The sequence below is a fragment of the Oncorhynchus mykiss genome, chromosome 16 (assembly GCF_057628025.1).
Source record: "Oncorhynchus mykiss isolate SJ-2025 chromosome 16, ASM5762802v1, whole genome shotgun sequence".
NCBI lineage: Eukaryota > Metazoa > Chordata > Actinopteri > Salmoniformes > Salmonidae > Oncorhynchus > Oncorhynchus mykiss.
In genome coordinates this window covers 27560660-27673213 of record NC_143037.1, presented here as the reverse complement: position 1 = coordinate 27673213, position 112554 = coordinate 27560660, and the positions used below count along the sequence as shown (strand labels likewise).

The 112554-nt window shown below is 42.8% G+C and overlaps 2 protein-coding genes across 5 annotated transcripts; one reads left to right on the top strand and one right to left on the bottom strand.

Annotated features, from left to right (window-relative positions):
- The first annotated feature begins 12768 nt into the window (after window positions 1–12768).
- Window positions 12769–45590, top strand: LOC110492864 (ADP-ribosylhydrolase ARH1). Its single transcript, XM_090201589.1, is given in 17 exon segments — window positions 12769–12905; window positions 14524–14746; window positions 19208–19449; window positions 37432–37455; window positions 37457–37538; window positions 37935–38043; window positions 38157–38255; window positions 41414–41457; window positions 41459–41517; window positions 41823–41825; window positions 41987–42176; window positions 42178–42215; window positions 42217–42252; window positions 42760–42781; window positions 42783–42929; window positions 42931–42992; window positions 45446–45590. Coding segments are annotated over 17 exon segments (1662 nt in total).
- Window positions 45591–47641: 2051 nt separating this feature from the next.
- Window positions 47642–100793, bottom strand: LOC110491775 (ataxin-2-like protein). Of its 4 annotated transcripts, none has more exons than XM_090202486.1 (24): window positions 100414–100793; window positions 99893–100019; window positions 83239–83278; window positions 82848–82904; window positions 82537–82608; window positions 73711–73864; window positions 72043–72164; window positions 67880–67971; window positions 65654–65887; window positions 64743–65170; window positions 63738–63824; window positions 61979–62092; window positions 61535–61612; window positions 61058–61119; window positions 59117–59421; window positions 58310–58379; window positions 55581–55718; window positions 54903–54966; window positions 52491–52666; window positions 51995–52133; window positions 51687–51796; window positions 51143–51316; window positions 50376–50550; window positions 47642–48347 (listed from the first exon to the last, which is right to left on the bottom strand). In XM_090202486.1, the coding sequence occupies exons 2-24, from the start codon at window positions 100003–100005 to the stop codon at window positions 48298–48300; spliced, it is 3054 nt and encodes a 1017-aa protein (XP_090058612.1). In that variant the 5' UTR covers window positions 100006–100019; window positions 100414–100793; the 3' UTR covers window positions 47642–48297. The 4 variants fall into 4 exon arrangements, with proteins under 4 accessions (XP_090058612.1, XP_090058614.1, XP_090058613.1 ...); XM_090202488.1 differs by having other exon boundaries at window positions 100230–100790; XM_090202487.1 differs by having other exon boundaries at window positions 100498–100780.
- Window positions 100794–112554: the final 11761 nt, after the last annotated feature.

Sequence of the window (112554 nt, the reverse complement as noted above, 5' to 3'; positions counted from 1 at the left end):
GCAGACTGGAAAATGTTCTGGGCAGCCTCAGAGACTAACATCAATTTATATGCTGATTCGGTGAGTAAGTTGCAGGTGATGTTGTATCCACTGTAACTATTAAAACTTTCCCTAACCAGAAAACATGGATATGAAAACTGAACGTGCAAACCATCGCATTTAACTATGGAAAGATGACTGGGAACATGGCAGAATATAAACAGTGTAGTTATTCCCTCCGCAAGGCAATCAAACAAGCAAAATGTCGGTGTAGGGACAAAGCGGAGTCGCAATTCAATGGCTCAGACATGAGATGTATGTGGCAATGTCTACAGGCAATCACAGACTACAAAAAGAAAACCAGTCACGTCACGGACACTGATGTCTTGCTTCCAGACAAACGAAACACCTCTTTGCCCAGCTTTGAGGATAATACAGTGCCACCAATGTGGCACACTACCAAGGGACTGCGGGCCCCCCACCTCCTTCTCCGTGGCCAACGTGAGTAAGACATTTAAACGTGTCAACCCACGCAAGGCTGTCGGCCCATACGGTATCCCTAGCAGCGTCCTCAGAGCATGTGCAGACCAGCTGGCTGGTGTGTTTACGGACATATTCAATCTCTCCCTACCCTAGTCTGTTGTCCCCGCTTCAAGATGGCCACCATTGTCCCTGTACCCAAGAAGGCAAAGATAACGGAAATAGTCATGGATCATATTACCTCCACCTTACCTGCCACCCTAGACCGACTTCAATTTGCATACCGCCCCAAAAGGTCCACAGACGATGCAATTGCCATCACTCTGCACCACTGCCCTATCCCATCTGGACAAGAGAAATACCTATGTAAGGAATACCTATGACTACAGCTCAGCATTCAACACCATAGTACCCACCAAGCTCATCATTAAGCTTGAGGCCCTGGGTCTCAACCACGCCCTGTGCAATTGGGTCCTGGACTTCCTGACGGGCCACCCCCAGGTGTTGAAGGTAGGAAACAACATCTCCACTTCGCTGATCCTCAACACTGGGGCCCCACAAGGGTGCGTGCTCAGCCCCATCCTGTACTCTCTGTTCACCCATGACTGCGTGGCCATGCACGCCTCCAACTCAAATCATTAAGTTTGCAGATGACACAACAATAGTGGGCTTGATTACCAACAATGATGAAACAGCCTACAGGGAGGAGGTGAGGGCACTCGGATTGTGATGTCAGGAAAACAACCTCTCACTCAATGTCAACAAAACAAAGAAGATGATCATGGACTTCAGGAAACAGCACATCGACGGGACAGCAGTGGAGAAGATGGAAAGTTTTAAGTTCCTTGGCGTACACATCACGGACAACCTGAAATGGTCCACCCACAAAGACAGTGTGGTGAAGAAGGCGCAACATCGTGTCGGGCTGCATCACCGCCTGGTACAGCAACTGCACCACCCACAATCGCAAGGCTCTCCAAAGGGTGGTGAAGTCTGCACGTATCACCGGGGGCAAACTATCTGCCCTCCAGGACACCTACACCAGCCAATGTCACAGAAAGGCCAAACAGATTGTCAAGGACAACCACCACCCGAGCCACTGCCTGTTCACCCCACTACCATCCAGAAGGCGAGGTCAGTACAGGTGCATCAAAGCTGGGACCAAGAGACTGAAAAACAGCTTCTATCTCAAGGCCATCAGACTGTTAATCAGCCATTACTAACACAGAGAGGCTGCTGCCTACATACAGTCTCGAAATCATTGGCCACTTTGGCCACACACATTGGCCACTAATAAATGGATCGCTAGTCACTTTAATAATGTTTACATACAGTATCTTACATACTCATCTCATATGTACAGTTGAAGTCGGAGGTTTACATATACCTTAGCCAAATACATTTAATCTCAGTTTCACAATTCTTGACATTTAATCCTAGTAAAAATTCCCTGACTTAGGTCAGTTAGGATCACCACTTTATTTTAAGAATGTGAAATGTCAGAATAATAATAGAGAGAATGATTTATTTCAGCTTTTATTTCTTTCATCAAATTCCCAGTGGGTCAGAAGTTTACATACACTCAATTAGTATTTGGTAGCATTGCCTTTGAATTCTTTAACTTGGGTCAAATGTTTCGGGTAGCCTTCCACAAGCTTCCCACAATAAGTTGAGAGAATTTTGGCCCATTCCTCCTGACAGAGCTGGTGTAACTAAGTCAGGTTTGCAGGCCTCCTTGCTCGCACACACTTTTTCAGTTCTGCCCACAGATTTTCTATAGGATTGAGGTCAGGGCTTTGTGATGGCCACTCCAATACCTTGACTTTGTTGTCCTTAAGCCATTTTGCCACAACTTCGAAAGTATGCTTGGGTCATTGTCCATTTGGAAGACCAATTTGCGACCAAGCTTTAACTTCCTGAGTTAACATCTTGAGATGTTGGTCCAATATATCCACATCATTTTCCTCCCTCATAATGTCATCTATTTTGTGGAGTGTACCAGTCCCTCCTGCAGCAAAGCACCACCACAACATGATGCTGCCACCGGTTTGGATGGTTTTCTTCGGCTTGCAAGACTCCCCCTTTTTCCTCCAAACATAACTATGGTCATTATTGCCAAACAGTTCTATTTTTGTTTCATCAGACCAGAGGACATTTCTCCAAAAAGTACAATCTTCGTCCCCATGTGCAGTTACAAACCGTAGTCTGGCTTTTTTTATGGCGGTTTTGGAGCAGTGGCTTCTTCCTTGCTGAGCGGCCTTTCAGGTTATGTCGATATAGGACTCGTTTTACTGTGGATATAGATACTTTCGTACCTGTTTCCTCCAGCATCTCCACAAGGTCCTTTGCTGTTGTTCTGGGATTGATTTGCACTTTATTCAACACAGCTCACAAATGAAAATACAATTTGAACAAATGTAGAATGATTTGTGAGCAAATGGTCTGAAATACCTAACGGTGGAAATGTGAATTTGCGCATTCAAAAAGTGTTTGTGGATCTGCATTCTGTGCTAACATAATTTATATATTTTTTTGCCTGTCGATGTATTGTAATGCACAAATGTGGCTTCAGATGAGAGTCGGGGATCTCCATTCATTGGTATAATTTTTGTGCCAGTTCTAATTATATATATTTTTTATTTAACCTTTAACTAGAAACGTCAGTTAAGGACAAATTCTTGACGCGAAGCAGTGTTTCATTCAGCCATTTCTTGGGAGAACGTTTTTTAGCTAACTATACAAATAAAGAACAACTTCATGAAATGTGAGTATAATGTTTATTTATTCAAAAAATGTTAAAATATTCAACTAATGACTTTGATATGAACGTTCAATTTGACAATTGGGGCATGCAATGCAGAGTGTGTGCTTTCGAGATCAGCCCACTAACCAACCTAGCTAACTATATTAGGCAAATCTCATCAGCTATTTAGATGAACAAGCAAAGTTAAATTAACTAGTTAATTCAGGAATGTGTAAATTATGAAGGACCACTCAGTTTTTAAATCCTGAATTGATGATCTGGCTAGCTAGTTAATGAGAAATGTTGGAAATATGTTTTTTTATCTGTTTTCTTTCAGGGACTAGGGCAATTGATGCTTGACGGCAGGATAAAGCACTCTTTTCCGACGTGTGTAGAGTTAAGAAATTGTAATATTATCGGATTAAAAACTGAAATTCTCAGTGGTGTTTATGACACTTGAGTACTTTTTCCACCACTGGAAATTCAGCTAACAGTTTTCTGCTCCATGTAGGCTTGCTTGCTAACTAGCCAAGTCATGTGTTGTGCATCCTTAGCTACATTTATTAATATGTTGTTTCCTAATCAATATATGCATTCTTTGGTTGATCACAGTCAATTCCCTCCCTCACTCTATTGTTGCACAATTGGGTTGAGGGACTGGGCAATGTTACCAGTTAAATAAAAGGCAAAGTTATTGTTATTAGTTTGTTATTGGTTCAAGATAATCTGATAGTTGTTTTGAAGTATGAAATTACAAATTAAAAGTAAACCTATGACAACTTGATAAAAATTGCATAATGATGACACATTGAAGTGAATAAACAATACATGCACCGATTCACACACATTGACACACCCCGTCATCCATTCACACATGGAAGGAGTTAACAAGTCATCAGGAACAGCAACCGTGTGTTATTGGCTTGGGTTCCAGCATTTGGTCTTCTTGCCTCTTTTTATTTACTTTTATAGAGTGACTCAATAAAACGACTCAAATGTCTTGTTCTGTTTAACAAGTCATCCTTGCTACCCAGTTGACATCTAACTCAATATTGTTATTCTAATGCTACTGTTCCCAAAGAGCTGTCCATTCTGAGTCAACCTAGAACCATGACCCAGCTTAACCGGTTCTACCACTGACCAGCTGCTTTTGGACCCTACTAAAACTCCCCACTAATCAAACGGTCAGAAACAGACTCCATGAGGGTGGTACGAGGGCCCGACGTCCACAGGTGGGGGTTGTGCTTACCCAACACCGTGCAGAACGTTTGGCATTTTCCAGAGAACACCAAGATTGGCAAATTCGCCACTGGCGCCCTGTGCTCTTCACAGAAGAAAGCAGGTTCACACTGAGCACGTGACAGACGTGACAGAGTCTGGAGACGCCGTGAAGAACGTTCTGCTGCCTGCAACATCCTCCAGCATGACCGGTTTGGTGGTGGGTCAGTCATGGTGTGGAGTGGCATTTCTTGGGGGGGCCGCACAGCCATGTGCTCGCCAGAGGTAGCCTGACTGCCATTAGGTACCGAGATGAGATCCTCAGACCCCTTGTGCTGGTGCGGTTGGCCCTGGGTTCCTCCTAATGCAAGACAATGCTAGACCTCATGTGGCTGGAGTGTGTCAGCAGTTCCTGCAAGAGGAAGGCATTGATGCTATGGACTGGCCCGCCCGTTCCCCAGACCTGAATCCAATTGAGCACATCTGGGACATCATGTCTCGCTCCATCCACCAACGCCACTACAGACTGTCCAGGAGTTGGCGGATGCTTTAGTCCAGGTCTGGGAGGACATCCCTCAGGAGACCATCCGCCACCTCATCAGGAGCATGCCCAGGCATTGTAGGGAGGTCATACAGGCACATGGAGGCCACACACACTACTGAGCCTCATTTTGACTTGTTTTAAGGACATTACATCAAAGTTGGATCAGCCTGTAGTGTGGTTTTCCACTTTAATTTTGAGTGTGACTCCAAATCCAGACCTCCATGGGTTGATAAATTTGATTTCCATTGATCATTTGTGTGTGATTTTGTTGTCAGCACATTCAACTATGAAAAGAAAAAAGTATTTAATAAGAATATTTCATTCATTCAGATCTAGGATGTGTTATTTTAGTGTTCCCTTTATTTTTTTGAGCAGTGTATGTTTTTCTGCAACTACAGGGGGATCATCCTCTCTAACCCCCGCCAGATCTCTTCAACTGGTCTCTTCAATATGAGTACAGCATGAGGTACTTTATATCCTGCTATTTAATACAATCAACAATGTTTTAATTAGAGTAAGAATGGTTCAAATAATATTTATGTAAAAATGAATATTTTAACTAAAAACAACTATTTAAGAATTTATACAATTAAATGGGAGAAACATCCCGCATCCTCACATAAAACATACAGCAGTGGTTTATTGTGTTTCTCTCTATATAGGTGTCCTGTGTCCTGTGTGAATTTAAGTATGCTCTCTCTAATTCTCTCTTATTTCTCTCAGAGGACCTGAGCCCTAGGACCATGCCTCAGGACTACCTGGCATGATGACTCCTTGCTGTCCCCAGTCCACCTGGCCGTGCTGCTGCTCCAGTTTCAACTGTTCTGCCTGCGGCTATGGAATCCTGACCTGTTCACCGGACGTGCTACCTGTCCCAGACATGCTGTTTTCAACTCTCTAGAGACAGCAGGAGTGGTAGAGATACTCTTAATGATCGGCTATGAAAAGCCAACTGACATTTACTCCTGAGTTGCTGACTTGCTGCACCCTCAACAACTACTGTGATTATTATTATTTGACCATGCTGGTCATTTATGAACATTTGAACATCTTAGCCATGTTCTGTTATAATCTCCACACAGCACAGCCAGAAGAGGACTGGCCACCCCTCATAGCCTGGTTCCTCTTTAGGTTTCTTCCTAGGTTTTGGCCTTTCTAGGGAGTTTTTCCTAGCCTCAGTGCTTCTACACCTGCATTGCTTGCTGTTTGGGGTTTTAGGCTGGGTTTCTGTACAGCACTTTGAGATATCATGTGATGTATGAAGGGCTATATAAATAAATCAGATTTTGGCGCATGTGACAAATAAAATGTCATTTGATTTTGATTTGCTCCTACTTATATATTTTATTTATGTAAATAATTCACAAAAGTTCTGCTTGTACTGGCCGCCTACTTCTTTGTTGTTCTACACAAATACCATCAACACCTCCAGTGATGTCAGGTTACATACTGACGGCTGCTGGTCCACTGTCCATCAGTTCGCCTTGGCATATAAGATAATGGAGTTTGACGTTTAACAATGTTGCCCTGATGGACACGATTACAGATTTTGCTGAGAGTTACAAAGCAATAATATCATAACAACCTGCAAGGTTGTATGAAATACACACACAATGTTAAAATACTAAAGGATTTATGCATTAAAATGTTAGTCTGTTTGGCTGGGTGGCACATGGGCCGAACCAAGCTGAGATTGAGCTATTTTTGTTGTTCCCTCCAGAGATTGGACAGTTTGATGATCTGAGTTGGCGATCCCTCTTCTCTGTGCCTGGGGGCATAGTGTCCATCAAGAGGGCACAGATATCATCAGCCAGAGGGATGAGGATATGGTCAGAGGGAGAGTTACTGGGCGATAAGGGGTTTCCCTAGCCATGTGTGTCAAAATATATTTGATGGGAATTATTGTGACCAGACTACGTCATTGTAAGCCAAACACTTGTGCAACTAGAGATACATGACCAAAAGTATATGGACACCTCATCGAACATCTCATTCCAAAATCATGGGCATTAATATGGAGTTGGTCCCCCTTTGCTGCTATAACAGCCTCCACTCTTCTGGGAAGGCTTTCCACTAGATGCTGAAACATTGCTGCAGGAAATTGCTTCCATTAAGCCACAGGAGCATTAGTGAGGTTGAGCACTGATGTTGGGCGATTAGGCCTGGCTCGCAGTCGGCGTTCCAATTCATACCAAAGGCGTTCACTGGGGTTGAGGTCAGGGCTCTGTGCAGGCCAGTCAAGTTCTTCCACACCGATCTTGACAAACCATTTCTGTATGGACCTTTGGGCACGCAGGGGCATTGTCATACTGAAACAGGAAAGGGCCTTCCCCAAACTGTTGCCACAAAGTTGGAAGCACAGAATCGTCTAGGATTGTCATTATATGGTGTAGCGTTAAGATTGCCCTTCTCTGGAACTATTGGGCCTAGCCCGAAACATGAAAAACAGCCCCCGACCATTATTATTCATCCACCAAACTTTACAGTTGGCACTAAGCATTGCATCAGGTAGCGTTCTCCTGGCATCCGCCAAACCCAGATTAGTCCGTCGGACTGCCAGATGGTGAAGCGTGAATCATCACTCCAGAGAACGCGTTTCCACTGCTAAGAGTCCAATGGTGGCGAGCTTTACACTACTCCAGCCGACGCTTGGCATTGCGCATGGTGATCTTAGGCTTGTGTGCGGCTGCTCAGCCATGGAAAACCATTTCATGAACCTCCCAAAGAACAGTTCTTGTGCCGACGTTGCCTCCAGAGGCAGTTTGGAACTTGGTAGTGAGTGTTGCAACTGAGGAAAGACGATTGCTACGTGCTTCAGCACTCGTGGTCCCGTTCTGTGAGCTTGTGTGACCTACCACTTAGCGGCTGAACAGTTGTTGCTCCTAGACGTTTCCACTTGACAATAACAGCACTTACAGTTGACCGTGGCAGCTCTAGCAGGGTAAACATTTGACAAACTGACTTGTTGGAAAGGTAGGTTGGGCGTTACCCTGGGGGTCGGGTATGGGGCTACACCAATGCCATGATTATTGTATATATGTGATAACCTTTGTATGCTCGCAATGCGCAATGATGGAAAAGTACTGGGTAAATGTTGATGTACTGCTTTAGTTCTCAGGCTGAGAATTGTCTGCACCTGCTGAGTCACGCCGGCTCAAGGCCGAGATAGTAGAGTGAGAAACCACCATCAAGACATGTTTTTCTCATCTTAGATACTTTGTATCTAATCCAATATAACCATGTTAAGATATGATTGACGGTAGGTTGTATAAAGAGTGTGGTCTACTGTTTCGTCACACAGATCTTAACTATAGACTACTAAGGTACTCTGTATGTGAATCTCTGTCTGCAATAGCATTTTATTACTAAAGAGTTTTATACCAAGGTTTCTGTGTCATCTATCTGGAAGACTGATTGTTAAAGGAAATGTACATCACTCCATGCAAAGGACCAGCCAACATTTGGCGAGCTTGCCAGGAGTGAGTGACGACTGCGTCTGGATGATCTTCGTCCCACTGTGCAGTGCATCAAATTATAAGGTAAACAGATGCCTGTTAAACCAAAAGTCTGAAATTAGAAAAAGCACTGTGTGGTTGATGACTCATTCCAGTATGTAAGTGGCACCTCACTCATAGGGTTGATAATTACAAGAACAGTCGATACCTACATTTCTGTATAAGCCCGTAATAGGATGTATATGGGATAAATGACACAGAACCCCACGTGTAATAGTTAGAAATTACTGAGGGTCTAATTGAACCTTGTGTGAGGAACTTGGTTATAGATTAGGATGAACCAAGTCAGTACTGAGGTACTGGGTGACAAGTGATTGAAAGTGTTAAATGAGCATGGTGTTCTTACCTGAGGGAAGACACTGGATTTATGTGTGGTGTTCTTACCTGAGGGAAGACACTGGTTTTGTGTATGGTGTTCTTACCTGAGAGAAGACACTGGTTTTGTTTTGATATATGTATAATTGATGGGATTATAGATTTGGTGTGGGACAATTGTTGTATGAGTTGAGTGTATTTGATAACAGCGAATGGATATATGCTAGTCAATATCAAGAATTTCTATAGTTTTGTCAAGTTGGTTAGGACATCTACTTTGTGCATGACACAAGTAATTTTTCCAACAATTGTTTATAGACAGATTACTTCACTTATAATTCACTGTATCACAATTACAGTGGGTCGGAAGTTCACATACACTAACTTGCCTGTGCCTTTAAACAGCTTGGAAAATTCCAGAAAATTATGTCATGGCTTTAGAAGCTTCTGATAGGCTAATTGACATCATTCGAGTAAATTGGAGGTGTACCTGTGGATGCGTTTCAAGGCCTACCTTCAAACTCAGTGCCTCTTTGCTCGACATCATGGGAAAAATCGAAATAAATCAGCCAAGACCTCAGACAAAACATTGTAGACCTCCACAAATGTGGTTCATCCTTGGGAGCAATTTCCAAACGCCTGAAGGTACCACGTTCATCTGTACAAACAATAGTACACAAGTATAAACACCATGGGACCACTCAGCCGTCATACCACTCAGGAAGGAGACGCGTTCTGTCTCCTAGAGATGATGTGCGAAAAGTGCAAATCAATCCCAAAACAACAGCAAAGGACCTTGTGAAGATGCTGGAGGAAACAGGTACAAAAGTATCTATATACACAGTAAAATTATGTGAAAGGCCGCTCACAAGGAATAAGCCACTGCTCCAAAACTGCCATAAAAAAGCCAGACTACGGTTTGCAACTGCACATGGGGACAAAGATCGTACTTTTTGGAGAAATGTCCTCTGGTCTGATGAAACAAAAATAGAACTGTTTGGCCATTATGACCACCGTTATGTTTGGAGGAAAAAGGGGGAGGCTTGCAAGCCGAAGAACACCATCCCAACCGTGAAGCACAGGGGTGGCAGCATCATGTTGTGTGGGTGCTTTGCTGCAGGAGGGGCTGGTGCACTTCACAAAATAGATGGCATCATGAGGCAGGAAAATTCTGTGGATATATTGAAGCAATATCTCAAGTCATCAGTCAGAAAGTTAAAGCTTGCTCGCAAATGGGTCTTCCAAATGGACAATGACCCCAAGCATACTTCCAAAGTTGTGGCAAAATGGCTTAAGGACAACAAAGTCAAGGTATTGGAGTGACCATCACAAAGCCCTGACCTCAATCCTATAGAAAATCAGTGGGCAGAACTGAAAAAGCGTGTGCGAGCAAGAAGGCCTGCAAACCTGACTCAGTTACACCAGCTATGTCAGGAGGAATGGGCCAAATTTCAGACAATTTATTGTGTGAAGCTTATGGAAGGCTACCGGAAAATTTTGACCCAAGTTCAACAATTTAAAGATAATGCTACCAAATACTAATTGAGTGTATGTAAACTTCTGACCCACTGGGAATGTGATGAAAGAAATGAAAGCTGAAATAAATCACTCTCTCTACTATTATTCTGACATTTCACATTCTTAAAATAAAGTGACCTAAAACAGGGAATTTTTTTACTAGGATTAAATGTCAGGAATTGTGAAAAACTGAGTTTAAATGTGTTTGGCTAAGGTGTATGTAAACTACCGACTTCAACTGTATATCCTCCTATGTTAGGTTCTACTAGCGGGCAAATAGACCAGTGGTTAGAGTGTTGGACTAGTAACCGAAAGGTTGTTCTGCACCTGAACAAGGGGCTGTCCCTAGGCAGTTATTGAAAATAAGAATTTGTTCTTAACGGACTTGCCTAGTTAAATATAAGGTAAAGAAAATAACAATCTGGGGATAGAACTGGGTTTTTCTACAGTACCATACAGTTTTTCTACAGTACCATTAAAACAAAATCACGGGGCACTATGACAGATTCAACCAGAGACAGTGGGTCCCACACCAATGTAACATATTAGTCCTAATCAATATTTACAGGACAAATATCCCTACTTGAAAACCGACCTGACTGTTTTGTAAAATGTAATAAATGGACCAACAGAGAACAAAAGTACAGATAGCCGGTCACAGGAACATTTGATAAGACTACGTGTGATGTGATAAGTGACAGTCAAGGGAAGGCAAGGCAGTAAGAAGAAGAGTAATAAGAAGGTTACCATACTGTCAGCCACTATATTTGGACTAATTCGGACTGAAGGACAGACATTTTATGCTCAAAGTCAGTTGAAACAGTTGAAGAGTCAAAGTGTGGCGGAACAGGGGAAAAAGAGAGACCCGGGATGTGGACCCCTTCACCCTACAGCTCCCCCACCTTATGAAGATAAAGAAGGAGGTGTGGAAGTGAGAGAAGGTTTATACCCTTTAACAGCAACTGGTACAAAGGTAAATATTAAAGGAGAACTAATGAAAGAAGATGAAGAAGGAGAAGAGGGTGAGAGTCTACAAAAAAAAAGAAGAGTAGAACGAGACGGAGAAAAAAGTTTCAGCAATTGGCGAATTTCGGAATTCGGGTCCTCGTCAACCCCTCTAGGAAACCCAGGCAAAGACAAAGGCAGGAATATTCCGCATATGGCCAGCAGTTCATATAAGGGCAGTAGTGGACCCTGGGATCCGGAGAAGGACTGGGAAACAGGCAGTAAGAAAAGGATCTCATACAAACCAGTGAGAATTGCCATATGATGTGAGAATTGCCATATGATGGAAGAACAAAGTTTGAAACGAGTAAAAGAATACTGTGTTTTCGAAGAACAATGGAAAAACTTAAGGCGTAAAGTCCGCAAACACCGCAAACACCTGAGGGACCTACAGGATGACGATTCTGAGAAAAACAGGAGACAATTTGACAAACTAAGAGAACAACTCATGGAAGAGGAAAGAATGGGAGGTGATATAGAAGAGAAAATGGAAAGAATTAAACTGGAAGAGGAAAAATGTAGAGGATATAGCGCAAGAAGTTCAGACGATGACCCAAAGAGCGTGTTCCCTCTAATGTACAAACAAGGCCCTGGGGGTGCAAATTTATGCTGAATACAAGCCCTGGAGTTTTGGAGACATTGCAATTGCTGCTAAATTCCTACCAAGAATGTCGAAAGGAGCCGAAGTCTGGATAAGAGAATTTGGAACAAGGCACGGCCACCAGAACCTATGCCTTGGAGATATGAAGGCAATTTTATCCTGGGCACTCACCCATGGACAGTTCAATGATGTAATGATCCGTTGTGGGTTATTGGCTCAACCCGCTGAGCTGGAGTTAAGCCAGTGCAGACAACACCTATGTGACTGCTTGAGAGATATGTCCCCTACCATGTGAGACATGAGTAGACTGACTATACATTTGGACCTGACTCAGATTTCTGAGATTGGATAGATAACCTGAAACAGAAATGGCTTGAGGAATTGGGAGAGCACCATGACCATTCTGAAGCCCCCGAGAACATGTTTTACGACAGAGCCTGCCTCAACCTCCCAGAAAAAGTACAGATGCAACTGAGGGAGGTTGTGGGCTGGGATAGAAAGGCGGGTGAGTAATGCGAGGATTATATGAGACACCACTGCCAAAACTGGCTTTGTGATAAACAAGCAGAGAAATCAAGAAAACAGGGGCATGATGGTGCAGTAAAAAAGGCCCAATTGGAGGAGAGTAATAAAGGAGGTGAGCCTGTCATGTTGATGATGAACACTCCTGCTCCTACAGCGCCCCCAAGTGGACCTGCACCAGAACCACAGCCCATAGTGCCTTGTGTACAATTTCCCAGATTTCCCATCACCCAGAATGCCACCTATGCAATGCTGGGGGTGTGGACAATTTGGACAGATGAGGAACCAACATGAGGAACCAATGTCCACAAAATCTTCAATATCAAGGATGGGCTACAACACCTGGAGTGAACCGAAGAGGGAGAGGACATTTCAGGAGGAAACGGAGGAGGATACCAACAATAAGGTGGACATCAGCAGCAACCCCAAACCTATAGAGGACCCCCCCCCAGCAGGCACAAGGAGGTTACCAGCCTGACCCTGGCCACCTAGGAGGACGCGGAGGAAATCAACCACAGAGGGGGAAGAGGAGGTGTCTGGCCACAAGGAAATCAGAACACCACCAGTTCCAATTTTCCTGACGTTCAGCAATGAAGAGGCCCAGACCCTTTCCTCCAGTGTCCCCAGTACATATTCGAAGATGGGAAAAAGGACCTGACCTCTCTGACACTGCCCTGACTGATGCTGACTTGGAGCTTTTCGTTGACGGTTCTGCATATATAGATCAAACTACAGGGAAGAAACATGCAGGGTTTGGTATTGTGACAATTGATAGAACCAGGGTCATCAGAAAGTATCTGGTAATGGTTGTATGTGAGATACAACCATTACCAGATACTTTCTCAGCTCAACAGGCTGAACTTTTTGCACTAACCACTGACTGTAAAATGGGATAAGGGAAAATGGTTACAATTTTCTGTGATTCTGCTTATGCAATATGGGTCCTGGTGTGGTGTCTGGAGGAGTAGGGTTTTTTACAATGCTTGTGGAAGTCCTATTCGTAAAATAACTATGGTTTTCGATCTCTTGGAGGCTATGATGTTGCCCTTGTGAAGGTTGCTTCTCACACTGGGGGGAAAGATTTTGTGAATATGGGTAATGCCTTGGCAGCTGAGGCTGATAAATTGGCTGCCTCAAAGTGTCATAGCCACTCCATGTTCTTCTCTGCTACTGTTGGGAAAGGCGCTGATGATTTGGCGTCTAAACAGGCTTTGGATGTTGGTTCTCATTTGGTATGGCAACTGCGGGGTTGTAAAATTGACCACGTTTCTAAAATTTGGAGACAGACTGTCTGGCAGACTGTGTCTGCCAGCTTGTCTTATCACCTCTGTTTGCCATGTGGCCCATTTGTCAAGGGGGGATATGATAGAGGCAATTTCTTTGGATTGGTTTTGTCCAAATTTGACTCAGCATGTGAATCTGTTTCTATTTCGATGTGCTACGTGCATGCAATTTAACATTACCAAAGGAACACCTCTGAAACCAGGTCATTTCCCTACGCCAAGAGGACCATTTGTCCATCTTGCCGTGGATTTTATGGATCTTTCAGAAAGAAAAGGAACTGTTTAGTTCTTATTGACAGGTTCACCAGGTGGGTGGAGGCATTTCCCACCACACACTGTGATGCTAAGACAGTAGCAAAGCTACTAGTGAGGGAGATAAAACCTCAGGAACACCAAATCTAGGTATTATCTGCAGACAATGGTACCCACTTCACTGGTGATGTAGTGAAGCAGGTAGCCATAATTATGGGAGTGGACCAAAAGTTTGTGTCTATCTACCACCCCCAGAGTAATGGGGTTACCGAGAGAGCTAACCAATCAATTAAAGGGTTAGCTAAGGCATGCCACTCCAAGAAATCTTGGGTGGATTGTTTACCACTGGTGTTAATGAAAATGTGCAGTAGTGTTAATAAAGGCCTGGGGTGTACACCACATGAAATATTGACAGGAAGACCCATGAATGTTCCCGCACACAGACCCATGACTGACAGAAAAATAGACCTCACTCTAACTGAAGTAGAACACTTGGAGTGCATGAAAGAGCTAACTAATATTGTCAGATCTCTCCACTCTCACACTAGGAAAGCTCAGGAGATGGTACCAGGTGAGGACCCCGACTACTTGCCTGTGGAGGTTGGAGACTGGATCAAAATCCGGGTCCACAAGAGAAATTGGAACCAGCCAAGATGGATGGGGCCATTCAAGGTAACCATGGCAACACCAAAGGCGGTCAGAGTTCAGGAAAGGTCTGGCTGGCACCACCTGTCCCACTGCCAGAAGTTGTTCAGCCCACAGGAGATTATGGTACCAGACACAGCCTGAAACAAGAGGCAGAAGCAGATGTGAGTCGAGACCAAAGACTTGAAATAGATGAAGGGCAAGACCAAAGCCCTGAAGAACCAACTGTTTTACATGATCAGCAAGGTTATGTTGTAAATAAACAAACCCTTAGGGGGTATAAGAGAGGGAAGACGACCGCATGTGGTTGTTGGTGGTTGACTGTGTTGGGTCTATCCACACTACTTGTTTATGTGGGTGAAGCTGGCCCTGTCAACACGTGGGTAAAGTTTGTTCGAGACTTAGGTAGAAAAGTGTCCCCAAACGGAACTGCGGTGTTAATTTTGTCTAAACCCAAATCCATGAGAGAGTTGTTTAGTTCAATGAGTAGATCAATGGCAGAGACAGATCAGGCCTGTGGAATGTTGTATTTTATGTGGAGGGCATAAGACAAGCAGAGCCCGTGTAATTGTACCCAAAGACTCTTTTATGGACATAAGCAAATTGATCAGGGTAATAAGAACATATCAAAAGGGACTGGGATCTGGGGAGGGTGTCTAACAAATGGGAATCCAGAAGCTGTGGATAAAATAGGGACTGTAACTCGTGGATTTTGGCCACGGCATAATCCCCGGGATGATGATAATTAGAAGGTAGTTAGGAAAAGGCTTATGTGTACTCACCCAACGATGTATGGTTGGAGTGAAAACCTGGGGACCACTGTGGCTGAACCAATTTTAGAGAATCTGAAGCAAGAACGCGTTCCACCATTATGTATCTGTAACAATGGCTCTTTGGCTGTAACAGTGCATTGTAGATCTTATGCAGGCTAACTCCCTGAAGAAGAGCGCTAGAGTGACCTATCTTGCTCTAAACGATGGTATGGGATCACCCTGGGGGTTTATGTGGATTTGCGGCGGTAGAGGTTATCTGGTCATTAAGGCAGTTACGGCTAGGCACAGTTTGGCTTACCTGCTGTCAGCACAGGAAGGCAAGTGTATGGCCCTGGGACTGGATCTCGATGACAAATGTGTAATGTTACTTCCTGACTCCTCCAATAACATGACCAAAATTCTTCTTGATATGTCTAAGCTCTCTAATGCTCTCAGCCCTAGTGATGATGATGTTCTGACCAGGATGGGTAAATGGTTCACTGGAAAATTTGGAAATGTTATGGGCCAGATTTTAATGGGTATCTTATAATTCCTGTGTTGATAGGCTTTTGCTGTTTTTTGTTGTCTTAGTAAATGGGCAGAGAAGAAGACCATGCCTGGTTTAATGGTATTGGCTTTACCTGCCTCCTACGATGACCTGGTGTTGACCCCAACTATGACCCTCCTGCTTTCCCAACTGACCCAGAGGATGATTACCATACTACCTACAGTTGAAGTCGGAGGTTTACATACACTTAGGTTGGATTTTTTTTATTTCTATAAAAAAATGTGTGGGCAGAACTAAAACAAGTGTGTGCGAGCAAGGAGGCCTGCAAACCTGACTTAGTTACATCAGCTCTGTCAGGAGGAAAGGGCCAAAATTCACCCAACTTATTCTGTGAAGCTTGTGGAAGGCTACCCGAAACGTTTGACCCAAGTTCAACAATTTAAAGGCAATGCTACCAAAGACTAATTGAGGGTATGTAAACTTCTGACCCACTGGGAATGTGATGAAAGAAATAAAAGCTGAAATAAATCATTCTCTCCACTATTATTCTGACCAAATAGAGTGGTGATCCTAACTGACCTAAGACGGGGCATTTTTACTAGGATTAAATGGCAGGAATTGAGTGAAAAACTGAGTTTAAATGTATTTGGCCAAGGTGTATGTAAACTTCCGACTTCAACTGTAAATAGGAATGCAAGAACACAAAATAGCAGGATGTGTAAACATATGCTCTGATAAAAGCATATCAACAAATGCAATAATAATACAGGGTAACAAGGATATTCACACATCAGCAATGTAAACATCCTGAAGGCCAATCAGATTGAGAGGGCCGGCCTTTTTTACTGACTGTTGATGATGAGCATATTCAGTTCATATCCATTTGTGAACCATTTCAGGAAACTAGGCGTACAATGCAAGTCACGACTTCACAGGAGAGCCGTTTGAATGTAAAAAAAATAAAAATAATGTTTTATCAAAATGCGTTTTTTGGCAGAAATGCCTTCTCGAACATGTGAACTTTCATGCCATCTGTAAATACGAATGAAGTTGTTAAATTACGAGTTTAGTTGGTTTAGCCAAAGAAAAATTAAGGAACCTTCCTGCTAGCCATGATTGGCTGAGATAATGAGTGGGCTGGACATGAGTTTCAGATTTGTCTACGGTGTAGCATCTTGTGTCTATAAAATTAGCTGCTCGTTATGCGTACATAATCCTTTCTACTGCATTTGCTTTTCAAAAGATATAACGTTAGCCATGGAGAACTGCAAATATGTTGCTACTGCTCTCAATAACATTGCTGCCCTGAATTTCTCAGGCGCTATCGACAACGGTCAGTGAAAAAAACTTTAGCTAGTGTTAGAATTGCGTAAATTCGAATCTGGTATCAGGATAAAAATAGCAATGAGTCACCGTTTGTATACTATGTATTTTTTATTTGCTAAGTAATAAATGGCAAATGCAACTTTCGTATATACGGGCTCACTGTAATACCACGCAGAGCAAAACAGAGAACTGACAAGATGTATGTAAACAGTGTTCTTATACTGTGATAGACATTGTCCCAACCCGTCTGTTGGCCTATCACAGTAGAGGCTGGGCGTGGTTTAAACTTGCCCAGCCTATCGCAGGTGCTCAGGCGGGTCCCTGCTTCTTGGCGCTTCTTGGAGTCCTCCCTCCTTCGATGTATAGATTCCTACTGTTCTGGTATCACCCCCTAGTTATAACAGTTGCTCAGTTCCTGCTATTGTGTTGTTCAGTATTTTTCCATCTCAGTGAAACCTGGTGATGACCACCCCTCCCTATCACAACTTTGTAAGATACAGCAAGTCACACCATGTGCTCAATATTGTTACATACAAACACAAGGACAAAGCATCTGCTGGGCTGTTATCTACAGTTTTGCAACATGCAGGTCACACCATGTTACTCAGTTCTTGTCACGCACAAACAGGCAAGTAGCAAGCAGTTGTTTAATCTCATAATGATGCTCCAGTGCACAAATGCAGATACCTCACACAACCAACATCAGATAATATTTAATCATATATATGCTAATGGCTATAATGTAAAATACAGGATCCCACACTAGCCATGCCAATCGGTTTGTATTGCTAGTACTCTATTGCTTGGGATTATAGTTCATTGTTTATCTACCTAGCTAACATTAACGTCACATGTCTAAACGAAAGACCCCAAATTAAAGATTGCTGTTAGCTAGCTAACGTTAGCTGAGGTTAGACGGCTGGCTTGCTAGCTAACATTAATTTACGTGTATGAACTATGCAACGTTAGTGATGTTTTCTCAAATGCCATTTCACATTGCTAGTTATATTATAGCCTAACGTTAGCTAACATTGAACTTATTTGTTTAACTTTTTTATTTGACTTATTTTTATTGACCCTTTATTTAACTAGGGCAGTCAGTTAAGAACAAATGATTGTTTACAATGACGGCCTACCCCGGCCAAACCCAGACAACGCTGGGCCAATTGTGCACCTCCCATTCACAGCCGAATGTGATACAGCCTGGATACAACTTTAGCTAGAAATGACAATCGGTTTGTCTTTATGGATTGGGCTTATGGTTCATTATTTAGATAAACAAAAGACCAAGTTAAAGCCTGCTGTTAGCTAGGTAACGTTAGCTGACGTTAGATGGCTGGCTAGCTAACATTACATGTATGAACTGTGTGTAGTGATATCTCAATGCCATTTCATATCTATTGTATAATGATAAAATATTTGTATCTGGAATTTGTCTTTCAGCATCAGTAGAACATGCCTGACTGTCAAGAGAATTATGTTCTCAATGTTCATAAACCAATTCAATTAAACTACTCAGTCTGCTAAATCAGGATTTGTAAGATACTGATTGAAATTAAACAGACAGAGGTCCAGCTAAAATAGTCAATAAGGTTTATTCACGGGAACGTTCTAAAGTCAAGAATACAAAGACATCCATTTTATAGCTGCGTACATACTTCCACACGAACAGTAGATATCCTACGCACATACATACACACAACAGTAGGTATCCTACGCACATACTGTCCCACTAACCAGCTGACAAAGATTAGGGAGACCTTGGGACGTACTCCCTGTCCTTTCCCAAATCTCTAGTCAGGTCAGCACCAAATGTTGTTTTTAAGACACTATAAACATTAGCTATATTGTTTTACCCTAATTCTGACTAGAACTACACATTTATTTATTATAATTTTATACATTCTAATCAATTCCATACAATTATATGGTTTCAGGGTGGAATATTCTAATCATTCAATTAACAGATAAATCCCATTAACACGGACTCTCCCCCACCAGTCATACAAGGAGAATGTTCTAATGCTTCCCATCAAAAAGAGAGCTGGCCCCAGCAAGCACAGATTACATCTGAAGCATGAGGACTTGCAGCAAGGGGTGAACTTCAACAACTACGCAGAGGATAATGCAATAGTATTACCAGGACTCCACCCAGGACACAAACTCTTTGGTGGAAAGCTGCTGCCATCCCATGTGACAAAAGCAGCAGTGTGGCCTCTCTACAAGGAATCAACACTTTGCATGTAAAGCATAAACACATTTTGATTAATTGACTACCAATAAAAGTAGTACCAATCATATTGATCTCACATTATTTATGTCTCAGGGGACCCCTATTGAACCAGCAAACAGTCTGGAACTTCACTTCCTAGATCAAAGGCCACACCAAGTTTGCCCCCGACTGGTGTTTCGGCCTCATCAAGTAGCGCTTCAGAAAGACCAGAGTGAACACTGTCTGAGATTGCTGGTGTTGTGAAGGACAGCACTGTGACAGGGGTCAACATCCCACAGCTGGTTGGACTGGAGGATGATACGGTGCTGGTGGAAAGCTATGGCCGGCAATAACACTTGACTTTGTACTTCAGGCCGCGGCCACAGATCAAGCAGTACCAGCACTTCAGGTGAAAATCATTTCCATTGCATTGTATGAGGTTATTCTTCTTATCTTGTGAGGCGAATTGATGTTGTGCAACACTGACATCCTTCCTCCCATAGATGGTCTGCCTGTACAAGCACCACCTGGACTGGACATCACATGCCCTGCACCAAAGTCAAGGGCAGGACAGAAACATGCACGGTTCGGACGGACCAGTCATCAGCACTATCTACAGTGCCTCTATTCAAATGACTCCCTCCTAACATACGTTGCTGCTACAATTTTTTTATATCCTGCTGCTCAGCCTCTTTACCCCTGATTGTATGCATGTAACTACCTCGTCTATCACTGATATCTATTGATATTGTTCTAGTACATGCTGTATATTAATTGTATTTATATTGACACTATTTCTGATATTGCTACAATGCAACTAACCATTTGGCTGTACTGTTTACACCTTCTGTAGAGACCCATCCACTTAGCAAAATATTGATATATAAAATGAATTGATATGTGTGGTCGTAACATGATTTTGTGACATACCACAAAAATATCATGTAACCGTATCAAGTGTCCACCACATATATGGTGCATGCATCTGTTTATGTACTGTACATGTGCACCTCACTCAGGTTTCATGGCCTTACCTTGTATGGGATACTATGTGATAAGTGCGTGTGTAACAGTATATAAAGTACGCTAATTTACTGCCGTGAAGGCATTTGGGCAATGGTGTAAAGTACTTCAATGTATTTGGGGGGGTTATCTGTACATTACTTTACTATTTATATTTTTGCCAACTTTTACATCATTAGATTCTGAAATAAAATAATGTACATTGACAGAAATTGTCCAATTTACACACTTATCTAGAGAACATCCCTGGTCATCCATACTGCATCTGATCTGGCAGACTCAAATGCTTTGTTTGTAAATTATGGCTATCCATCAATAAAAAATGGTGCCGTCTGGTTTAATGTAAGAAATTTGAAATGATTTATACTTTTACTAAAGTATGACAATTTAGTAGTTTTTCCACCACTGGATGTGGCTGGGGGTTTATAGCATTTATTTCACATGGCCCATTAATTTAGACAAGTGTGTCTTGGTAAGCGTCATCTAATATTTATAAAATATTTTTATCTGGACACTTTGTTTACCTGAAATTTTTCCTTATTGTATGCTACTACCACTTTTAATTTTTACTACACTGCTCACTGTTTAGCACATGACCTCACATGTGAATCCTTAAAGAGATGGGTGGAGCTAGCTTAAGAGGGTGTGAACAATGCTGAATGGGTGTAGACAAAGGAGAGCTCTCCAGTAGATACTAAAACGTTCAAGGCCCTTTTCTCAAAAGTGAATTTACAAGTTCAACTTTCAAAGCAGAATTACTGTCCAATTTTTCCTAAAACATGCAGTGTATGATATACCATTTTGTAGCTCGGAGTATCTACTCATTTCAAATTTTGCTACATAAGACCGATTTTAGCCGGTCAGTGACATATTATTTGGTTCAGTGATTGAAATTAAGACCCCCATCCCATATTTAAAAAATAATAATAATAATTTTAGATTTAAGCTGTAACGTGGAAAAAGTCAAGAATCTGAATACTTTCCGAATGCACTGTTCCTCGAAATTGTCTCGCTATTCATGTTGGATAAATTAGTCTCTCAATTTGAACTAAGCAAACTGCTAAATCATTCAGTGTACTTCTTGCCTAGGCTACCTGAAATTAGATGTAGGCCTATCAGGGACTTTAGTCTACCTGCATCTAGCTAAGCAAAGCGCGGCAAAGTTGAAGTCAGTTGTGGTCCATGCATCATCCGTTCATTGGTAATTCCATTCAAACCAGGAAGTAGAAAAACTGGAAATAGTTCATGTGTTTGGTTTCAGAATTTTATTAATGAAAATTGGATTTCAACTAGTTTTTCGTTTATGGTGTCCAAATGGGGCATCGATTAACAGAAAATAAATAACGACAAAATGTATCCTGTTTTTCGTTTGTAGTACACACACACTAATATAATATTTACTGTGGATAGTCGGTCCTTGTGTTATTCATTTATTGGTCTTTTGACCTATTTTATAGAATTTGTATTGGTATTATTATGAACATATCAAATACAAAAACATACAAACAAGAGTAAATAAACCTAACAGACAGGGGTACTACATATCGAGATACATATTCAATTTGTCAAAGTTTTATGGTGCATATTGCTTCATTGTTTTTACATTTCCTGATATAATTGAAATATTATTTAGAAATGATCTTAAATAATGTGAAGAGGGGTTTGTTCTCCGCCCACTTCTCAGAATGAATCTTCCATGAAAAACAAACACATTTACAATGAAAGTTAAATCATGGTCCATATCATTTGGATCAAAATAAAACAATATCAGTCTCTCAAATTAACATTAATAGCAGTTTCTTTCAAAATAAAATATTCTAACTCACTCCAAACTCTTGACATAAGAACAGTCCCAAAATAAAGTAGAGTTTCTGGGTCACAACCACAAAAAAGACATTTGTTATCAATAGCTATTTTGAATCTGTGTATAATAAAGGTCTTTACATGGTGGATTCTATGAATGAGTTTGTATGATACTTCTTTCACCTTATTAGATATACAATATTTGCCAGACAACAATTCCAGTTCACTTGTCCTTGGGTCGCATTCCAGTAAATGTTAGCAGAGGAAATGTTAACATCTTGACATAGTTTCCTTATATACACGTTATTACATTTATAGTTTAAAATGTAAATTCCTTCTAGCTGTATTGAGGCTACAAAATTGTCAACAGTTGCACTTGGAGTATTGTTATATTATCCTAAAAGAAGAATAACACCTTTAGGGACAGCCTTTTGTAACTAGGGGGCAGTATTTTCATTTTTGGATAAAAAATGTTCCCGTTTTAAAATGGGACATTTTGTCACGACAAGATGCTCGACTATGCATATAATTGACAGCTTTGGATAGAAAACACTCTGACGTTTCCAAAACTGCAAAGATATTGTCTGTGAGTGCAACAGAACTGATGTTACAGGCGAAACCCAGATAAAAATCCAATCAGGAAGTGCCACATTTTTTGAAACCGCTTCATGCCAATGACTCCTTATATTGCTGTGAATGGGCTACAAATGAGCTTACGTTTTCTATGTATTCCCCCAATACGTCTTTTTACGCATTTATGTTGAAGAATAGCTGTAAGGGACCACATTGAGCAAGCATGATGGCTCCCGCAGAAAATCTTACGTAAAGTACACAAGTAGCCATTTTTCCAATCACTTCTTATGAGAAACCAATTGTCCCGGTGCATATTTTATCGAATAGATATGTGAAAAGCACCTTGAGGATTGATTCTAAACAACGATTGCCATGTTTCTGTCAATATTATGGAGCTAATTTGGAAAAAAGATAGGCATTATTTCGCCTACAAAAATAATATTTTTGGAAAAAAGGAACATTTGCTATCTAACTGTGAGTCTCCTGAGTGAAAACATCCGAAGTTCTTCAAAGGTAAATTATTTAATTTGATTGCTTTTCTTATTTTCGTGAAAATGTTGCCTGCTGGTAGCAGAGCCTAGCATAGCATTATGCCATGATAAACTTACACAAATGCTTGTCTAGCGTTGGATGTAAAGCATATTTTGAAAATCTGAGATGTGTGATTAACAAAAGGCTAATATATTTCTCAATATATTTAATTTGTGATTTTCATGAATAGGAAAATTTTCTGGGGGTATTTATGTCCGCTGCGTTATGCTAATTAGTTTGAGGCTATGATTACGCATGCGGGATGGGTAGTATCAAGAAGTTAACAACTATTTTAAACTTCTCAGTAGTGGATGTAACATTGTGTGTTCTCATGAATTCTGGATAATCATATAGTTGTCCATCATTATTCAATAATTGTTTAACCCAGATAATGCTGTTGTCAAACCAGTTGTGGAAAAACAAAGACTTGTTTTTGTATTTTATGTCTTTATTATTCCAGATTGTATACCTATGTGGTGAAAAAATGTTTGTACATGATTTTACCCACATCAAAGTTGCATTTGAGTAAGAATTATTGACCACCAATCTGTTGGAATATTAAATTAGGAATTATATTCCTAATGCAATCCTTACTTCTTAACTTGTGTGACCAATAAAAGAAAAAAGAGAAATTGGGCATCCTTGTTTAATTCCACATCTAATGTCGAATCTCTGTGAAGTTCCATGGGATAATGTAACAGAGCTGTTACTATTATTGTTAAGTGTCTTAATTACACTTTGAAAATATTGACCAAAACCAAAAAATCAAAGAGTCAAAAAGTAAATAATGTTCAACTGTATCAAAAGCCTTAAAATAAAGCCATAAAGCCATCTTCCATAATGTGCTCATTGTAGTCTATCAAGTTCAATACTAGTCAAATATTATTACATACATTGGGAAGAACAAGTATTTGATACACTGCCGATTTTGTATGTTTTCCTACTTACAAAGCATGTAGAGGTCTGTAATTTGTATCATAGGTACACTTCAACTGTGAGAGATGGAATCTAAAACAAAAATCCAGAAAATCACATTGTATGATTTTTAAGTAATTAATTAGCATTTTATTGCATTACATAAGTATTTGATCACCTACCAACCAGTAAGAATTACAGCTCTCACAGACCTGTTAGATTTCTTTAAGAAGCCCCCCTGTTCTCCACTCATTACCTGTATTAACTGCACCTGTTTGAACTCGTTACCTGTATAAAAGACACCTGTCCACACACTCAATCAAACAGACTCCAACCTCTCCACAATGGCCAAGACCAGAGAGCTGTGTAAGGACATAGGGGATAAGATTGTAGACCTGCACAAGGCTGGGATGGGCTACAGGACAATAGGCAAGCAGCTTGGTGAGAAGGCAACAACTGTTGGCGCAATTATTAGAAAATGCAAGAAGTTCAAGATGACGGTCAATCACCCTTGGTCTGGGGCTCCATGCAAGATCTCATCTCGTGAGGCATCAATGATCATGAGGAAGGTGAGGGATCAGCCCAGAACTACACGGCAGGACCTGGTCAATGATCTGAAGAGAGCTGGGACCACAGTCCCAAAGAAAACCATTAGTAACACACTACGCCATCATGGATTAAAATCCTGCAGCGCACGCAAGGTCCCCCTGCTCAAGCCAGCGCATGTCCAGGCCCGTCTGAAGTTTGCCAATGACCAGCTGGATGATCCAGAGGAGGAATGGGAGAAGGTCATGTGGTCTGATGAGACAAAAATAGTTTTTTGGTCTAAACTCCACTCGCCATGTTTGGAGGAAGAAGAAGGATGAGTACAACCCCAAGAACACCATCCCAACTGTGAAGCATGGAGGTAGAAACATCATTCTTTGGGGATGCTTTTCTGCAAAGGGGACAGGACGACAGCACCGTATTGAGGGGAGGATGGATGGGGCCATGTATTGCAACCTCCTTCCCTCAGTAAGAGCATTGAAGATGGGTCGTGGCTGGGTCTTTCAGCATAACAACGACCCGAAACACACAGCCAGGGCATGTAAGGAGTAAGAAGCATCTCAAGGTCCTGGAGTGGCCTAGCCAGTCTCCAGACCTGAACCCAATAGAACATTTTTGGAGGGAGCTGAAATTCTGTATTGCCCAGCGACAGCCCCGAAACCTGAAGGATCTGGAGAAGGTCTGTATGGAGGAGTGGGCCAAAATCCCTGCTGCGGTGTGTGCAAACCTGGTCAAGAACTACAGGAAACGTATGATCTCTGTAATTGCAAACAAAGGTTTCTGTACCAAATATTAAGTTCTGCTTTTCTGATGTATCAAATACTTATGTCATGCAATAAATGACTTAAAAATCATACAATGTGATTTTCTGAATTTTTGTTTTAGATTCCGTCTCTCACAGTTGAAGTGTACCTATGATTAAAAAAAATACAGACCTCTACATGCTTTGTATGTAGGAAAACCTGCAAAATCGGCAGTGTATCAAATACTTGTTCTCCCCACTGTACATGTCTGCCTTTCATAAAACCAGACTGGGTATCATCAATGATTTGGTCAAGACCTTTAGGTCTTTCTGCAAAGATGGATGCAAGTATCTTTCCATCATTGTTCATTAATGTGATTGGTCTACAACTTTGTTTGGTTTGGGGATTACAGAAATGAGGCCTGTCATAGAAACAGGCAGGTCCCCTAAATCAATTGCCTCGCTAAAAATATTAAATATAAATTCAACAATATCCTCCTGAAAATATGTATAGAATCCACTAATAAGGCCAGCATTCCCTGTAGATGTATCTTTTAACTTGCTGATTAATTAATTTATATTAATGAAATAAAAAAAATGTATCACAAGACTTTTTAATGTCTTCATCTATGAATTTTGCGTAATATTTGACAGAGTCTAGAAAGGCAGATATGCCTGTCCTACTAGTGACATTACTGGTGTAAAGATTACCATAGAATTCTGAAAAATATCTTTGGGGTTTTTATTTTCTTTGCCATCTATATTAAGCTTATGAAGAGGTAAATTCTGATTTTTTTTTCTCACCTTCAACCATCTCCTTCTTGATCTTACAAATGCCCATTTTGCTCTCTCTTCAAACAGTCGGTCCATTTCTAGTTGTAAAGAAAATATCTGACCCTTTCCTTCTTCATTAAGGGCCTCCATAGAGATTAGAGAAAGGATTTCCCAAGTTGATCTTCCCTCAATCTTTTAAGTTCAGCAATTACTTTACCTCTTCATGACTGTTTGTCTTATTTCATACTTCATTAATTCCCAATATTGCCAATAAGACTTAAATAGTTGGGCTTTCCTCCAATTTTCTTGTATAATATCTTTGGCATCCATCTTGAAATTATCCTCTTCCAACAGTCTACTATTGAGTTTACAATAACTGCGATTTGTTTTATTAACTTCAGATCCATTCATATTTAAAGATAAAAATATCCCTTTATGATCAGTAAGAATTAATGGTTCAAAGAATACCTTGAGTACAGTGTTATCTAATGAATTAGAAATCACCCATAAGTCAATTCTTGACTGTCTGGACATGTCCTGGTTTCTCCAAGTGAAGTCCTTTTTAATTTTGATATCCTGAAATACACACACAACTCCATGAATCTCTTCTTCAAATTCTTGAAATAATATCCTGTTGTTTTGTTTGTTGTTGGATGCATAAATATTCCCTAATAAAAACATTTCACTGTTGAAATTCACTTTTAAAATTAACCAACATCCAGAGTGGTGAGTCTTACTACTGATGACCTTCCCTTTAAATGCACCTCTTACAACTGCAACACCTGCAGAGTGGTTGTTACCCCATTGATTTTTCCCAAAAAATCGATCGGAAGAACAAGCATGAGTCTCTTGTAGAAAGTAAAAGTCTGCATTAAACCGTTTGCAATACAGGAAAATGGCCTTACGTTTGAGTAAATTACAAATACCCCTGATATTAATTGAACAAACAGATAGACAACCTTCAAACAACCACCTTGTTATGCTAATATAAGCTTTTCCTAAGGATATGCATCTCAAAAGGTTTCCATACCATTATTAACCCCTCCAACAAAAAACTATGAAATACTGGTCAAAAAGTTTCCAAATTGTTCTTACTCACACAAGGGGGAGACGTTGTGTAGACCTTACAATAAGCAGCTATTCACCCATAGTTAGTGTTTAGTTTAAAAATTTTCAGTTCATCCTTTTCTCATTCAAGTGTTTGTGTAAATTATTTACAATAAAAGGCCTACCAGTTCTGTCCAAATTAGAGGTCAGATCCCCCGTGAACCTCAATTTATGCTTTATGAGGAACTCACAATCCAGGGAAGAATTGTGAGTTACGCATCAAGCAAAAAAAATGAGGTTCACGGAGGATCTGGGTGCTTGTCTACAGTTTGGGCTGAGAAAGGGACAGGGTCAGACATTTCTGTGACAGGAATATAAAAATTGTAAAATTAGCTAAAATGCTTAATTTACCATGAAGTTAGCATGCCAATAGAACATACTCAACATCTGAGCAAAGTTGGCTAGCTAGCATTAGCCGGCTAACATAACTGCTGACTAGCTGGCTGACTGAATAGCTAGCAGACTGGATAGCCAGCCCTACATGGCTACTGGCTATAGTCATGCTAGCTAGTAGTAACTAGCTAGTGGAAGTAAGTTATTCCCTCAACCTGATACAAGATGAAGCTGCCCAGCCAGAGGTACCTGCTACAGCAAGGTGATATTTCTAAATTACTTTCTGTAGCTAACTTAGCTAGATCTTCTGTCTGGCTGATGCTGGTGCTCATTGATGGAGTAGGCTAATAATTTACTGTAGTTACTGTAAATGGCTACCTATCTGGGCCTTTATAGAGCTATTTCTTACACATTCATTAAAACAATATCCAGATAAGCTATAGCCAATGCTGATATTGTGTGTGGGTTCGGGAATATGCCTGCAGGAGAAGGGCACCTGAGCAGATCATCATGAACTTCATCCAGTTAACGTTACATCAACAATGCAGTAAGTTAAAAATCAGCCTTTTTATTGGTGTGGGTATATTTCACAAACCTTTCCTGTTTACTAAAAGGCAAATGTAGAAAAGGCATGTGTGTGAGGATACTACATGAATTGCTAGGACAATTGGCCTACTTTTCTGAATGTATACCTACCAACTTTCAGGGGGGCTGATAATCAATGATACGGATCCAGTCTGATATTACTTGATTATTGATTCCCGTCACACCCTCTCATTCACACAGTCCAGTCACTCAGCCGATCCAAAAACGTTTACACTACTTCTTCCTACAACACCCTGACGAGAAGCAAAAGGCCTGGCACCATGACTAAGTTTGCATATCTCTAACCCTGCTGTACCCTACCGTGCTGAGACAATCTGACTCTAGAACAGTACTACTCTATTTTTAAATGAAATGCTCAACAGTGATTATTGATTCTCTCTCTGCCATCCTCACAGTTCACTCACTCAGATGGTGTATAGGCTAGTTGATGGCACCTACATGCCTGTTTGAAGGGACAACTGGACAGAACATATCAGAATGCTTGGACCTCAGCTGAGCGCCTTCTCCTTCCCAGTCTTTCAAGAAAAGCACTTTCTTTATACTTTCTGTTTGGCATGATGCTCTCAAGGTATTACATATAGATTACTCGTAGACACTTACACATAGTTTGCCTCTGAATTGGTGTCTACTTCACGCCATGTACTTGTTACCTTTACATAATTGAATGATCCCTCCACTGCCACATGCTCTTTCTCTCCAGGATACATTAGGGGAAGCTGCTTTGGTGTTGTCACCAATCTCCAGTGGTGTAAACTACTTAAGTAGTTTTTGGGGTATCTTTACTATTTACTACTTTACTATTTATATTTTTGACAACTTTTACTCCACTACATTCCTAAAGAAAATAATGTACTTTTTACTCCTTACATTTTGGATGATTAGCAGGACAGGAAAATTGTCTAATTCAAGCACTAATCAAGAGAACTTCCCTGGTCATCCCTACTGCCTCTGATCTGGCAGACTCACTAAACACAAATGCTTTGTTTGTGAATTTAGTCAGTGTTGAACTGTGCCCCTGGCTATCCGTAATTTAAAAAACAATAAGAAAATTGTGTCTGGTTTGCTTAATATAAGACATTTGAAATGATTTAGACTTTTACTTTTGATACTTAAGTATATTTAAAACCAAATACTTTTACTCAATTAGTATTTTACTGGGTGATTTTTTTTTTTTTAAGGTATTTTTTACTTTTACTCAAGTATAAAAATTGGACACTTTTCCCACCACTGCCAATCTCGTGCTGCCAGACAACATCAACCACTTTATCCCCCTGATCCTAAACTTTGCTAACTCTTGTTCAACTGCTCTTTGATTACATTGGTTTAATGAAATATTTACATTAGCTTGAAGTGTGTTTTTTTTTTTAATCCAAAAGTTGACAGATGACACTGAGTTAGAAGTTTCAAAGGGTAACTTAAAGCATAAAGCCACATTTTCCAGTAGTTTTTGTTTTTGGCTTCAAGTAAAATACAATTACACACACCAATCCCTGTCCTAATTTCAGCAATGTGCACTGATGTGGTATATCTGGAATTTTATTTGTAGTAAATCTCGCTCGTGTGCCCCTGGTCTGGAAATTCTGTCATATTAAAAAATATATATATATATATATATATATATATATATATATATATGCGCCTCTGAACCTGCAGGTAGATACAGAAGAAAATATTGGCTCAACACTCACCAGCCAATCGGTGTTGGCAACTCGGTAGCATTGGAAATGACACCCTTCAAGTACTGAGCAAGTCCAAATTAATTAAATTCCCTTGTGAATGTTGCTTCGATGGATACTAAATATGACTGGTTGTGATCAACAGCACGAATGTAGTAGTGGAAATGTAATGACTTACAGCAGCAGTATGTTTTATGATCCAGCAGATGGCAGTAATCCACCTTCAATAACTGAGTAGCCCAAAGGAGAAGGGGCAGAGAGCAGAGTGCACAAGGTTTAGGCTTGAGATCCAACGTCGATAAATTCACACAAATGTGCCTATAATCCTAATCAAGCAGCTTGAGTGCCATTACTTGGGGTTGAAGTCATTAAACCCACACCCACATTTCAGAAACGTTTTACCTGCTGTGCTCACTATACTCTCAACCTAAAGTGCAACACATCCTCCTGTTTCGTAAAAATAAATATGAACACAGAGCAGTTTACAAGGTACATGTAAAATATAACACCAGCAATTGGATGACCTTCCCTTAAATATAAATCAACACCCAAAAAACAAACACTAATGATCTGGAGAAAAAGTGACTGCCAAATAGGAGAGAGATGTCCATTTTGAAACCTGCGTTGGAAACACTTATGAAATACACTGAGTGTACAAACCATTAAGAACACCTGCTCATTCCATGACAGACTGAGCAAGGGGAAACCTATAATCCCTTATTGATATCACTTGTTAAATCCACTTCAAATCAGTTTAGATGAAGAGACTGGTTAAAGGAGGATTTTTAAGCCATGAGACCATTGAGACATGTATTATGTATGGGTGCCATTCAGAGGGTGATTGGGCAAGACAAAATATGTAAGTACCTTTGAACGGGTTATGGTAGTAGGTGCCAGGCGCATCGGTTTGAATGTCAAGAACTGCAATGTTTTGTACACTCAGCGTATGTATTAGACATAACAGATAAGGGCAATGCACCATCCTACACATATCTACTATGAGTGATATCAATGTTGTGAGAATGCATCTTGATATGGCCTATAGTGGTGACACTGTACTATCCCAAAAAATATCAAATATACCACATTGGTACACATTATTGAAATTGGGACAGGAATTTGTGTTTTTACTTTGTTTAAAACTACTGTAAAATGGGCTTTATGCTTCAAGCTACCCTTTGAAACATCTATCGCCATTTCAGCTAAAAAAAACACAATCGAAGCAAATGTAAACATTTAATTATAGATTTAATCAAAAAGCAGTTGAACAAGAGTTAGCAAAGTTTAGATGGACAGGGAACATGTTGATGTTGTCTGGCAGTGTGGGAATAGCAAAGCAATTTCCCCTAATGTATCCTGGAGACAGAGAGAGCATGTGGCAGTGGAGGGATCCATCAAATTATGTGAAAGGGACACAGCATTCTAACACACAGGTAACAAGTAAACTGCCTGATATGTACACCAATTAAGAGACTATCTGAAAGTGTCTAGGAGTCATCCATATATAATACCACACAACATGAGAAAAAGAGACACCTTGAGAGCATCATGCCAAACAGGAAGTGTAAAGAAGGTGCTTTCCTTGAAAGATGGGTAAAGGAAGCATTCTGATATGTTCTGTCCAGTTGTCCCTCAAACAGGCCTGTAGGTGCGATCAACCAGCCTACATACCATCTGAGTGAGTGAACTGCGAGGGTGGCAAAGCGAGAGATCAATAATCACTGTTGAGCATTTAATTTAAAACTAGTGTAATACTGTTCTCGAGTCAGATTGTCTCAGCACGGTTAGAGAAATATGCAAACTTTGAGTTTCTGGATAGGGCTGAGTGACTGGACTGTGTGAATGGTCCTATGAATGAGCGAGAGGGAGAGTGTGGGGGAATCAGTAATCAAGTAATATCAGACTGAATCCATATCATTGATCATCAGTCCCCCTAAAAGGTGGTAGGTATATATTCAGAAAAGTAAGCCAATTGTTCTAGCAATTAATTTAGTACCCACACACACATCCCTTTTCTACATCTGCCTTTCAGTAAGCAGGAAATGATGTTTGTGAATTATACCCACACCAATAAAAAGGCGTATATTGTAGCAGGTTGAGGGACTAACTTCCACTAGTTACTTCTAGCTAGCATGACTATAGCCAGTAGCTAGGTAGGGCTGGCCAGCCAGCCTGCTAGTTAGTCAGTAGGTAGTGCAAGCCAACGTTTTTCAGCTGTTGTTGAGTTCATTCTATTGGGATGCTAACTACATTATCTTAACTAATATTACTATTTTTATCGTCCTGTCACACAAATGTCTAATCGCTTTGCTGAGCTGCCGACACTGCAGCTCAACCCAGACCGTAAACAAACACCTACCATGTCAGTAAATATTCTATTAGGGGGTGTGTACTTCCAGGTTTGAACAAAATGAAAAATGGGATACATTTGGAATGTATTTGTTTTCTGTTAATCGATGCCCCATTTGGACACCATAAATAAGAAAACGAGTTGATATCCGATTTTCATTCGTAAAATTCTGCAACCAAACAATACATGAGCAATATAAACTCTTAAGTAATCAATTGTTTAATAATTTGCACCTCTGTTGCTTTTACATGATTGATTATCCATTGTAAATGTTCAAGATGCCAACTGAACACTAATTTAAGTCTGCTAATTTAAGTCTGGGGGGATGCCTCACAAGTCCTCAATGTCAACAGTGAAGAGGCAACTCTGGGATGCTGGCCTTCTAGGCAGAGTTGCAAAGAAAAAGCCATATCTCAGACTGGCTAACAAAAATAAAAGATTAAGATGAGCAAAAGAACAGACACTGGAGAGAGGAATGGGCTAGCGGAGTCGACTTGTGAGGCGTCTGTTGTTCAATCTACACACTCTCTAATGTACTTGTCCTCTTGGTCAGTTGTGCACCGGGGCCTCCCACTCTTTCCATTCTGGTTAGAGCCAGTTTGCACTGTTCTGTGAAGGGAGTAGTACACAGCGTTGTACAAGATCTTCAGTTTCTTGCCAATTTCTCACATGGAATAGAGTTTCAGAAGAAAGAGATTTGTTTCTAGCCATTGAGCCTGTAATCGAACCCACAAATGCTGATGCTCCAGATACTTAACTAATCTAAAGGCCAGTTTTATTGCTTCTTTAATCAGGACAACTGTAACGGTTTTCTTGGTGAGAAGGAGAGTCGGACCAAAATGCAGCGTGTAGATTGCGATCCATGTTTTAATGAACAAACGTAAAACACGAATCAATGCAAACACTACAAAATAAAGAATGTGATGAACGTAACGAAAACCTAAAACAGCCTATCTGGTGAAAAAACACATAGACAGGAACAATCACCCACAAACACACAGTGAACCCCAGGCTACCTAAATATGGTTCCCAATCAGAGACAATGATGAACACCTGCCTCTGACTGAGAACCATATCAGGCTGAACATAGAAATAGACAAACAAGACATGAAACATAGAATGCCCACTCAGATCACACCCTGACCAATCAAAACATAGAAAATACAAAGTAAACTATGGTCAGGGCGTGACAGTACCCCCCCCCCAAGGTGCGGACTCCGGCCGCAAAACCTGAACCTATAGGGGAGGGTCTGGGTGGGCATCTGTCCGCGGTGGCGGCTCTGGCGCTGGACGTGGACCCCACTCCATGACAGTTTTAATCCCCCTCCTAAACGTCCCTAAATAGGTTACCCACCACAATGATAACATGGGACAGAGGGACAGCTCGGGACAGAGGTAACTCGGGACAGATGGGTAGCTCAGCCCTGAGAGGAAGCTCAGCACTGAGAAGAAGCTCAGCACTGAGAAGAAGCTCAGCACTGAGAAGAAGCTCAGCACTGAGAAGAAGCTCAGCACTGAGAAGAAGCTCAGGCAGGTGGTTAGATCCGGCAGATCCTGGCTGGCTGGCGGTTCTGGAAGATCCTGGCTGACTGGCGGATCCGGAAGATCCTGGCTGACTGGCGGATCTGGGAGAATCTGGACGACTGGCAGATCTGGAAGAGTCTGGACGACTGGCAGATCTGGAAGAGACTGGTCGACACAGACTGGCTGCTCTGGCTGCTCCATGCTGACTGACAGCTCTGGCTGCTCCATGCTGGCAGACTGCTCTGGCTGCTCCATGATGACTGGTAGCTCTGGCTGCTCCATGCTGACTGGCTGCTCCATGCTGACTGGCAGCTCTGGCTGCTCCATGCTGACTGGCTGCTCCATGCTGACTGGCAGCTCTGGCCGCTCCATGCTGACTGGCTGCTCTGGCTGCTCCATGCTGACTGGCTGCTCCATGCTGACTGGCTGCTCCATGCTGACTGGCGGCCCTGGCTGCTCCATGCTGACTGGCGGCCCTGGCTGCTCCATGCTGACTGGCGGCCCTGGCTGCTCCATGCTGACTGGCAGCTCTGGCGGCTCCATGCTGACTGGCAGCTCTGGCGGCTCCTTGCAGACTGGCAGCTCTGGCGGCTCCTTGCAGACTGGCAGCTTTGGCGGCATCCTGCAGACTGGCAGCTCTGGCGGCATCCTGCAGACTGGCAGCTCCATGCAGACTGGCAGCTCCTTGCAGACTGGCAGCTCCTTGCTAACTGGCAGCTCTATGCTAACTGGCAGCTCTATGCTAACTGGCAGCTCTATGCTAACTGGCAGCTCTATGCTAACTGGCAGTTCTGAACAGGCGGGAGACTCCGGCAGCGCTGTAGAGAAGGCAGGCTCTAACAGCGCTAAACAGGCGGGAGACTCCGACAGCGCTGAAGAGAAGGGAGGCTCCGACAGCGCTGGACAGGCGAGGCGCACTATAGGCCTGATGCGTGGTGCTGGCACTGGTGGTACTGGGCCGAGGACACGCACAGGAAGCCTAGTGCGGGGAGCTGCTACCGGAGGGCTGGGGTGTGGAGGTGGTACTGGAAAAACCGGACCGTGCAGGCGCACTGGAGCTCTTGAGCACCGAGCCAGCCCAACCTTACCTGGTTGAATGCTCACGGTCGCCCTGCCAGTGCGGCGAGGTGGAATAGCCCGCACTGGACTATGCAGGCGAACCGGAGACACCGAGCGCAAGGCTGGTGCCATGTAAACCGGCCCAAGGAGACGCACTGGGGACCAGCTGCGTAGAGCCGGCTTCATGGCATTAGGCTCGACGCTCAATCTAGCCCGGCAGACACGCGGAGCTGGAATATACCGCACCGGGCTATGCACCCGCACTGGAGACACCGTGCGCACCACTGCATAACACGGTGCCTGTCCGGTCTCTCTAGCCCCCCGGTAAGCACAGGGAGTCTGCCCAGGTCTCCTACCTGGCGTAGCCATACTCCCTGTTAGCCCCCCCCCAATAAATTTTTGGGGCTGCTTCTCAGGCTTCCATCCGCTACGTCGTGCTGCCTCCTCATATCTGCGCCTCTCCGCTTTCGCCGCCTCCAGTTCTTCTTTGGGGCGGCGATATTCTCCTGGCTGAGCCCAGGGTCCTCTTCCTTCTAATTCGTCCTCCCATGTCCATACCTCCTCTTTGGGCTGCTCCTTTGGGCGGCTACACTCCCCTGGTTTAGCCCAGGGTCCTCTCCCGTCGAGGATTTCCTCCCATGTCCAGAAATCCTTATTGCGCATCTCCTCGCGCTGCTCCTGCCTGTTGACACGCAGCTTGGTCCTTTTGTGGTGGGTGATTCTGTAACGGTTTTCTTGGTGAGAAGGAGAGTCGGACCAAAATGCAGCGTGTAGATTGCGATCCATGTTTTAATGAACAAACGTAAAACACGAATCAATGCAAACACTACAAAATAAAGAATGTGATGAACGTAACGAAAACCTAAAACAGCCTATCTGGTGAAAAAACACATAGACAGGAACAATCACCCACAAACACACAGTGAACCCCAGGCTACCTAAATATGGTTCCCAATCAGAGACAATGATGAACACCTGCCTCTGACTGAGAACCATATCAGGCTGAACATAGAAATAGACAAACAAGACATGAAACATAGAATGCCCACTCAGATCACACCCTGACCAATCAAAACATAGAAAATACAAAGTAAACTATGGTCAGGGCGTGACAACAACAGTTTTCAGCTGTGCTAACATTCGCAAAAGGGTTTTCTAATGATCAATTATCCTTTTAAAACGCTAAACTTGGATTAGCTAACACAACGTGCCATTGGAACACAGGAGTGATGGTTGCTGATAATTGGCCTTTGTACGCCTATGTAGAAATCCCATTAAAAATGTCCAACTAGTATAGTAATTTACAACATTAACAATGTCTACACTGTATTTCTGATCAATTTGATGTTATTTTAAAAGGACAAAAAATGTGTTTTTCTTTCAAAAACAAGGACATTTCTAAGTGACCCCCCCCCAATCTACCAATGGGTGACTTTCTTTGCGAGGTACTGGAAAATCTCCCTGGTCTTTGCGGTTGAATCTGTTTGAAATTCACTGCTCGACTGAGGGACCTTACAGATAATTGTATGTGTGGGGTACAGAGATGAGGTGAAAAATCATGTGATTCACCTGAGGAAGACATCAACTTGATGTTGAAACGTCCGTCAACTGTTCGCAACCTGTACAATGGATTAAAGTCAACAAAAATAAATCACTACCTTTTTTTTGTCAAGCGCTCCAACTCCTTTTTAACTTGAAGTTGTCCTTCTGGATGTTTTTCTTGGTAAGCCATTCTCATGTTACACACTATTATTGCACATAGAGTGAGTCCATGCAATTTATTATGCAACACATTTTTACTCCTTTTACTCCTCATAGTTATTGACTCAAGACATTTCAGTTTTTCATTTGTAATTCATTTGTAAAAATTTCTACAAACATAATTGCACTTTGACATTGTGGGGTAGTGTGTGTAGGCCAGTTACAGCCTTAATTTAAAATGGATTCAATTAAGGTTGTAACACAATGTGTGAATACTTTCTGAAGGCACTGAATCCTTTAAAAAAAATGTTGTACCTTTATTTAACTAGGCAAGTCAGTTAAGAACTAATTCTTATTCACAATGATGGCCTACCCCGGGGGAAAACCCGGATGATGCTGGGCCAATTGTGCTCCGCCTTTTGGGACTCCCAATCACAGCCAGATGTGATTCAGCCTGGATTTGAACCAGGGACTGTAGTGTCACCTCTTGCACAGAGATGCAGTGCCTTAGACCGCTACGCCGCTTGGTAGCCTCATCATTAAAGCCTTTTTTAATCCACATTTAACACTAAATAATAAGTGATATTTCAGGTGGACAGAAAAGGCATCGGACAGTAGAAATGACCCGTATAATACATTTACATAAAATGTTATACAATTTTACCCAGTCAACTAAACCTTCTCAGAGCCACAACCGATGGTATTAACTCATTCCCTCTTATACACCCATCCCCGCCTCCCCTCTGCCAGGCCTGCCACCCTCCAGGACTACAAGGCTGCTGAGTGGGGTTGGCGATGCCCTGGGCTACCGCAACCAGCTGTGGGAGTATAACGATTCAGAGCCAGCCATTCACCAGGTGGGCAATCTGGAAATGACCCAGGAGGATGGGAGCCTGGATCCCAACTGCATTGCACTATTTTACTTTATCGTGAAGTGAAACAGTATGGATTCAGGTTATATGTCTATGGCATTCAGTACTACTCCCATTCATATGACTGGTTCCAACTTGAACCTCAGGACCTATAGACACCAGGCACTAGTATACATCTGAAAGGATTGGATAATGTTTAAGTAGTAAGGGGTATAATGTGTAACCACCTAGCTAGCCTTTTAAAGAGAAAGGTTGAGCCATTATCATACCACTGCTAATATGCCTACCAATCCAATCTTTCAGTTCTACATGAAGTACCAAGGTGTTAGAGCAAAGGGTTGATTTTAGAATTGGGCAACACTCACATCTTTGTTTCCTCAGGAGTTGCAAGAGCTTGGTGGGCTGAAGAACATCACAGCACAGCTTCCTGATTGGCCGGTCAGTGATGACACAGTCTTGCACCTGGCCACTGCAGAAGCGCTCGCCACCGGTGAGGCCAAAATCAAAATGGTTTGCTCATTGTTTACAGATGTCTACTTACCTAAGGGTGTTGTGTTTCGATGGGTTGCCTCTGTGAATAGGTTTGGTTTGACTCACTCGCAGGAAAGGAAGGGGAGGAGCTTCTGCAGGATGTGGCTGCTCGTTATGTCGAGGGCATGAAAGACATGGAAGGAAGGAAACCAGGGCCATCAAGCATCTTAGGCAACACATAATATTTTGTCCAAACAACATTTAGATATATTTGTATTTTTTAAATCTAGTAAATCTCCTCTGATATGTGTACAGCGCATTCAGACCCCTTCCCTTTTTCCACATTTTGTTACATTCTATATTTTTTCTCTCATCAATCTACACACAATACCCCATAATAACAAAGTGAAAACAGGTTTTTAGAGACATTTTTGCAAATGTATTAAAAATAAAACACAGAAACACCTTATTTACATAACTATTCAGACCCTTTGCTATGAGACTCGAAATTGAGCTCAGGGAAGTACAGAGATCCTTGATGAAAACCTGCTACCGGAACGCAGAACCGGAAGGTTCACCTTCCAACAGAACAACAACCCTAAGCACACAGCCAATGCAGGAATGGCTTCGGGACAAGCCTCTGAATTTCCTTGAGTGGTCTAGCCATAGCCCAGACTTGAACCTGATCAAACATTTCTGGAGAGACCTGAAAATACAGTGCCTTGCGAAAGTATTCGGCCCCCTTGAACTTTGCGACCTTTTGCCACATTTCAGGCTTCAAACATAAAGATATAAAACTGTATTTTTTTGTGAAGAATCAACAACAAGTGGGACACAATCATGAAGTGGAACGACATTTATTGGATATTTCAAACTTTTTTAACAAATCAAAAACTGAAAAATTGGGCGTGCAAAATTATTCAGCCCCCTTAAGTTAATACTTTGTAGCGCCACCTTTTGCTGCGATTACAGCTGTAAGTCGCTTGGGGTATGTCTCTATCAGTTTTGCACATCGAGAGACTGACATTTTTTCCCATTCCTCCTTGCAAAACAGCTCGAGCTCAGTGAGGTTGGATGGAGAGCATTTGTGAACAGCAGTTTTCAGTTCTTTCCACAGATTCTCGATTGGATTCAGGTCTGGACTTTGACTTGGCCATTCTAACACCTGGATATGTTTATTTTTGAACCATTCCATTGTAGATTTTGCTTTATGTTTTGGATCATTGTCTTGTTGGAAGACAAATCTCCGTCCCAGTCTCAGGTCTTTTGCAGACTCCATCAGGTTTTCTTCCAGAATGGTCCTGTATTTGGCTCCATCCATCTTCCCATCAATTTTAACCATCTTCCCTGTCCCTGCTGAAGAAAAGCAGGCCCAAACCATGATGCTGCCACCACCATGTTTGACAGTGGGGATGGTGTGTTCAGCTGTGTTGCTTTTACGCCAAACATAAAGTTTTGCATTGTTGCCAAAAAGTTCAATTTTGGTTTCATCTGACCAGAGCACCTTCTTCCACATGTTTGGTGTGTCTCCCAGGTGGCTTGTGGCAAACTTTAAACTACACTTTTATGGATATCTTTAAGAAATGGCTTTCTTCTTGCCACTCTTCCATAAAGGCCAGATTTGTGCAATATACGACTGATTGTTGTCCTATGGACAGAGTCTCCCACCTCAGCTGTAGATCTCTGCAGTTCATCCAGAGTGATCATGGGCCTCTTGGCTGCATCTCTGATCAGTCTTCTCCTTGTATGAGCTGAAAGTTTAGAGGGACGGCCAGGTCTTGGTAGATTTGCAGTGGTCTGATACTCCTTCCATTTCAATATTATCGCTTGCACAGTGCTCCTTGGGATGTTTAAAGCTTGGGAAATCTTTTTGTATCCAAATCCGGCTTTAAACTTCTTCACAACAGTATCTCGGACCTGCCTGGTGAGTTCCTTGTTCTTCATGATGCTCTCTGCGCTTTTAACAGACCTCTGAGACTATCACAGTGCAGGTGCATTTATACGGAGACTTGATTACACACAGGTGGATTGTATTTATCATCATTAGTCATTTAGGTCAACATTGGATCATTCAGAGATCCTCACTGAACTTCTGGAGAGAGTTTTCTGCACTGAAAGTAAAGGGGCTGTAATTTTGCACGCCCAATTTTTCAGTTTTTGATTTGTTAAAAAAGTTTGAGATATCCAATAAATGTCGTTCCACTTCATGATTGTGTCCCACTTGTTGTTGATTCTTCACAAAAAAATACAGTTTTATATCTTTATGTTTGAAGCCTGAAATGTGGCAAAAGGTCGTAAAGTTCAAGGGGGCCGAATACTTTCGCAAGGCACTGTAGCTGTGCAGCGACGTTCCCCATCCAATCGGACAGAGCTTGAGGGGATCTGCAGAGAAGAATGGGCAAAACTCCCCAATTGCAGGTGTGCCAAGCTTGTAGTGTCATACCCAAGAAAGACGGCTATAATTGCTGCCAAAGGTGCTTCAACAAAGTACTGAGTAAAGGGTCTGAATACTTATGTAAATGTAATATTTCAGTTTTTAATTTTTTATCCATTTCTTTAAAAAAAACTTTGTTGCTTTGTCATTATTGTCACCATTGCATCTCCCACCTGTAGCACACGCTCCAGCAGGTATATCCCTCTAGTCACCCCCAAAACCAATTCTTTCTTTGGCCGCCTCTCCTTCCAGTTCTCTGCTGCCAATGACTGGAACGAACTACAAAAATCTCTGAAACTGGAAACACTTATCTCCCTCACTAGCTTTAAGCACCAACTGTCAGAGCAGCTCACAGATTACTGCACCTGTACATAGCCCATCTATAATTTAGCCCAAACAACTACCTCTTTCCCTACTGTATTTTATTTATTTATTTATTTTGCTCCTTTGCACCCCATTATTTTTATTTCTACTTTGCACATTCTCCCATTGCAAATCTACCATTCCAGTGTTTTACTTGCTATATTGTATTTACTTTGCCACCATGGCCTTTTTGCCTTTACCTCCCTTATCTCACCTCATTTGCTCACATCGTATATAGACTTGTCTATACTGTATTATTGACTGTGTTTGTTTTACTCCATGTGTAACTCTGTGTCGTTGTATGTGTCGAACTGCTTTGCTTTATCTTGGCCAGGTCGCAATTGTAAATGAGAACTTGTTCTCAACTTGCCTACCTGGTTAAATAAAGGTGAAATAAAAAAATTATGGGGTATTGTGTGTAGATTGAGGTGGGGAAAAACACTGATCCATTTTAGAATAAGGTGGAAAAAGTAGAGAGGACTGAATACTTTCCAAATGCACTGTATCAAAATGTTTTTCTTTTGTTCCTACATTTATTTTTTGTACTGTGACAAACACTCTAGACCTCATTTGCACTCTCTTGTACCCTTACGAGTGTCCCAGTTGAGGCCGGGAACTGAAGGGGGCTTCAGAGTGCCCTTACAGCCCTGATGGCACCGGATGTGGGGCAGCCATGAGGTCTATGTGCATCGGACTGTGTGTGTGTGTGAGAGAGAGAGAATATACACTGAACAAAAATATGAATACAACGTGCAACAATTTCAAATACGTATTTTACTGAGTGCCAGTTCATAGAAGGAAATCAGTCAATTGAAAAATTCATTAGGCCATAAGCTAATGAAGAGTAGGAGTGCTGCTTTAGGATCAGTTTTGCCTTTTAGATAATAATGAATGAGATTATATGGACAGAACCCAGATCAGCACTCCTACTGTGACGCTTTAGGAATATGGGCCAAGGTAATATTACAGTTGCACCACTGAACTTTTTTTACATATAAGAGACGGTACTTAGTCATCCATCATCTGGTAGATGTAAATGGACTCTTACCAACATGGCAGAAAATACACATGGAGCATTCCAGATGGGTGGAAGGGATTGGGTCACAATGTAGTCAAACATGCACCTACCATGTTCAGATCCACCACCACTTATCTCCCTTTCTAGGTACCCGTGTCCAGAGCAGCTGTCCACTCTGGTGGCCATTGCTGTGGAAACAGGAAGGATGACCCACCCTCACCCGACCGTTTTCCTCGGTGCTGTGGTGTCGGCGCTCTTCACCTCATACGCCGTCCAGTGCCGAACAATCACGACCTGGGGGCTGGGCCTGGTCAAGGAGGCCTGTCCAATCGCCAAGATCTTTTGTTTAATTTCAGGGCTTTGCTGTCAGGGAGACAGAGAGACTGGGGATACTTCACTGAGAAGTGGGAGTGGTAAGAATAAACAATAACATCAATGATAACATGAAAATCAATAGGGGGCGGGTGTGTTTTGGTTGAGCTGCCATATCATTTTAAGTTTGTTATTTGCTAAGACACTTTTTTCATGTCAAGGTCAATAACATTGGATGACATTTATACAGTATAATACACAATCAAATGACTGGCAACATTCCATTTCAATAATGTGGATGGATACAGATCTTAGCTTATGATTTCAAACCATAACCCTCAGCAAGTCGAGGCAGCTGGCTGAAAGGTGGAATTAATTACATGCTGATGTACAGTAAATAAGGAATGAAAAAACAAAATCAATGTAAAAGCATTCAAGTCTGCTCTGGAGTGACGTTTCCCCAGAGGTATCTAGGATCAGCTTCCCCTCCCCCAATTCTAACCCTAACCATTAGTGGGTAAAATAAAAAAAACGAACCAAGATTATTATCTAGGGGCAACTTCCTCACACACCTCCATCCCCTTCTATGACCCCCTTCCCCTCCATAGGTACCTGGAGCTGAGAGGTATTCTCCGAGAGGACGGGCCCCGTGCTTTGGCCGGCGTCCTGTGGGCCGGCGGAGAGAGACGAGGTCTATAAGAGCTTCAGCCTGAAGGGCTGGGCGGGCCGCAGTGGCCACGACGCTCCAATGATCGCCCTGGATGCCCTGCTTGGGGCAGGGGTCAGACTGGGAGGAGCTGATGAGCCGTGGGGGCTTCCATGGAGGTCAGTTCACAGTGCAGTGTTTTGCCTTAGAGAATGCTAGAGGCTTCTAGTGGCCAAAAGGCCTTATTAGCATAGGCAGCACCATTGAGGGCTTCCACCATTTTAATGTAGTTAACTGGGTGGGACTTCCAACTTCATTGGCTGATCCCTCCTGGTGACCCTGTTGGAGTCCTGTCCAACTAGGTCATCAGCCAATCGAAGAAAATTGACTACTTCAAAATGGAGATTGCCTCAATGGCATGCTGTCACAGACAATGTGATCCGCCGGGAATGTGACACTTGTGTGTTTGTCACAATTTCTTGGTAGTGAGTGACTTGATGGCCATCTTAGAAAGGACAATATTGGCAACACTGTCTGAATATAGGAAATACATAAACTATATGCTTAAATTAAAGGTTTGTGTGGTCTATTGGGCCACTTTTTTTTATACTCGCATTCCATACATTGTTTACTTCACAGGACTTTCTGTAGAGATTGTATTAAATTATAAGTCAGACATTACTCTTCTCTAGATAAAACAATTAAGATCAAATGTATTTCTAAAGCTATTTTTACATTAGCATAATGTCACAAAGTGCTTATACAGAAACTCAGCCTAAAACCCCAAACAGCAAGCAATGCAGATGTAGAAGCACGGTGGCTAGGAAAAACTCCCTAGAAAGGCTCTGAGGGGTCGCCAGTCCTCTTCTGGCTGGGCCGGGTGGAGATAAGAGTACATGGCCATTAAGGCCAGATCGTTCTTCAAGATGTTCAAATGTTCATAGATGACCAGTAGGGTCAAATAATAATCAGTGGTTGTAACAGGTCAGCACATCAGGAGTTAATGTCAGTTGGCTTTTCATAGATGAGCTAGATCAGCTGCACAACCAGGTGGACTGGGGACAGCCAGGAGTCATCTCAGGCCAGGTAGTCCTGAGGCATGGTCCTAGGGCTCAGGTCCACACAGAGAATAGATTTTGCAAGATAGATACTGGAGGCTGAGACGTGGGGACACTGTGACCCTGTCTGACGAAACCCCCAGACAGGGCCAACCAGGCAGGCTATAACCCCATCCACTTTACAAAAGCGCAGCCCCCGCACCACTAGAGGGATCTCAACAGACCAGTAACGTACTACCATGAGACAAGGCTGAGTATAGCCCATGAAGATCTCCTCCAAGACAAGACAGGAAGATCACATCAAGTAGAGTATAACAAAACGTGTAGATATGTACGGCAGGACCAAATCGGAGAGATGGGTAAGGCCAAGTCCATGTAATGCTTTGTAGGTTAGCAGTAAAACCTTGAAATCAGCCCTAGCCTTAACAGGAATCCAGTGTAGATGGGCTAGCACTGGAGTAATATAATGAAATGGTTTGGTTCTAGTCAAGATTCTAGCAGCTGTATTTAGCAATAATTGAAGATTATTTAGTGCCTTATCTGGGTAGCCAGAGAGTAGAGCATTGCAGTAGTCTAATCTAGAAGTGTCAAAAGCATGGATTAGCTTTTCTGCATCATTTTTGGACAAAACGTTTTTGATTTTTGCAATGTTACGAAGATGGGAAAAAGCTGCCCTTGAAATATTCTTGATATGTTCGTCAAAAGAGAGATCAGGGTCCAGAGTAACACCAAGGTCCTTCAGTTTTATTTGAGACTGTACCAACCATCAAGACCGTCAGCTCAAACAGCAGATCTCTTTGTTTCTTCAACAATGCAAAACGTTATGTTTGGCGTAAAAGCAACACACCATCCCCACTGTCAAACATGGTGGTGGCAGCATCATGGTTTGGGCCTACTTTTCTTCAGCAGGGACAGGGAAGATGGTTAAAATTGATGGGAAGATGGATGGAGCCAAATACAGGACCATTCTGGAAGAAAACCTGATGGAGTCTGCAAAAGACCTGAGACTGGGACGGAGATTTGTCTTCCAACAAGACAATGATCCAAAACATAAAGCAAAATCTACAATGGAATGGTTCAAAAATAAACATATCCAGGTGTTAGAATGGCCAAGTCAAAGTCCAGACCTGAATCCAATCGAGAATCTGTGGAAAGAACTGAAAACTGCTGTTCACAAATACTCTCCATCCAACCTCACTGAGCTCGAGCTGTTTTGCAAGGAGGAATGGGAAAAAATGTCAGTCTCTCGATGTGCAAAACTGATAGAGACATACCCCAAGCGACTTACAGCTGTAATCGCAGCAAAAGGTGGCGCTACAAAGTATTAACTTAAGGGGGCTGAATAATTTTGCACGCCCAATTTTTCAGTTTTTGATTTGTTAAAAAAGTTTGAAATATCCAATAAATGTCGTTCCACTTCATGATTGTGTCCCACTTGTTGTTGATTCTTCACAAAAAAATACAGTTTTATATCTTTATGTTTGAAGCCTGAAATGTGGCAAAAGGTCGCAAAGTTCAAGGGGGCCGAATACTTTTGCAAGGCACTGTAAATGTACAGCTGTGTGTCATCCGCATAGCAGTGAAAGTTAGCATTGTGTTTCCGAATGACTGCTGGGGGCTGCTCCATGGCACGGAGGGCGTCCTGCCCGGCAACTACACCCACCTGGAGTACAGGGAGCGGCTGGAAAAGCTCTACGCCCTGTCACACACAGGAGCTGACAAGTACGATCCATAAAGCACTGAGGGGGAGATGAAGAGAGAAAATGTGTGAGAGAATCTGTGAGAGAATGAGAATACTGTTTTACTGTCTTAACCACATGGATTGGCGCTGTACTCGGTCTTGCCCAAAAGTAACTACGCTTGGTAGGAAGTCAATTGATCCTGTGTGGCGCTGTCACAGTGTAACAGAAAAACTGTCATGTCAACGTAGATGCCTGGAGGGAATGGTTCCGTCCCACTGACAAAGAGCAGGGCTGCATCCCAAATAGAACTCTATTTCCTATGGGCTCTGTTCAAAAGTAGGGCATTATATAGGGAATAGTGTTCCATTTGGGACACACAAAGTCTACACCCAAGTACAATGAGGAGGAGGATTCAGTCATACAAGAGGCTTCCCCCTATTGAGCATTGACAATACATGATAAATTAAGGGAGTACAGTGCATTCGGAAAGTATTCAGACACCCTTGACTCTTTCCACATTTTGTTACGTTACAACCTTATTCTGAAATGTATTATTTTCCTCATTAATCTACACACAATACCCCATAATGACAAAGCGAACAGATTTTTAGAAATGTTTGCAACAACAAAAAAAAAACATGACCTTTTTCTGACCCTTTACTATGAGACTCAAAATTGAGCTCAGGTGCATCCTGTTGTTTTCATTGATCATCCTTGAGATGTTTCTACAACTTGATTGGAGTCCACCTGTGGTAAATTTAATAGATTGGTGTGTTCCTTTCCCAATTATGTCCAATCTATATAAGGTCCCACAGTTGACAGTGCAAATCAGAGCAAAAACCAAGCCATGAGGTCGAAGGAATTATCCGTAGAGCTCCGAGACAAGATTGTGTCGAAAAATGTCTGTAGCATCGAAGATCCTGAAGAACACAGTGGCCTCCATCATTCTTAAATGGAAGAAATTTGAAACCACCAAGACCTGGTCACTGACAGAGCTCCAGAGTTCCTCTGTGGGGAGAGGAGTACCTTCCAGAAGGAAAACTCTCCCCATCCAACCTGACAGGCCTTGAGAGGATCTGCAGAGAAAAATGGGGGAAAACTCCCCAAATACAGGTGTGCCATGCTTGTAGTGTCATCCCAGAAGACGTGAGGCTGTAATCGCTACCAACGGTGCTTCAACAAAGTACAGAGTAAAGTGTCTGAATACTTATTTAAATGTGATGTTTGTTTATTTTTAATACATTTGCAAACATTTCTAAAAACCTGTTTTTGCTTTATCATTATTGGGTATTGTGTGTAGAATGAGGAAATAAAACTATTTAAATCCATTTTAGAATAATGCTGGAACGTAATAAAAAATGTGAAAAGTGAAGGGGTCTGAACACTTTCAGAACGCACTGTATTTACAATACCTGTTGCTAGATAAGTGGCTAAATTAGGGCTGGGAATTGCCAGGGACCTCACTAAACGATATTACCACGATACTTCGATCTCTATGTATTGCGATTTGATGTTCCAAACATATTGCTCACTATATATGTCTGCTGCAGAGGGACAAGAGAGCCACGAGAAAGCACATTTTGTAGATAAGTACATGTTGGCTCGCCATTTAAAAAGAAGACGGAGAAAAAGCTATGATGAGAAATACAGCCGACTAGCACTCGCTAACGTTAACTACCTAGCAAATCAATACTCAGTCACAGTATCAATATAAAATTGGCAAAATTATATCACGATACCCTATAAAATAATTTGACGCATTACTACATAAATTGTGAACATTTAAGAACTCTGGGTTGGACTGTCATTTTGCAACCACGCGTCATGTGTAGACATGTTTATGTGTGAATGTTAAGCTGCCAACAAAACTCCAGTAAAAGTGCAACAAAAACCTCTTAAGTGACTAAAAATCGGTTTTAACTGTGGGAACTGCATTTGTTTGTTTAAATGACACGATTCATTTGTTAGTGACTTCTTTACATTGAAATGTGTCTTACAAATGGTTTCCCTTTGGTGTAACATATAGTGGTTATTATGAGATGAGACTTGACTTAACTAATATATTCTTCCAATAAAAAAAGTGATACATTCAACAAACAAGATGTTTATGTAGTTAAGTTTAAAACTTTATTTTTTTGGTCATTGTAGTTTAAAGTATTTTTTTGTATTTTCCATATTTTTATTATTATTATTCATAATTCGCTATAAGAGAGAGGAAAGGGGAAGGGTGGGTTGATACCGGGTTAAAGTACAAATCCAATCTCCTCTTTTATGCCGTTCCGTTCATTCCTCCTCTTTGCGACACTCAACAATTTCTGAGCAAGTGTTTGTATTTCTTCTGTCCATTCGCCCAATATCAAGGAACTTAAACTAAAGGAGTCAGTCTCAAAGCGATCTGATGTTGTCAAACGTTGTGTCCTTCGCTCGTTTGGCGTCCATGTCTTTTCTCTCCACTATGATGATCTCATGTGGTTGTGTCTTTTGTCTTTAAAATGAAAGGAGCTGGAAGAGAGATTGGGTGCGGCTTCTGTTGGCGCCGCTTATCATCATCATCATCCTCGGTTGGGCTTTAACCAAGGCTTTAGCAACGATGAAGCTGAGAAGTGTAGCTGACCAATGAGGTCTTGCCGCTTCTCCCTGCAAGCCCATCACTGTGTCACGTGATTGTGTCACTTCTTGGTTGGGTGTGGTCATGTCCAGAGGGCGAGGGGGGTGGACCGTTCCAGAGGGACAGTTCTTTTGGGAGGGGAGAAGAGGAGCTCAGTTTCCAGGAGGGTGGAAGGGAGAGGGGTGCGTCTGTACCTGCATCGCTGTGGGGGAAAAAACAGAAGAAAGAATTGAGTATCGATTAACACAATATTACTATGGATGAAAGAATAAGATGATTAGTAGTGTTTCAGTTCAAAAGGCCACCATTCACCTATTTGATATTTATCAAGGATGTAATAGTACCTTTAAACAAAATATTACAAAAGTACTTTTCAACTAGTCATCACAAAACACATTAGAAACCAGCATTTTTAACTACAGTTTTTTAGGAAAGTTCTATATACACGGCCAACAACAAGACTGCACAAGACAATATATATGCAAAGAAGTCCAGATACGGCTTCTCCAATAGAAATCCCAGATGATGCTTGTAGGTGATGTCATGGCAGCTAAACTCATATACAAAAACACATCCTAGGGTCCAACGGAGTCGCTCTGAACTGTGCATGTGCAAACCCGTCAAATGAAAAGGCACTTATTCGCTATAGTTTTTGACAAATGTAAACGTGTCAGTTTGTAACTTTCACAAGGTTATAGTGATGACATGTTCAGCTACTTAAGACATTGAATCAGGGGTGAAAGTAGATTTAAGTTCTTACTGGTACGAGACACACAAGCTCGCTTAATTACACATTGAATCCCTATTAATTTCATATATGATCTTTCTATAAATAAAATGGGGCCAATGTGTCACATTAGGATAAACATTTCAAAATGTTTTGAAACAAAAATAAAAAAGGATTTTCATGCAGTTCCACATGTGTACTTAGAGGAATATATAAAAGTGAATATATTCAAATTAGCCCATAACTCAACCTATACATCAACATAGGCCTAGGACTAGATATCCTTTAACTTTAAGCAGGGTTCATAAAGACTAGATCTTTTCTAAATGAAACGTTGAGTATTTACCTAAAGTTAACATTGGAAAGTCAAATTCATGAACTTTAAGGGACTTTTTCGAGAAATTAATTGTAATTTTCAAGGACCTCAATGTTATATAATTGTGCATTCAGACTCCTTGACTTCTCCCACATTTTGTTACGTTACAGCCTAATAATGACAAAGCAAAAATAGAACTGGAAATATTTCATTTACATAAGTACTCATTTACATAAACCCTTTACTTTGATGAAGCACCTTTGGCAGTGATTATAGTCTCTCGTCATCTTGTGTATGACGCTACAAGCTTGGCACATCTTCATTTATGAAGTTTCTCCCATTCTTCTCTGCAGATCCTCTCAAGCTCTGTCAGGTTGGATGAGGAACGTCTCTGCACTGGCTGGGCCACTAAAGAACATTCAGAGACTTGTCCCAAAACTACTCCTGCATGGTCTTGGCTGTGTGCTTAGGTTTGTCAAGAGTGCAAAGCTGTCATCGAATTTACTTTGAAGAATCTCAAAAATAATATAGATTTTCATTTGTTGAACACTTTTTTTTGGTTACTACATGATTCCATATGTGGTATTTCATAGTTTTGATGTCTCCACTATAAAGAAAAACCCTTGAATGAGTAGGTGTGTCCAAACTTTTGACTGGTACTGTATGCCTATTGTAATGACATTCAGCGATTGTATAATTGAATTGCATCCACTGTTTTCCGCGCACGTCTGTCACTCACCTCCGCGTCATCTCGATCTCGGCCACTCATCTCTGCCTTGGGAAAATGTAAGTGTTCTCGTCGAACCACAACACAAGTTGGAGCGTATACCACCCGGTTTCAAGTTAATTCACTCATTTCATGCGGTAATGTAAAATAGTGATGTAATAGCCTAGTTTTCTTGTTATTTTGTATTAATTGTGATCGGCTCACGTTTTACCGGATACGGCGTAGCCCCACTATTTATTTTGCAGGGACGCCGGACCGGCTTACTCTTACCCCACGTTGAATCAAATCCAGGTTGTGCCTTTAGATTTTAGAGAAAATTAACAACTAAGGATGCATTTTTCACTTCTACCATTGACTTCCCAAACCCCGGTCTTTTTGCACTACGGAAATGTCGCGCACCCTAGTATAACACTCTGGTTCCCTTCTCTGCACTAATACAAGCTTAGGGAAACCTTCATACCTTGTGGATGTCCTATGTAGAAGTGTTGGTGGGCCCCTTGTTGGAGGCCGTGTTGGGGGTGCTGGGAGACTTGTCCAAGGCCGTGCTGGGGGGGCGGGGCCTGGAGCATCACTACCTGCGGGTGGCCATGTTGGCCCTGGTGGTGGGGTCCCTGCATGGCCCCTTGGACGTGAGCCTACGGAGAGGGACCAGGGACATACAGTATGCAGAAACGTACATAAAATGTGTCACACAATATATAAAAACACAGGTAAAAAGACATGGATCTGCCTAAATATAAACATTAGGACATTGTGTTCTTACAATCACTCTAAATTCCTTATTGCTTGGGCATAGAAATTGATGGACAGTTATGCTTTTTCATTTTAGTCATTTAGCTGACTGATCCAAAGCAATTTAGGTTGAGTGCCTTGCTCGAGGACACAGAGACAAACGTTTTACCTTATCGGCTCGGGGATTCGAACCAGCGACCTTTTGATTACTGGACCAACGCTCTTAACCACTGCCACCCATTTTGGATGGAATTTAGTATTTTTTTTTCACTCCTTCCAAAAGGTGTTTACTTTACAAATCTGGCATTAGATAATATATTTTTGACATCTTCAAATAGATATGCAACACAGAAAAAGAAGGACATCTGTTTGTGGGTGAGCCAATTTGAATTATGAAAGAATAAAGGATGCTGTCAGAAAAGTGAGGAATTCCTGGTTTTAAAACATGTACCCTAATGAACAGAACCCAGAGTAACTCCAGCAGTGTAAATGTACCTGTGTTATCTGCCCCAGACCGGGGTACGTGTGCGGGATTCCCTGGTGGCCATGCAGGCTGTAGCCCTGAAGGGGGAACGAGCCCTGGGGCGATGTTTGTCCCGGGGGCATATTAGAAGGGGTGGGGGCTGAGAGCGCCCCGGAGTGATATAGAGACTGGGTTTGGGGTCCCGACTGGGCAGAGATGGAGAAGGAAATCATTAGCATAGGATAATCTTAGAAGAAAAAAAAGCTCAGACTCAGCAATATGACGTGACCACGAGTAGTAGTGTGAAACAAAGATACTGCAGATTGTGATAGCTGTGTGACGACAACAGTTGAGAAGATTCATCTCTTGCTTCACGCTCTTTGTATTGAAAGTCAGCCCACTTGTCCTATCGCTGTCTGAGTATACCTTTAACATGGACCTTCAAAAGGCCCAACAACACTGTATGTCGATAAAATAAAACGTGGCCAAGACAAAAAGGGGTATGTTCTAGAACTGGTATGCGGTCCGGAGAGGGATGGTGAGATTTGAAGCTGTGATGAGGGGTGTTGGTTTTACCTGTCCAGGGCTGGGGGCGTGCTGCTGGGGGGGGGGGTGGTTACACGTAGGGGTGCTGGAGGGCCGGGGCTGGTGCACTGCACCCTGGTGATGGGAGAACGACTGGGGGGCTAGAGAGGGGCGAGAAAGAGAGAGCTGAAGACACTTTCCATGATAAATTTCCCAAAACAATGATCCAGTAGCCTGGTACAAGATGTGTTTGGCTATACAGCACAAACAGCAAACAGATCTTGGACTAGGCTACCCCCCCCCCAAAAAAAAAACAATGATCCAGTCTAAATCCAGGATCCAACCAGTTTTGGACTCACCATAGATACCCTGCTGTGGCACCAGAGGCCCCTCACCTTGGCCGGGGAACTGGGGGCCCCCTGGAGGGCCCATGACCTGGGGGTGATTCCCTCCCTGGCCCAACATCCTCGCACCGCCCTGCAGCATGGAGTACATCGGCTGGGGAAGGGAGATCGGGTGAGACACATAGAGAAAGACAGAGACATTGTTTTCAGTATCAGACCGCTACAGTAATGATGACCAAAACTGGATAACCACTAAGGCAAAGGGAGGCGGTTCGATTCAAAACTCTGGGGATAGGATATTGAGGTCTGACCCCCCCCCCCCCCCCACAGTACAGCCATAGACACGGACAAACACACACCTTCCCACCCACACACACACAGACACACTCACTCACCTTCCCACCCACCCACACACAGACACACTCACCCACCTTCCCACCCACTTCTCCACACACCTTCCCACCCACCCACTTCTCCACACACCTTCCCACCCACCCACCCACACACTGACCTGTCCTGGGTAAGGCGTCATGGCCTGGATGACCTGCTGCTGGCTGTACTGCAGGTAGGGCTGGGGGTAGGGCGACGGCATCAGGGGGGCTCCGGCTGCAGACGCCGCCGCCTGTAGCATGGCCTGCGGCGGGCCAGAGTTGCCATGGTCCGAGCGTGGGGCCCCCAACCCTAAGCCTGGGGGAGACCAAAACATGACTGCATAACAACGTTGACAGGGAGGGGAACTCTGACACACTAGCAGATATGAACATGCTTTAAAAAGAACAATAAAGAACTGATTTGATCCCCAGGGGGAAATTACGTCACATGCTTACGATTGAAACTTCGGAACAAGGATAAATTCACTACTAGTTTTGCCCGACATTCAACTTTACTATAGAACTACAACAGTTTGCCATGCATTAGTAGATAAAGAAGTTTGTATTCTAAGAAGTAGTAATAATAATAATAAGTATTCGTAAGGTAAGTAAGATACACTGCTCCAAAAAATAAAGGGAACACTTAAACAACACAATGTAACTCCAAATCAATCACACTTCTGTGAAATCAAACTGCCCACTTAGGAAGCAACACTGATTGACAATAAATGTCACATGCTGTTGTGCAAATGGAATAGACAACAGGTGGAAATTATAGGCAATTAGCAAGACACCCCCAATAAAGGAGTGGTTCTGCAGGTGGTGACCACAGACCACTTCTCAGTTCCTATGCTTCATGACTGACGTTTTGGTCACTTTTGAATGCTGGCGGTGCTTTCACTCTAGTGGTAGCATGAGACGGAGTCTACAACCCACACAAGTGGCTCCTGTAGTGCAGCTCATCCAGGATGGCATATCAATGCGAGCTGTGGCAAGAAGGTTTGCTGTGTCTGTCAGCGTAGTGTCCAGAGCATGGAGGCGCTACCAGGAGACAGGCCTGTACATCAGGAGACGTGGAGGAGGCCGGTGGAGGGCAACAACCCAGCAGCACGACCGCTACCTCCGCCTTTGTGCAAGGAGGAGCAGGAGGAGCACTGCCAGAGCCCTGCAAAATGACCTCCAGCAGGCCACAAATGTGCATGTGTCTGCTCAAACGGTCAGAAACAGACTCCATGAGGGTGGTATGAGGGCCCGACGTCCACAGGTGGGGGTTGTGCTTACAGCCCAACACCGTGCAGGACGTTTGGCATTTGCCAGAGAACACCAAGATTGGCAAATTCGCCACTGGCGCCCTGTGCTCTTCACAGATGAAAGCAGGTTCACACTGAGCACATGTGACAGATGTGACAGAGTCTGGAGACGCCGTGGAGAACGTTCTGCTGCCTGCAACATCCTCCAGCATGACCGGTTTGGCGGTGGGTCAGTCATGGTGTGGGGTGGCATTTCTTGGGGGGGGGCGCACAGCCCTCCATGTGCTCGCCAGAGGTAGCCTGACTGCCATTAGGTACCGAGATGAGATCCTCAGACCCCTTGTGAGACCATATGCTGGTGCGGTTGGCCCTGGGTTCCTCCAAATGCAAGACAATGCTAGACCTCATGTGGCTGGAGTGTGTCAGCAGTTCCTGCAAGAGGAAGGCATTGATGCTATGGACTGGCCCGCCCATTCCCCAGACCTGAATCCAATTGAGCACATCTGGGACATCATGTCTCGCTCCATCCACCAACGCCACTACAGACTGTCCAGGAGTTGGTGGATGCATTAGTCCAGGTCTGGGAGGAGATCCCTCAGGAGACCATCCGCCACCTCATCAGGAGCATGCCCAGGCATTGTAGGGAGGTCATACAGGCACATGGAGGCCACACACACTACTGAGCCTCATTTTGACTTGTTTTAAGGACATTACATCAAAGTTGGATCAGCCTGTAGTGTGGTTTTCCACTTTAATTTTGACTCCAAATCCAGACCCCCATGGGTTGATAAATTTGATTTCCATTGATCATTTTTGTGTTGTTTTGTTGTCAGCACATTCAACTATGTAAAGAAAAAAATATTTAATAACAATATTTCATTCATTCAGATCTAGGATGTTATATTTTTGTGTTCCCTTTTTTACCTTAATTGAACTAGGCAAGCCAGTTAAGAACAAATTCTTATTTACAATGACGGCCTGCCCCGGCCTCCCCTAACCCGGACAACACGGTGCCAATTGTGCGCCACCCTATGGGACTCCCGATCACGTCCGGTTGTGATACAGCCCGGGATCAAACCAGGGTCTGCAGTGACGCCCCTAGCACTGAGATGCAGTACCTTAGACCGCTGCGCCTCTCGGGAGCCCCTGTTTGTAATGTCTTGCCAACTCAGCTTGATACTGATCATAGTAGTTGGCCAGACAGCACAAACAGATCTGGGACCAGGCTAGAGTATGTCAAGGTGTAAACAATGCATGCACACTGGTAGGGAGTCGGAGAGGAGGCGTGCAGAGTGCGCATACCTTTGACTCGGGGGTATTTGCCCTGGCAGACTGTAGACATGGTATACTGGTACATATGTGGAGGCTGGAGGGAAACAGAAGCCAGGAGACAAGAGGTCAACACGAAGCTACAAGCCGCATTGGCTTTTCAATGAGGGGATTTAGGCAATTTTAACATGAACTCGTACTAGATCCTAAAATGCGCTCAAACAATAGCGTAACACTGTATATAGTCACACACTACATCACCACTGGTGAAACTCAAGTATAGCATTGACTATAATTAAGCAATTAGGAACAAGGTGGTGTGGTATATGGCCAATATACCACGGCTAAGGGCTGTTCTTATGCACGACTCAACACGGAGTGCCTGGATACCACCCTTAGCCGTGGTATATTTGCCATATACCATAAACACCAGAGGTGCCTTATTGCGATTATAAACTGGTTACCAATGTCATTACAGCATTACAAATAAATGTTTCGTCATACCCGTAGTATACGGTCTGATAAACCACGGCTGTCAGCCAATTAGCATTCGGGGCTCGAACTACCCAGTTTATAATCAAGTATAATATTACCAATAATCCCAAAGCCTCACATTCATACAAACAGGGGGAGCAGTATTTGATGGGGAAACAGAATGTCCCACAGCATGCAGTCAATTCAATCACAGTGTCAGAAGTGTGTGTGCGTTACCTGTACAGAGTGGATCTGGGAGATGTAGGAGAGGTAGGGGGCGTTGTAGATGGGACCCTGGCTGCCTGGGTGCTGCAGCACCACCGCAGGGCTGGGAGGGGGTGGCCGGGGGGGCGTGGGTGAAGGGTTGGGCTTCGTCTGCAGACACAGAGGGAAGGGGAAGAACCATTTATATTTGTTTGGTAAGTAGATGTCTAGGCAGTGTTTGGTACACTCCAGGGTGAACTTTCCCCTCGATACAGATAAGATCAGCTTCTCCTCCCCCAATCTAGGGATGGGCACGGTTATTTGAATATTCGATATCTCCCCAAAATGAATGACATTATTTGAATATTGAAATGATTTCAAATGCCCATCCCTACCCCAATCCTAAATCATTAGTGGGGAAAATGTAAAATGGACACAAAAATAAGAAATAAGTATCTACGGGCAACTTTACCCTACAACAGGCATGGGCAAATTTATTATTTAAAAAAATTGAGTTAGAATAGTAGAATACACACGGTGCAAATGTTTTTCTGTTGATTTTTGTGCAACAGCAATCTCTTATGTCAGACAGCTAGGTTTCCATCCAATATACAACAGATTTTCATGCAAAGTTTAAAATCTGCATAAAATATGCGCATTTTCCCACCAGAGATGTGTTTCCATCAAACGGACTTATTGCGAATAAAAGTATGTGCGTGATGACGTTGCGCACATAAAAATAACGTTTGCGGTTAAATTCCCCATGGACCGAATGAAAAATACAAGTTAAATGGTTTCCATCGCATTTTCAACTCTGATGGTTTTGTCACAAAAACAAATGTACCCACTCTGGTCTTGGCACGTGCGCTCTAGCCAACAGCTCGCAGATACAGTGCAGGTAGGTAACAAAAAACTAACAGTGGCTGTGAAAAAGTATTTTCCCCTCTTTCTGATTTTCTCTATTTTTGCATATTTCTGACACTGAATGTTATCAGATCTTCAACCAAAACCTAATATGCAGTGTTAGGTTTCCGGCAGAAATAAAAATGGACCCATCTCGTCCAAAAAGTTGACTCAAGTTTTCCAAAAGCACCTGGATGATCATCAAGACTCTTGGAAAAATGTTCTATGGACAGATGAGTCAAAAGTATAACTTTTTGGACGACATGGGTCCCATTATGCCTGGCGAAAACCAAACACTGCATTCCACAGTAAGAACCTTATACCAATGGTTAAGCGTGGTGGTGGTAGTGAGATGGTTTGGGGATGCTTTGCTGCCTCAGGACCTGGACGACATGCCATAATAGAAGGAACCATGATTTCTGCTCTATTTTAGAGAATTCTACAGGAGAATGTCAGGCCATCTGTCTGTGAGCTGAAGCTGAAGAGCAGCTGGGTCATGCAGCAAGACAATGATCCAAAACACACAATCAAGTCTCCCTAAAAATGGTTAAAAAGCAACAAATTAAAAGTTTTAGAATGGCCTCGTCATAGTCCAGACCTAATCCCAATTGAGATAATGTGGCAGGACTTGAAACGAGCAGTTCATGCTCGAAAACCCACAAATGTTGCTAAGTTAAAGCAGTTCTGCATGCCATAGTGGGCCAAAATTCCTCCACAGCGATATGAGACAACAACAACTGAAAGGAAGCATTTGGGTGGAGTCATTGCAGCTAAAGGTGGTACAACCAGTTAATGAGTGTAAAGGTGCAATTACTTTTTCACACAGGGGAATTGAATGGTGCATACATGTGTTAAATGAATAAATTAAGTCTCCATTTTTAATCTAATCTAATATTTTAATCTAATATTAGGATCTGGTTGAAGATCTGATAACATTCAGTATAAAAAAATATTAAAAACTAGAGAAACTTAGAAAGGGAGCAAATACTTTTTCACAGGACTGTTCATTATGAGATAATTATGGATAAGAGTGATAATTCTTGTTATTTGTCAAACGGCAGCGAAGCATCGATCATCATGTCACGGAAATAGGACCCTAGATATTTTATTGGAAAGAATCATCATCACATGCAATTTCACCACCCTGTGAAGTTCATCATAACTTATTTCATCATCATTTCATAATAAACTGCATCGCTCTCCAAGTCGTAGTGGGAGAATCACACGACACATCATCGCGTGACTCCAAGTCGACTTCAATATGGCGGTTATTGTATCAATATTATATCAATATTAAAGGCATTTCCACCACAATCTCGCATAATTAATTTTACTGGACACACAAAAAAAAGAGCCCACCAGGTCGAACAAACAAATTGTCCGTCTGCATTTATCAAATTGTACCTGCATATCCTTTTTCCATCAGACGGCCTGGACTTTTTTCATGCATCAGGTAAATCATCCACATGAAATGGTTAGATAGAAACCTGGTTAGACACTCAAAAAAAAGTCTGACTGCATGTGTGGGTAAGCGGACCCACGAGCCACTGCGGCCCCTCATAATGAGTTTTTGTGGCTTTCCCTCCCCGATCGAAGTTGCCCATCCCTACCCTACACCATTTCGTGCGTAGACCTCTAGACATTGTTTGGTATATAGGCGCGTCAAGACAGTGTTTCGTAGTATAGATACAGTAGATAGCAGACGCTTTTAAAAAAAAGCGACTGACAGTCATGATGTGTGTAAGCGCCATACTCTACCAACTGAGCCACACGTCAAGACAAAGTCATTGTTTGGTTAGTAGACATCAAGACATTTTAGATCCTAAATATTTTGCTCTTCTTGACACCTTCTTGCTTACCAGAGTGAGCGCGACTTTGTTTGGGTTGAACTCTTTGGCGTTGGGATTCAGAGTTGACTTCCTGACTTGACTGAGAGAGTGAGAGAGAGACCACTGTTAGTACTGTATACACAATGATATCCACTGCTCTGTAACCAAATCCATCTATAAACCAGAAAGTAGTGCTGGGCAATGTGCTTTTTGAGGTAAATTCAGTTTAGATTAAAAAAAATAAATTATTATCTCGGTTATCGATTTAGGTTTAGATAATTTAAAACATAAAATGCATGTAGTATGTGAGTTGAATGCTTTAACAGAATGAAACAATTATTAAAAGTCCCATGATGGTAGTGACTGCCCATTACGGCTTCAATAAAATAGTTCTAATTTCTATAGAGCGGCTGTCTATGTATACTTATGACTGCTAAATACCAACTATCAATCACTTAGATTATGTATTTTCAGGTAGGGATACCTCGTTGAGCAACTGCTCTTTATCCCTCACGATCGCACGTCTTCTTTCTCTTCTCTCCATTTCAGTGTCTTGACAAGTAGACACGCAATGGATTATGGTCATTGGCTAAACTATGTCAAATTTTGGCCTGTTGGGAACTACTACATTGCACAGTTTGGGCTTGATCTGATTCCTCTCTAGATAAACTGCATGTTGAGCTCACAGAATAAAAAAAAACGAACTAAATGGAATTCTAATAATTGAACCGACTTTGGTCAATTAGTTGTTTAAAAAAATGAAAAATAACTGATATTTTGGTTAATCGCTCAGCACTACCAGAAAGAATTCTCCTTTCAGTCTTCAGCAAAACTCACTCAATCACACCCTCCACTTGCTCTGCCTTCTCCTGTCTGGACTCCTCACTTCCTGGGGTCCTGGCTGACTGGGATTGTCCTGGCAATTGCCTGTCTGAAATGGGGCTGGCGGTGGTAGCGGCTGCGCTGGAACTGGGCTCCTTGGCGGGGTCCCCTGAGGGGGAAGCGGAGGGCTGGGAAGTACTTTGGGGGGCGAGGGTCTGTTTGGAGTCTGAGGTGGCGGGGCTGGGGTACGAGGGGAAGGACTTGGCCGTGTCAGAGGGAGATACCGCTGCAGCACTGGAGCCACATCCGCTGGGCTGAAGCTGAGGAGAATCACATCAAATAAATCTTTATTTATACAGCCAATTCATACAAAGCAAGTACAACCAAATGCACTCTATGCTAAAAAGAAAGAAACAAGAGGGAAAAAAATTACAAGGAGTATGAAACTTTAGTAAGGGGTGCTAGACCATTTGCATTTATCAAAATACCTTTCCAAGTTAATTTACAAACACATGTTTAAAAGGGTTTAACAGTAGAAATGGGTTATAAACTAGAAATGTAAGTAATTTATTTCTGACTACTTATAAAAGTGAATAAACTCAGCAAAAAAGGAAACGTCCTCTCACTGTCAACTGCGCTTATTTTCAGCAAACCTAACATATTTGTATGAACATAACAAGATTCAACAGACAAACTGAACAAGTTCCACAGACTAACCGAAATGGAATAATGTGTCCCTGAACAAAGAGGGGGCCAAAATCAAAAGTAACAGTCAGCGTCTGGTGTGGCCACCAGCTGCATTAAGTACTGCAGTGTATCTCCTCCTCATGGACAGCACCAGATTTGCCAGTTCTTGCTGTGAGATGGTGGAAGAGTGGGGTAACAAGGCAACTGCAGGTTCCCGGACATTTCTGGGGGCCATGGTAGAACCCTGACATTCCTGTCTTGCAGGAAATCACGCACAGAACAACCTGTATTGCTGGTGGCATTGTCATGCTAGAGGGTCATGTAAGGATGAGCCTGCAGGAAGGGTACCACGAGGGAGGAGGATGTCTTCCCTGTAACACACAGCGTTGAGATTGCCTGCAATGACAACAAGCTCAGTCCGATGATGCTGTGACACACCGCCCCAGACCATGACAGACCCTCCACCTCCAAATCGATCCCGCTTCAGAGTACAGGCCTCGGTGTAACGCTCATTCCTTCGACGATAAACGCGAATCCGACCATCACCCCTGGTGAGACCGCGACTCGTCAGTGAAGAGCACTTTTTGCCAGTCCTGCCTGGTCCAGCGACGGTGGGTTTGTGCCCATAAGCTACGTTGTTGACGGTGATGTCTGGTGAGGACCTGCCCTCAGTCCAGCCTTTCTCAGCCTATTGAGGACAGTTTGAGCACTGATGGCGGGATTGTGCGTTCCTGGTGTAACTCGGGCAGATGTTGTTGCCATCCTGTACCTGTCCCGCAGGTGTGATATCCGGATGTACCGATCCTGTGCAGGTGATCAGCTGTCCATCCTGTCTCCCTGTCTTAGGCGTCTCACAGTATGGATATTGAAATGTATTGCCCTGACCACATCTGCAGTCCTCAAGCCTCCTGCAGCATGCCTAAGGCACATTCACGCAGATGAGCAGGGACCCTCCTGGGCATCTTTCTTTTGGTGTTTTCAGAGTCAGTAGAAAGGCCTAGCGTCCTAAGTTTTCATAACTGTGACCTTCATTGCCTACCGTCTGTAAGCTGTTAGTGTCTTAACGACCGTTCCACAGGGTCCTGAGAACGGGAGGTTTCTTTTTTTGCTGAGTTTATCTGTCCAACTTGGTCCTGCTTCTTGAAATATTGAAATACCACCAGCCCAGGACTTGACAGAACAATTATTTTCACCAAGAGAATTTAGACTCAGAGGTAATTGCAGATTTCTCGTTCACACATGGCTAAGGAGCAGCGACAGAAGTCTTACCCTGAATTCTTTGCCGAATTTCCGCAGCTCTTCAATTTGTGACCTTTGCTGAATGGAGGGAGCTGAGAGACAAAGGGGAGAGAAAGGATACAAAAAAGTTCTCTATCAGGGGAGAATGTAATGTGGGTGTTTTTGACTGCACTTTTCTTTCAGACAGCACTTTATGGCAAACAAACAAATGCTTTTCTACAGGAATACTCTTCTCATCTGCGACAACAGCTAATTGACACACTAACATGCACACACTTTTTGAGGTGAGACCCCGCGACAGCAAACAGTTAAAAATAGGGAGTGGCCACCAGCCATCCTACCGACCAGAATATCTGCCGTCATTTTCCAACGGTGTCGACATGTTGAATCAGCGCAAACAGTCCCCGCTCATCGACGCAGGTGCTTTAACCATTCATTGTCGAGGCGTGTCTGACCTCTAATACACACAACCTCCCTCCCACAAACACACATTTCACAGACACACACCTTTACTCTTGCCATCTTCCGTGGTGCCTGGACTCTCTGCTGATCGTTCTTTGGCAGCCATGCAGAGGATCTCGTTCACTGTAGAACAGACAGACAGAATGCGAGACAGAGATATATAAAAAAAAAATACACAGGGGACCAATAAGCCACTGGAAAACCCCAACCACTTGAACAGATTCCCACAAAACACCTGTCTGGTTCTTGTACAGGTGACCCTGTCCTGATGACAGTTGGGGCCATTTTCATGACTTAATATAGACTCGATAAGCAAAGTGAAAACAAATGGAGCCCGGAGATTTGCTTTCAGCCAAATGTATGACAGTTTGTTTTTATAAATACTTATTATCATGAGCAATTTCATTGTCGTCACTACTACTTCAACTACCACAACCTGTCTCCACTTTTTTATAAATATAGTTTGTTGATTGTTGTCATTGTTCGTACCGTCGATGGGGAAGAGCGGGGCGAGGCCTGATGTTTTCTGGGCGGGCATGGAGACAGATGACGTGTCCAGGTACTGCACCGAGTCCTGCGAGCCAGATTTCGGGGAGCGGGAGGCTGAGGGAGGACAAGACAGAACAGAGGTCAGAATGAAAGACAATGAGATGTTATAAATGGTTAGCATTTTTGGCTGTGTCTGAAATGGCACACTGTTCCCTTTAAAGTGCACCACTTTGTGCCATGGCACCCTAGTACCTATATAGGGACAAAAGTAGTGCACTGTATACAGTTGAAGTCAAACGTTTACATACACCTTAGCCAAATACATTTAAACTCAGTTTTTCACAATTCCTGACATTTAATCCGAGTAAAAAAAAAAATTGCTGGTCTTAGGTTAGGATCACCACTTTATTTTAAGAATGTGAAATGTCAGAATAAATAGGAGAGAATGATTTATTTCAGCTTTCATTTCTTTCATCACATTCCCAGTGGGTCAGAAATTTACATTCACTCAATTAGTATTTGGTAGCATTGCCTTTAAATTGTTTAACTTGGGTCAAACATTTCGGGTAGCCTTCCACAAGCGTCCCACAATAAGTTGGGTGAATTCTGGCCCATTCCTCCTGACAGAGCTGGTGTAACGGAGTCAGGTTTGTAGGCCTCCTTGCTCGCACACACTTTTTCAGTTCTGCCCACAAATGTCTATAGGATTGAGGTCAGGGCTTTGTGATGGCCACTAATACCTTGACTTTGTTGTCCTTAAGGCATTTTGTCACAACTTTGGAAGTATGCTTGGGGTCATTGTTCATTTGGAAGACCCATTTGCAACCAAGCTTTAACTTCCTGACTGATGTCTTGAGATGTTACTTCAATATATCCACATAATTTTCCATCCTCATGATGCCATCTATTTTGTGAAGTGCACCAGCCCTCCTGCGGTAAATCACCCCCATAACATGATGCTGCCTCCCCCGTGCTTCACGGTTGGGATGGTGTTCTTCGGTTTGCAAGCCTCCCCCTTTTTCCTCCAAACATAACAATGATTATGGCCAAGCAGTTCTATTTTTGTTTCATCAGACCAGAGGACATTTCTCCAAAAAGTACGATCTTTGTCCCCATGTGAAGTTGCAAACCATAGTCTGGCTTTTTTATGGCAGTTTTGGAGCAGTGGCTTCTTCCTTGCTGAGCAGCCTTTCAGGTTATGTCGATATTGGACCTGTTTTACTGTGGATATAGATACTTTTGTACCCGTTTCCTCCAGCATCTTCACAATGTCCTTTGCTGTTGTTCTGGGATTGATTTGCACTTTTCGCATCAAAGTACGTTCATCTCAGGAGACAGAACAAATATCCTTCCTGAGCGGTATGACGGCTGCGTGGTCCCATGGTGTTGATACTTTCGTACCTTTGTTTGTACAGATGAACGTGGTACCTTCAGGCATTAGGAAACTGCTCCCAAGGATGAACCAGACTTGTGGAGGTCTACAATTTTTCTCCACTGTGGAGTGGTTGAAAAACAAGTTAATGATTCCAACCTAAGTGTATGTAAACTTCAACTGTATATAAGGAATAGTGTGCAATATCAGATGCATATGAAATGTGAGTTAGTAGTTAGTTTACTAACCAACATCTACCATTAGTAGCAATTCTCAATGGATTCATTGGACTTAAGTCTATGATGAGGCAGAATGGCTGTGTCTTGAGTGCGTCTTGAACAAGTGTGTAGACAAAGTGTGAGATAAAAGGCATAGTTGAATGTTAACCTGTGGACTGGGTGTGTGAGTTAGGTGTCCGGACCGGTCGGCTTGACTGGGCGGGTCTCTGTAATTTGGGAGACATCCTAGAAGACACTGAGGCAGGGAGAAAGAAGAGAGGAGGTTAAATTTCCCGACAATCAACTGGCAATATATTATTGTAAATCAAAATCAAATCAAATTTATTTGTCACATACACATGGTTAGCAGATGTTAATGCGAGTGTAGCGAAATGCTTGTGCTTCTAGTTCCGACAATGCAGTAATAACCGACAAGTAATCGAACTAACAATTCCAAAACTACTACCTTATAGACACAAGTGTAAGGGGATAAAGAATATGTACATAAAGATATATGAATGAGTGATGGTACAGAGCGGCATAGGCAAGATACAGTAGATGGTATCGAGTACAGTATATACATATGAGATGAGTAATGTAGGGTATGTAAACAAAGTGGCATAGTTTAAAGTGGCTAGTGATACATGTATTACATAAAGATGCAGTAGATGATAGAGTACAGTATATACATATACATATGAGATGAATAATGTAGGGTATATAAACATTATATTAAGTAGCATTGTTTAAAGTGGCTAGTGATATATTTTACATCAATTCCCATTATTAAGCTTCACCTATTGCTTTTCAAGACTGCACACAGTGCAAACTTAAGAAATAATGCCCGATGAGGACACAGCCCTTAGCCGTGGTATATTGGCCATATATCACAAACCCCCGAGGTGCCTAATTGCTATTATAAACTGGTTACCAACGCAATTAGAGCAGTAAAAATAAATGTTTTGTCATACCCGTGGTATAGGGTCTAATATACCACGGTTGTCAGCCAATCAGCATTCGGGGCTCGAACCACACAGTTTATAAAAACAAATAATTCATGACTGCCATGTACACTTTCTGGAGTAACACATCCACGTAGACACACAGATATCCCATTACAACACAGATAACTCCCCGAACACACACAAACACACACACTAATAACTTCACTCACCTCCGTTGACGGGCCTACCAGTGTCCAACGGAGACAGCGAGTTGGAATGGGGGGTGGGGGGACTAGCTGAAGAGGAGGCGGCGTTGGCCGAGGCCGGACCCCCGGGGGAGGTAGGGGCGTAGGGGCTGGCAGTGCCAGGGCTGCCCTGGGAGTGGTGGGGGGAGTAACCTCGGCCAGAGAGGGGGCTGCTGCACTCCGAAGACGGGGGAGGGGGCTGGGGTCCACCAGTGGCCACGGGCAGGTGAGGTTTGGGGGAGGATGAGGAGGGAGGGGCTGAGCGGTAGCCAGCGCTCATGCGGTTGTGACCTTGGGGTCCGCCGCTTCCTCCTCCAGGGCCTCGCTCCGCCCGCTCGCGTTCTCCTCGCATGCTGCCCCCCGACGCGCCAATCTCCCTAGCTCGCTGGGGTAACGGAATGTATTTGCCTTCCCTGAAAGAGAGAGATAAACAAAGAAAGAATGGGGGGGGGTACTGTAGATCATGCTTTTCCCAATCCATCCACTGCTGCCAAAGACTTTCAGCATGATGAGGGGATGAGTTTGAGCAAGGTGAGGGGCAGAATCACTAATCTTGATCACATAATGAGTATTTAATTGGGATGCCAGTTGATTTGTAGATCAGCCATTCTACTCAGTCTGAATGAAATGTGGTCAATCTCAAATACACAAACCACTTAGCAGTAGCCAATAGTGACACCCCCCCCCCCCCCCCCTAGCCAAAGGACACATCCCAATTTTCCACCCTTCTCCCCAAGTGTGGACTTTTATACTCGCCATCATGTATTTAAAAACATGAAATCATTGGCTAGAAAGAGTTCATTTCCACCATTGTTGAATCCATGAAGTGCACACTTCTGGGAAAGGGTGGAGAATTGTGACATAGCCAAAGAATACAGCCTGACCGGAGCACTCACCTGCTGACTATGCTGGGGCTGTCGCAGCCTTTCTCCCTCTCCCTGGGGCTTCCCCCCCCACGCTCGCCACCGCGCACCACTGCGCTGCACTTGTCCTCCTCGCTCTTGCCCTCCTCGTTCTCCAACGAGACGCGTTGGCGGTACTGGGGGCTGGACTCGATCTCACTAGCCATGAGGGCGGCACGTGCCTCCCGCTGCCGGAAGCCCTCTGTGCTGCCCCTCTCCAGATGGACCCTGAGGGACAGGGAGGGAGATGGAGAGAGAAAAGGATAGAGATATGATGAAGATCAACACTATGCATAGACACATACAGTGCCTTGCGAAAGTATTCGGCCCCCTTGAACTTTGCGTCCTTTTGCCACATTTCAGGCTTCAAACATAAAGATATAAAACTGTATTTTTTTGTGAAGAATCAACAACAAGTGGGACACAATCATGAAGTGGAATGACATTTATTGGATATTTCAAACTTTTTTAACAAATCAAAAACTGAAATATTGGGCGTGCAAAATTATTCAGCCCCCTGAAGTTAATACTTTGTAGCGCCACCTTTTGCTGCGATTACAGCTGTAAGTCGCTTGGGGTATGTCTCTATCAGTTTTGCACATCGAGAGACTGAAATTTTTTCCCATTCCTCCTTGCAAAACAGCTCGAGCTCAGTGAGGTTGGATGGAGAGCATTTGTGAACAGCAGTTTTCAGTTCTTTCCACAGATTCTCGATTGGATTCAGGTCTGGACTTTGACTTGGCCATTCTAACACCTGGATATGTTTATTTTTGAACCATTCCATTGTAGATTTTGCTTTATGTTTTGGATCATTGTCTTGTTGGAAGACAAATCTCCGTCCCAGTCTCAGGTCTTTTGCAGACTCCATCAGGTTTTCTTCCAGAATGGTCCTGTATTTGGCTCCATCCATCTTCCCATCAATTTTAACAATCTTCCCTGTCCCTGCTGAAGAAAAGCAGGCCCAAACCATGATGCTGCCACCACCATGTTTGACAGTGGGGATGGTGTGTTCAGCTGTGTTGCTTTTACGCCAAACATAACGTTTTGCATTGTTGCCAAAAAGTTCAATTTTGGTTTCATCTGATCAGAGCACCTTCTTCCACATGTTTGGTGTGTCTCCCAGGTGGCTTGTGGCAAACTTTAAACAACACTTTTTATGGATATCTTTAAGAAATGGCTTTCTTCTTGCCACTCTTCCATAAAGGCCAGATTTGTGCAATATACGACTGATTGTTGTCCTATGGACAGAGTCTCCCACCTCAGCTGTAGATCTCTGCAGTTCATCCAGAGTGATCATGGGCCTCTTGGCTGCATCTCTGATCAGTCTTTTCCTTGTATGAGCTGAAAGTTTAGAGGGACGGCCAGGTCTTGGTAGATTTGCAGTGGTCTGATACTCCTTCCATTTCAATATTAATCGCTTGCACAGTGCTCCTTGGGATGTTTAAAGCTTGGGAAATCTTTTTGTATCCAAATCCGGCTTTAAACTTCTTCACAACAGTATCTCGGACCTGCCTGGTGTGTTCCTTGTTCTTCATGATGCTCTCTGCGCTTTTAACGGACCTCTGAGACTATCACAGTGCAGGTGCATTTATACGGAGACTTGATTACACACAGGTGGATTGTATTTATCATCATTAGTCATTTAGGTCAACATTGGATCATTCAGAGATCCTCACTGAACTTCTGGAGAGAGTTTGCTGCACTGAAAGTAAAGGGGCTGAATAATTTTGCACGCCCAATTTTTCAGTTTTTGATTTATTAAAAAAAGTTTGAAATATCCAATAAATGTCGTTCCACTTCATGATTGTGTCCCACTTCTTGGTGATTCTTCACAAAAAAATACAGTTTTATATCTTTATGTTTGAAGCCTGAAATGTGGCAAAAGGTCGCAAAGTTCAAGGGGGCCGAATACTTTCGCAAGGCACTGTACATACAAACAATCATGTATGAAGATCAGATCTGGGTTCAAATACTTTTATGTTTGCTCGAGTCTGCTTGGAGTGCCAGATGGGCGAGAATTGCAGTTTTGGGACTCCTCTATTGGATTATTAAGCCAGACATGCTCAAACAGGAACAGATTAAGTATTTGATATTATCTTTCAAGTATTTCAAACCCAGCTCTGATGGAGATTCAGGGGAATATTCTTTCAAAAGGTTGCTAAGACTGTTTAGGCCTTGAAGACTTATTGTTTTTTTGTCTTGACATGGAGGTGGACTTACGTGTACATTGAGAGGCTGGAGTCGTAGGTAGACTCGACGCCGAAGTTCACCTTGTTGTAACGAAACATTTCGTTGGCATCCCAACCGTTGGCCTGAGAGAGGGCGAGAAAACTTTGTGTAAGTTGCCAGAGCCTGTGGCGGTAAGCTCCAGGTTGTGTGTCAATGGAATAGAGAGCGAGAGCTAGCAAAAATAGAGAGCGAGAGCTAGCAATATTTCATTGTATTTAAAAAAATATATATGTTCACTTGTTTAGCTAGCGAAGGCAGCTAGCTAGTCTACTCAAACACCTAGCTCAAACAGAGTGATACTATGAAAGCTCACAATGTGATTTTCTGGATTTTTGTTTTAGATTCTGTGTCTCACAGTTGAAGTGTACCTATGATAAAAAAAATTACAGACCTCTACATGCTTTGTAAGTTGGAAAACCTGCAAAATTGGCAGTGTATCAAATACTTGCTCTCCACACTGTATATACATTGAGGTTTTAATATTGTTCCACAGTTGTTTTCTAGTTCTCTTTCTGCCTCTTATAAAGAGACCCCTCTGAGAAATGTGTGACAGACAGAACTCTGCAGGGGAGTGTAGGAGATAAGACTAGTCCGTCATTCCAATATAAATCAACTTAGACATTTACTGGTAAGTTTTTAGATAAACACTAAAAGCCTTGTTTATATACCTGTGTAGGCATGGTTTTGGTCACGACTAAAAGATAATGACGTAGGCAGTGACATCACTAGGGCTGGACTTCGGGTTTAAAAAAAATAACATGGGACCTTTTCTTTGATGCAGAACTTACTCGGAAAACACACGTACTATGTTCCTGATTGTCAATGTCTGTCTGCAATTGCATTAAATGAAGGTTTTGAATGATTTAATTAAAGATATTGTCATAATGCTAATTTTCACCAATGAACCAATGATTGACAAGTAACAAGGAAACCAAACCCCAACATATGAACGCCCTGAAGTCTGGAGGCTGCACCTCAGTAAATGCTGTACGGCCACTTCAGATGTTGGATGACCATGCAGCCTTTTAACCTACCTATTGTAATATATGCAAAATGTAGCAAATGTTGCTGTCATCATTCTTGCTACTTCAAGTTCAGTAGCCAAACGTGCAAGGGCCGGTGTGCGCGTGGTTTTCATTAAATAGAGTAGGCTTTAGCCTATGTGTGGATGTAGAAGCACTGGGCAGATAGCTTTACAACAAAATCTACAGTTGAAGTCTGAAGTTTACATACACTTAGGTTGGAGTTATTAAAACTCATTTTTCAACCACTCCACACATTTCTTGTTAATTAACAACTATAGTTTTGGCAAGTCGGGTTGTACATCTACTTTGTGCATGACAAGTCATCTTTCCAACACTTGTTTACAGACAGATTATTTCACTTAAAATTCACTGTATCACAAGTCCAGTGGGTCAGAGGTTCACATACACTAAGATGACTGTGCCTTTAAACAGCTCGGGAACATTCCAGAAAATGATGTCATGGCTTTAGAAGCTTCTGATAGGCTAATTGACTATTTCAAGGCCTACCTTCAAAGTCAGTGCCTCTTTGCTTGACATCATGGGAAAATCAAAAGAAATCAGCCAAGACCTCCACAAGTCTGGTTCATCCTTGGGAACAATTTCCAAACGCCTTTAGGTACCACGTTCATCTGTACAAAGAATAGTATGTAAGTATAAAAACCATGGGACCACACAGCTGTCATAGCGCTCAGGAAGGAGACGCGTTCTGTCTCCTAAAGATTAACATACTTTGGTGCGAAAAGTGCAAATCAAATTCAGAACAACAGCAAAGGACCTTGTGAAGATTCTGGAGGAAACAGGTACAAAAGTATCTATATCCACAGTAAAACGAGTCCTATAGACATAACCTGAAAGGCCGCTTAGCAAGGATGAAGCCACTGCTCCAAAACTGCCATAAAAAAGCCAGACTAATGTTTGCAACTGCACATGGGGACAAATATTGTACTTTTTGGAGAAATGTCCTCTGGTCTGACAAAACAAAAATAGAACTGTTTGGCCATAATGACCATAGTTATGTTCGGAGGAAAAAGGGGGAGGCTTGCAAGCCGAAGAACACCATTCCAACCGTGAAGCACGGCGGTGGCAGCATCATGTTGTGGGGGTGCTTTGCTGCAGGAGGGACTGGTGCACTTCACAAAATAGATGGCATCATGAGGATGGAAAATTACGTGGATATATTGAAGCAACATCTCAAGACATCAGTCAGGAAGTTAAAGCTTGGTCACAAATGGGTCTTCCAAATGGACAATGACCCCAAGCATACTTCCAAAGTTTTGGCAAAATGGCTCAAGGAAAACAAAATCAAGGTATTGGAGTGGCCATCACAGAGCCCTGACCTCAATCCTATAAAAACTTTGTGGGCAGAACTGAAAAAGCATGTACGAGCAAGAAGGCCTACGAACCTGACTCAGTTACATCAGCTCAGTCAGGAGGAATGGGCCAGAATTCACCCAACTTATTGTGGGAAGCTTGATGAAGGCTACCCGAAACATTTGACCCAAGTTTAAATGGTTTAAGGCAATGCTACCAAATACTAATTGAGTGTATGTAAACTTCTGACCCACTAGGAATGTGATGAAAGAAATGAAAGCTGAAATAAATCACTCTACTATTATTCTGACATTTCACATTCTTAAAATAAAGTGGTGATCCTAACTGACCTCAGCTCACTGGTCACCATAGCAGCACCCACCCGTAGCACGTGCTCCAGCAGGTATATTTCACTTGTCACCCCCAAAGACAATTCCTCCTTTGGCCGCCTTTCCTCCCAGTTCTCTGCTGCCAATGACTGGAACGAATTGCAAACATCCCTGAAGCTGGAGACTCATATCTCCCTCACTAACCTGAAGCACCAGCTGTCAGAGCAGCTCACAGATCACTGCTCCTGTACATAGCCCATCTGTAAATAGCCCATCCAACTACCTCATCCCCATACTGTTATTTATTTATTTTTGCTCCTTTGCACCCCAGTATCTCTACTTGCACATTCATCTTCTGCACATCTATCACCCCAGTCTCTATCACTCAAGTGTTTAATTTCTAAATTGTAATTATTTCTCCACTATGGCCTATTTATTGCCTTACCTCCCTTATCTTACCTCATTTGCACACACTGTATATAGACTTTTTTTCTATTATGTTATTGACTGTATGTTTTGTTTATCCCATGAGTAACTCTGTGTTGTTTGTGTCACACTGCTTTGCTTTATCTTGGCCAGGCCACAGCTGTAAATGAGAACTTGTTCTCAACTAGCCTACCTGGTTAAATAAAAAAATAAATTCAATTAAATAAATAAATAAATAAATAAATAAATAAATATGATTAGGCTATAGTTTACTACATTGCCTAGAAATAAATATGAATCACCCATATTTCTCTGTCTAAATATCTTACCACTACGAAAAGGTAGGCTATAGAAAAATCTCTCCAACTATGCTCTCTTAAACGACATTTAGCATATTGGCTGATATAGTCCAGTAATACAGATAGCCTAATATAAAATGGGCCACGTGAAAATCTCTAGTAAGTTAACCTATTTCTTAAGTTATTTTTGTGCATTTGAAATCGCTGGGACCATGGTGGGCAAGTGAGCTGCTTCACATAGGCCTAAAATAATGTTGCTGTTTGGGACCAGTTCTTGTGATAGCGGGTGGAAGTCGGACTGAAAGGCAGCAGGTGCGGGTGGGGTATGAAAAGCTGCGGGTGTTGGCGGGAGCGGGATGAAGTTAACACTCCCATGCAGACCTCTACAAGGCAGTATTGAATGTGTCCCTGTCACCCTGCTTACTCAGATTTCGAGAGAGAGAGAGAGGAAGGCTAGGTTGAAGCAACCTCATGATGGGTATCGGGAAAATTTGAGTATCATATAGTAAGTAGCCTAAACCTATCAATGTTACATTGAGCTGGGTGAATGGAATATGAGTGCTAGTCATCCAATATGCTGAAATAGAAATAAGGCCCATAAAATGTTTTATTCATCCTCCCTCATCTTAAAAAGGCACAGACCGCCACTGGTGTTTTGTGTCAAAAAGAGTGATGGTGTGTGTGATTGTCAGAGTGAGTGTCAGAGTGAGTGAGCGAGTATAAGCGGTTGTATGTGTGCCTACATATAAGCGTGTTCGACTCACAGCATCGTTCTCCAAATCGAAGGCCTCTCCGTTGCCATCTCCTCCCTCCCACCTCTGCAGCACCTTCTCTTTGTCTTCCCCGTTGACGCGGGTCGAGCTGATGGACGTGTCTATGAACGTGTCTGCACATACAGGGTAGAGAAACAACCATTATCCAAAAAGTAATGCGTGAGACAGAGAAGAGGTATATCTCTTAAATCGGACCCATGAACTGTCCCCACAACGTGTGTTTATCGTAAGCAGACAACACATTACATTCTTACACAACATAACTATGACCCCATGCAAATTACCCTAACTTCTTATTAGTTTAGCACTCAGATGTCAACTTGGAATTTTGCCTTAAAGGAATAATTCACTCAAAATCCCCTGTATTTGTTTTATTAGTCCATTGTTGATACAGTCCCAAAAGGTTTCGCATTACAGCAATCATGTTTACACGATATAGGACATTCAAAAAGCAAACTGCAACTTGCCACATCCTCATGATGATGATGCGTTTTGCATCATCATGATGCGTTTTGCATCATCATGATGTGACAAATTACAACTAGCTTTCTGAAAGTCTTATATATTTTAGATTTTAGAATATTCCGATTTTAGAATATTCACATAAACCTGTCACCAATTGGATGGAATCTTGATTGCTGACATGCAAAACATTTTCCATCCAATTGGTGACAGGTTTATGTGAATATTCTAAAATCTGAATAAGAAACAGAGGTTCAATGGGATTCCACTGCATTTTCTACTGATGGTTTGGTCACAAACTGTTGCGATAAATAGCATACTTTCCCAATTTGGTTTTGGCGCATGCTCTATAGACAACAGTTCGCTGATAAAGTGGAGGGGCAAGTTTATGATGATGATATGGATAAACGCAAGATCATTTTTATTTGATAATTGGCAGCCAAGCACCAATCATCATGTCACCAGCATCATTCAAACAATAGCCGACCCTCAATATTTATTTCCATGGTGCTCATCACCGTGCACTTAACCATCCTTTGTGATAATGTTATGAAACAAGTTATGAGGTTCATCCTATTCTACATAACTATGCTGTTCCACATCGTGGTGGAGGTGGTGGTAGAAATAGTGAAACGTAACATATCATTGTGTGACTCCAAGTTTAGTATGACATGATTGTTTTTATATCAATATTTGCACATAAAAGCGTGTCCACCGCAATCGTCGCATAATCTACTTCACCGCCAAAAAAGTATCCAATCTTGTCTAGCGTATTTTGTTTCGTCGACATCAGAGCATTTTACTGACAAATGTCCTTGTTCCATCAGGCCTGTCGTGACTTTTTATATGAAATAGTTGGATGGAAACCTGGTTAATGTAACCATCGACAATGACCTACAAATCCATGAAACCACTCGTCCCTTACCGGACAATGCAGACAATCTACACGTTGATCAAACACTAACCTATAACACATCCCTCCCTCTGTCCAACCCTCCCGATCCCACTTCTCCCTAGCTGTCTCAATTGCTTCAAAGTTCGTCCTTCTTCCTCTGCACTTGCAAAGTGAAAACATTATGATGGAAGATCATCATTAGGTTGGCTTTCACCTGGTGTGTTCTTATAGATTAGTGAAGATGAAAGAGAGGCGAGGGGGTGACAGATTTTATACAATTGAGAAAAAGCACTCATCTGTACCTCTGGTGGCATAGTTGAGGTCCACGTCTCGGCAGGTCATGGTGACCACATCGTAAGAGCTGAAGACCATGGTGTCGGTGATCTCCTCCCTCCGGGGCAGGGCAGGCCTCTCGTCTTCGCCTCGCTTGTGGACTGCGTCCACTGCCAGCTCACACTGCAGACAGAAGAACATTTAAGTCAAAAGGGAAGTAGGGCTGACCCCAACAAAAAATACCTTAAAAATCGACCAAAGGTCATCTGTTCTTTCGACAAATCGATTGGTTTACATTTTAAAAGTGTATTTTTCCATATGTAGACACACCCTGTGTGTTAAATTAAATCAACTACACAGAAAATATACAGTGCCTTGCGAAAGTATTCGGCCCCCTTGAACTTTGCGACCTTTTGCCACATTTCAGGCTTCAAACATAAAGATATAAAACTGTATTTTTTTGTGAAGAATCAACAACAAGTGGGACACAATCATGAAGTGAAACGACATTTATTGGATATTTCAAACTTTTTTAACAAATCAAAAACTGAAAAATTGGGCGTACAAAATTATTCAGCCCCTTTACTTTCAGTGCAGCAAACTCTCTCCAGGAGTTCAGTGAGGATCTCTGAATGATCCAATGTTGACCTAAATGACTAATGATGATAAATACAATCCACCTGTGTGTAATCAAGTCTCCGTATAAATGCACCTGCACTGTGATAGTCTCACAGGTCCGTTAAAAGCGCAGAGAGCATCATGAAGAACAAGGAACACACCAGGCAGGTCCGAGATACTGTTGTGAAGAAGTTTAAAGCCGGATTTGATACAAAAAGATTTCCCAAGCTTTAAACATCCCAAGGAGCACTGTGCAAGCGATAATATTGAAATGGAAGGAGTATCAGACCACTGCAAATATACCAAGACCTGGCCGTCCCTCTAAACTTTCAGCTCATACAAGGAGAAGACTGATCAGAGATGCAGCCAAGAGGCCCATGATCACTCTGGATGAACTGCAGAAATCTACAGCTGAGGTGGGAGACTCTGTCCATAGGACAACAATCAGTCGTATATTGCACAAATCTGGCCTTTATGGAAGAGTGGCAAGAAGAAAGCCATTTCTTAAAGATATCCATAAAAAGTATTGTTTAAAGTTTGCCACCAGCCACCTGGGAGACACACCAAACATGTGGAAGAAGGTGCTCTGGTCAGATGAAACCAACATTTAACTTTTTGGCAACAATGCAAAACGTTATGTTTGGCGTAAAAGCAACACAGCTCATCACCCTGAACACACCATCCCCACTGTCAAACATGGTGGTGGCAGCATCATGGTTTGGGCCTGCTTTTCTTCAGCAGGGACAGGGAAGATGGTTAAAATTGATGGGAAGATGGATGGAGCCAAATACAGGACCATTCTGGAAGAAAACCTGATGGAGTCTGCAAAAGACCTGAGACTGGGACGGAGATTTGTCTTCCAACAAGACAATGATCCAAAACATAAAGCAAAATCTACAATGGAATGGTTAAAAAATAAACATATCCAGGTGTTAGAATGGCCAAGTCAAAGTCCAGACCTGAATCCAATCGAGAATCTGTGGAAAGAACTGAAAACTGCTGTTCACAAATGCTCTCCATCTAACCTCACTGAGCTCGAGCTGTTTTGCAAAGAGGAATGGGAAAAAATTTCAGTCTCTCGATGTGCAAAACTGATAGAGACATACCCCAAGCGACTTACAGCTGTAATCGCAGCAAAAGGTGGCGCTACAAAGTATTAACTTAAGGGGGCTGAATAATTTTGCACGCCCAATTTTTCAGTTTTTGATTTGTTAAAAAAGTTTGAAATATCCAATAAATGTCATTCCACTTCATGATTGTGTCCCACTTGTTGTTGATTCTTTACAAAAAAAATACAGTTTTGTATCTTTATGTTTGAAGCCTGAAATGTGGCAAAAGGTCGCAAAGTTCAAGGGGGCCGAATACTTTCGCAAGGCAATGTATATACAGCACCAATCAAAAGTTTGGACACCTACTCATTCCAGGGTTTATCTTTATTTTTAGTATTTTCTACATAATAAATAATAATCATGAAGACATCAAAACTTAGCAATAAGACACATGGAATCATTTTCTTCAAAGTAGCCACCCTTTGCCATAATGACAACTTTGCACACTCTTGGCATTCTCTCAACCAGCTTCACCTGGAAACTTTTCCAACAGTCTTAAAGGAGTTCCCACATATGTTTGGACACACTTACTCATTCGAGGGTTTTTCTTTATTTTTACTGTTTTCTACATTGTAGAATAATAGTGAAGACATCAAAACTATGAAATAACACACATGGAATCATGTAACCAAAAGTGTTAAACAAATCAAAATGTATTTTATGAGATTTTTCAAAGTAGCCACCCTTTGTCTTGACAGCTTTGCACACTCTTGGCATTCTATCAACCAGCTTCATGAGGTAGTCATCCAGTAATGATTTCAATTAACAGGTGTGCCTTGTTAAAAGTTCATTTGTTTGAGCCAATCAGTTGTGTTGTGACAATGTAGGGGTGGTATACAGAAGATGGTCTTTTATCAAATAAGGCTAAGTCCATATTACGAAGAACAACTCAAACAAGCAAAGCGAAACGACAGTCCATCACTACTGTAAGACATGAAGGTCAGTCAATGCAGAAAATGTTAAGAACTTTCAAAGTTTCTTCAAGTGCAGTCGCAAAAACCATCAAGCGCTATGATGAAACTGGCTCTCATGAGTACCGCCACATGAAAGGAAGACCCAGAGTTACAGTACCTCTGCTGCAGAGGATAAGTTAGAGTTTCCAGCCACATAAATTGCCAAATAAATGCTTCCCAGAGTTCAAGAAACAGAGACATCAACATCAACTGTTCAGAGGAGACTGCGTGAATCAGAAATTCATAGTCGAATTGCTGCAGAGACACCACTACTAAAGGACACCAATAAGAAGAAGAGACTTGCTTGGGCCAAGAAACATGAGCACAAAGACCGGTGGGACTCTATCCTTTGGTCTGATGAGTCCAGATTTGAGATATTTGTTTCCAACCGTTGTGTCTTTGTGAGACGGAGTAGGTGAATGGATGATCTCCGCATGTGTGGTTCCCACGGTTAAACATGGTGGTGGTGTGATGGTATTTTGCTGGTGACTCTGTCTGAGATTTACTTAGAATTCAAGGTACACTTAACCAGCATGTCTACCACAGCATTCTGCAGCAATACGCCATGCCATCTGGTTTGCGCTTCAAGGGACTATCATTTGTTTTTCAACAGGACAATGACACCACACACCTCCAGGCTGTTTAAGGGCTATTTGACCAAGAAGGAGAGTGATGGAGAGCTGCATCAGATGACCTGGCCTCCACAATCACCCGACCTCAACCCAATTGAGATGGTTTGGATGAGTTGGGACTGGGGATGAGGGATGAGTTGGGACCACAGAGTGAAGGAAAAACAGCCAACGAGTGCACAGCATATCTGGGAACTCCTTCAAGACTGTTGGAAAAGCATTCCAGATGAAGCTGGTTGAGAGAATGCCAAGAGTGTGCAAAGCTGTCATCAACGCAAAGGGTGGCTGCTTTGAAGAATCTAAACTCTAAAATATATTTTGATTTGTTTAACACTTTATTTAAATACTACATGATTCCATGTGTTAATTCAGTGTTGATGTATTCACTATTATACTACAATGTAGAAAATAGTAAAGATAAGAAAAACCCTGGAATGAGTACAGTTGAAGTCGGAAGTTTACATACAGTGGGGCAAAAAAGTATTTAGTCATGCACAAATTGTGCAAGTTCTCCCACTTCAAAAGATGAGGCCTGTAATTTTCATCATAGGTACACTTCAACTATGACAGACAAAATGAGAAAAAAAATCCTGAAAATCACATTGTAGGATTTTTAATGAATTTATTTGCAAATTATGGTGGAAAATAAGTATTTGGTCAATAACAAAAGTTTATCTCAATACTTTGTTATATACCCTTTGTTGGCAATGACAGAGGTAAAACGTTTTCTGTAAGTCTTCACAAGGTTTTCACACACTGTTGCTAGTAATTTGGCCCATTCCTCCATGCAGATCTCCTCTAGAGCAGGGATGTTTTTGGGCTGTTGCTGGGCAACACGGACTTTCAACTCCCTCCAAAGATTTTCTATGGGGTTGAGATCTGGAGCCTGGCTAGGTCACTCCAGGACCTTGAAATGCTTCTTACAAAGCCACTCCTTCGTTGCCCGGGCGGTGTGTTTGAAATCATTGTCATGCTGAAAGACCCAGCCACGTTTCATCTTCAATGCCCTTGCTGATAGGAGGTTTTCACTCAAAATCTCACGATACATGGCCCCATTCATTCTTTCCTTTACAAATCAAATTTATTTGTCACATACACATGGTTAGCAGATGTTAATGCGAGTGTAGCGAAATGCTTGTGCTTCTAGTTCCGACAATGCAGTAATAACCAACGAGTAATCTAACCTAACAATTCCAAAACTACTACCTTATACACACAAGTGTAAGGGATAAAGAATATTTACATAAAGATATGAATGAGTGATGGTACAGAACGGCATAGGCAAGATGCAGTAGATGGTATCGAGTATAGTATATACATATGAGATGAGTAATGTAGGGTATGTAAACAAAGTGGCATAGTTTAAAGTGTCTAGTGATACATGTATTACATAAAGATGCAGTAGATGATATAGAGTACAGTATATACATATACATATGAGATTAATAATGTAGGGTATGTAAACATTATATTAAGTAGCATTGTTTAAAGTGGCTAGTGATATATTTTACATCATTTCCCATCAATTCCCATTATTAAAGTGGCTGGAGTTGAGTCAGTGTGTTGCTCAGGTGGTTGTTGTCCTTGATGATCTTTATGGCCTTCCTGTGACATCGGGTGGTGTAGGTGTCCTGGAGGGCAGGTAGTTTGCCCCCGGGGATGCGTTGTGCAGACCTCACTACCCTCTGGAGAGCCTTACGGTTGTGGGCGGAGCAGTTGCCGTACCAGGCGGTGATACAGCCCGACAAGATGCTCTCGATTGTGCATCTGTAGAAGTTTGTGAGTGCTTTTGATGACAAGGCGAATTTCTTCAGCCTCCTGAGGTTGAAGAGGCGCTGCTGCGCCTTCTTCACGATGCTGTCTGTGTGGGTGGACCAATTCAGTTTGTCTGTGATGTGTACACGAGGAACTTAAAACTTACTACCCTCTCCACTACTGTCCCATCGATGTGGATAGGGGGGTGCTCCCTCTGCTGTTTCCTGAAGTCCACAATCATCTCCTTAGTTTTGTTGGCGTTGAGTGTGAGGTTATTTTCCTGACACCACAATCCGAGGGCCCTCACCTCCGTCTCGTCGTTGTTGGTAATCAAGCCTACCACTGTAGTGATGTCCGCAAACTTGATGATTGAGTTGGAGGCATGCATGGCCACGCAGTCGTGGGTGAACAGGGAGTATAGGAGATGGCTCAGAACGCACCCTTGTGGGGCCCCAGTGTTGAGGATCAGCGGGGTGGAGATGTTGTTACCTACCCTCACCACCTGGGGGCGGCCCGTCAGGAAGTCCAGTACCCAGGTGCACAGGGCGGGGTCGAGACCCAGGGTCTCGAGCTTGATGACGAGTTTGGAGGGTACTATGGTGTTAAATGCTGAGCTGTAGTCGATGAACAGCATTCACACATAGGTATTCCTCTTGTCCAGATGGGTTAGGGCAGTGTGCAGTGTGGTTGAGATTGCATCGTCTGTTGACCTATTTGGGCGGTAAGCAAATTGGAGTGGGTCTAGGGTGTCAAGTAGGGTGGAGGTGATATGGTCCTTGACTAGTCTCTCAAAGCACTTCATGATGGAGGAAGTGAGTGCTACGGGGCGGTAGTTGTTTAGCTCAGTTAACTTAGCTTTCTTGGGAACAAGAACAATGGTGGCCCTCTTGAAGCATGTGGGAACAGAAGACTGGGATAAGGATTGATTGAATATGTCCGTCAACACACCAGCCAGCTGGTCTGCGCATGCTCTGAGGGTGCAGCTGGGGATGCCGTCTGGGCCTGCAGCCTTGCGAGGGTTAACACGTTTAAATGTTTTACTCACGTCGGCTGCAGTGAAGGAGAGTCCGCATGTTTCGGGTGTGGGCCGTGTCAGTGGAACTGTTTTGTCCTCAAAGCGGGCAAAAAAGTTATTTAGTCTGCCTGGGAGCAAGACATCCTGGTCCGTGACGGGCTGGTTTTCTTTTTGTAATCCGTGATTGACTGTAGACCCTGCCACATACCTCGTGTCTGAGCCGTTGAATTGCGACTTTACTTTGTCTCTATACTGACGCTTAGCTTGTTTGATTGCCTTGCGGAGGGAATAGCTACACTGTTTGTATTCGGTCATGTTTCCGGTCACCTTGCCCTGGTTAAAAGCAGTGGTTCGCGCTTTCAGTTTTACGCGAATGCTGCCATCAATCCACGGTTTCTGGTTTGGGAATGTTTTAATCGTTGCTATGGGAACGACATCTTCAATGCACGTTCTAATGAACTCGCTCACCGAATCAGCGTATTCGTCCATGTTGTTGTTGGACGCAGTGCAGAACACATCCCAGTCCACGTGATGGAAGCAGTCTTGGAGCGTGGAATCAGATTGGTCGGACCAGCGTTGAACAGACCTCAACGCGGGAGCTTCTTGTTTTACCTTCTGTCTGTAGGCAGGGAGCAACAAAATGGAGTCGTGGTCAGCTTTTCCAAAAGGAGGGCGGGGAGGGCCTTATATGCGTTGCGGAAGTTAGAATAGCAATGATCCAAGGTTTTACCAGCCCTGGTTGCACAATCGATATGCTGATACAATTTAGGGAGTCTTGTTTTCAGATTAGCCTTGTTAAAATCCCCAGCTACAATGAATGCAGCCTCAGGATATGTGGTTTCCAGTTTGCAAAGAGTCAAATAAAGTTTGTTCAGAGCCATCGATGTGTCTGCTTAGGGGGGTAATATATACGGCTGTGATTATAATCGAAGAGAATTCCCTTGGTAGATAATGCGGTCGACATTTGATTGTGAGGAATTCTAAATCAGGTGAACAGAAAGACTTGAGTTCCTGTATGTTGTTGTGATCACACCACGTCTCATTAACCATAAGGCATACGCCCCCGCCCCTCTTCTTACCAGAAAGATGTCTGTTTATGTCGGCGCGATGCGTGAAGAAACCAGCAGGCTGCACCGATTCCGTTAGCGTCTCTCGAGTGAGCCATGTTTCCATGAAGCGAAGAACGTTACAGTCACTGATGTCCCTCTGGAATGCTACCCTTGCTCGGATTTCATCAACCTTGTTGTCAAGGGACTGGACATTGGCGAGAAGTATGCTAGGGAGTGGTGCGCGATGTGCCAGTCTCCGGAGCCTGACCAGAAGACCGCTTCGTTTCCCTCTTTTACGTCATCTTTGTTTTGGGTCGCAGGCTGGGATCTATTCCGTTGTCCTGGGTGAAAGGCAGAACCCAGGATCTGCTTCGGGAAAGTCATATTCCTGGTCATACTGATGGTGAGTTGACGTTGCTCTTAAATTCAGTAGTTCTTCCCGACTGTATGTAATGAAACCTAAGATGACCTGGGGTACCAATGTAAGAAATAACACGTAGGAACGCGAAGCGAGGCGGTCATCTCTGTCGGCGCCGGAAGTACACGGATCAGTCGTCTTGGTCCCTTTGCAGAAAAACAGCCCCAAAGCATGATGTTTCAACCCCCATGCTTCACAGTAGGTATGGTGTTCTTTGGATGCAACTCATCATTCTTTGTCCTCCAAACACGACAAGTTGAGTTTTTACCAAAAAGTTCTAATTTGGTTTCATCTGACACTCTCCCAATCTTCTTCTGGATCATCCAAAAAAAACTTCTGACGGGCCTGGACATGTACTGGCTTAAGCAGGGGGACACGTCTGGCACTGCAGGATTTGAGTCCCTGGCGGCGTAGTGTGTTACTGATGGTGGGCTTTGTTACTTTGGTCCCAGCTCTCTGCAGGTCATTCACAAGGTCCCCCCGTGTGGTTCTGGGATTTTTGCTCACCGTTCTTGTGATAATTTTGACCCCACGGGTGAGATCTTGCGTGGAGCCCCAGATCGAGGGAGATTATCAGTGGTCCTGTATGTCTTCCATCTCCTAATAATTGCTCCCACAGTTGATTTCTTCAAACCAAGCTGCTTACCTATTGCAGATTCAGTCTTCCCAGCCTGGTGCAGGTCTACAATTTTGTTTCTGGTGTCCTTTGACAGCTCTTTGGTCTTGGCCATAGTGGAGTTTGGAGTGTGACTGTTTGAGGTTGTGGACAGGTGTCTTTTATACTGATAACAAGTTCAAACAGGTGCCATTAATACAGGTAACGAGTGGAGGACAGAGGAGCCTCTTAAAGAAGAAGTTACAGGTCTGTGAGACAGACATCTTGCTTGTTTGTAGGTGACCAAATACTTATTTTCCACCATAATTTGCAAATACATTTAACAGGCAGTTAACCCACTGTTCCTAGGCCGTCATTGAAAATAAGAATTTGTTCTTAACTGACTTGCCTAGTAAAATAAAGGTAAAAAAATACAAATAAAAAAAATAAAAAAGTCCTGAATCGGAAAGGTGTCTCGTTTGTCATGAAAAAAATATATCTGTAAATCTATTTGCGATTGCTCAACTAAAATAATCTTGGTCGACCAACAGCCTATCTACCAAACAATTGACCAGTCGACTAAATGGGGTCAGCCCTAGATGGAAGACAAGCTTCTTTAGGCCGTAAGGACTAGTAGAGACATCAGAGCCACGAACACAAACCGTGGTCCCTGGTCAAGAACTACACAGTGTGGTTTGGATCTTAGAGACTTACCCGTGAGCCGAGGGTCTTGAAGATGCCCTCGTACACGTTGCCATTCTTCACTCTTACGTCACAGGTGGAGCCCTGTAAAGGAGGCAAAAAATAGAGGGGCATGGAGGGAGGTATGTAGGCAGGAGAATGAGCAGAAGATTGAAGAAAATACTATCTAACACACTCTATGATGAGCCATGTCAACAACATTATGGTTCGATATAACAAGATGCTAAATGTCCGTGCAGACATAGCCCTGAGAAATGGCTGTAGACTACATTGAATTCTACAGCCATGTCTCAGGACTAAAACAGACAACAAAAATGACTCACCACCACAGCTGTGAGGAAATGTATCATTCTGGCATTGTTGTAGACGCCCTCAAACACCTAGGAAAGGGACCAGAACATTCACCTTGAAAGAAACTCCATTCATTAGACTGCAGCTTTGTGCAGTATGGCCAATGATTCAGAAATCGATGACAATATATGTGATCTTCAAATATCGACAAGAAATACACACCGCTTTCAAACGGAGAACAGATGTCAGTTGCGTGCCTATTTCTTAACTGATATAATACTACAGCTGAAGACATAAAAAACTGAAAACAACATTAAAATGTACTGAACAGGGATGTATTTCAAAACAAACCCAGGGGGTAATAATTACGTAGTTCTGTGGAGTTTTGGTTTTGTTGTTCTACAACCTTTGAGTCATACTCACAGGAGAGGACAGGAAAGGTGGCTTCACAGAGGTTCGACTCCTGGGGGGAGGGGGGGAAGAGAGTACAATGGGGTTAGAACAGATTTGACATTGAACAAAAATGCAATAGTCCTTTCACTATATAAAAGGCTGGTCCTACTATACAGATTGCATTAGGGGTGCTAATGTCATAGCAAACCACAAAATTAAGAAAGCCACATTTCTAAATGGACTCCTACAAAGTGTAGATAGCTGTAATATGCACTTGACAAAACTGTGGATGTAGAACAATACAAAGCAGAGGTTTGGTGACTAAACTAATCAGCTAACATGAGATAATTAATTTCCTTACAAACCTAGCATGACATCATTGGAAAATAGCAAGATAACTTTGTATACCTTTTCGTCTGACAATCTCTGTGAATGAATTTATGACTAATCTCATGCTTTGTTAGCAGAAGGTCATTAGTTAAAAATTCTTTATTTCGCGCCACAAAAAAAACCCTGCTTAGTCAACGTCCTCCTCTGCAACACAGTGAGCGGTTGGCAGAACGATCAATATCCCATATTGTCCCGCCTTATTTGCTCATCAAAGCTTTCAAACTTTTTACTCGCCTCAAATCATCTATTTGCCCAAACTCGATATGAAAACTCGGATTGGCTAGTGTGTATGTAGGACCGTTCCCACCACCCCCAAAATAAAATCTGACTAGGAGCTGTGATGATAGCAAGTCATTATGAGATGGTAAGTAGAGCCTAACTAATTATTTTGGCTGATATTAGTTTTTCACAGAAATATTTATAAAATCGTTCTTTATTCTACACATAAAGCGCAGATATTATAAACATAGATTGAACAAATGCATACATCTGCTCATTTGTGGTCATTTTTATTTTTTAAGTCAATGATTGTCTGAAGAGGGCGCTCTACGCGCTGCTCATTGAACATCATATAGCTCGGAAGTCCCGATGTGAGAGAGTGGGCATGGTGGTTTGACGGTGAGTAGCTTGCAACAGCCAGCGTATTTGACTAAGTAAATAATCAAAAGTATTTTGTACATAGTGTTGATGCAACCGTCTCTTTTAACCGAAAATAGCTTCTGGTTTTCAGATCAGTTCGAGGTGCGTAATCGCTGAAGTAAGATGTTTTCTTTCATGAGTCTGATGCAAAAGATATGTTGCTCCCGGACTAAGAAAATAAGGAAATACAGGGGGTGCAGATCAGGATGCTTGTGAGAATTCATCGGCGAGTGGTTAACCTGCCACTACCATCCGTTCTATTGGCCAACGTGCAATCACTGGAGAATAAACTGGAGGAGCGAGACTATCCTACCAACGGGACATTAAAAACTGTAATAAACTGTAATATCTTTAGTTTCACAGAGTCCGCACAAGCTAATAAAAAATAATAAACTCTAGACCACCTTTACTCCACACACAGAGACGTGTACAAAGCTCTCCCACACCCTCCATTGGCAAAACTGACCACAATTCTCTCTTCCTGATTGCTGCTTACAAGCAAAAAGTAAAGCAGGAAGTACCAGTGACTAGATCAATAAAAAAAGTTGTCAGATGAAGCAGATGCTAAGCTACAGGACTGTTTTGCTAGCACAGACTGGAATATGTTCCAGGATTCATCCAATGGCATTGAGGAGTACAACACCGGTCATCGGCTTCGTCAATAAGTGCATCGACGACGACGTCCCCACAGTGACCGTACGTACATATTCCAACCAGAAGCAATGAATTAAAGGCTTGAGCTGTACACATAAAAAATCCCACTATGCCCTCAGACGAACCATCAAACAGGCAAAGCGTCAATACAGGACTAAAACTGAATCCTACTACACCGGCTCAGACGCTTGTCGGATGTGGCAGTGCTTGCAAACTATTACGGACTACGAAGGGAAACCAGCCACGAGCTGTCCACTGACACCAGATGAGCTAAATGCCTTTCATGCACCCCAATTTGCATACTGCCCCAACAAATCCACAGATGACCCAATCTCAATTCCACTCCACACTGCCCTTTCCCACCTGGACAAAAGGAACGCCCATGTTTGAATGCTGTTCATTGACAACAGCTCAGTGATCAACACCATAATGCTCATCACTAAGCTAAGGACCCTGGGACTGAACACTTCCCTCTGCAGCTGGATCCTGGGCTTACTGAAGAGACACCCTCAGGCAACAACACATCTGCCATGCTGATCCTCAACACGGGGGCCCCTCAGGGGTGCATACTTAGTCCCCTCTTGTACTCCCTGTTCACCCACAACTGTGTGGCCAAGCACGACTCCAACACCATCATTAAGTTTGCTGACGACAACGGTGGAAGACCTGATCACCGACAATGATGAGACAGCCTATAGGGAGGTGGTCAGAGACCTGGCCGTGTGGTTCCAGGATAACAACTTCTGCCTCAACGTGAGCAAGACTAAGGGAGATGATTGTGGACTACAGGAAAAAGAGGGCCGAACACTCCCACATTCACATCGACAGGGCTGTAGTGGAACAGGTCGAGAGTCAAGTTCCTTGGTGTCCACATCAACAATCTATCATGGTCCAAACACACCATGAAAAGTTGTGAAGAGGGCACGGCAACACTTTTTCTCCCTCAAAAAAGATTTGGCATGGGTCCCCAGATCCTCAAAAAGTTCTACAGCTACACCATCGAGAGCAGCCAGACCGGTTGCATCACTGCCTGGTATGGCAACTGCTCGGCATCCGAATGTATTGGCACTACAGAGGGTAGTGTGTACGGCTCAGTACATCAAGCTTCCTGCCATCCAAGACCTATATACTAGGCGGTGTCAGAGGAAAACCCCAAAAATTGTCAAAGACTCCAATCACCCAAGTCATAGACTGTTCTCTCTGCTACCGCACGGCAAGCGGTACCGGAATGCCAAGTCTAGGTCCAAGAGGCTCCTTAATTAACAGCTTCTACGCCCAAGCAATAAGACTGCTGCTCAATTAATCAAATGGCCATCCAGATTACTTTTGTGATATTTTTCTTTTTCACTTTAGTTTATTTAGTAAATATTTCTTAACTGCATTGTTGGTTAAGGGCTTGTATGTAAGCATTTCACGGTATTCACTGCATGTGACAAATAACATTTTATTTAATTACAGTAGTTGGATTAATCAACCCCCATAGTCCCTACAGCCGGACAATTTTCACTAGGCATCTGAAAATAAATGCTGTTGGCACTCTCAGTGTCGCTCATTCAGCCAACAAAAACTTTCAACCGCTTTTTCCCCACTAAGCAACGAGTCGGAGCCCAAGCGTTCTCAGGTCTCACCTCCACCCATTACTGGGTCTGAGCTGCCGAAGCCTCCCCACCATTTAGCTCTGACAAATTCAAAAACCCAAGTCATTGGTGACTCCATTACCCGCAATATTAGACTTAAATAGAATCATCCAGCGATTATACATTGTTTACCACGGGGCAGGGCTACCGATGTAAAGGATAATTGGAAAACGGTGCTGGCTGATGTTCAAACTAGCGAGTGTAGAGAATATGGATATTGTTATCCACGTCAGCACAAGCGACGTTAGGATGAAACAGTCAGAGGTCACCAAGCGCAATAACTTCAGCGTGTAAATTAGCCAGAAAGATGTGTCGGCATCGAGTAGCTGTCTCTGGCCCTCTCCCAGTTAGGGGGAGTGTTGAGCTCTACAGCTGACTTGCACAACTCAATCGCTGGTTGAAAACTGTTTCCTGCCCTCCCAAAATATTACATTTGTAGATAATTGATCCTCTTTCTGGGACTCACTCATAAACAGGACCAAGCCTGGCCTTTTGAGAAATGACGGACTCCATCCTAGCTGGAGGGGTGCTCTCATGTTACCGGTCAACAGACAGGGCTCTAACTTCTCTAGCTCCACATTGAGAGGGTGCAGGCCAGGCAGCAGGCTGTTAGCCAGCCAGCAAGAGTGGAGTCTGCCACTAGCACAGTCAGCTTAGTGCCTCGATCTAGGTAGGGAAAATCTAAACATGTGGTGTTCGCTTTAGCAATCTCACTGGAATAAAGTCCTCCTCAATCCCTGTAATTTTTTTAAGAGACTGATAATAACAACTCAAAATAGGACTACTTAAATGTTAGATCCCTCATTTCCAAGGCAGGCATAGTCAGTGAACTAATCATAAACTTAATGTGATTGGCCTGACTGAAACATGGCTTAAGCCTGATGAGTTAAAATGAGGCCACTCTACCTGGTTACACTTGTGACCATATCCCCCGCGCATCCCTCAAAAGTGGAGGTGTTGCTACCATTTGTGACAGCAAATTTGTCTTTAGTCGTGAAATCTATGCAGCCTACCCAATCACTTTTTATAGCTACTGTTTACAGGCCTCCTGGACCATTTACAGTGTTCCTCACTGAGTTCAATGAATTCTATCGGATCTTTTAGTCATGGCAGATAATTAAAACATTTTGGTGACTTCAATATTCACGGAGAAGTCCACAGTCCCACTCCAAAAGGCTTTCGGAACCATCATCGACTACACTCTCCCAATCAACACATGTGATTTATTTTTTTGTTGTTTAGGATAGTCATCATTGTTTTAGTTCACTGCGGAGCCCCTAGTCCCACTCAACATGCCTCAGATACCTCTTTTGTCCCACCTCCCACACATGCGGTGACCTCACCCAGCATAACTAGTGCGTCCAGAGATACAACCTCTCTTATCGTCACTCAATGCCAAGGTTTACCTCCACTGTACCCGCACCCTACCATACCATCTGTATATTATGCCCTGAATCTATCCTACGACACCCAGAAATCTGCTCCTATTATTCTCTGTCCCTAACACAACCAGTTTTGATAGCCTTTAGCCGTACCCTTATCCTCCTCCTCCTCCGTTCCTGTGATGTGGAGGTTAACCCAGGCCCTGCGTGTCCCCAGGCACTCTCATTTGTTGACTTCTGTAACCATAAAAGCCTTAGTTTCATGCATGTTAAAATCAGAGGCCTCCTCCCTAAGTTTGTTTTACTCACTGCTTTAGCACAATCCGCCAACCTTGATGTCCTTGTCGTGGTCTGAATCCTGGTTTTGGAAGGCCACCAAAAATTCAGAGATTTCCACCCCCAACTACAACATTTTCCATCAAGATATAACTGCCAAAGGGGAAGGAGTTGTAATATACTGCAGAGATAGCCTGCACAGTTCTGTCATTCTTTCCAGGTCTATGCCCAAACCGTTTTAAAAAGTAATCTCTCCAGAAATAAGGCCCTCACTGTTGCTGCCTGTTATAGACCCCACATCAGCTCCCAGCTGAGCCCTGGACACCATATGTGAATTGATTGCCCCCCATTTATCTTCAGAGTTCATTCTGTTAGATGGCCAAAACTGGGATATGCTTAACACACCAGCAGTCCTACAATCTAAACTAGATGCCGTCAATCTCACACAAATTATCAAGGAACCCACCAGGTACAACCCTAAATCCGTAAACATGGGCACCCTCATAGATATTATCCTGACCAACTTGCCCTCCAAATACACTTCTGCTGTTTTCAAATCAGGATCTCAGCGATCACTGCCTGTATCCGCTATGGGTCCGCGGTCAAACGACCACCCATCATCACTGTCAAACACTCCCTAAAAGACTTCTGCGAGCAGGCCTTTCTAAATCGACCTGACCCGGGTAACATGGAAGGATATTGACCTCATCCCGTCAGTCGAGGAAGCCTGGTCGTTCTTTAAGAGTAATTTCCTCACCATCTTAAATAAGCATGCCCCTTTCAAAAAATGTAGAACTAAGAACAGATATAGCCCTTGGTTCACTCCAGACCTGACTGCCCTCAACCACCACAAAAACATCCTGTGGCGGGCTGCACTAGCATCGAATAGTCCTCACGATATGCAACTTTTCAGGAAAGTCAGGTACCAATACATGCAGTTAGCTAGGAAAGCAAAGGCTCGCTTTTTCAAAACAGAAATTTGCATCCTAACTCCAAAAAGTTTTGAGACACTGTAAAGTTAATGTAGAATAAGAGCACCTCCTCCCAGCTGCCCACTGCACTGAGGCTAGGAAACACTGTCACCACGATAAATCCACGATAATCAAGAATTTGAATAAGCATTTCTCTACGGCTGGCCAAGCTTTACTCCTGGCTACCCCAACCCTGGGCCAACAGCTCCGCACCCCCCGCATATACTTGCCCAAGCCTCCCCAGCTTCTTCACCCAAGTCCAGATAGCAGATGTTCTGAAAGAGCTACAAAACCTAGACTCGTACAAATCAGCTGGGCTAGACAATCTGGACCCTCTTTTTCTGAAATTATCAGCCGCCATTGTTGCAACCCCTATTACCAGTCTGTTCAACCTCTTTTTAATCGTCCGAAATCCCCAAAGATTGGAAAGCTGCCGCGGTCATCCCCCTCTTCAAAGGGGGAGACACTCTGGACCCAAACTGTTACAGACCTATATCCATCCTGCCCTGCCTTTCTAAAGTCTTCAAAAACCAAGTTAACAAACAGATCACGGACCATTTCGAATCCCATCATTCCTTCTCCGCGGTGCCATCCGGTTTTTCGAGCTGGTCACAGGTACACCTCAGCCACGCTCAAGGTACTAAACGATAACATAACCACCATCGATAAAAGACAGTACTGTGCAGCCGTCTTCATCGACCTGGCCAAGGCTTTCGACTCTGTCAATCACCGTATCCTTATCGGTAAACTCAACAGCCTTGGTTTCTGAAATGACAGCCTCACCTGGTTCACCAACTACTTCTCAGAGTTCAGCGTGTCAAATCGGAGGGTCTGTTGTCCGGACCTCTGGCAGTCTCTATGGGGGTACCAGAGGGTTCAATTCTCGGGCCGACTCTTTTCTCTGTATATATCAACGATGTCACTCTTGCTGCAGGTGATTCCCTGATCCACCTCTACGCAGACGACGCCATTCTATATACATCTGGCCCTTCTTTGGACACAATGTTAACTAACCTCCAAACAAGCTTCAATGCCATACAACACTCCTTCCGTGGCCTCCAACTGCTCTTAAATGCTAGTAAAACTAAATACATGCTTTTCAACTGGTTGCTGCCCGCACCCGCCCGCCCGACTAGCATCACTACTCTGGACAGTTGATTTAAAATATGTGGACAACTATAAATACCTAGGTGTTTGGCTAGACTGTAAACTCTCCTTCCATACTCATAAACATCTCCAATCAAAAATTAAATCTAGAATCGGCTTCCTGTTTCGCAACAAAGCATCCTTCACTCACGCTGCCAAACTTACAAAATAGCCTCCAACACTCTACTCAGCAAACTGGATGCAGTCTATCACAGTGCCATCCGTTTTGTCACCAAAGCCCCATATACCACCCACCACTGCGACCTGTATGCTCTTGTCGGCTGGCCCTCGCTACATATTAGTCGCCAGACCCACTTGCTCCAGGTCATCTATAAGTCTTTGCTAGGTGAAGCTCCACCTTATCTCAGCTCACTGGTCATCATAACAACATCCACCCTTAGCACGCGCTCCAGCAGGTATATCTCACTGGTCTTCCCCAAAGCCAACACCTCTGCCATTGCAGTCTTTCTTTCCAGTTCTCTGCTGCCAAATGACTGGAACGAATTGCAATTTTTTTATTTCCCTCACTAACTTTTAGCATCAGCTATCTGAGCAGCATACCGATCGCTGCAGCTGTACACAGCCCATCTGTAAATAGCCCATCCAATCTACCTACCTCATTCCCATATTGTTTTATTTACTTTTTTGCACACCAGTATTTCTACTTGCACATCATCATCTGCACATCTATCACTCGTGTTGATTTGCTAAATTGTAATTACTTCGCTACTGTGGCCTATTTATTGGCTTACCTCCTTACGCCATTTGCACACACTGTATATACTTTTTTCTAGTGTTATTGACTGTACGTTTGTTTATTCCATGTGTAACTGTGTTGTTGTCGGTGTGGCACTGCTTTGCTTTATCTTGGCCAAGTCACAGTTATAAATGAGAACTTGTTCTCAACTGGCCTACCTGGTTTAATAAAAAGGAGAAATAAAAAAAAATATTGCCACAATCATACCATGGATCCCATGGAATAGATATTGTCGATCTAAATGTTTTTCCTCATAATTCTGGATCGTCAGACAACGTTATGATGTTTGCAATCACAAAAAAAATAATGTGCTTAGACCCCAACCCATGATTATCAAAAGCTGCATTATAAATTCTCAAACAACCCAAAGATTTCTCAATTCCTTTCCAGACTCCCTCCACCTACCCAAGGATGTGGGAGTACAAAAATAAGTTAACCGCCTAACCGAGGACCTAAACCTTGTGTAATACCCTAGATGTAGTTGCACTGCAAAAAAAATATTTAAAAAGTAATTGCCTCTAAACCTTCCAGTTGTCTACTGGATCCTATTCCAAGATGCAGAATATCTAAGCAAACAGCTGGAGGCAGGACTTTCTCCTATAGAGCTACATTTTTATTGAATGGTCTGCCGATCCATGTGAGAGCTGGATACTTAGTCTCGACCTTTAAGGCTTTACTGAAGACTGATCACTTCAGTAGGTCCTATGGTTGAGTGTAGTCTGGCCCAGGGGTGCAAAGGCGAACGGCAAGGCATTGGAGTGACAAACCACCCTTGTTGTCTCTGCCTGGCCGGCTTTCCTATCTTCACTGGGATTCTCTGCCTCTGACCATATTACCTGGGCTGAGTCACTGGCTTGCTCGCGCTCTTCCATCCTTCCTGTCCTTGGACTCGTGCGGTGGGGAGATCTTTGTGGCCGATATTCAGCCTTGTCTCTGGGTAATAAGTTAGTGGCCCATTGATTTCCCTTTGGTGGTGTGGGGGCTGTGCTTTGCCAAAGTGGGTGGGGTCATAACCTGCCTGGTCATCCCTGTCTGGGGGTGACTTTGGAAGGGGCCAGTGTCCCTGACCCCCACCCTGTCTCAGTCTCCTGTATCTATGCTGCAATAGTCTATGTGCCGGGGGGCTACGGTCAGTCTTATATCTGGTGTAATTCTAGTCTTATCTTGTTGTCCTGTGTGATCTTAGATATGCTCCCTCTAAATCTCCCATCTCTCTGTCCCCTCCTGGAGGACCTGAGCCCTAAGACCATGCCTCAGGACTCCCTTGCCTGACGACTCCTGACTGTCCACGTCCCTAGCCCACCTGTTCGTTCTGCTGATCCAGTTTCTGCTGTTCTACATGCGGCTATGGAAGCCTGACCCCCCCTGGACATGCTGTCTCGACCTCTAAATGCTCAGCTATGAAAAGCCAACTGCCAGTAACTCTTGAGGTGCTGACCTCTTGCGCCATTTACAACCACTGTGATTATTATTTGACCCTGCTGGTCTTCTATGAATGGTTAAACATCTTGAAGAACGATCTGTCCTTAATGGCCATGTACTCTTAGAATCTCCAACCGGCCCAGTCAGAAGAGGACTTGCCACCCCTCAGAGCCTGGTTCTGTATAGGCTAGGTTTCTGTATTAGCACTTTGTGATTGCAACTGCTGTTGTAAAAAGGGCTCTATAACTACATTTGATTGATTGAATAGTCCTGCAGGTCAACCACTTATAAAAGGGTCAATCTAGGATTCAAACAAAAACAAAGCGTACTCCTCGCCACTTTATTTGGTAAACGGCTGAGAAATGGGGCAGAAGAAACGTAACCAGTCTCACATACATAGAAGCAAGGACTCTCACATATGGAGGCAATGACTGACCATCCATGAGATCAAAATCATTTAAAAAAAAGTTAAGCTATACAATATTTGTAGACCATGCAATTGTAAACAAACACTGTATAGCTCAACATTTTTATTATTTTGATCTCATGGAGTAAGTAATGGATTAAAACAAAACTTGCTTTGGGTTCTGATGGGGTAAGACATACCCTTTTTTACACTATTAAAATGCTCTGAATTTAAGAAATTGTACCCTCTCTCATCTTTAACAATCAGGAAGCCTGAAAGAACAGGCTGAGTGGGCAGGGATCTTATATTCATGAGCTCACCTTGACTAACTGCTCTTTGATACACCCTTGTGTTCATTGCCAGGTAACAAGGTAAACAATGGGCCACATGTCATTACAAGCCTAAATAGTATGCCTCAACCCCTCTTCTCTGCAAAATGCTCACATGGTCAACAGAGCTAATCATGGACTGTTGGACATCAGACAAACAGCAGCAACACACAATTGCATTTCCATTGATTTGTAAGCAATTACAGAATACAGTTCACTGATAAGCTTCTTCACAAGAATTAGTAAAGCCTGGGTCAATTTATAAGATTAGACATAAGGGAATGTACATGAAAACAGCATACAATAAGTGTACTGGACAATTTATTGGTGCCTCTACATTAGCATTATAAATGACAATATGTTCAGAATTATCAACACTGCTCAAAAAAATAAAGGGAACACTAAAATAACACATCCTAGAACTGAATGAATGAAATATTCTTATTAAATACTTTTTTCTTTACATAGTTGAATGTGCTGACTACAAAATCACACAAAAATTATCAATGGAAATTTTAATTAAAGTGGAAAACCACACTACAGGCTGATCCAACTTTGATGTAATGTCCTTAAAACAAGTCAGTCAAAATGAGGCTCAGTAGTGTGTGTGGCCTCCACATGCCTGTATGACCTCCCTACAACGCCTGGGCATGCTCCTGATGAGACCATCCGTCACCTACTGAGGGATCTCCTCCCAGACCTGGACTAAAGCATCCGCCAACTCCTGGACAGTCTGTGGTGCAACGTGGTGGCGTAGGTGAATGGAGCGAGACATGATGTCCCAGATGTGCTCAATTGGATTCAGGTCTGGGGAACGGGCGGGCCAGTCCATAGCATCAATGCCTTCCTTTTGCAGGAACTGCTGACACACTCCAGCCACATGAGGTCTAGCATTGTCTTGCATTAGGAGGAACCCAGGGCCACCCGCAACAGCATATGGTCTCACAAGGGGTCTGAGGATCTCATCTCGGTACCTAATGGCAGTCAGGCTACCTCTGGCGAGCACATGGAGGGCTGTGCGGCCCCCCAAAGAAATGCCACCCCACACCATGACTGACCCACCGCCAAACCGGTCATGCTGGAGGATGTTGCAGGCAGCAGAACGTTCTCCACGGCGTCTCCACTCTGTCACGTCTGTCACGTGCTCAGTGTGAACCTGCTTTCATCTGTGAAGAGCACAGGGCGCCAGTGGCGAATTTGCCAATCTTGGTGTTCTCTGGCAAATGCCAAACGTCCTGCACGGTTTTGAGCTGTAAGCACAACCCCCACCTGTGGACGTCGGGCCCTCATACCACCCTCATGGAGTCTGTTTCTGACCATTTGAGCAGACACATGCACATTTGTGGCCTGCCGGAGGTCATTTTGCAGGGCTCTGGCAGTGCTCCTCCTGCTCCTCCTTGCACAAAGGCGGAGGTAGCGGTCCTGCTGCTGGGTTGTTGCCCTCCTACGGTGTTGCTTCCTAAGTGGACAGTTTGATTTCACAGAAGTGTGATTGACTTGGCCTTACATTGTGTTGTTTAAGTGTTCCCTTTATTTTTTTGAGCAGTGTATATATATATATATATATATATATATATATATATATATATATATATATATATATATATATATATTTATTTGATCATTTACAATAGGTCAGAATAGCAGGAAATATTGATCAACATGAATACTCATGAGAAATAATGGTTTGACATAATTTGACATAAAATGATTTTGCCATAAGCCTAATATTGGGACCCGGCCTTTAAAGTGTGCAGGTACCATTGATTCATAACACTCATCGCTCATCCAAATGCTTAAAAAATTACAAAGCAACTAAATGTGATATCAAACCAAGTAAAAGTGAATTACTTAGGCTTTAGGAAGCGCAACAAACTACAGAGGTTGATGGGGAGGGGGACCCATGTACCCCGCGTCAATTTAGCAGGATTCAGATTCCGAGTGTTTAATAGTGTCGTGACTACCATTAATGTGATGACTGCTATTTATCAAATAATGACTTACTCTGTTCAATTAGTACTCGATTAAATTAATCATGTAACAATAGGCATTAGGAACTTAGTCACACTTTAAACAACTTTTCCCGTGGTGCCCCATCTCCCGACTTAAACTCTAAAGATACATAGATCTCTTACATCAATACAGTCAATTATTACCTGTCTCATTCTGGACTTCACAAATATCTTAATCCACAAGAAACCTAGCCTGAGTGATGAATCAGCAATTCAGAAAGTTAGTAAATAAATAATTAAGCCTAACTAAATAATCACACAGAAACACGGTATATGTTTTCATTTTATGTTAGTAATCGATAAGTCCCTAGTGGACTAACCCAATATGACGGCTTGTTACACAATGGAAGGGGGGATAAAGAGCGGGAGAGAGTGGACTTATCCTACATACACTTGGAAACTACGCTCACCATAAATATAAATATTTACCACCCTAACAGCCACTCATTCGGATTACAAGTGCAACATATTTACGCGTAGATGTCTTTCTCTGTCGTCTCTCTGTTGAAACCACTATCCGTTTATGGCGAGTAGTTCGATGCAAGTCTCGGGTTGTCCACCAGATGTCAATGTCCTTAGTTGTCGGCTCCTGTCTTGGGAGTGTTCGTTAGACTGGATACGCCAAAAGGTGTACAGTGGGATCTGCACTTCCCCCTGTCCGTTAGAGTAGAAACCTCTGAGGTATCTATGCTGGTGAGAGAGATTTGTCCTTCCCTCTCGTCTTGGTCAATTGACCTAGACCACATCACATACCAGCTGCAGACTAGGAATGTTTTGCTCTAGTCTTCAACTTCTTCACTCCTCTAGTTTGAAGGTCTTACCATTTTCTGGTCTTGTAGTTTTAACCATTTCATGACATCCGGCTTACACCGTCCACCTGCTTGGTCTAATGTACATTTTGTTACAAATCCTTTTAAACACTCTGGCCAGAAAGGCAGTTCCATCATGTTGACACAAACTCTGAGCTCACTTGGGCATAGCTACTGATTGGCACAAGTTTTACAAGAAAAACAATTCTCATTTAGAAGGATAAAATCACATTGCTATATTTATTCATATAAGTTCTACAACATTTAGATGTAAATCTGATATACACATTGTGAAAGCGCTCAGTTACAATGTTTCCATTATAACTTATTTCTGCTAAGTTTAATGACATGACAAAATAGACTAATTTTCCATATTCCATCTGTCATAATTCCCAACATTTGGATATTGAAATATATTGTCCCAATGTTTATTGTTTTGGCAAAGTCTCTGTTGTACTCAGACATTCCATTCTCAATACTGCAGAGCCAAAGGGAGAGTTTCTGCCAGGTATTTACATCCGGTTGTTAAGTCAACTCCCGACAGAGAGAGAGAGAGAGAGAGAGAGAGACACAGAAGCTTGGTTGCAAATGGGTCTTCCAAATGGACAATGACCCCAAGCATACTTCCAAAGTTGTGGCAAAATGGCTTAAGGACAACAAAGTCAAGGTATTGGAGTGGCCATCACAAAGTCCTGACCTCAATCCTATAGAAAATGTGTGGGCAGAACTGAAAAAGCGTGTGCGAGCAAGGAGACCTACAAACCTGACTGTTACACCAGCTCTGTCAGGAGGAATGGGCCAAAATTCACCCCACTTATTGTGGGAAGCTTGTGGAAGGCTACCTGAAATAGTTGCCCCAAGTTAAAACAATTTAAAGGCAATGCTACCAAATACTAATTGAGTTTGTAAACTTCTGACCCACTGGCAATGTGATGAAATAAATAAAAGCTCAAATAAAATTACAATTAAATAAATCACTACTTTTATTCAGAAATTTCACATTCTTAAAATAAAGTGGTGATCCTAACTGACCTAAGACAGGGAATACTTGGATTAAATGTCAGAAATTGTGAAAAACTGAGTTTCAATGTATTTGGCTAAGGTGTATGTAAACTTCCGTCTTCAACTGTCACCCTGTGAAGAGCCTTGCGATCCGTGGAGGTAGAGTTATTTACCATCTCCACAGCAGCCCCGTTGATGAAGATGGAGGCGTGTCCAGCCTGGTTCCTCCTGATGTCCACAATCAGCTCCTTTATTTTGCTACCGTTAAGGGATAGGTTGTTTACCTGGCACCACACCTTTAGAGTGCCCACCTCCTCCCTCGTCATTTTTGGCAATCAAGCCTACTACTGTTGCTTCATCAGCGAACTTGACGATGGAGTTGTAACTGTGCGAGTCTACGCAGTTGTGGGTATACAGGGAATACAGGAGAGGACTGAGGACGCACCCTTGATGGGCCCCCATGTTGAGAACCAGTGTCGAGGAGGTAATGTTGCCTACCTTCACCACCATTGGGGGGCCCTTCAGGAAGTCCAGGATCCAGTTGCATAGGGAGGAATTCAGACCCAGGGCCGTGAGCTTTCTAATGAGTTTATCGGGCACTGTGATATAGAAGGCCGAGCTGTAGTCGATAATAGTAGATATCTTGAAGCAGGTGGGTATTGAAGTAGGAAACAAATCCAGCTATGGACTCCTACTTGCCTCCTACTTGCTTTGGGAAATCTGATTTTGTATGACTGCTGCAGTCATTTTGTAATCCTGCTGCAGATGTTGTCTGGGAAGCTGTGCAGACAGAGTAGATGTTGAATTTTCTAAAATGTCTGCTTTAAGATAGTGAAAAGAGAAAAGGAGCTGGAAAGTGAAATAATAACAGCATCCGTATTAGCTTCCTGGTAAGACCCATCAAACGGTCTACCGAATTGATGAAGCAACTTTGCTCTAATGTACACTGCACACACACACACAACTGTAATTTTCGGTGCAGCCTGTCCACCCGAAATTAAAAGCAGACTGCTATTGGATTTCTTCACAAAATAGTGTAACGTTAAATTTACTCTCTGGCATCTAGTCACAGCACAGTGTGTGCTTTTGCCGGCATGCTGGTAAGTAGCTTGCTAGCTAACAGTCACACCACAGAGTAAAGGTTACCAGTATCTTTGTAAACAAAGCCAAACCAACACGTGATGACGGTTTAAAAATAAAAGATTCACCCATTTTGAATGTTATATTGTTTTGGTGCATCTCTGATGTTCTTTCGATTCCCTGGGTCATTTCATGTTGCCATGTGTATTTGAGCTATTGCCGTTCAAGCAGGCATAAATTTGGCCAGTATGACATCGCATTGCGATAAAGCCGCTCTCACTACGCTGAAAGTTAATAGGAATACGACTTTTAGATTGCGAAAACGTCTATCATACATGTCAGAGTTCAATACTTCCCAATGTCATAACGCAGGAGGTTGTCTTCTCTTGAATAAGCCATTGATCATATTTTTGTGGTATTCCTACCTCGAGAAATGTGTCATTTAAAAGAGGGTTTAACAGATTTCCACAATGACTTTCACATTGCTTCCAACTTCATTATAACAACAGGAAACATTTGTTAACACTAATATGTAAAGAACAATATTTTTTGTCATGTAAAACTAAATTATAGGAATGAGTGGTTTTTGGTGGAATTTTCCTTCAAGGCGGTACATACTAACATTAGTAAAGATGATAACACGCTACAATTGGTGTACATTTAAAATCGATGCCTGCCTCCTGATTCCAAGTGTTTGACATGAGGGAGGGGACCAGTAACTTCATCAAAGTACCAGCTACAGTCATTGTTCATGCTTAGGTAACCCTAATTTTAACTGGCTTTATCCAAGTATCATCCAATTTGACAGAAAACATGATTTCCACTGTTCAGGACCTTTAATATACAGATATTGCAGGGTTCTCCCCAAAGACTGTAAGAGGGGCATTGCACCACCTTGTGGACTAGCTGCGCCACTACGTAAAAACATTAACACAATTGTTTTTGTCACCATTTAAGGCCAGGCACCACACCCCAACACAGTATATATGTTTTGCTGTAGATTGCAGGAAATGGCAGTTACAGGTGTTCAAAAATGCTAAACCCTATGAGTTACAGTACTATCTCACAGTAAGTCAGATTTGTTTTTTTGTACTATGTCACAACTCCATCTGCGGCCCGCGGTTACTACATGGCGTGCCCACTACTTGTCACGACATCCAGCGCCCACTGCCATTGAGGCTGCTAGCTAGCTACTTCCCTCTAAGTACTGTTAACAGAAAACAGTTTTCGGCAGGCATCTCAATTTCACACTCCTTGTGTCCCTCCTCACCTTTTCAAAACCCATTGAAGGTGGTCAGGGAGGAGGGACCTCTGGCTTTCTCATCCAATGAGTTTTGAGAAAGAAGCAAGGAGAAAGGACAGAGGATGCGAGGAGTAGGCAATTGAGATTCTCCCATAGTGCACCGGTGTCCCCTAGCTAGCTAGCAGCCTCCTTCAGTGGGGTTTTTGGAGGGTGGCATCCAACGTTATTGGTACATTACCGCCACCTACTGCGCTGGAGTGTGGACCAGAGACAGTGCTAGCAGCAGTGGGTGTGGCATAGTGGGCGTGGCATGTAGTAACCTCTTGTCAACTGATAGATGACATATTTTCTTGGTGCCTTGAAACAGCTTCCATAAGAACTTGTCAATCACGCACAATATATTTTCACAGGCCCATCAACATAACCCCATTTCCCACCACAACAAGCTACACATGCTTTGACCGGTAGGCCTTGAAGCCATGATAAAAATCACCAGCTTTTCCTATCTGGACATCCTAATTTCACTCACCTCCCAACCTGTGCTCTGTTGTTGATTCCACTGGCCGTGGAAGACATACTGGCAGGGCCCGGAGTCCAGTTGGATGTTTTTCGCCCACATGAGCTGGGCTGTTGTTTCAACATGGCCAAGCAGCAAGCTTTCACAAAATCAAGTTACAAAACTAAATATTATTCGAGCAAATAATTGGAGACAATTTGATACACCTACAACGGGAAGTTACTTTTTCGTAGCAGGTTTGGAGAACTCAGGCAGCATGTTTGGAGAATTAACGTTGAAGGTTAGTATAATTAACTAGCTATGTTAATGTTAGGAAAAGGGGTAGGGTTAGCGAAAATGCAGTCCTAACCTGCTACCGATGGTCACTTCCGGTCGTAGCTGTATCTTAGTTGAGTGTTTTTAGGGAGTCCCAAATAATTTGTTTAGCCTGTATTAATCTAAATGACTGAGAACTGACATGCTAACTAACGCTAATAGTAATTGGCATCGCAAACTGGAAAGCTACAGTAAGGCGGCCCGACATTAAAATATACCTTGATTTCTGATTGTATTCTCTGGCTGGCTACTTAGTTGCTACACAGAGAATAAGTCGATACAAAATAGCAATGTTTTCACACCAGATCGTGGTTTAGGATTCTTCTGATCCAAGCTAGCTACGTTAGCTAGCTAGCAGTCTCTTGGACATTCGCTTGGTAGCTTCCCTGTCTGGATTACTTGCTTCTTTAGGTCAACTTGACTTATTCTTCTTGAAGGTTAAACATTTGAATCTCAGTTGTGATGCTAGTATACTGGTCATAAGCGTTTTAAATTGTATTTTCTTCAGGTTTCGGGATGAAAACCCGCAGTCGCTCGCCACCTCTCGATGTAAGGTTCACTCGATCAGAGCGCTGTTGAGTGGTCGTCACAAGCCAATAATAAATCAATTGTTCCGGGTCAGGGATTTTTTTGGAATCCTTCAGAATAAGAGTCCCATCGTGTGTAATAATTGGGTTGACAATGATGCACAATTATCGATGTATTTTCTACTAGTTATCGAGTAAAATTATTTCTATAAGATACGTTTTTTCTTTGTTCAAGCCAAAATGGTCAACAATGTGTTTTGTGTGTGTACTATCATTTATTGCACTTACACTTCTGTATCTTGTGTTGCAGTGAAAGGGGTGTCCATTATACCCAGGAGCACTTATAGCTTCTAAATCCACAGAGTTAATATCCAGAGGAGCGTGGCTGCTCATTTTAAATAGTGACCTATCAGCCTAAATCCAATCGTTTTTCTCATATTGGGCATATACAGTGGGGAGAACAAGTATTTGATAACCTGCAAAATCGGCAGTGTTTCCTACTCACAAAGCATGTAGAGGTCTGTCATTTTTATCATAAGTACACTTCAACTGTGAGAGACGGAATCTAAAACAAAAATCCAGAAAATCACATTGTATGATTTAAGTAATTAATTTGCAGTGGTTGAGACTGAGGGACCTTACAGATGTGTGGGGTACAGAGATGAGGTAGTCATAAAAAATAATAATGCTAAACAGTCCATACAACTTATTTAGACTTGCCATAACAAATAGGTTGAACACTTATTGACTCAAGATATTTCAGCTTTTCATTTTTAATAAAGAAAAACGTCTAAAACCATAATTCCGGCCTCCCGGGTGGCGCAGTGGTTAAGGGCGCTGTACTGCAGCGCCAGCTGTGCCATCAGAGTCCTGGGTTCGCGCCCAGGCTCTGTCGTAACCGGCCGCGACCGGGAGGTCCGTGGGGCGACGCACAATTGGCCTAGCGTCGCCCGGGTTAGGGAGGGCTTGGTCGGTAGGGGTGTCCTTGTCTCATCGCGCACCAGCGACTCCTGTGGCGGGCTGGGTGCAGTGTACGCTAACCAAGGTGGCCAGGTGCACTTCTAATGTAAATCTATGGCAGCACCAAAGGGGGCTTGAATTGCCTAGCTCTCCCTGTACATTATGAGGTGACGTAGTGTCCCTATGAGTGACAGAACACTGAGCCAATCACGGCGCAACTAGGGAAGATTACCAACGCCTATGCTCTGTATTTTCCGCTGGCTCCCGCTCCACCACAGAAAGCACTAGGCTAGGCTGAAACACATGTATTTTGGAGCTGCCTTACACAAGTCGGCAAAAAAGAGAGTTTGTAATGTGGCTTTATTTGCTCAATAAATGTGTTTTTACATTGTTTGTAAACTGATATGACACAAATTAATCCCAAATAACATGCAAAACAGGCAACAATATATATGTATTTATTATTTGTATTTTTATTTTAGCTAAACAGGATGGGCTCAAAACCTGCCCTGAATAACGGGTCACCGCTGAGTATGTTCAATATGAAAAAACGCACTAAACATTGTGCAATATGAATAAGTTGATTGTTATAATTATTATAATATTATTAATAATATCAATATTGTCATTTGTATTACCGTTGTTACCATAATAACTATTTAACTACCATAATAAGTAACTATCTAATTACTTTTAATGCTGGTAACAATAATGTCAATGCTATAATATAATTTTTGCTATAACGCCGATTAACTTTTGTTTATTTCTTCATACTGTAAAAAAAAAAAAAAGAAAGTCTGCTCACATTTCCTCATAAAATACGACGAATTTCGACCATTTTTTTTTTCTTTCACCAACTTCGTTGCGGGACTCTTACTTTGAAGGGAAATCGCCGAGGTCACGGACCTATTTGTTGCTAGGGCGCATTCATAAAAAAACAAAATACGGAAATATCACATTTCCATAAGTATTCAGACCCTTTACTCAGTACTTTGTTGAAGCACTTTTGGCAGCGATTACAGCATTGAGTCTTCTTAGGTATGATGCTTCAAGCTTGACACACCTGTATTTTGGGAGTTTCTCCCATTCTTCTCTGCAGATCCTCTCAAGCTATTCAGGTTGGATGGGGAGCGTTGCTGCACAGCTATTTTCAGGTCTATCCAGAAATGGTCAATCGGGTTCAAGTCTGGGCTCTGGCTGGGCCACTCAAGGACATTCAGAGTCCTGAAGCCACTCATGCATTGTCTTGCCTGTTTGCTTAGAATCATTGCCCTGTTGTAAGGTGAACCTTTTCTTCAGTCTGAGGTCTGGAACAGGTTTTCATCAAGGATCTCCGTTAATCTTTTCCTCGATCCTGACAATTCTTCCAGTCCTTACCGCTGAAAAACATCCCCACAGCATGATGCTGCCACCACCATGCTTCACCGTAGGGATGGTTCCAGGTTTCCTCCAGATGTGATGATTGGCATTCAGGCCAAAGAGTTCAACCTTGGTTTCATCAGATCAGATTATCTTGTTTCTCATGGTCTGAGAGTCCTTAGATGCCTTTTGGCAAACTCCAAGCAGGCTGTCATGTGCCTTATACTGAGGAGTGGCTTCTGTCTGGCCACTCTACCATAAAGGCCTGATTGGTGGAGTGCTGCAGATATGGTTGTCCTTCTGAAATGTTCTCCCATCTCCACAGTGGAACTCTGGAGCTCTATCAGAGTGACCATCAGGTTCTTGATCACCTCCAAGATCAAGGCCCTTCTCCCCCAATTGCTCAGTTTGGCCGGGCGGCCAGCTCTAGGAAGAGTCTTGGGGGTCCCAACCTTCTTCCATTGAAGAATGATGGAGGCCACTGTGTTCTTGGGGACCTTCAACGATGCAGACATTTTTTTAGTACCCTTCCCCAGATTTGTGCTCCGACACAATCCTGTCTCGGAGCTCTACGGACAATTCCTTCGACCTCGTGGCTCGGTTTTTGCTCTGACATGCACTGTCAACTGTGGAACTTTATATAGACAGGTGTGCCTTTTCCAAATTATGTCTAATCAATTGAATTTACCACAGGTGTACTCTAATCAAGTTGTAGAAACATCTCAAGGATGATAAATGGGAACAGGATGCTCAATTTCTAGTCTCATAACCAAGGGTCTGAATACTTACAGTACCAGTCAAAAGTTGACACACCTACTCATTCAAGAGTTTTTCTTTATAAAAAAAAAAACATTGTAGAATAATAGTGAATACATCAAAACTATGAAAAAACACATATGGAATCATGTAGTAACCAAAAAAGTATTAATGGTAAGTTTACAAACATGTATAATGGTAAATAGAATTGACGCTCATTATGGTAAATGGTGAAATAAGTATAGCTAGTTATAATTGTAATAGCTTAGTAGATCATAAGAAAAAACAATCAGTATGTACCTGGCTAAAAGTGAAGGAATATAATATCTATCATTTACAATTCATTCAACAATTTTAATGAAGATGTGTGGAAAAATGACTATACAGTGCATTCGGAAAGTACTCAGAATGTCACGACTTCTGCCGAAGTCGTTGCCTCTCCTTGTTCGGGCGGTGCTCGGCGTTCGACACCGGTCTTCTAGCCATCATTGATCCTTTTTTCATTTTCCATTGGTTTTGTCTTGTCTTCCCACACACCTGTTTTCAATCCCATTCATTACCTGTTGTGTATTTAACCCTCTGTTTCCCCTCATGTCTTTGTCAGAGATTGTTTTATTGTCAGTGTAGTGTGATTGTTGTATAGGTGCGCGTCGGGTCCTCGTACCCATGTTTGTATGTTTATGTACATTTAGTGTTATGGAGCATACTCCGTGGACTTTATTAAAAGACTCCATTTGACTCTCCTGCGCCTGACTTCCCTGCCACCTATTACACCTACGCATGACACAGAATCCTAAACTTTTTCCACATTTTGTTAAATTAAAGCCTTATTCTAAAATGTATTTAATTTTAAAATGTTCCTCATTTATACCCGATAATGACAAAGCGAAAACAGTACCAGCATTTCTTGCATAGATCTAATCTCTTTCAAATAAGGCTTTGTCTCAGAAACATGTTCTCTTTTTTAAGTGCTTTATTAACGAACATTTCAATAGTATTGACTGTACCTTTTCGCTTGTGTTTCTTTTTCCATTGTCACTCATCTCGAGGCTCACCTTCAACTCCTTTATATCTTTACTTGTAACGGTTTTCTTCTGGTGGAAGAGAGGCGGACCAAAACGCAGTGTGGTTATAATTCATGGTTCTTTAATAACGAAACTATACATGAATAAACTACAAAACAAGAAACATGAAAACCCGAACCAGTCCCGTGTGGTACAAACACTGACACAGGAGACAACCACCCACAAAACCCAACACAAAACAGGCTACCTAAATATGGTTCCCAATCAGAGAAAATGACTAACAACTGCCTCTGATTGAGAACCATATCAGGCCAAACACAGAAACAGACAAACTAGACACACAACATAGAATGCCCACCCAGCTCACATCCTGACCAACACTAAAACAAGGAAAACACACAAGAACGTGACATTACTGATAGTTCAAGTATGCCAAATTGATCATTTATCGACTTTAGCAAGTCGGTTTCTACACTTACCGTTCCAGGTGGTGAAAAGCATAAATCGTCTGTGTCAGTTGAGGAGTTTTGTTTTCTTTTGGGATTTGGTTCTCCATGCTTACTCTCCGACATATTTTGGGTGTTGACTGTGTTGGTAATATTGGTCGATACATTTCTCAAGCCTTATAATTTGTTTTGTGTTGTTATCCAGATTGAAGGTTATTGCCCATGAGTATACGAGTATGTGGAGTGAAGTGCTGATATTTAGTCAGATTTACAGATACTGAAAATTACGTTTTTATCTTGAGGCATTCTGCTCTGCTGTCTTCAGTCCGCAATTGTTCTTCCCTACCTCTTCCCTGGAGAGGGAATCTTTGTTGGACACTTTACAGCTATTTGCTACTGTACTGGTAATTCTGTAGAAGTTGTCTCTACTAAAGGGGGTGATTTGGAATCCTCAGAGACTCTGCTTATAGGATCCAGTGTTATACAATTCAGATTTGCATCTTTAGGGTATTATTAAGGCAGAAAACTACAGCCACCACTGACAAAAATCGTCATTTTCAATACAGACCTGTTTTTTCAGTGCTATACAACTATTTTCTATGGTACTGTTACTATTACAGCTATTTGCTACTGTATTGGTAATTCTGTAGAAGTTGTCTCTACTAAACGGGGTGATTTGGAATCCTAAAAGACTGTACTAATAGGATCCAGTGTTAAAAGATCATGGTTTGCGTCATTATGATCTTTTGTTTCGGTAGAAAACCATGGCCACCGCTGACGGAGAATTGTGACTTTCAATGAAGATCTGTGGCAGTGCTATACACCTATTTGTTACTGTACTGTTAACTCTATAGAAGTTGTCTCCAATAAAAGGGGATGATTTGGAATCCTCAGACACTCTGCTAATAAGACCTGGTGTGATATCATGAAGACTTGTGTCATTCAATAGATATTTGGAGGAAAACCCACTGTCAACTGTTACAAAAAACGTTTTTTCATTGTAGCACTATACATATGTTTGCTACTTATTTATTTTTATTTCACCTTTATTTAACCAGGAAGGCTAGTTGAGAACAACTTCTCATTTACAACTGCGACCTGGTCAAGATAAAGCAAAGCAGTGTGACACAGACAACAACACAGAATGGAATGGAATAAACAACAAACAAGCCAATGACACAGTAGAAAAAAAAGAAAGTCTATATACAGTGTGTGCAAAAGGCATGAGGAGGTAGGCAATAAATATGACATAGGAGCAAATAACTACAATTTAGCAGATTAACACTGGAGTGATAAATGAGCAAATGATGATGTGCAAGTAGAGATACTGGTGTGCAAAAGAGCAGAAAGTAAATAAAAATAGTATGGGGATGGGGTAGGTAGATTGGGGGGGGGGTATTTACAGATGGACCATGTACAGCTGCAGTGATCAGTTAGCTGCTCAGATAGCTGATGTTTAAAGTTGGTGAGGGAAATAAAAGTCTCCAGCTTCAGAGATTTCTGCAATTCATTCCAGTCACTGGCAGCAGAGAACTGGAAGGAAAGGCGGCCAAATGAGGTGCTGGCTTTGGGGATGATCAGTGAGATATACCTGCTGGAACGTGTGCTACGGGTGGGTGTTGTTATCGTGACCAGTGAACTGAGATAAGGTGGAGCTTTACCTAGCATAGACTTATAGATGACCTGGAGCCAGTGGGTCTGGAGACGAATATGTAGCTCGGGCCAGCTGACTAGAGCATACAGGTTGCAGTTGTGGGTGGTATAAGGTGATTTGGTAACAAAACGGATGGCACTGTGATAGACTGCATCCAGTTTGCTGAGTATTGGAAGCTATTTTGTAGATGACATCGCCGAAGTCGAGGATCGGTAGGTTAGTCAGTTTTACTAGGATAAGTTTGGCGGCGTGAGTGAAGGAGGCTTTGTTGCGAAACAGAAAGCCGATTCTAGATTTGATTTTGGATTGGAGATGTTTAATATTAGTCTGGAATGAGAGTTTACAGTCTAACCAGACAAGTAGGTATTTATAGTTGTCCACATATTCTAGGTCGGAACCGTCCAGGGTGGTGATGCTAGTTGGGCAGGTGGGTGCGGGCAGCGAACGGTTTAAAGCATGCATTTCTGTTCTGTTAATTTTGTAGAAATTGACTCTAATAAAGGGGGGTGATTTCAAATCCTCAGACACTAATAGGATATAGTGTCATACCATTCATATTTGCATCATTAGGGTGTTTTTCCGGCAGAACGCTACTTCCAGTGCAAAGTGGTGTGTCTGGGACCCAGACACACCACTGTAAACCAGCTGCTGACAGTACAACTTCACCTGACCCAGCCACAGCCCTGGGTCCCATTCCAGGTGTCCAAGCTGCCCCTGCCCAGCGTGCAACACCTGACCCAGCTCCAGTCCTGGTCTTGCTGACGTGACTGTGGGGGACACGCCAGACCTCATCGGGGGCAAACACCATTCCAGGGACACTACCGGTTCTTGCTCTTGGGGTTCAGCCTGATCTGTCATCTGCACTGGACTTACTACCATTACCTCCTGATCTGGGCCCACCTCTGGTCCCGCGCCTGCTCTCCTCTGCTGCCCCTGCCAAGGAGGCACATCTGCTCTTCTCTGCTGTGGTATGGTCTGCCTCAGTTGGGGAGCCGCCGCCGCTGGGCCTGCTCTCCTCCCCGGCTCTGGTCACAGAGGCTGTCTTGGCCCGCCAGGGGGCCTGGCTCGGCCCACCTGGGGGCCTGGCTCGCTTCTGTGGGGGAGCCTCCCCCCGCCACATGATTTGTTACAGTGGACTGGCCCTACTCTGACGTGCCATCTTTATGGACACCCTCAGCACTCTGAGCCCTGCCTGCTGTTTGCCTGCCTCTGATGTGGTGGCCACACATGGTGGCCGGACCTGCCTTGGGCCCAGCGGGCTCTAGACTGACATTCCGGCCGGGAATTTCTCATTTTGTAAATATGCTGCTTATATTTACGGGTGGCTGTTATGAATTACGTATTATTCTATACATAAATCCGAGACACCCCATTTAGTATTATATATTACGTTTCGTATGGTATGTATTAATATGTGTCCATCAACCATTTCATATGATATGTTACGAATTACAATATGTTACGAATTTTCTAAACGTAGAATATGTTACAAATTTGTAAAACGTACAATATGTTACGAATTTGGTAAATGTATGATATGCTACGAGTTCTAGCTAGGTGGTGTGAGAGCAAAATTGCAAAATGATGTTATAATACAAATCAAATCAAATTTTATTGGTCACATACACATGGTTAGCAGATGTTAATGTGAGTGTAGCAAAATGCTTGTGCTTCTAGTTCCAACAATGCAGTAATATCTAACAATTAATCTAACAAATTCACAACAACTACCTTATACATACAAATGTAAAGGGATGAATAAGAATATGTACATTTAAATATATGGATGAGCGAAGGCTGTGCTGCATAGGACAGATGTAGTAGATGGTATAGAATAGAATACAGTATATACATATATACAGTGGGGCAAAAAAGTATTTAGTCAGCCACCAATTGTGCAAGTTCTCCCACTTAAAAAGTGTCAACTATGACAGACAAAATGAGAACAAAAATCCAGAAAATCACATTGTAGGATTTTTAATGAATTTATTTGCAAATTATGGTGTAAAATAAGTATTTGGTCACCTACAAACAAGCAAGATTTCTGGCTCTCACAGACCTGTAACTTCTTCTTTAAGAGGCTCCTCTGTCCTTCACTCGTTACCTGTATTAATGGCACCTGTTTGAACTTGTTATCAGTATAAAAGACACCTGTCCACAACCTCAAACAGTCACACTCCAAACTCCACTATGGCCAAGACCAAAGAGCTGTCATAGGACACCAGAAACAAAATTGTCGACCTGCACCAGGCTGGGAAGACTGAATCTGTTAATAGGTAAGCAGCTTGGTTTGAAGAAATCAACTGTGGGAGCAATTATTAGGAAATGTAAGACATACAAGATGACTGATAATCTCCCTCGATCTGGGGCTCCACGCAAGATCTCACCCGTGGGGTCAAAATGATCACAAGAACGGTGAGCAAAAATCCCAGAACCACACGGGGGGACCTAGTGAATGACCTGCAGAGAGCTGGGACCAAAGTAACAAAGCCTACCATCAGTAACACACTACGCCGCCAGGGACTCAAATCCTGCAGTGCCAGACGTGTCCCCCTGCTTAAGCCAGTACATGTCCAGGCCCATCTGAAGTTTGCTAGAGAGCATTTGGATGATCCAGAAGAAGATTAGGAGAATGTCATATGGTCAGATGAAACCAAAATATAACTTTTTGGTAAAAACTCAACTCGTCGTGTTTGGAGGACAAAGAATGCTGAGTTGCGTCCAAATAACACCATACCTACTGTGAAGCATGGGGGTGGAAACATCATGCTTTGTGGCTGTTTTTCTGCAAAGAGACCAGGACGACTGATCCGTGTCAAGGAAAGAATGAATGGGGCCATGTATCGTGAGATTTTGAGTGAAAACCTCCTTCCATCAGCAAGGGCATTGAAGATGAAACGTGGCTGGGTCTTTCAGCATGACAATGATCCCAAACACACCGCCCGGGCAAGGAAGGAGTGGCTTCGTAAGAAGCATTTCAAGGTCCTGGAGTGGCCGAGCCAGTCTCCAGATCTCAACCCCATAGAAAATCTTTGGAGGGAGTTGAAAGTCCGTGTTGCCCAGCAACAGCCCCAAAACATCACTGCTCTAGAGGAGATCTGCATGGAGGAATGGGCCAAAATACCAGCAACAGTGTGTGAAAACCTTGTGAAGACTTACAGAAAACGTTTGACCTCTGTCATTGCCAACAAAGGGTATATAACAAAGTATTGAGATACATTTTTGTTATTGACCAAATACTTATTTTCCACCATAATTTGGAAATAAATAAATTAAAAATCCTACAATGTGATTATCTGGATTTTTTTTCTCATTTTGTCTCTCATAGTTGAAGTGTACCTATGATGAACATTACAGGCCTCTCTCATCTTTTTAAGTGGGAGAACTTGCACAACATTTTTGCCCCACTGTACATGAGATGAGTAATGTAGGATATGTACACATTATTAAAGTGGCGTTGTTTAAAGTGACTAGTGATACCTTTATTAAGTCCATTTATTTAAGTGGCCAGAGATTTGAGTCTGTATGTTGGCAGCAGCCTCTCTGTGTTAGTGATGGCTGTTTAACAGTCTGATGGCCTTGAGATGGAAGCTATTTTTCAGTCTCTCGGTCCCAGCTTTGATGCAACTGTACTTTTTACATTTTTATTTCATCTTTATTTTTCCAGGTAGGCTAGTTGAGAACAAGTTCTCATTCGCAACTGCGACCTGGTCAAGATAAAGCAAAGCAGTTCGACACATATAACAACACAGAGTTACACATGGAATAAACAAACATACAGTCAATAATACAGTAGAAAAAGTATATATACAGTATGTGCAAATGAGGTAGGATAAGGGAGGTAAGGCAATAGGCAATAAATAGGCCATGGTGGCGAAGTAATTACAATATAGCAATTAAACACTGGAATGGTAGATGTGCAGAACATGAATGTGCAAGTAGAGATACTGCGGTGCAAAGGAGCAAGATGAATAAATAAATAAATACTGTATGGGGATGAGGTAGTTGGATGGGCAATTTACAGATGGGCTATGTACAGGTGCAGTGATCTGTGAACTGCTCTGACAACTGATGCTTAAAGCTAGTGAGGGCGATATGAGTCTACAGCTTCAGTGATTTTTGCAGTTTGTTCAAGTCATTGGCAGCAGAGAACTGGAAGGAAAGGCGGCCAAAGGAGGAATTGGCTTTGGGGGTGACCAGTGAGATATACCTTCTGGAACGTGTGCTACGGGTGGGTGCTGCTATGGTGACCAGTGAGCTGAGATAAAGTGGGCCTTTACCTAGCAGAGACTTGTAGATGACCTGGAGCCATTGGGTCTGGCGACGAGTATGAAGTGAGGGCCAGCCAACAAGAGCGTCCTGACTTCGCCTTCTGGATGATAGCGGGTGTGAACAGGCAGTGGCTCGTGTAGTTGTCCTTGATTATATTTTTTGCCTTCCTGTGACATCGGGTGCTGTAGATGTCCTGGAGGGCAGGTAGTTTGCCCCCAGTGATGCGTTGTGCAGACCGCACTACCCCCCCCCGCTCTTGCAGGTTCATGCTCTAAAACATCCATAGAGTACAACCCTACCTCACAAAGGAAGTGGCGCAGGTCCTAATCCAGGCACTTGTCCCCTCCCAGCTGGACTACTGCAACTCACTATTGGCTGGGCTCCTCGCTTGTGCTATCAAAAACCCTGCAACTTATCCAGAACAATGCTGCCCACCTGGTTTTCAACTTTCCCAAGTTCTCTCATGTCACCCCACTCCTCCGCACACTCCACAGGCTTCCAGTCGAAGCTCGCATCCACTACAAGACCATGGTGCTTACCTATGGAACAGCAAGAGGAACTGCCCCTCCCTACCATCAAGCTATGCTCAAACCCTACACACCAACCCGAGCACTCCCTTCTGCCACCTCGGGTCTCTTGGCCCTCCCACCCCAACGGAAGGGCAGCTCCCGCTCAGCCTAGTCCAAGCTCTTCTCTTTCCTGGCACCCTGATTGTGGAACCAACTTCCCCCTGAAGCTAAATCTAATCAAATGTTATTGGTCACATACACATATTTAGCAGATGTTATTTCAGGTGTAGTGAAATGTTTGTGTTCTTAGCTCCAACAGTGCAGTAGTATCTAACATTTCACAACAATACACACAAATCTAAAAGTAAAATAATTGAATTAAGAAATATATAAATATTAGGATGAGTAATGTCGGAATGGCGTTGACTAAAATACAGCATATACATGTGAAATTAGTAAAGCAATAAGTAAACATTTTTAAAGTGACTAGTGTTCCATTATTAAAGTGACCAGTGATTCCATGTCTATGTACAAAGGGCAGTAGTTAATCATGAAACATACACCACCGCCTTTCTTCTTCCTCGAGAGTTCTTTATTCCTGTCTGCACGATGTGCTGAGAACCCAGATGGTTGTATGGATGGGGACAGTACATCCGGAGAGAGCCATGATTCCCTGAAACAGAGTATTTTGTAGTCCCTGATGTCTCTCTGGAAGGAGATCCTCGCCCTGAGCTTGTCTACTTTATTGTCCAGGAACTGAACATTAATGAGTAATAGACATGGAAGCGGTGGATGGTGTGCACGCCTCCCGAGTTGGACTAGAAGTCCACTTCGAATACCTCTTCTCCGCT

Coding starts and splice junctions, on each gene's coding strand:
- LOC110491775 (XM_090202486.1), bottom strand. CDS start 100,005: ATGTTGAAACAACAGCCCAGCTCATGTGGGCGAAAAACATCCAACTGG. Junction 65,888..67,879: donor TCCAGCCTCTCAATGTACAC/GTAAGTCCACCT, acceptor CCTGTCCCTCAG/GGTCCATCTGGAGAGGGGCA. Junction 55,719..58,309: donor ACAAAGTCGCGCTCACTCTG/GTAAGCAAGAAG, acceptor CTGTGTCTGCAG/ACGAAGCCCAACCCTTCACC.